Source organism: Eretmochelys imbricata, chromosome 1, assembly GCF_965152235.1.
Source record: "Eretmochelys imbricata isolate rEreImb1 chromosome 1, rEreImb1.hap1, whole genome shotgun sequence".
Classification (NCBI taxonomy): domain Eukaryota; kingdom Metazoa; phylum Chordata; order Testudines; family Cheloniidae; genus Eretmochelys; species Eretmochelys imbricata.
In genome coordinates, this window is record NC_135572.1 from 127410855 (window position 1) to 127555033 (window position 144179).

General features: G+C 43.1%; 3 protein-coding genes across 3 annotated transcripts; all 3 read right to left on the minus strand.

Annotated features, from left to right (window-relative positions):
* Window positions 1-11848: 11848 nt before the first annotated feature.
* LOC144261455 (arylsulfatase H-like) lies at window positions 11849-54608 on the minus strand. The gene is given in 12 exon segments (XM_077811076.1): window positions 11849-11904; window positions 11907-12218; window positions 24545-24665; window positions 25221-25344; window positions 25924-26086; window positions 42384-42518; window positions 46432-46568; window positions 47996-48419; window positions 50123-50245; window positions 50464-50585; window positions 52208-52342; window positions 54598-54608. Coding segments are annotated over 12 exon segments (1863 nt in total).
* A 17696-nt stretch (window positions 54609-72304) lies between these two features.
* On the minus strand, window positions 72305-99963 carry LOC144258993 (arylsulfatase D-like). The gene is made up of 10 exons (XM_077807150.1): window positions 99818-99963; window positions 95193-95342; window positions 92690-92811; window positions 88120-88242; window positions 83278-83701; window positions 80862-80998; window positions 80511-80645; window positions 75758-75920; window positions 73471-73592; window positions 72305-72675 (listed from the first exon to the last, which is right to left on the minus strand). The coding sequence occupies exons 1-10, from the start codon at window positions 99961-99963 to the stop codon at window positions 72305-72307; spliced, it is 1893 nt and encodes a 630-aa protein (XP_077663276.1).
* Window positions 99964-102354: 2391 nt separating this feature from the next.
* On the minus strand, window positions 102355-134243 carry LOC144261512 (arylsulfatase D-like; the record flags this gene model as incomplete). The annotated part of the gene is made up of 10 exons (XM_077811202.1): window positions 102355-102725; window positions 103224-103345; window positions 106263-106425; window positions 115339-115473; window positions 116275-116411; window positions 119308-119731; window positions 125665-125787; window positions 127950-128071; window positions 129354-129503; window positions 134197-134243. Coding segments are annotated over 10 exons (1794 nt in total), but the record flags the coding sequence as incomplete, so codon positions are not given.
* Window positions 134244-144179: the final 9936 nt, after the last annotated feature.

Genomic DNA, 144179 nt, shown 5'->3' on the forward strand with positions numbered 1-144179 from the left:
CATCTTACTGGGCATGTTAATTAGATTATGGGGGAAATTACTGACTTAAAGGGAAAATAAGTAATTCTAAAAGATTTTCAGAGTAGGTTTATTACCATTAAGTATTAAAGTGAAAGGAGGGATCGGGAGCACATCTGAAGGGAGCTAGGATGTGAATTTGCACCCTGTGGTGGTTATACAGTATTTTTCCAAGAAAACTAGATTTATAGGAATGTCTGATGTACCACAATAACATGTACTTAATGAGAAATTCATCTTTAATATTTAGAAAGAAATCTTTGTCATCTTTTCTGGCTGGTGTTTAGAAGGGATTTGGTCCAGTTGTTGATGCTTTTCCCCCCAACCTATTGGAACACTGAGGAGGATGAGCTCAGGAAGAATAGTACACAGGGAAGAAATTTGAGTCACTTGTGCTTGGCCTCCTTAGACTAGTTGTGTTCTTTTGAAACATGTACAATATGATTTTCAAAAGTGCTCCTACATCCTTATATAGGACAGGAATAGCTTAATAGTTGCTTTTGAAAATCACACCCATATTGTACTAATGCACCTGGCAGTGGCAAATTCTGCTCATGTTAGCTTAATGGTTCAAGGTAATTTCTGTGGTTACATACCAACTACAGAGGAAGAATGAAGTGATGTTGATCTGGGAACCAAATATTCAATGGCAGACTGCAACTATTGTGAATTTGAAAGAGGCTGGATGCATATTGTGGGGCAAGAGTTGAACAATACCTTTTTAGAGCAAGTTTGACTGTAGGAATGTAGTGTGAATTTGTTTTGTAGCTGTGGTCTGAATCTCCACCAAGTCTTGTGAATTTGAACTGATCTATGGAAGTGACGTTTGTTAGGCTCTGCTTATTATATTAACAACTTCATGATATTTTGTATGGTCACTTGTTACCAATGTTGCTGAAGTTCTACACTGCCATCTAAGTAAGGATCAGGACTCCTACCCGTAAGTACAGAATCAAACAGTGAAACTTCCCGCAGAGCAGAAGGCTCAGCCAAGTCTGTACACACCACTTAAGTTCCTAATGTGTTTAGGTGATGAATAGTCTTTGTACTAAAGTGAATGTCGCACAGAGAATTCAGAAAGGGAAAAGGCTTGAAGTAATCATGTCCATTACAGGGCTGGTGCAGGATTACAGTTCAGATTTCCCTTGTGGCTGGGGAGTATCCTTCTTGAGTGATTGGTTACTTTTAAATATGTTTGTTATTAAATTGGTATTCTGGTGTCAGTAGTATGGTGAACAGTATTTGCAAACATAAGCTATGCTTGTCTGCTTAGTGGTAGCTAGTAGGCGTAAAGTTTTTCAATCACTATTCGTGGACTGATTGAGTTTCCCCTCATTGTTTTGACTTCATTTTTTTTCTATAAAATGAAATTGCGACTTGTTTCCCTTTTTGTTTGTATCTTTTTCCCCACGGTGACTGAATATATTCTTTTCACATGAGAATGTTGTTCAGCTGCAAGTTGTCATCTCATTTTGTTTCAAGAAAAACTCAAGAAAGTGGTTATTTGTTAGAGAGCTGAGTACATATTTACTAAATGTGTAGACAATGAATTTTCAAAAAGTGTGTTGAAATATAGTTGCCAGTGTCCAGTGGGAATCTACTGAGGTGAATCAATAAAGTGGTAGTGTCCACTTTGATGTGGGAAATTCAAGTAGGATTTTTCTGTAAGAAGCATTGATGTAGTCACAGAGTAAGCTTTGGGGGTGGATTTTCCCCTGAACAACAGATCTTTTCTCAGTGTCAATTTAGGAAGGGCTGGTAGGTAGAGACCTACCTCTTGTCTCTACTGGACACACTGTAATAATGACAAGGATCTAGAGGTAAATGACTGGCATAAAGAGCTCCTGCTGTCCAATCTGTGTCAAGAATGGATGAGCAATTAATGGGGTTTTGAAAGGCTATATTAAAATAAAGCTCTCAAGGAGCTATTGATGTGAGAGAGTCCCTCTTTCACTTAAAGGGGACATCTTTATTTAATTAAAACCTGCTCATCGGTCTCTGCCCTCACATGTTAATGATCAAAAGAATTAATCCCAGCTAGAATCAGAGTAATTCTCACTTGCAGTGTAACCATCAATTGTGTGGCTTAATAATTTGGATCTGATGTGGGTGGGCCGCAAGCGGAGAACACTTCAGGTCATTTCCCCAGTACCATAGTAATAGGAGTGTGTAGATCTAGCCCTGAAATATCTCTTGCATCCATTTCCTAACATCATGCCTGAGGCCTTTCAATTTGGATATTCTTGGAAAGTAGCAAGACCATTTAACCTCATGCCAGGGCAGTCCCTCCTGTATTTTGCTGTGAATTTTACATCTATTTTTGTTTTGCAAAGCTGGAACATAAAAATACCTAATTCTTATTTCCACTGGTATTCTGTTAAGTAATAGGAACTTGTATTGTTAACAGTGGTTGGTATTATTTACAAGCCTCAGGCAGGGCTGCTGTTAGGGTGTAGCAAGCAAGGCAATTGCCCTGGGGCCCCACTCCACCGGGGACCCTGTGTGGCAGGGCTTGGGCTTCAACCCTCTGCGGCTTGGGCTTCAGCTTCAGCCCTGTGCGGCAGGGCTCAGGCTTTGGCTTCAGAAATGTTGCAGAAATCCAATGTGTGAGCAGATAAGGGAGGTGGGGTAGGGGTCCACTCCTTAGTTTCTCCCAGGGCCCCAGTGAGTCTAACATCTTTCCTGAGGCCAGGGATGGTGTTGGTTCAGTAGAAAAATGTCTGCAATGTGCCTGTTTTTTTTAACAGATCTGATTATCTGGTCAATTCCTCTACTGGGGATAAATTATAACTTCAGCTATCTCGAATTCTTGTGATATTTTTTTTTTTTTTGGCCAATAACATCAATGAGAAGATGGTCAGCAAATAGAAAAATCTTCTCATTGATTTTTAACTTTTTTGTTTTTGCATTTGTGTGAAAGTATTAATAAATACATAAAACATTTTGCTTGGGTCTATTTTTTTTTTCTTCTGTGGTGTATCTGGGGTATTATAAATGGCGGTCATTTTTAAAATATCCCTCCAAAACTAATCATTTTCTTATGTCTTCTGAATTTTCAGTGTATTAGAAATTCAGACTGCTTCATGTGAACTTTTTTTCCCCACCTGTCTTTGCTGACCAATAAATGGGAAACTTTCTTAGAGGTTTTAATTGAAAATGGTGACACAAGCATTTCATCACATCATCTCTAATCCACTCCAACATCAACTTTTAATTGGGTTGTATAACATGGCCATAAATTTAGCCACTTTGTGCCAAGGTCATTAATAAAAATCTTGAATAAGACCGGTCCCAAGACTGATCCCTGAGGAACTCCACTAGTCACTTCCCTCTAGCTTTACAGTTCACCTTTCACTGTGACCTGTTGTAGTGCCCCTTTAACCAGTTCCTTATCCACCTTTCAATTCTCATATTAATCCCCATCTTCTCCAGTTTAATAATTTCCCATGTGGAAGTGTATCAAATGTCTTAGTGAAATCCAGGTAGATTAGATCCTTTGTCTAAAAAAATCAGTTAAAATTAGACTAAAATTTCCATGCTTTGTCTCTTCCTGAAAGTGACTCTTTTTTTGGGTGAGCAAAATCCTTTCAGTCGTTATGAAGTTCAATAAGTGTTAAAGATATACTTGCTTCGCTAACAAAAATTCTAATAATCCTTTGAGGGGGGGGAAAAAAAGCAGTTTTTTGCACATTTTGAAATTGGGCATAAATGCAAGCCTCAATGAGGATAAATGCCCTTGGTTGGTTTGGAAAAAAGAAATCATATTGTATACAGAGAAACAGTACTAACTTTCCTTAAGACTACAGCTAACCTAGATCCACTGTGCCACCTAGTCAGTTGTTTCAAGAAAGTTATGTGTTCATCAGTTCCAAGCCTTTGCCGCTTTTCCTTTTAAAATGTTTTTTCTTAAAATCTAAGACATATGCACTTTGGTCTTTGCAATTTGGTCTTTTTTAAAAATAAAGGAAAAAACCCTCCCATAAACCAACCACATACTCCATTGTTAGGAAATTCCCAAAATTAAAATGCTCTGGCAGTTTACCAACATTGCAACTATGTAGCGCTTTCTAATCCACTTGCCTTATTAAGTGTAAATATTAACTGGGTACTCATTACTAATGTGCCCTAGAAAATCATAGAATATCAGGGCTGGATGGGACCTCAGGAGATCATCTAGTCCAACCTCCAAGCAGGACCAATCCAATTTTTGGCCCAGATCCCTAAATGGCCCCCTCAAGGATTGAACTCAAAACGCTGGGTTTAGCAGGCCAATGCTCAAACCACTGAGCTATCCCTCCTCCCACCCCCAAATGCGTACATAGAATGATTGTTACCCAGGAGCAACTTTGATGTTAGTGTTCTTGCAAACTTAACGCTGCATTAGAAAAGAGGTTTTGGGTTTTTTTTGTATTTTGTTTATAGTTGACCGATATTTTTCATAGATATTAAGGTCAGAAGGGACCATTATGATCATCTAATCTGACCTGCACAATGCAGGCCACAGTATCTCACCCACCCACTCCTGCAATAAACCTCTCACCTATGTCTGAGCTACTGAAGTCCTCAAATCATGGTTTAAAGACTTCAAGGTGCAGAGAATCCTCCAGCAAGTATCCATGCCCCATGCCACAGAAGAAAATGAAAAACCCCCAGGGCCTCTTCCAATCTGCCTTGGGGGGAAATTCCTTCCCAACCCCAAATATGGCAATCAGCTGAACCCTGAGCCTGTGGGTAAGATTCACCAGCCAGATACCCAGGAAAGAATTCTCTGTAGTAACTCAGATCCCACCCCATCTAACATCCCATCACAGGCCATTGGGCCTATTTACCATGAATATTTAAAGATCAATTAATTGCCAAAATCATGTTATCCCATCATACCATCTCCTCCATAAACTTATCGAGTTTAATCTTGAAGCCAGATAGGTCTTTTGTCTCCACTGCTTCCCTTGGAAGGCTATTCCAGAACTTCGCTCCTTTGATGGTTAGAAACCTTCAAGTCTAAACTTCCCGATGGCCAGTTTATATCCATTTGTTCTTGTGTCCACATTGGTACTGAGCTTAAATAATTCCTCTCCCTCTCTGGTATTTATCCCTGTGATATATTTATAGAGAGCAATCATATCTCCCCTCAACCTTTTTTTGGTTAGGCTAAAGGAGCCAAGCTCCTTGAGTCTCCCTTCATAAGACAGGTTTTCCATTCCTCGGATCATCCTAGTAGCCCTTCTCTGTACGTGTTCCAGTTTGAATTCATCCTTCTTAAACGTAGGAGACCAGAACTGCACACAGTATTCCAGATGAGGTCTCACCAGTGCCTTGTATAACGGAACTAACACCTCCTGATCTCTACTGGAAATACCTTGCCTGATGCATCCCAAGACCGCATTAGCTTTTTTCATGGCCATATCACATGGGCGGCTCATAGTCATCCTGTGGTCAACCAATACTCCAAGGTCCTTCTCCTCCTCCGTTACTTCTAATTGATACGTCCCCAGCTTATAACTAAAATTCTTGTTATTAATCCCTAAATGCATAACCTTACACTTCTCACTATTAAATTTCATCCTATTACTATTACTCCAGTTTACAAGGTCATCCAGATCCTCCTGTATGATATCCCAGTCCTTCTCTAAATTGGCAATACATCCCAGCTTTGTATCATCCGCAAACTTTATTAGCACACTCCCACTTTTTGTGCAGAGGTCAGTAATAAAAAGATTGGTCCCAAAACCGATCCCTGAGGAACTCCACTGGTAACCTCCCTCCAGCCTGACAGTTCACCTTTCAGTGTAACCCACTGTAGTCTCCCTGTTAACCAATTCCTTATCCACCTTTCAATTTTCATATTGATCCCCATCTTTTCCAATTTAACTAATAATTCCCCATGGGGCACCGTATCAAACGCCTTACTGAAATCGAGGTAAATTGGATCCACTGTGTTTCCTTTGTCTAAAAAATGTTACTTTCTCAAAGAAGGAGATCAGGCTGATTTGGCATGATTTACCTTTTGTAAAACCATGTTGTATTTTGTCCCATTTACCATTGACCTCAATGTCCTTAACTACTTTCTCCTTCAAAAATTTTTGCAAGACCTTGCATACTACAGATGTCAAACTAACAGGCCTGTATTTACCCGGATCACCTTTTTTCCTTTCTAACATAGTTCCTATTTTTAAGAAATTCTCCAGTCATATAGTACAACCCCTGAGTTTACAGATTCATTAAAAATTCTTGCCAATAGGCTGGCAATTTCATGTGCCAACCTTCCTTTTGTTTCAAAGTCTTACACTTCCCATTTTTATACAAAGGGTAATATTTAAGCCTCAGCAATGCAGAAACTTCAGTACCCACAGATCAGAAATGTAAAAACACAGCTTTCCCCCCCATACTGCTGAGCGACAGGGTTACGTTTTCTGTGCTTCTACAAAATTGTTTAGATGTAAAATTACTATCCATGGCTGCAGCACAGACATTTTCTTCAGTTCTTTAACACATTAGACAAATGTTAATTTTAAGAATGGACATTAAAAAGAAGTTTTTAAAATGTGGCTTTCAGCAAATGGTTTCATTCTTAATCCCTTAGAACACACACACTGGCAGAAAAGCACCTTGTTTTGGTAACCTAGGTGAATGGTTCTCAAATGTGAGGGGAATTCAAGGGAAATGCAGGCTGGATAACTCTAAAATGGCTCAAACTATATCTCTCACTTTGTCCATTATATATGTATTGCTTTACTGATTAGATGTGGCCTTGTGTTCAGCGCCCCGACTTTCCATTTGATCTAAAAGGAGCAAACAACATTTCAATAATATTTGAACATGTTGAAATATTGTGGTAGAAGCTTATTGTCTCACCATAGATGGGAACTTTGAGTCAGTCCAAATGCAGCGATTCTAAATGTCATGGAATAATGATTCAAGCATTCAGCTGGAAACCCGCGTCAGAAAACCTGAATGTCAAATATTTCCTCAATTCACCCACCGCTTTATCCAATAAAAACAAACTCTAGTTGTTACAATGCATCCATTCCATCTGTAAGGTATCTATTTTTAACCATACATAGGCACATTCTCCTGTGGTCAGAAAGTTGGCTAATTCCAACACCCGTGTTGGACTTTTGTCATCATTTGTCATTCTATATGGGGTATGCCCCCATCACACCCCTTTCAGAGAGAGAGAATGCATAAAAAAGACCAATGGATGGAGCTGGTAAAAAGTTTGAAATAGTGATCACTGTTTTGGAAAAAATATTCAGCTTTTTCAAACAACTCTACCAGTGAATAACTGCCCTGGGAGTTCTCCTGTGGTATACAATACTTAAAATCAAACACACACCGAAGGCTTTTGCAATAGCCTTTTAATTGCTGTAGTGCAAAGGTACGCAGTGTAACCATTTTATTTGTGAAGCAAAGAGCATGCCCACTCTTCATAATAACTGTAAGTGCAACCCAGGGTAAGATGGGGATTGAGATCTTACTGGAACCAGTTTATGTAGCGCTATGTAGTATATAATCCCCGGAAAACCATGTAAACTGGCTGTGCAATGAGCCAACTATCTTGGCTTGAATGCATAAATAAGGGGGATGAGACCTGCAGGGAACTCCATGTAAACAAGCTAGCCTACCTCAAGTTGGCCCTACATACTACCTTTGACCCTTACTCTCCTCCAACCCCTGTCATCTTACCACTGGAGTAGAGTAGGGTTTATGAGCTCCAGGGAGGGAGGGAGAATTGACTGAAAATAGGTTGCTTGTTTTTTGTTTCCCCTCTTTGAAATTAAATTGTGGGTCTGTCTTTGGTCACCAGGTTAAATTCTACTTTGCACTCCCAGGAATCAGTGGGTGGAATTTGCTCTCTCTGTATGTGGGCAGACCCTGTTTTCTCTGCCTGGCTGAGCAGTTTCAGAGTTGTCAGCCATGGAGCGATCACTGTAGCCTCTCTGGCCTGTTTGGGTGTGCGCGCACTCTTTCTTTCTCAAAACAGATGTCAGCCCTGGAGAAATCATCCTTCCTAGGATGTCATCAGGAAGATTCTGTGTATGCTCAGCGCCTCCCTAAGGTAAGTCCTTAGCACTTGACTGTGTCATGCTGTTAGCCAACATATGTAACATGTAGTGCACACCATATTTGTAAGTATTACACATTAACATATTCTTTGCACTGCTTATGGGAGTTATGTGCTAACCAGCTCATTAGGGGATATTGAAAAATTGCCTGACCTTATCAGTGATGAGCAATTAGCTAAATACTATTAAACCTCAGTATACAACGAAGGTTGTTATAAATTAGCAATGTATTAAATCCATGTAAACAAATTTCATTTAGCCCAATTCATAATTTGGGGTCTGTGATTGTAATCGCGGTACTTGCTCTTCAGAACACTTATGCTCCATGTTAGGTTCCACGTGTATTTCAGTTACAGTATCTCTACTGATTTTGGCTCCTGACACTGCAATATTTGATACGTTGGCTACTGCCTGCTCAGAAGGTTACCTGGAAGACAGCATCTACAAGGAATGCATGGATCTACCTCAGCTACTGGTACATTCAGCAACGCAAACCTGGAGAGCACCTCAAATGGCTTGTTCTGTTAAAGGAGATCAATGTGTGTGTAAATAGGATGTTTTTTGACATTGTGACTCCAGTTTGTGGCCAAAACAGCCAGGATCAGTACAATGAGAAAGCGGCAAGGATAACCTGATAATATGGATGGGCAATACGGTATAGTAAATAATTATGTATGGAGGCCTTGTTTGTACTGCCACTACTCCAAATTTCAGTTTTGCGCCTTGTGTATGCACTATAGTAATGTCTATTCCAGTTTTTCAAAAGCTGCAGTACCAAGATAAGTTTAAAAAAAAAAAACCTCCTAGTTTTGAACGTACATATCGATCCACTAATCTTAAACGTATAAACATTACAAACTAGAAAAGACGTGTCAGTCAGATATGCACAAAACAGAACAAGCCCTGAATGACCTTTATCCATGATGGTGACCTTGAACTAATGGTTTTCCACATTTGGATAGAAGTTGCATTTAAAGCTTTGCTTGCATTATGAGGAGTGTTCGTTTTAATTGTATCAATCACGTACTGCTGCTTAGACAGTTTGCTAAAATAGTATAGATTTCACATTAAATGCTCTCACTTCTGCTTCATATATCGATTTAGCAAAGGTGTCATCCTGATCTATTTATCAAAGCAACAAGTGGGGGAACTGTTAACGCATATTGCACACCATATTAATATGCATGACCCATCACATTAACATTATATATATATGAATATTGCGTTCAATTATGCTAATTTGTATGTTTCACTCTTACTTATGTCAAGAAATATATATCCCCCAATACCCTGCAGGCTCAACAGAACAGCTGGCATTCGCAAATATAAACCCTGTCAAAATCAAGACACAGAAATGTTTTACCCTGGTACAAGCCCAACTAATTTGTAATGCGGTGTTCAAAAACAAGAGAAGTGGAGGGGGGGGGCAGAGAAAAACAAGCTAAAAAGCTAATTCGTGAATCTCAGTCTTTGGTGATGTATAAAGTGCTTTTTAACTTGTAAACAAGTATGCTATAAATATAGTATCTATAAAGCTAGTTTTGGGGGCATATTGCCTTGACCTGTCAGCTGCCTTTAACACAGTGGCTGGCTTTTCTTGTAATGCTGTCCTTTCTTGGTTTCTGTGACTTTGTCCTCTCCTGATTCTTTGATCGCTCTTTCAGCCTGTCCTTTTGGAGGATCCTCCTAACCTACCCTCCAACTTTGTCATTCCCACCCCCCCCCCAAACCTGTGCCAGGAGCTCTGGGCAGGAACGGGGCGAACAGAAAACTCTTTCAGCTACTCTTCTCCTTCATGGCTGCAAGTATACCATCTCCTACAGCCTCTCCTACACGGGGGCATGAGCACCCTGCTCTGTACCCTTAGTCCAGCAGTAGCTTGGACAACACCATGTCAGGGCAGCCCATGCATTCAGGACTCATGAGCAGTTGGGCAGGGCAAATAAACCCCAGGATGCCTTCCTTCTTCAACCTCTCTTGGGTGGAAACTTCCTCTCCCATTCCCCACCACCAAGTGAGAGGAAAACATGGAAAGGAGTATTATGTTGGGTATTGAACATTTTTGTGTGTGTGGTTTTGTAATGTGAGTGTTGTGCTATTTTAAGACATGTTTACAAATAAAGCATGTTCAGTTTTCAAGAATGTTTGTTATTGCATCATATCAAACAATTATGATTTGAGATAATAAAGCTTAAAAACCTGTTCAGGAGCAACTAAGTGTTCGTAAGCAAACAGTACTCCTGGATTTGGTGAGGTACAGAAATTCACATTAATAAATTCCATCTGTAAAACCCCTCACCCCACCCCACATTCATTATTCATCATGTCATTCAGACTTATACACTGCATGGCAATCAAGCCCATGCCCCTCTCAAGTACTGCTCCTGAGCCTAACATGAGCCAATTTCCAGCTCCCCAAGGACATTAATAGCAGTACTATTCCCCCTCATCCCTTGGGCTGTGTGAGACCACAAAACATCTCTGACTTCTGCTGCCCGGGCACAACCAGCTCTCTCAGTGGTAGCTGTACTTTCTGGCTGAGGGTACCAATCCAGTCAGGGGGAAATGGCTCATCTCTGGCTTCACAAAGGTTGTGAAGGGCACAGCAAGCCAAGCAAGGTGGACAACATTGATGACAATGGCATCCAAACAATTTCTAATGGGCCTTCCATCTGCCTAAAGCACACTCAACAACCATTCTACACCTGCGCAGAGTGTGATTAAACCATCTGTTGTCAAGGCCTCTGAAATCAGGATACAGTTTTATAAGCCAAAGCAAAAGGGGTATGCAGGCTTCCCCAGGATGACAGTGCAGACAGTAACACCATTTATGTCAATGTCATTTGGTGGGACTAGTGTCCCACCTTGTCCATGAATGTAGATTCCTGATTGGCAAAAAACTAGCTTGTGAATTTTTCCTGTGCAGCCCACACTGACGTTTCTAAATCTGGCTCTGTGGTCCACTGGCGCCTGCAGAGCAATGGAGTGGTACCCTTTGCAGTGTATGTACTCAGGTGCTCCTCCAGGAGGGCAAATGAGGCCCAATAATGGCTCCGGCACAGTTAGGCAACCCCACTCTCTTAAAGCCAGCAGTTACTGCTAGAATATCTTTAATGCCCACTACTTTGAGGTTGGAAAGTTGACTGAAGTGACGGCAGAGGTATCTAAGGCAATCAGGCATGTAGTTTACCCCAAACTGGTTGGCAATGGACCTGTATTTAAAAACAAATGTGCATTCAATTTGGTAACATGTTCACCTCAGTGATTATACCCCTCCATTAAGACTTTTCTAACCTCCGCTTGAACCTGGGGCTCTGGCAGCCCCACGGCAGCTCACAGACCCGAGTCAAACTAACCAGATCCCAGAGGCGCTAGTGCCCCCCTGGACTCGGGTCTGCGAGAGACCATATAGATGCTCAAGCCCAAGGATACTGAACACAGGTAGAAAAAGAAATCCCAGTTCATTTATCTGGGACAAAAGCCTGAGCTCACTGTTTAGGGCCAAATTGCAACTGAGACAGAATTTGGTCCAGAGATTATGTTCAGGATTTAATCAGGCAGACTCCAGGTCTACTGAACAGAGCTCAGTGATAGGGGTGGGTGAGTGTAGGTGGGTCAGAAGTGAAAGGAATGTCTGATTCAAATAGTCCAGTGTAATTTTGCCCTGCCTATGGATGTCAGTATTTAGCTCAAAGTCATTTAAGTTCTATTCTCTTTTTTTTCAGGTTACTAGCTGTTTGACTGCCTCCCTGTTCTTTCTTTGGTTAAAGAATTTCCTGCTCACTGTCACCTTCTTTGTCACACCAGCAAAATGGGAAGTCCCACAGCACAGCTGCAGCCAGGGCTTCCATATGTTGTTGTACCCAGAGAGCTGCTGAGGGACCAGAGTCAGGGTCCTGCAATGCTCCTGAACAGCTCTTTCTAGTCTGCTTATTACTGTGTCAAACAGGGGCTCAGTGGCAGGAGACAGAGGTTTGGTCTCAGCTGGGTCACTGGAGAGATCAAAGAGCAAAGGAGGGTCATGATGGGTTACGTCTTCCCCAAAGCAATGGCACATTCCACATCTATAACAGGCTCCAGCACTGTCTGGATGGAATATTGGAGTCACATAATGAGCCGTCCACAGTGCCCCACCTGCCAGGAGAGAAACCACTTTAAGTAACAAAGATGGACATGAACTAGATCGAGCTCTCCTAAGTGCAGTATTTTCCCTGCAAAGGCTTTTATTCCGTCCCTGTCATAAGAAATAAGCGGCAAGCCAAGATGACCATGCAACTATTTATCTACTGGGAACTAACTGAATTCCAAAATAGTCCTTTCCAAAAGCCGCTGAACCGGTTCTTTTTGTTCTTCTAAGGTGGTGATCTATAGAACCATGCTTAAAAGCATTTCTTTTTACAGCAACTGGTGCCCTCATTTATCCCTGCTAGAGATGACTAACTTAGTTCTACAAGACAAGGGCCAGATCTTCCTATGCTTGTGGACTGTATCTAGTGCATTGTAAGTGCCAACTACTGCACTATAAATTGCTGTGCAAGACCAATGGTCCTCTACAAGCTGGACTGCATTCCCTCTCTCTGCTTTGCAGAAGTCTATCAGCTCAAAAGACTGTCCCTAAGAATTGTCCAGTGGGCCTCAGATAGCTAGGGGGCAAGTCTTATTCCCAATATAGTCACAAGGGTGTTGGGAGTCAGTGAGAGAGTCGTGTGTGGATGGACCACCTATTTAAAATGACTACTTGGGTATAGCTTTCAAAGAACATTCTCATCAGCATGGGGGCTCCCAGCTCATGGTAAGGAGGGAGATGAAGCTGCTCCGGGACAAGACTGTGATGTATTCCCTCAGGGACTCAAATGCTTTCCAGAGTTTGCAGGCCCACATGTACTGCACACTTTCTGCTATTCCCCTTTGTAGGGTGTAGCAAGGGATGCTGGAACAATTTTCATAGTGGGAGAGCTGAGAGCCATTGAACCAAACTGTAACCCTGTAGATAATGGAAACCACTTGAAGCCAGTAGGTGCTGGAACTGCAGCACCTATGGGTGTACATAATAATGTAGTGATAGCTAGCTCTGGTGGTTGGTGCCTTATGTGGGGGGAGGTCCCCATCTCTTCCCCCTGCCCCGGTGGAGCTGTGTGTGCCCTCAAGGGTGCAGTCCTTGCAGTCTTAATGCAGGGACTGGAATTGTACCTGGCCCTTATGTGGTCTGCCTAAGGGAAAATTCTTCATGGTCTCTCTCTGCACTTTGCACTCATGGAAGGACTAGACAGAATCTGGCCCCAGCTTATTTCCAGTCTCAGGATGTAGCTTAGTCGTGAAAGCAGGGCAGCTTACTGGCTATCAACTGTAAGCAAATAATACAATAGAAACAGAAACTTGTTTTCAGCACAGTGTGAGGAACACTAGATCGCAGTGCCAGAGCAGCCCGTGGCATCGGGCAGTTGCCCAGACCAGTGGCTCCCCAGCCTCTGAGCGACAGTCTGAACAGCACTATATAAACAAAAGTAGCAGCATCGCGGTAGGAGGCTAGCTAATCATGAAAAATGACAAGGCACTAAGAGTGCAACTGAATGCAGTTTGACGGGAGATTTGCCTCCCCCTGTATCCCACGGTCTGATAGGAGATGATACCATTGATCTGAGCAAAGCTTTGTGAGTGACATTATTAACTGAGACAAGGTGGGTGGGGTAATATCATTTATTAGACCAACTTCTGTTGGAGAGACAGACAAGCTTTCAAACTACACGGAGCTCTGCCATAGGTCTGGGAAACGTACTCCAAGATTACCTCACCCACCTTGTCTTTCTCTTATATCCTGGCAACGACGTGGCTACAGCTACGCTGCACACATTATTATCTTATCATTAGTATTATTTTATTTTCTATAAACAATCAGGGCCATGGAAGCCCAAGGTCCACATAAAAAATGTTCATGCTCCCAGTTGTTAGCAGCCATCTGATGGTGACACATTTAGGCCCTGATGCCCTGTAACTGAAATCCCATTCCAGGAGGAGGAGGTGGTTGTGTCCAGCACAAGAGAGAGATTAGACATGATGCCTAACTGACGGAAGGGTAGGTTCAACACTCTGAGTCATTTCTGTAATGCATGCAGCACAAAAGCCAACATTTGCATTCTGTATATATGACGTTTTCTTTTTGGTTCAGTGGAATCTGCTGAACTCTCCTGCCTTCTGTTGTGCCCTGAGCTGTTCTCCATGACTGGGAGGCTGCAGCTTTACCCCGCGGTCTGAGTGTTGCTGCAGCCAGGATGTCTTTTGCTAATCAAAAACTATTATGAGAAAGGTGGTGGAAACAATAATGCATCTCAAACTCTAGCAAATACTCCAGTTTGAACACCTTCCATCGGTATATTTCTTAATTTAGTTGTAAATTACAACTATACTTTTCAGGCTGCATCTCAGAACTTCTTTGGTGTGATCACTTCTGGCTGAATTCCTCGGTTGTTTTGGATTAAAATAATGTATTTGGAAATATGGGAGACACAGATGTTCCCCCCCCTTAGACATTAGCAGAAATTATTAAAAAAAAAATGATGGATTGATAAATAAAGGTCACAGCCATTAATTGTAGCTGAAGTTTAAGATTAACAATTTCTCAGTATGTGTTTTTTCTTGGCTGTATGTAAGTATGTGAACTCATACTGTGGTATATCTAGATACATTTTCAATATATAGATATGTATCTCATTATCTATCTATCTATCTATATATATAGATAGTCTATTTTATATATAATCTATATACCGATTATGTCATTGATATGTGTTCAGAAAAATGAATTTGTCTATGCATTTCATTAAATATTTTGGGCCATATTAGCCCAGTTACCTGGCTGTCTATTTAGCTCACTTATACTGGCTAGTTATGACTGATTCTCCACTACCCTGCACCTTGTGTAGTTATTTACATCTGTGCAAAATGGGTATAAAATATTAAATAACTACACAAGGTGCAGGGCAATGAAGAATCTGTCTCCCTGTTAGTTAGTGTTGAAGGGTGCACTGAGAATGTAGCCACAACAACAACTGGAGTGTCCAGAAAAGAAAAAAAACCCCCAGAAAACAATGGAGAAAAACAACATTGAAAGCTGAGTAGAACTCAGCATTGGAGAAGCCAGCAGGGGTTCCAGCCAGCACAGACAGACAAAGAGGAACACATAATCGGAGTTAAAGCAACCCTGACTGAACTTGAGGGAAGTGTGTTAATTTTGGGGTACCATGTTAATGTAATATGTCCAAGGAAAAACTGTTTCTTGAATCTAAATAACTCTCAAACCCATCTGGTAATAATCAATTTAACAAGCAGAAAGTGTCACTAATAAGCCCTATTGTGTCAGGATAGAGGAAAGGACTCTTTAACATATAGACAAAAGACTCTCCCAGCCTAGATGAAGGGCCTAATTGATGAGTCCTCACTAGAAGACAGAAAGATACAATGGCTTCACATCCAGACAGCCCAATATACATACATGAAAGGACAATAAGTAGAACAGGAACGTGATGTATTTTAAAATGAGCAGAACAATAAGGAGAAATCAATTGGACTCCAAAGATTTCTCCTGCCTTGTAAGAAAGGAATGGATCTGAGCAAGGAACAGATTTTTGTTTCAGATTAAATTACATGGAATATTACAATTTTTGGTTTAACTATGGTTCATTTAACCAAGTTTCACCTGCCTGAATTTCAGACCTACCCACATTTTGAATATATCTGATCTGCATGTCTGTAATGGACATACACATATAAGTTATGCAGCCAGATGAGCAAATTATTTTTTCTCTCTAAATTTGTGGGGGAAAAGATTGCTTGAGTAGCTATGGGATTCCTCCCAAAAATGATATCTTGCATTCTCTCTTACGTGACTAAAGTGGGAGCGGATATACACGTGCAGAATGTTTCATTTTTTATAGAACCATCTCCTTGTGTTTCAATGGGATAACTAGGAAGGTACACAACTCTATGCAGTTAAGTAAATCAAATATACATAAGGTTAGACAGGTAAAAGATAAGAGCAAGAGAGAGAGAGATATTAACAATCCATTGTTACATTATTGGTAGTGGGGAGCAAAGATATGTGGTGCATTAGATCAATTTGAAACCAAGTAGCAGACAACAACACACATAAACCAGTCTAAACACAAAGCTTAGTAGGGCATCAATATACTCGACCATCATTATTTTTATATTACTATAGCAGCTAGAGGCCCAAGTCAAGCTCAGAGATCCATCGTAAAAAAACATAGTAACAGACAACTCCTATCCTGGAGAGCTTTTAGTCTAGAGATAGACAATACACAGGTTTCAGAGTAACAGCCGTGTTAGTCTGTATTCGCAAAAAGAAAAGGAGTACTTGTGGCACCTTAGAGACTAACCAATTTATTTGAGCATAAGCTTTCGTGAGCTACAGCTCACTTCATCGGATGCATACTGTGGAAACTGCAGAAGACATTATATACACAGAGACCATGAAACAATACCTCCTCCCACCCCACTCTCCTGCTGGTAATAGCTTATCTAAAGTGATCATTCTCCTTACAATGTGTATGATAATCAAGTTGGGCCATTTCCAGCACAAATCCAGGTTTTCTCACCCTCCACCCCCGCCCACACAAACTCACTCTCCTGCTGTTGCTCCTCCAATACACTGGATGAGGGGGGAAACTGAGGTAAGTGAACTAAGGGAAGTGACTTGCTCAGGGTCACAGAAGTTTAGTGACAGAGCTGGGAATAAAAACACAGGTCTCCTGACTTCCAGTTTAGTGCCCTATCCATTGCTAGACCACTCTGCCTCTCAATAGGGTTAGATGATTAAAAGCTTGGTGTGTTCACATATTTTCCTACGCAGGCAGATTAATTTTATGATCTCACGTCCGCATTTTGGTTTGGGCCAAAGGCCCCATTGGTTTCTATACTAAGTTCTCCCCTAAGGCCCATCCTTTCTTGAACCTGGCCCAGAATGGTCAGATTTGGGCTGTGATTTCTCCTATTTCTTATACTTTGTATTGACCCATCTTAAATATAGGATTCTGTTTTGTGAGCCACACTACACTGACCCATTTCCTAAACACTACTCTCAAACTTGTGGCTAAGTGACATTTTGTATTGTTTCACAGGTGCTGCATGGGGATATTAGCCAGAATATAGTTAGTTGCATTTTTATCTGTCTGGGTCTTGGAAACAGTTTCAGGCCATTGTGTGTGCAAGATCAGAAATTTCTAATCTGTGGGGAGTCCCAGAAAATGTGTGTGCAGGGACCTATTTGACTACAACATCTCTCTGAGAGATTGAGGGGATGGGAAGAGTGTTGGATTCATGTTGTTAGAAAAACTGGTGTGTAGAAGAAATGTCCCTTGCTTTTATTCCATTGAATTTCTCTCCCAGAAGATGAAGAGGTGGGGCCCCCAGTTGTCAGGATATCTGCTCAAGTGTCCTCATCTAAGGGACATACCTATTTTCTTTTTATATGTAGCCACTTGTAGTCTGTTTCTGTATCTCGTGCAGGGCTGTGGTGGGTTGGCTCACTAGTCCTTTAGTACTTATTGTTAAAAGCTCCATTAGTTAAATTTCAAATTTGGAAGACAGTTAAAGCATGGCCAGTCAGAACTTGTCTGAAAATGAAACAGGGATTTAAATGGCGTACAAGTTGGAGATTGATGAAACACTCATTGGGAGGGGGTCCGAGGGAGGGGGAAATCTCTTTGTTTGAAGCACTTTGAGGCTAGGCACATCTCTATGGATTCAAATTCAAAGCAAAGCAATATTGATGGACCCCTGGCCTCCTTGGGTGCATTAGAATTTATCAGGTTTCAGAGTAGCAGCCGTGTTAGTCTGTATTTGCAAAAAGAAAAGAAGGACTTGTGGCACCTTAGAGACTAACCAATTTATTTGAGCATAAGCTTTCGTGAGCTACAGCTCACTTCATCGGATGCATGCAGAAGTGAGCTGTAGCTCACAAAAGCTTATGCTCAAATAAATTTAAAGGAGTACTTGTGGCACCTTAGAGACTAACAAGTCCTCCTTTTCTTTTTACTGATACAGACTAACAGGGCTGCTACTCTGAAACCTGTCAAATAAATTTGTCAGTCTCTAAGGTACCACAAGCACGCCTTTTCTTTTTGTAGAATTTATCAGTGTACCACTGCCCTCTAGTGGAATGTTTCATAACATACCTGCTTGATTATCAGTTTTCTTGGAAGGTTTCAGAGTAACAGCCGTGTTAGTCTGTATTCGCAAAAAGAAAAGGAGTACTTGTGGTACCTTAGAGACTAACCAATTTATTTGAGCATGAGCTTTCGTGAGCTACAGCTCTTGGAAGTTGCTCATTTAAGTCACCAGGCAGATAAGATACAGAGCCAGACTTTAACTCCAGCTGATGGTGTATGTTTGGAGAATGATTCATTCTGAAATCTAAACCAATCCAGCCTCCCTCTCTTGAAAACATACTTTCATATTCAGAGAAACTTTCAAACTTAAGCCAATAAGCTTCCTTGCCACATTTGCTAATAATAGAAGATATCTGATTCTTTAAACTTGGGGCTACTACATTCCAGACCATCTTTCTCTTCCCTCAACCCCATTTAATCCTACAATGATTCATTAATCAGTCATTTTCTTTAGCAATGTGCGTTCATCTGAGAGATGGGAGACCTGGGTTCAAGGCCCTGTTCTAAATCAGGCAGAGTGGGGATTTGAACCTGGTTCTCCTATAGTTTGAGGGAGTGCTCTTACTGCCAGGCAGAGATAAGAGCCTCCCTTCCGCCCATCAATTAGGCACCTAGAGGCCCAGATTAATGAGAGATTTGTGCCTAAGTCCCTTTGTTAACCTAGGCCTTAAATTCTGTCCCATTTCATTCCTGGATAGCTTAGGTGGCTCCCCTCTCAATTGATGGTTCTACGAATCTTTTTTAAGCACCTAACTCTCCCCCATGCATTGTATAGGAAGCCTGTGAGCATAACTCCGGGTTTAGGGCCTAGATTCACAAAGGTCCTTAGGCACCGAACTCTGTTGATCTGAGCCTATAGGCACCTGACTGATGGGCTGGAGGGAGACACCCATCTCTGCTTGAGACTCTCAGCTGTGACTCCTCTCCTGCAGTTCTGTGTCTAGGCCAGGTCAGCCCTTTCTCATGAGAAAAGAGAGACAGAGAAGTGAACCTATCTGATCATAGCCAATAGCCCAGTGGTTAGGGCACTCACCTGCGATGTGGGACACCTACATTCAAATCCCTTCTTTGTCTGGTTTAGAGCAGGGACTTAAAGCCAGGTCTCCCACCTCTCAAATGAATATTCTAGCCTCTGGGCTGTGGAGTATTTGAGGGGATCAAAATCTCACGTAAGGTCCTATTTGAGCCTTTAGGTGCCTAAATTTATCTTTAAAAATCCAACCCTTAGTAATAGCTATGCACACCCACCCGAGCACCAAAAATTCCTGACCTGTTCGCCCATGACTGTCATTTGTGTGAAACCCAATCTGGTAAGTGTGCTCTGAGAAAGCCTCCCACATCCAGCCTCACTGTAGAGAGAGGCAGGGAAACTCCTAGTCTGAGAATCCCTTTGGGCTACGGAGTGAGCAAGGGTTCAGAACAGCTTGTTAGCTGTGGGGTAACATCAGGATTTAGGCAGCTTTGCTCACAACAACTGGTGGAAACAGAGGCACCTAGGGGGACTTCAAGTGCCTACACAATTAGGCGGCTCCTGAGCAGTGGTTTTGAGAACATCAGCGATACCTTAATGTGGGATTTAGGTGCCTAAGAACCTTTGTGGATCTAGCCCTAAATTCTTATGAAAAGGAGCCTCAGAAGCTGGCAAGCTCAGCAGGGAGCTTGTCTAAGCTAGACAGGATCAAAATGCAGAGGAGAAGGGCATAGACGCCTAAGCAGTTGACCTAGTGCACCAGGCTGACAGGCCCCTCCCTACACTCAGGATGTGTTGGCATGAACCCTCTCATGCAGTTACGTACCAAAGCCAGGATAGCCCCTGTAGCGAGCCCACACCCTAGCAACCAAACTGTCGCTCTTTCTTGCACACTCAATACCCCTCTCATGCTTTGTCCTATTTTCTCTTTGTCCCTGGCTGTCTGCTGTGTGGGTGCTGCGCTGCCCCACTCCATCAGTGACCTGCATCTCGCCCTCCTGCAGCAGGACCTGACAGGCATCAAGATTTCAGTGTGCTCAGAGCACAACTACAGGGATTGGACCTCACTGACGATATAGACAATTCTCCCTAGCAGCTTACTAGCGGTAACATGGTGTCAGGCCTTAGGCGGCTTTTGCAAATGCTGACTGGTGGAAATTTTAGGTGCCTGGGGGATTTAGACACCTCTGGGGGTAGGTAGCAGCTAAGGAGCAGCTTTGAAAATGTCAGTGGCATCCAAGTGGTGGGCTTGGGCCTAAAGAGGCAGATAGGCACTTAAATACCTTTCAGGATCTGGCCCATAGGCTTCGCAACAATGAACAAATAACGTCTTAATATCTTTAAAAAAATTTGTCCCTAGTCACCCTCTGTGACTCAGTTTTCCATCTGTGCAATGGGAATAATAGCACTTCCCTACCTCACAAAGGTGTAGTGAGGATAAATACCTTAAAGACCGTAAGGTGCTCAGATACTACAGTGATGGGGCTATACATGTACAGAATATGATAGATACAATAGCTGATATATTCCACTCAAAATGTATTAAAGATTTATGAGAAATGTTTAGAGGCATAGATCAACTTTTTGGCTTTACCAGCAGTAACTATTTAAGCCTCACAACACAACACAACGAGATGCAGTGAAGAACTTAAAAATTATTACCGCCATTTCAGAGACAGGGAAACCAAGGCAGAAATGTTAAGTGACTTGCTCAAGGTCTTAGAGACAGTGCTTAAATGAGGAGAAAGGGATAGTCTCCTCCATCACCTTCCGCCTTACCTCAGCCTTCAGGAGTGAGAAACATGGATTTCTTATAACCACGCATTCATGGTTCCTGACACTACACAGTATGCAGGTAGGGGAATCTGTGTCAGCACAGGACTTAGAACTCTGGAATTCCTAGCTCCCAGCTCTCCTTTTCTTAGCGGAACTTGACATCTTTAAGAATATATCAGCAAGGAAGTTTGTTTGTTTGTTTGAAGGTTTTGGAGTTAAGTCATAATTAAGAAATGCATTACAGCTGCTGTCAATTAGCCTAATTGAAGAAAGATGTTTCACAGCTGAGCTTTATAAAAGGAAAACCCAGTTTAACAGAGAAAATGGAACTCTTGAAAATAAGCAAACAAATTCTTAAGCTTAAAAAATTAGGCTGTATCCATGATCACTCTGTTGGTAGCTCTCCTGATGCTTTTGCAGCTGGAGCAATGAAAGCACTGGCTATCATGAGGCAGCAGCACCTTCTATTATTGTAGGCTGAGCGCCAGATTTTTAAAGGTTTCAGAGTAACAGCCGTGTTAGTCTGTATTCGCAAAAAGAAAAGGAGTCCTTGTGGCACCTTAGAGACTAACCAATTTATTTGAGCATGAGCTTTCGTGAGCTACAGCTCACTTCTGATGAAGTGAGCTGTAGCTCACGAAAGCTCATGCTCAAATAAATTGGTTAGTCTCTAAGGTGCCACAAGGACTCCTTTTCTTTTTGCAGATTTTTAAAGGTATTTAGGCATCTAAAGATGCAGATAGATACCTAGTGGGATTTTCAAAATCTCACGTAAGGTCCTAGTTGAGCCTTTAGGTGCCTAAATTTACCTTTAAAAATCCAACCCTTAGTAATCATAGAATCATAGAATATCAGGGTTGGAAGGGACCTCAGGAGGTCATCTCGTCCAACCCCCTGCTCAAAGCAGGACCAACCCCCAACTAAATCATCCAGGCCAGGGCTTTGTCAAGCCTGACCTTAAAAATAGCTAAGGAAGGAGATTCCACCACCTCCCTAGGTAACGCATTCCAGTGTTTCACCATCCTCCTAGTGAAAAAGTTTTTCCTAATATCCAACCTAAACCTCCTCCACTGCAACTTGAGACCACTGCTTCTTGTTCTGACATCTGCTACCACTGAGAACAGTCTACATCCATCCTCTTTGGAACCCCCTTTCAGGTAGTTGAAAGCAGCTATCAAATCCCCCCTCAGTCTTCTCTTCCGCAGACTAAACAATCCCAGTTCCCTCAGCCTCTCCTCATAAGTCATGTGTTCCAGTCCCCTAATCATTTTTGTTGCCCTCTGCTGGATCCTTTCCAATTTTTCCACATCCTTCTCTTAGTGTGGGGCCCAAAACTGGACACAGTACTCCAGATGAGGCCTCACCAATGTCGAATAGAGGGGAACAAACACGTCCCTTGATCTGCTGGCAATGCCCCTACTTCTGAAGCCCAAAATGTCATTGGCCTTCTTGGCAACAAGGGCACACTGTTGACTCATATCCAGCTTCTCGTCCACTGTAACCCCTAGGTCCTTTTCTGCAGAACTGCTGCCGAGCCATTCGGTCCCTAGTCTGTAGCGGTGCATGGGATTCTTCCGTCCTAAGTGCAGGACTCTGCACTTGTCCTTGTTGAACCTCATCAGATTTCTTTTGGCCCAATCCTCCAATTTGTCTGGGGCCCTCTGTATCCTATCCCTACCCTCCAGCATATCTACCTCTCCTCCCAGTTTAGTGTCATCTGCAATCTTGCTGAGGTTGCAATCCACACCATCCTCCAGATCATTAATGAAGATATTGAACAAAACCGGCCCCAGGACCGACCCTTGGGGCACTCCACTTGATACCGGCTGCCAACTAGACATGGAGCCATTGATCACTACCCGTTGAGCCCAAAAATCTAGCCAGCTTTCTATCCACCTTATAGTCCATTCATCCAGCCCATACTTCTTTAATTTACTGGCAAGAATACTGTGGGAGACAGTGTCAAAAGCTTTGCTAAAGTCAAGGAACAACACATTCATTGCTTTCCCCTCATCCACAGAGCCAGTTATCTCGTCATAGAAGGCAATTAGATTAGTCAGGCATGACTTGCCCTTGGTGAATCCATGCTGACTGTTCCTAATCACTTTCCTCTCCTCTAAGTGCTTCAGAATTGATTCCTTGAGGACCTGCTCCATGGTTTTTCCAGGGACTGAGATGAGGCTCACTGGCCTGTAGTTTCCAGGACTCTCCTTCTTCCCTTTTTTAAAGATGGGCACTACATCAGCCTTTTTCCAGTCATCCGATCGCCATGAGTTTTCAAAGATAATGGCCAATGGCTCTGCAATCACATCCGCCAACTCCTTTAGCACTCTCAGATGCAGCGCATCCAGCCCCCTGGACTTGTGCTCATCCAGATTTTTTAAATAGTCTTGAACCACTTTTTTCTTCACAGAGGGCCGGTCACCTCCTCCCCATGCTGTGCTGCCCAGTGCAGCAGTCTGGGAGCTGACCTTGTTTGTGAAGACAGAAGCAAAAAAAGCATTGAATACATTAGCTTTTTCCACATCCTCTGTCAGTAGGTTGCCTCCCTCATTCACTTTCCTTGACTTTCTTCTTGTTGCTAACATACCTGAAGAAACCCTTCTTGTTACTCTTAACATCTCTTGCTTGCTGCACCTGCAGGTGTGATTTGGACTTCCTGATTTCACTCCTGCATGCCTGAGCAATATATTTATACTCTTCCCTGGTCATTTATCCAATCTTCCACTTCTTGTAAGCTTCTTTTTTGTGTTTAAGATCAGCAAGGATTTCACTGTTAAGTCAAGCTGGTTGCCTGCCATATTGACTATTCTTTCTACACATCAGGATAGTTTGTCCCTGTAACTTCAATAAGGATTCTTTAAAATACAGCCAGCTCTCCTGGACTCCTTTCCTCCTCATGTTATTCTCCCAGGGGATCCTGCTGATCAGTTCCCTGAGGGAGTCAAAGTCTGCTTTTCTGAAGTCCGGGGTCCATATTCTGCTGCTCTCCTTTCTTCCCTGTGTCAGGATCCTGAACTCGACCATCTCATGGTCACTGCCTCCCAGGTTCCCATCCAGTTTTGCTTCCCCTACTAATTCTTCCCGGTTTGCGAGCAGCAGGTCAAGAAGAGCTCTGCCCCTAGTTGGTTCCAGGAGGGCGAGTGGCGCAATCCCAGCCCAAACCAGGGCCACCACACAGGGGGACTGGAGGAGCCGCACTGCTGCATGCCAAGCGGGCGGGAAGCAGGAAGGGTGCCTGGGGACAGAGTGTGGGTGGGGCCACGGCTGGCTTTTTGGGGAGGCACAGCCTCCCCCAGCCTATGGTACCTGCTGCCAATATCTGTCATGTGTTTGTCCTCTTGTCCTCTCCCCAGGGACTCAAGCATGTGCAGTAGGGCATATTGTTTTGGATATTTTTTTTTAATAATGTATACACACACTGCTATATGTTTACTTACCCGTTGTTTCATAGTTTCATAGATCTGAAGGCCAAGAAGAACAATTAATCATCTAATCTGACCTGTTGTGGGGAAAATATTTATACTCACTGTCCTTTTGGTGCCACTGTACTGCATGTAAATATAGCCCACAGTAGTGAAACAGGAACTCATGCTCCGAAAGCTGAACTTTTCCCTGCAGTAAAGGCATCAGGTTTCGCTGTCGATCACCCTAATGTGAGGGAGAGAATGGAAGTCACCAAACTAGGGTGAGTACATTCTGTAGTCAGCACTCTCATTGCAAATGGCAATTCTTAAACAAGCTACCATTTGAATCAGGAAATACGAACATTTAAAATTACATATTATTCCACAGCTATAGAGACTTGAGCAACTGATTTTTCAGTTCAGTGGTAGTTCTGAAAAAAAAAATTGGACTTTTCAGGGAATTGAAAAATGCTATTTTTGGTCTGTTCCAGAGCAAGGATTTGAACCTGGGTCTCCCACCTTCTGGGTGAATACCCAACCACTGGGGCTAAAAGTGACAAGATGGTGACCAAAGGGCAGCATCACCTCATCCAGCTATTTTATTAATGGCTGAAACTATTCATGTCAGGTTAACAAATCATTTCAAGTCACTCAAAAGTGCATTTTCCGTCAAATACACTATTTGTCTGAAAAATGTCAGCCAGCTCTAATTGGGTCAGTGGAACACTTAATATCTCACACCTCCTTAGTGCCTTTGCTCCAAGGGTCTCAAAACACAAGTACATTACAAAAACATCACCATGGTGATGTATGTTAGCACGATCATTTTACAGAAGCGTAAACTGTAGCCACAGGGAAATCCATTCTTTCTAACTTTGGTGACTAAGGCTGAAGTCGATGGGAGCTGCCGGCGCTCAGAACTCCTGAAACATCAGGTCACATGTTGATGATTAAATATGGATTTAGGAGCCTAACTTTAAGTACCAAAGCTTTATAATTTTGGTCTAAGTGGTGAGCCCACCGTCAGTTACACTCTGAATTAGTGACAAAGCCAGAAATAGGACCCAGGTGTCCAGTCTCCCAGTCCTTTGGTTTATGCTCTAACAAAACATTTCTGCCTCCCAAATTCCTATGCACCCTTCTAATACAAGAGGGCTTTTTTCTTTAAAGAAAACCAGAATCATCCCAGGGAATCACACATATACATTTGTTTCCATCATTTGTTTATGAAAGAAAATGGAATTTAACTATAATTAATCCTATTTTTATATTAAGAAGTAAACTTATAATATATAAAAAATATTTGTGTTTTCCTTAAAATCATACAGAATGGGTAGAACTAAGCAGGAGGAAAGATAAAGACATTTGTTTTTAAAAACTGTATGACTTCTAACCTGACAATGTCCCTTTAAAACAAGCAACTGTATATTAGATTGCGCAATATCAATCTTTTCATTACAACTGAAATACAGCAAATATGGTTTATGAAACAGTCTCAATACCTGTCCTGAGGCATTATCCCTGCAGCCAGGTGAGCCACTGTGGGGTAAATGTCCATATGACTTGTAGGTTCATCAATAACTGTATCCGCAGGCAATACTCCTGGCCATCTAAATATCCCTGGCACACGGATCCCTCCTTCCCAGCCTCCCATGCCTTTTCCACCTGTTGTAAGAGAAATGGCACCAGAAGTGATGAGTCATTAGGACAGGGACTCAAGTTATTGTGAATTTACAGATTAGAATACAATATTCAAATACTCTTTAAATGAAAATAAATCTCACTAAATCTAGGAGAGCAAGGAAAGCCAGGGTTAAAGGCAGTGCTGACTTTGCTCTTCCCAGCTGCTTATTACTACCATCTTTAAATTAGGCCATTTTCTCCTATGGCATCTAAGGCAATTCATGATTGTGAGGCACTTTGGACAGAGGGGAGCAGTTCTATTCTTAAAACCTCCAAAATAAACAAAATTCAGATCTGTAACATTAATGTGGAATTTTGTGATTTAAATATAAATTAATTAGGGGGCTCCTTGATTGTCAAGATCTGACAGAACAAACACAAAGTCAATGGAAGAGAGATTGAAATCCTGTATGACTCTCAGGAAAGCAACCTTGGGATACAAAGGGCTCATCAGGCAGTTCCAACCAGAAGTAGACGGAGCATAGCAAAGTAGTTCATAGACGCAGAAGAAGACTCTGGGAGATGGCTGACAGTCTTCAAGGACTCCACGAAATAATCTACAACTGCAGGGATGCTCTGAGACAATTCTAGAAGGAAGTATGCTATGTAGGAATATGAAATATTGCAGAGCTCCAAAGAGGACCCTATAAATACTCTACAGCAAAGGAGACTCTGAGGCTATCTATAGCCCTTGAATATAGTCTGTACGGCATCTCTTTGAGCTCTCTCTCTAGTCTTCTAATTATCTCTCAATTCCATCCCAATCCCTAGGCATCATAATGAACTGGCTCTCTTTTAACCCAAAATATTCACAACTTTGAATGGCATTTCAAAGTGAAAACCAAAGAGAATGCTAAATAATTCCCAGAGAGGAAAAAAACATTGTTGAGCTATACATAAGATTATAAATATGTATTAAATAACTGCAGCGGAGGACCTTAATAAACAATGTAATTTAATACCAAAACCCTGGTACTCAGGAAATTCTAAGTTAAGTTAAAAACCAAACATTATAAAGTATGAAAATATGGAGTTCAGGTACCCAAATAACCTTAGTTCTGCTCTTTTATGTTTGCCACCCTGTGGCGAGTCAGACAGGCACTTATGAAAAGTATCACAGGAAACTGACATGTGGAACCAAAGTTAACATGCTAGTTTGGCCAGTAAACCAGTGGGCTGAGGATAGTGGCCAGAATTTTATGCTTGGCAAATTGACAGGAAGGTAGAAGAACCTTTTAGTGGACAATGATAGAATAACCGGTCCATAGCAGAAGTATCTTTGACTGTGCTTTGAAGCATTAAGGTTCATATCTGTTCTAATTTTTAAAAATCTCATCTAATTGTGACGGGGCAAGGCCAGATGGCTATAGAAAAGTAGTGGGAGATAGATATATTAGCTCCAGGCTAAACAAATCCCTGGTACCAGGATAAGTGAAATGGCAGCTGCTCCAGGTCAATTAAGACACCTGGGGCCAATTAAGAACTTTCCGGAAGACAGGGAGAACGCTAGGTTGATTGGGACACCTGAAGCCAGCTGAAACTAGTTAAAAGCCTCCCAGTTAGTCAGGTCGGGATGGATGTCAGGAGCTGTGGGAGGAAGCTGTGCTGTTGGAGAGACTGAGCAGTACACACCATATCAGGCACAAGGAAGGAGGCCCTGAGGTAAGGATGAAGTGGAGCCTGAGGAAGTGGGGGCTGCTTTGGGGAAGTAGCCCAGGGAATTGTACATGTCATGTTTCTAAAAGGTCAGCTACCATAGCTGATACTATTAGGGTCCCTGGGCTGGAGCCTGGAGTAGAGGGTGGGCCTTGGCTTCCCTCGATTAATCACTGAGACTGGGAGACAACAAAGACTGCGCAAGGGAGGATAGCTTCTCCTCACCTCCCTTGCTGGTTTATGATGAAAATGGCTCAGTAGACTGTGACCCTTTTCTCCAGAGAGAGAAGGGTTATGTGGAGGGTCACAGTGAGCCTCTGAGGCTAGCAAAATCCGCCAGGAAACGTGGAACCCACAGAGACAAGAACAGAGCTTTGTCACATAATGTAATAGTAGATGTTTTCCTTGTCCATAAAAGTGTTTTATACTTTTTTTTTTTAAAACTATACAAAGCTCTTAGCCATAATGATGACTTGTAATGATGACAATGAGTTCCACAGCTTGTTTATGCATTGGGCTAAAAACTTTGTCTTTTAATCTGCTGTCAATTTGTTGTCTTTCAGTTTCATTGGATGTTCCATTGTTGTTCTGTTATGAGAGAGGATAAATAGGAACACCCAATGTATATTCTCCCAACCATTTATTATTTTTATATCTATATCATGGTCCCCCTGACTCATTATTTTTTAAACTTAATGGCCCTATTTTTTTCTTTTTTTTTCTTATACAAAAATCTCTTCATTCTTCTAGTCATTGTCATTGCCTCTCTCTGAACCCCTTCTGTTTCTGCTGTATCTTTCTTGTAATAACATGGTACAAAAACAACACTGTGGACCAGATGTTAGTTGTGAAAGCTCGCCAAATGGTATCTCTATGTACACAGAATCATAGAAATGTAGGGCTAGAAAGGTCCTTGAGTGGTCATCAAGTCCAGCCTCCTGCACTGAGGCAGGACCAAGTATACCTAGACCATTCTGATGGCAGAGAACTAGAGTTACTCCATTTTGAAAACTTGCTGCCATTTTGTGATAGGCAAGCACATCACTAAGGTATCATCCCACCATTAGCTGAAGGTAGAGAAACAAGAACTGGCAGGAAAAATAACCAACAATGGTGAGACAGTTGGTCAGAAGGTTGGGTGCATTAGATCCTATGTTGCAATGCTGGCATATGCACCAAGAGTTCTGACAGAAAAAACATAAGCAAAAGTGAGAAAAACAAGCATGATATAAAAATCTGAGAGAGTCAGTCAGGCAGTCAGTGTTGAAGAGTAAGAGGAGAGTGTGTGTGGGTGAGCGAGCAGTCAGTGAGTGTCAGAGAGAAAGTAAGTGTCAGACAGTGTATGTGAGGAGAAGGTGCAGGAAAGAAGCAGAAAGGAGCAGTGTAAATGTATGTGTGGCAGATTGAGAAGAAAGAGAACAGAGAGCGGATGAGAGCAGAAAGCAGAGGGAGAGAGAGAGACACAGAGACCTGTGAGAGACAGAGACCAGAGAGAAGGACCTGAGAGGGAGGTGAAACTTTATTCAAGAGATCTGTAAAGATTGTTAGAAAGTCTGCTGTTGACGACCCAGTGAAGACAGTCCATCAGAAGCGGGGCGATGCCACTTCAGCATCACTTCTAACTGTATGTTATTGCAGTTTGGGATGCTCTTAGCCCAAGAGTAGTCAATTACTTTTTGTCAAGATCCACATTTCTTGATCAAGGTATAGTCAAGGTCGGACTCCAGAGAAATGTTTTTCACACCACAAGTGCCCCTGTTCAACAAACACATACAATGCTGTGTAATGTATCCAGGGCCTATTGCTTATATTTGTAGTGCATTAAATGAAAAATAAAATCAAACCACTGTATAACCTAAAAATAACCTCCAAGAAAGATGCAATACATTATACCTGAGACTTTGAGAAAGTACATTGATAAAATATCAAATAGATGCAAATATTAGCATTAAAACACTTTTAGACAACTGCTTAAGTTCTGAATGTGTTTTGTCAATCAAATTATTGTAGGTATATATGTTTATATATAGATAAATGTATTTGAAACTTTCAAGCCTTTCGTGGTTCATTTATTCTAAGTATCAAAGTTTGAAAGAAAATAACTTAGTACATATGAATTCTTTATCTTTTATGATTCAAGTCTTTCCAGTAAGAAATACACACCCACCTATACCAGTATTAAGAAAAAGAATCATGAATAATTACTGTGAAGTACCTGTTAAAACTGTAGTATCACTACTGAAAATGTAATTTTCTACAGCACTACAAATTTAAACTAAAATATGCATGAATAACGTATAGTTAGTTTTACTACTCACCACCAGTGGGAAAAGTGACAGGTCCTCTGATGGACAAGGGCCTTGAAGTTTGGAGTGAGTTCAGTCAAAGCCAGAAGGAAGCAATTGCACAGATGATTATTAGTCAGAAAGGAGCGATGACAAATTTTAAAGTTGTTCACTGTTGAGAATGCTGACTCACACATGTATGTTGAGCCAAATATAGTCAATGTTAAATGCCACCTTCCTCAAGTGTGGATACATAGAGTGCAGCGCAAGGATCTTTCAGAAAGTTTCAGATATAGGGTGTGCTGCACCTTAAGCACTTCCATGTGCTTGTAAATCAGCAAGCTCCCGTTGTAGTTCTGCTTTTTCCACATCTGGAAAGGATGTTTTTGCTTGATCAAACCAAGTGCCATTTCCTTGTACCACAAATGGGTTCCTTACAAACAGGAAGATACCTTTAACATTTTCATAATTCTTGGACCCTCTTCTGGGTGGTTTGAAGAAGCCTGTCTAGAGATGATGCCGTCTGATTCACATCTGCAGTGTTCCGGCAGTTTAGCAGCATCAGGAAATGCCGCAATTCCCCAGTTTCCAAATCTCTTTTGAAGAGACTCAATTTGTTTTGAAATGAAGTGACACAGCTATGGAGATCCATTACATTGAAATTTTGCCCCTGTAGCTTTAAGTTGAACTCATCTAAGTGTCCTGTCAAATCAACAAGGAAGGACAGGATGCTCATGCTTGTGCCATCCCTCAAAAATGCATGTCGCTCTTCTGCCTCTTTCCCTGGAATGTTATGTAGACATTCTTCCACATGAACTCAAATTTCCCACAGCCTTCTGTTCAGCCAGAGGATGCCATTATGAACTAACAGGTCATTGGCAGATACTTCTGAAAGAAAGCTTTTGAACAGTATGTGTGCCAGTGATGACTTGGACCAAAAGAAGTTGAAAAGTTTAATCACCATTGACACTAGCATACTTATTGCTAAGCTTTGCACAAAGTGTGGTTAGGTGAATACACAGTGATAGGAAATCAAATTGGGGTTCAGATCTTGCAGATGTTTCACAAGCATTCAGTGAGTACGGATCACGGCAGGAGAGCCATCTGTTGTAATTGACAATCCAAGTCATGTGAAAACCTTCATTAGACAAAATAATCTGAACAGAATTAAACAAATCCTCACCACTTGTGCGATTGTTATGTGGTATATAAAGGACAGCAAATCCTCCATAAATTTCTCTCCATCAAAAAACCAGACATACAGTGCTACCTGTGCTGTGTACCTCATATCACAGGATTCGTCCACTGCCATGGAAAATTTTCCAATTTTCAGTTTCTCACACAACTGCTTGAAAATGTCTTGTGCCATCATCTCATTGTGTCTAAGAGCTGTTGTGTCTGACAATGGCAGTTGTCTGAAGGTGTCAGTGTGCTTCTCCTCCACAAAAAGGGTTTCAGCTGTAGTAACCATACATTGCTTAATAATGTCCTCATTTGTAAAAGCTTTCCTGAGTCTTCCTATTACCCATCTGCACCTCAGTGAAGCTTCAGCTGCCTTTTCCTGAGCACAAGTAGTCTTTGATATAATATTGGTGCTCTGAAAATTTGCATCCTTTAACGAAGTGATCTTGCCTGATCTTAAATGGGAGCCTAGTGGATATTTGTGGTCAAAATCCACATGCTTCCTTTGGTAGTGCCATTTGATGTTCCCACTTTTAACAATAGCCACAATCCCTGTACAAATTAAACATACTGGGCCATCCTTTGGATGTTGTGGCAAAATAAATCAGTAAGCGTCAGTCCACTCTTCTTTAAATTAATGGTTTCCGGTGTCAACTTTCCTTTTTTTTGCTGCCATGTTTAAACACGGTGCCATTAAACGTCAAAAATGCCATAGGTAGGACTACCTTTGCTAAACTTTCAGTTCCTGTGACTCTTCACCCCCCCATACAGAGGCAAAGGAGAGGAGAGGGAGCGGCACAAGAGCCCTCCCCTTGTCACAGGAGTAGAGGGAAGGGAAGAGCAGAGCTGCTACCAGCCACTGAACTCTTCTCCTTCCTGTCTCCTATAAGAATGGCGCCTGCTGAGGGGAAGGAGCAGAGAGCATCACCTGCTTCCTGCAGCAACCCTGATTAGCTACTTTTTCCCTTGCTGCCAATCAGAGGGGGTTTCTCCACGATAAGAAAAGAAATGTGCACCCCTCATCAGCTTAGGTGGAATTGTGAACATTTTAATTGCAAGGTCTGTGACTCAGGGGCACAATTTCAGATTTTGATTGGGGTGAGGGGTGGCGACTTTAATTGTGGTTCCAGGGGCTACTTGGCTGTCAGGCCCAGGCAGCAGGGCTCCTGCTGACAGCCCCACACAGGGATTAAACTCAATCAGAGCGCACTGGAGAAGAGCTCTGGTAAATATTTTTAAACCTACAGGAATCGCAGGGCCTCCAACTCCAACTCGCAGAAGCCACGAGTGCCTCGCAGGGGAGAAGCCCTGAGCCCCGACACCTCCCACAGGGGCTGAAGCCCCTAATCCCAGTGTGCCCCCCAGACCGGTCAAAACATAGGCGCTGACTTCCCCTTTGCCTGGTGGGTGCTCGACCCCCCCGCCTCCTCTCTCTGTCCCCACCTCTTCCCACCCCTGCACCGCCCTCGTCTCGCCCCCATTCCACCCCCTTCCCACACGTCCCCGCCCCTGCCCCACCTCTTCCCCTGAGTGTGCCATGTCCCTGCTCCTCCCCTTCCCTCGCAGAAAGTCCTAAGTGCTGCCAAACAGCTGTTAGATGGCGGTGGGGATAGGGGGGCGGAAAGTGCTGGGAGAGAGTGGAGACGCAGCATGCTCGAGGGGGGTGAGGAGGAGGGGGGAGCTTGGCTGTCAGTGACTGTGGAGCACCTGCTAATTTTTCCCTGTGGGTGCTCCAGCCCCGGAGCACTCACGGAGTCAGCGCCTATGGGTCAAAAGCCTCTGGCAGTCCGGATTTGGACTGTGTTTTGCCTATTGACTACCCCGTCCTAACCTATTGACAGGGATTGTTGTGTTAATGAAGGGTTACTTGTTTTAGAGATATACTGCTTGTGTCAGTCATTTATCAGACAGATGTGCTGTTTCCTCTAGGTATTCCTGAGACCACCCTAGCAGATAGAAAACCCTTGGGGTAATAAATCCATGAGCTAGCCAGAAGTGGTTGAGAGAAAGAGGACAATTGACACAAGCAAGAGTAGTCGAGTGGTATGATTGACACAACCAGGAATAAGGTAGTAGACAGGAGGGTAGGAACTAGGGTAGCAGCAGTCTGTGAATTACTTAAGGGAATTTAGGACTCAGGCATATTACCTGGCTGAGTGTGCTATATAAGCATAACATCAGAAATGATAGCAAAGAAGGAAGAGTCAAGTGATAATTGGGAGAGATAATCAGCCCTTTAATTCAATTTTGGGTGGGAGTGAAACAGGGAATGGGGTAATTTGGTTTAATAAATTTAGATGGTAATGGTATTGTAGGAATGGATATATTGAAAGATTTCCAATTAGTAGTTGATCTAGTAAATAAAGCATTGTGGCAAATTCCCCCAGACCAACCAAATACCTTATATGGCAACCAGTTATTATTTAAGGGCAGCTAGCCAGTATCCTGCTTCAAGTTGCTGAAAGGATAAAATGGACCAAATGGCCTTCAGAGATATGAGAAACAGCCCAGGAACATAAGGAAGTTTGGGCTACTAGCAAAATTGAGTGTGGAAAAATTGGAGAGGAGATCCTTATTACCAGACCTGATATCCCCACCTCAAAAACAGTACAAATACCCTAGAGAAGCAAAAAGTAGTCTACTTGTAACAATACAGAGACTCTTAGACCAGTGAGTCATAGTAGAACAGCAAAGTATGAACAATTGGGCTATTTGGCCTGTTTTAAAAGCAAATGGTAAACTTGGAGATTGACAATTGATTTTCAGCCACTCAATAAAGTGACACCCATGACTGCCCCAGTAGAGGCAATGTAACCAGAGGTAATGGCATCCCTAGCAGGAAGAGCTCAATGGTTTACAGTCCTGGACTTGTCAAACGCTTTCTTTGTCATTCACTTACATAGTGATTACTGGTATAAATTAGCATGTATGTTCTAGGGACAACAATTTGGGTTTACTGGAGTCCTGCAAGGTTTTCATAGCACCCTATTTGCCATACACATATGGTGAAGATGTGGCATGGAATGTCCAATAAGGATAGCATTATCTCCTATGTGGCTGATATCCTTATCAGTATTAAAACTAAGGAGAAAAACATGGAAATATTAAATCAGGTTCTGCAAAAAATAAGAGACTGGGTTTAAGGTTAGCCCCTGGAAGGCTCAAATGTGTCAGCAACAGGTAAATTACCTGGGAGTTACATTAGGGCAGGAAGGGAGGTCACCAGATAAACAAAGGGTAGAATTATCACAAGTATTACCAGTTCCCACAGATATATCTACCCTAGGGTCCTTTTTGGGTATGGCTAACTTCTCTCAGGACTTTATTGAGAGAATGAAGAAAAGGCTGCTCTGTTGTATAAGTTGCTTAAGGATAGTGAATGGGAATGGGGATTAGAGCAGTGGGAAGCATTTACATAATTAAAACAAGCCCTAGCACAGGTCCCAGCATTAGCCTATCCAAAAGTGGGACAGCCCTTTGTTCTCCAATTGGCTACTACTGATACACGTATATGTGTGGGGCTCAGTCAGGATCAGGGAACAGGGCTCCAACCAGTGGCATATGCCTCTAAGATTCTGAATAGGGGAAAACAGGGATATATTTTTTTGCCTCTGTCTTCACAAACAAGGTCAGCTCCCAGACTGCTGCGCTGGGCATCACAACATGGGGAAGAGATGGCCAGCCCTCTGTGGAGAAAGAGGTGGATAGGGACGATTTAGAAAAGCTGGACGTGCACAAGTCCATGGGGCCGGACGAGTTGCATCCGAGAGTGCTAAAGGAATTGGCGGCTGTGATTGCAGAGCCATTGGCCATTATCTTTGAAAACTCGTGACGAACGGGGGAAGTCCCGGATGACTGGAAAAAGGCTAATGTAGTGCCAATCTTTAAAAAAGGGAAGAAGAAGGATCCTGGAAACTACAGGCCAGTCAGTCTCACCTCAGTCCCCGGAAAAATCATGGAGCAGGTCCTCAAAGAATCAATCCTGAAGCACTTACATGAGAGGAAAGTGATCAGGAACAGTCAGCATGGATTCACCAAGGGAAGGTCATGCCTGACTAATCTAATCACCTTCTATGATGAGATTACTGGTTCTGTGGATGAAGGGAAAGGAGTGGATGTATTGTTTCTTGACTTTAGCAAAGCTTTTGACACGGTCTCCCACAGTATTCTTGTCAGCAAGTTAAAGAAGTATGGGCTGGATGAATGCACTATAAGGTGGGTAGAAAGTTGGCTAGATTGGCGGGCTCAACAGGTAGTGATCAATGGCTCCATGTCTAGTTGGCAGCCGGTGTCAAGTGGAGTGCCCCAGGGGTCGGTCCTGGGGCCGGTTTTGTTCAATATCTTCATAAATGATCTGGAGGATGGTGTGGATTGCACTCTCAGCAAATTTGCGGATGATACTAAACTGGGAGGAGTGGTAGATACGCTGGAGGGCAGGGATAGGATACAGAGGGACCTAGACAAATTGGAGGATTGGGCCAAAAGAAATCTGATGAGGTTCAATAAGGATAAGTGCAGGGTCCTGCACTTAGGACGGAAGAACCCAATGCACAGCTACAGACTAGGGACTGAATGGCTAGGCAGCAGTTATGTGGAAAAGGACCTAGGGGTGACAGTGGATGAGAAGCTGGATATGAGTCAGCAGTGTGCCCTTGTTGCCAAGAAGGCCAATGGCATTTTGGGATGTATAAGTAGGGGCATAGCGAGCAGATCGAGGGATGTGATCGTCCCCTCTATTCGACATTGGTGAGGCCTCATTTGGAGTACTGTGTCCAGTTTTGGGCCCCACACTACAAGAAGGATGTGGAGAAATTGGAGAGAGTCCAGGGAAGGGCAACAAAAATGATTAGGGGTCTGGAACACATGACTTATGAGGAGAGGCTGAGGGAACTGGGATTGTTTAGTCTGCAGAAGAGAAGAATGGGGGGGGATTTGATAGCTGCTTTCAACTACCTGAGAGGTGGTTCCAGAGAGGATGGTTCTAGACTATTCTCAGTGGTAGCAGATGACAGAACAAGGAGTAATGGTTTCAAGTTGCAGTGGGGGAGGTTTAGGTTGGATATTAGGAAAAACTTTTTCACTAGGAGGGTGGTGAAACACTGGAATGCGTTACCTAGGGAGGTGGTAGAATCTCCTTCCTTAGAAGTTTTTAAGGTCAGGCTTGACAAAGCCCTGGCTGGGATGATTTAATTGGGGATTGGTCCTGCTTTGAGCAGGGGGTTGGACTAGATGACCTCCTGAGGTCCCTTCCAACCCTGATATTCTATGATTCTATGATTCTATATCCCATTTGAAAAAGAAGTGTTAGCACTGATCTGGGCTCTACAACATTGGGACTATCTGGTAAGACTGTCCCCGATGCTCCTTAACACATCTCACTCCCTGGTAAAATATGTGCTGATAGGAAAAATTAATGATGGTCATGTATCTAGTCCCCGGTTAGCCAAATTAACACTGACATTATTGAATAAAAATGTAAATATGGAAAAATTACAACTCTTGTCCCCAGTCCCATATTGACTTTATAATTTAAGGGGAACAGCATGAGTACCCCCTGCCTGAAGTCCCTCCAGAAGGACCCTTATTGGAGCAATGTTAGGGGACATAGTAGAAAAAGTAGATATAATCCGGTGTGTGGATGGTCCAGTTAATATGAAGAAGGTAAACCAAACACTGGAGCTGCTACGGTAAGGGTATCTGATGGAATTGTTTTTAGGGGACAGCGTGTGCCCCACTGAGTGCAAGCAGATGAAATTGTGGCAATAGCAGTAGCTATTTGCACAGACTCTGAGCGGGTAATGAGAGCTGTGGTGGACCCAATGGAAGAAAAGGTATAGAGCAATAAGTAATTGCATACAGGTTCTGAGGAAGAATCCTTCATGTGTATTTGTAGCATGGCATGCTTCTAAGTGGGTAAAAGAAGAAAATGAAATGATATTATTGGAATGGGCCCACAATGTTAATCAGAGTTCTGTTATGCTAAACATTACTGACTCATTGGGTGGAATAAATAGTGTAGTGATTTATTGTGCTGCCCAGCAAAAATCTATAGCTAAGGACCAATCAAGACTGCAAGTGCCTTGGTATAGTCAGTTGTTGGAACAAGATGGGGGAATCCGGGAAAAATAACAAAAATTGGACCACATTCCAGCACTGCTGTAAATGTACCCTAATAATAAGATGAAACAAAGGGGGACATGGATTATGGAAAATTGTTGGTTCTAATAGCATGCATGGAACCTTTACTGTATTGTGGGTGTCCAAAGCTGATCAAATTAAGGTCGGCCCTTATGTAATAAAAGCAGACATTAAAAGACATTTAGTGCTGGACCTCAGTTATTCTCTGAAGAAGGTAATACTTGAGACTTAACCCTCATGAACATGTCAAACATACAGCCACAATGTATTAAGTATGTGGAGCCTTTGCTTAAAGAATGGCAAAGGTATGTGACAATACAGCTGCTGTCAAAACCTCTCACTAAAAAGGAAAAATTAGATCTGCTAGGTAAAGATCTAGGAGCAGGGACAAGTCTTCGCATAGGCACTGACTTTTATTTTTTCCAGTGGGTGCTCTACCCCAACTCCGCCCCAAGGCTGCGCCCCACCCCACCCCCTCCCTTGAGGCCCCGCCCTCGCTCCACCTCTTCCTGTTCATGCTCTGCCCTCTCCCCTGAGGCCCCATGCCAGCTGCCAAACAGCTGAATGGTGGCCCAGCTGAACAGCTGTGGCTAGTGGGTGATGACCACCCCCACTATATTTTTCCATGGGTGCTTGAACCCTGGAGCAACCATGGAGTCGGTGCCTAGACCTGATTCTCTCCTCACTTGTAGCAGTGTAAATCAGGAGCAACCCCAACGAAATCAGTGGAGTTACACTAGTATAAAATTAATGAACCACAGGTGGTTCACCAGCTTGGGAAGCAGTCTAATGAATGGTGCTGTGGTTCACCAGCAGATATAAACCCAATCTGACAAGCCAGAGAAGGTATGTCAGACTGGATGTGCTAGCAGGAATCTGAAACGCACTTCTTGAGTTGAAGAGGGTACTAACCAGGGGTGAGTCTAGCTGGCATAGCTATGCTGGCAAAGGTGCTATAGTGTGAACAAGACCCGCATTAACCATGTTTTTCTGCAGTTAATTCCCCTTGTTTCTTGAAGAATAGGTGTTAGTGAGGGGGCATGATTGGAGGGCCCCCCTGGGAGGGGAATGATCTGCCACTTTAGCTATCAGCTCTACCCTCCTCCTGGCCCCACCATGCCCCGGGTAGGGCTGGAAGGGCCATGGGAAGAAAGGAGGATGGTACCTGATAGATGTGCTCCTCACAGCCTATCAGCTGGAGGCAGCAAGAGGAATAGCAGGGAGCCCCAGACTTTACACTAGCTCAGGGGTTCTCAAACTGGGGGTTGGGACTCCTCAGGGGGTCATGAGGTTATGACCTGGCGGGTTGCGAGCTGTTAGTCTCCACTCCAAACCCCGCTTCACCGCCAGCATTTATAATAGTGTTTATATATATATCTATATATGTGTGTGTGTTTTTAATTTATTGGGGGTGGGGTCACACTCAGAGGCTTGCTCTGTGAAAGGGGTCACCAATACAAAAGTTTGAGAACCGCTGCACTAGCTCCCTGAAGTATATACAAAGGAAGGGGCTCTGCACAGCCCTCTGCAGTACAAAGGACTGGCCCATTCACCTCAGTAGGGTCTGATGAGATGAATTAGGATGCTCTAAAGAGATGAATAATCTAACACAATAGCTCTGGGTGGTGTGAAATGATCCATTCATCTCAATGGGAGTTCCCTTCCACCTCAGTTTCAGTTGTGGAATACCATTGTTCAAGGTAATCTCACAAGGCACGTCAGTTTTAGAGCAACTACAATATTAAAATATTCTTTTGGGGGGGGGACAGTATCTGAGGAATGCCTGAACAAAATTATTCCAAACGTGCGCTATTGCCCCTGTTGTGGCATACCAATATCACAGACAATCTCATTATGCATGTGGATTTTACAGTACTTTGAAAATTAAAAAAAGTAAAGGAGTACTTGTGGCACCTTAGAGACTAACCAATTTATTTGAGCATAAGCTTTCGTGAGCTACAGATCACTTCATCACTTCACTGTAGTTCACGAAAGCTTATGCTCAAATAAATTGGTTAGTCTCTAAGGTGCCACTAGTACTCCTTTTCTTTTTGCGAATATAGACTAACACGGCTGTTACTCTGAAACCTGAAAATTAAAAAAAGCTCATAATGCAGGGGGAGAACATATATTGGGAACCTCTTGATCAAATGACCTAAATTTGCACCATAAATTCGACCCCAGCCCCTGAATAGCTTTTTAATTATTGCTTCCCCAAAAGGGAAGTGGGTGATGGAAATTATCCATGATTGATCCCGAGAGAGCAATATCAGGATCAGAGCCATAGTTTGAGCCCCAAGTATGTGTAAAAAAAAAGTTATAAGAAGTGTAAAATTTGGATGTTACATGATTATTTTAGTGGGACTGTATCTCACTTAAACAACCTCAAAAATCTTGACTACTAACCTAACCCTGTAGCTATTTTCAAGGCAAGATTTTTTTGAGGGTCTCTTTCCCCTATCAGTTTTCTCTTACCCTAACCTATTGTGTTGTGCTCCCAGCATTCTGTTCTATATGTACTTGCAATGGTGGAAAGGAACAAAATTTTTACATCCAGATCCAATCTTTCAGCCCCAGAGTCAGCAGTTACATTCCTAATTCCCTAAAATCAGGGTAACAGATAATTTCATTTTTTAAAGGGGCAATAACTGAGACCGTGCCTTTGTTTGATTTTCTTCTGATGTGTAAAGGTGGCATGAAGGTTTGGGGGCCTATGCATTTTTTTGTTTGTATGTTTGTTTTTGGGAGGGAAGACATATTTATGTTTCCTCTTTTTATATTAAAAATCCAGGTCCTGTCTAGCCTGGGGGACTCATGCTTTGTCTTTGTCTAGACTAGAGTTGGTGGTCCTGTTATAATTTGAGCTAATTGATCGTAAATGCTAATTGTGTTGATAAGGCTCTCCACAGATGTTTGTTCTCAGGCACAAAGTTTTGTGGTTTGCCTGAGGCTGAGCCACCATGTCCTGATACTTTGCAAATGTTTGCGTCTAGATTAGCATTTAGTCACTTAACAAGCAATTGGCAATCAATTACAACAGCAGGACAAATGCTAGTACAGACAAAGCCTAGGATAACAGGAGAACTAGTGAAATGATAACATCACAAGACAAGAGTCAAGAGATAGAAAATTGAGAACAGAACACCACTGGCCATCAGGTTCAGCCCCCAGCTAAAACCTCTCCAGCACATCATCAATAATCTACAACCTATCCTGGAAAACAATCCCTCAGTCTCACAGACCTTGGGAGACAGGCCAGTTCTCACTTACAGACAGCCCCCCAACCTGAAGCAAATACTCACCAACAACCACATACCACACCACAGAAACACTAACCCAGGAACCAACTCCTGTAACAAACCCTGTTGCCTACTCTGTCCCCATATCTACTCTAGCGACACCAGCAGAGGACCTGACCGCAAGAGCCACACCATCAGGGGCTTATTCACCTGCACATCTACTAATGTGATATATGCCATCATGTGCCAGCAATGCCCCTCTGCCATGTACATTGGCCAAACCGGACAGTCTCTACATAAAAGAATAAATGGACACAAATTAGACATCAGGAATGGTAACATACAAAAGCCAGTAGGAGAACACTTCAATCTCCCTGGACATTCTACAACAGATTTAAAAGTAGCCATCCTTCAACAAAAAACTTCAAAAACAGACTTCAAAGAGAAACTGCAGAGCTACAATTCATTTGCAAATTTAACACCATTAATTTGGCCTTGAATAGGGACTGGGAGTGGCTGGCTCACTACAAAAGCAATTTTCCCTCTCTTGGGATTGACATCTCCTCATCAATCATTGGGAGTGGGCCACATCCACCCTGATTGAATTGGCCTTGTCAACACTGGTTCTCCACTTGTGAGGTAACTCCCTTCTCTTCATGTGTCAGTATATTTATGCCTGCATCTGTATTTTTCACTCCATGTGTCTGAAGAAGTGGGTTTTTTACCCAAGAAAGCTTATGCCCAAATAAATTTGTTAGTCTTTAAGGTGCTACTGGACTCCTCGTTAAAACTGAGCAATGGAGAGAGAAAGGGATTTTAAATCACACTTTGAAAAACACTGTTTTTTCTGATTTTGTTAACACCTATTTAACTTCAGTGCCAAATGAGTATTTTGGATAAAGGATGCATGGGTGCAAGGGCGGGATGAAAGAGACAAATTTGCCCCCAGACTTTTACTATCCTGGGGGGGCCATCCCATGACCCCTCCCTGGTGGCTGCAACCCCCAGGTTGAGAAACACTGATCTAGATAAGTTGAGCCCCCACTGGAAGACCTCTGAGTACCCCCAGGGGTATACATACCCCTGCTTGAGAAGCACTGCTCTTTAACCCCCAGATCCTCTTCAGCAGTACTAGCCAATTACTGCCCATTTTGTATTTGTGAATGTAATTTTTCCTTCCTAAGTGAAGTACTTTTCACATCTCTTTATTGAATTTCATCTTGTTAATTTCAGACCAATTCTCTAATTTGTCAAGATTACCGTGAATTCTAATCCTGTCCTCCAAAGCACTTGCAACCCCTCCCAGCTTGATGTCATCTGCAAATTTTATAAACATACGCTCCATGCCATTATCCAGCTGCATTTATTGGTATAGAATCATTGGTATGGAAGAGAGGCAGGATTGTCTAGTAGTTAGGGCACTGCCCCAGGGCCTTGGAGATCGGGGTTCAAGTCCCTACTCTGCCAAGACTTCCTATGTCAGTAGGCACACCAGCCTCTCTGTGCCTTAGTTCCCCATCCATATGTGGGGATGATAGTACTTCCTTAACTCATAGGGGTATTGCAGATAAATACATTAAAGACTGGTGCTCAGATACCACAGTATTGTTATACAAGTATAGATGCTGGTAAATCTGGAGATTGGGTTTTAGTTGCCTTTCTGAGCTCCAAGAGAAAGCAGAATATAACTTTTTATAAATATATTCAACCTGGACCTATTTATAGCATCTTCTTTCTTAAAATAAGGTCCCACAGACAGATAGTCTACAGAGTTCTCACCTTTGTATATTCCATTCCAACCACTCAACTGGGCATTTTGTCTTTGAGCCTCCAAGGATCCTCCATGGTCAGATGTGAAATAAGTGAATGTGTTATTCTTCATGCCTTCTTTGTCAATAGCATCCAGAATTCTGCCTGTAAATGAAGAAAAATAGTGCTATTCAGTATTGAGAAACGGGGTTACAAATATGTCATTAAGGACCTGATCCAAAGACAAGTGAAGTCAGTGGGGGTTAGATCCACAAAGGAACTTAGGTGTGGTGATGCTGAGGGTCCCCACACCTTTTAGGCATGTAGAAAATCACTGGGATTCATCATGTCTGAGTTGGGCACTGAGGCTCCATATACAATGAACGGGGAGAGAGGGCACCTCAGAATGGGAACTACAAAAGCCAATATGCTAGCGGTTCTCCGCCTAAACTAGTCAATGGGAGATACTAAGGTGAGAGGGGTTCTAAACCCTGCCCCTCTCAGCGAGTGGGGCACCTAAGTCTGGGCTGCAGGGGTGCTCCTCCCTCTGCTTGGAAGCTGCAAATCCTCTCATGCGATTAGGCACTGTGATGATTTGGGAATATGTCTGTACAATTTATGAATTCTGTGTGAGATTATGAACCCTAGTATCTGTGTCAGGCTGCAAACTCCACTTTCAGTGTTCAAATGTTTGCCTTTTCTATGGTCTGTTTGTCTCCATGTTGGGTTGAAAATACCAAAAACTGGTGGCATAAGACTAACAGTAGAGGGCAATTGACTCATAAGTATGCAACTGCTGGAAATGTATTCCCTTTGGACAAAAGACTGGTTTTTAAAAAGGGCTGAAGTTGGTCTGCTCAGGGCAGCAGTCCATTTTCTCCTGGCCAGGAAAGCGAGGTCACATAGCAAGTAGCAGCCCCATGGGGAGGGCAAGCACTGCCCACTTTCCTGAACCCAGGTAGCCCCAAGAGCTCTGGACCATTGCAGAGACTCAGATACCAGCTCAAAGCACGCCCTGGCTTGGTAAGGGAATTAAATATGGGTTTAGTGTTTATTGTTTTAAATGCTCTGTGCTCTCCTGTGCTTTGCACAATTAAGTATAGAAGAACATAAAGCTTTTAGACTGTACATAGCATGTGTGTGTATGTTGAATGCTTCACCACAACTGCCTGCCCCTGAGAGAGTTTCAGAAGCTTCACACCTTTCGGGTGGAGTTTTAGGAGAGGTGTGTTTAAGTAAGAGGGGTATCTTGGGGGGAAGTGCTGGTTCTGAGGGAGCTCTTCAGCCCACCTGTCCTAGGGCCCATTTCCAAGAAGGGGTAGCAGACTGGGAGTCAGTACCCTGGCCAAGGGAGGAACAGTGCAGCAGCTTGCTGAGGCTCCAGAAGCTTAACACCCTGTGGATCCAGAGCACAGAGGCTTGGACTCTCCTCACAGCAGTCCTAGTGGATGCCCAGCGGGGACCACTTGCTAGGATCTGAGACACAAACCGATGCTGTTTTTGCAAAAAGCTGGGGAGCAGGTCTGACCTCATAACTTTTAGCCTAGTATTTAGGAAACTCATCAAGTTCCCCCTCAACCTGAGAGGGAGAAGGGATTTGAACAGGACTCTGCCATTTATTACCTGTCAGGTGAGGTGCTCGAACCACCAGACATTCTCAGGCTGGCGTGCTGTCTTTCTCTCTCACCCAATGATTCTTTCATTATTTATTAAGAGTGGAACAGCTTCAACAGCAAAGATGGAGGGAGCCTCACAGCACAGTCTCCTCTAGTCCAGCAGTTAGAGCACTCACCTGAGAGATGGTAGATCCCTGTTCAGAGCTCTTCTCCCCACTGATGCAGAGCAGGGACTTGAACAAGGGTGTGTGTGTGTGTGTGTGTCTCCTACATCTCAGGTGAGTATCATAACCACTAAGCTAAAAGTTATGAGGATGGTCCTCCTCCCTCCACCCCATGTTTTGTGTAGGTTCACCTGTAGGAGCCCGATCCAGTAAGTGAGCTCTAAGCCATCTTATCTGATCAGGCCCCACAGGCAAATTGGGCAGAGAGAAGCCTGCTTATCTTTCCCCAGTTTGTACATCGCACTTGGGCTGAGTCATATCTGGATGTCTGGCATGGGGCTGCAGTGTTCATGTGCACAGGCAGAAATTTTGGCTCCTAGGGAACTTTAACTGCAAACATTTAGGCATTAAGTGACTTTAGACACCTACAGGGTTAGGGGGCAGCTGAGTGGGGGTTTTGTGAATCCCTCTGGGGCCTGATTCTGGGATTTAGGTGGCAGTTAGGTGCCTACATCCTTTCATGATTCCAGCCCTGGAATCTTTCAATTCCTTCAATGGACACTGACATTTTTTGCCCCCCTCCTTGTAACAACCTTTTATGTACAATAAAGTGTTATCATGTCCCCCCCCGCCCCTTAGTCTTCTTTTTTCCAGACTAAACAAGCCTAATTATTTCAATCTTTCAATCAGGCACTATATGAAGAATTCTGGGCCAAATTCTTGCCAAGAATCAGCTTTCTACTATCATCACATCTTTGTTATTGCCCCTCTATCATAAAAGGAAAGTTCACACATTTTAGGGAAAACAAGGATCCAAAGGAAAGTTATTATAGCGTTTTCAATGCTCTGCAATGATGCCAACAAAATATTATAATTACAAATAAAAATCAGCCACTGAATAATTCAATGTGTAATCCTTCATCCAGGCCTCTCAGTGTACTTTGTCACTGTCATTTGTTCTTTTAAACTGTGAACTCTGGGGCCAGGATTGTCTTCATTCTCTAGCTTGTGCAACCTGCTGGTGCTTAAATAATAATAATAATAATAATAATTAATAATAATGCCGCAGACTTTCTCATCCATATTAAAGTGCTCTGCCTCTTCATGAGCAAAGACAAATTGAGATCCAGCTGTGCACTAGTGGTCAGAACCTGTTCACAATGCTGAAGTTAATGATAAAAATCCCATTACCTTCAATGGTGCAGATTCAAATCCTATTTCCTAATGAACTTTTTTGATACTACTGACAGCAGTAGGCTATGCAGATCAAGATTTATCTGTGATTTTCCTGACCTCAGCATATACTGCGTCAAAATAGCTTCATCACTGGCAATAGGTGCCTCCTGTGGCTACAGACGAAGGAGCAACAGCTGAAGGGTATCAAAAGGAAGGATGGTCTAGTGGTTAGGCTACTAACCTAGTCTATGCTCCTCCACAAACTTCCAGTGTGACCTTGATTATTTAGCCTTTCTGCGTCTTAGTTCCCCAGCTGTAAAATTGTGATAATAATTATAATAATGATTATTATTAATACGTAGGTCGAATATAGCACTTTTCATCTGTAGATATCAAGGCTTCTTGCAGTAAGTGTAATTAATTTTACAGATGGGTAAACTGAGGCACAGGGAGGGGAAGCGATTTGCTGAAGGGTACCCAGTCGGCTAGTGGCAGAGACGGGAACTGTACCCAAGTCACTGAGTCCCAATCCAGTGCCTTAGCCACTAGATCAAAATTCCCTACCTCACAGGGGTATTGTGGGGATAAATACATTAAAGACTAAGAGAGGTGCTCAAATACTTAGGTGACGACAGCCATATAGGTACCTAAGACAGATAGGCACAACAAGAAATAAACTACAGGAAAGTGAGTACACTGTGCAAGTTCAACTTTACACTGACAACTGTCATGTTTGAACCATGCTGAATTAAATGTATGTTAAAGGCATTCTTTGAGGCCAGATGTAATAAAGTGTATTTTACAATTTGATTACATTATACTTCTCTGTAACTATCACAGCACTGCACAGTTTTAATTAAAAGACGTTTTAATTAAAAGAAAGAGATACTCCAAAACAACTGCTTGTATTTGCATCCTAAGAATGACATGTACATATTTAAAGCAAGGGGCAGTGTAACAGAGTGCTGGTCCTTGGGCACATATGTATATTGTAGAGACCTGTTTCAGGTAGTTTAAATCTATTTGTTATTGTAAATTATAATGGGGATCTACCATGCCTTTTAAATTTTTTTAGACACATTTAAATAAATAAAGCCAATCTCATTCAAAAAGACCACTTACCCACCATCCGGTCCAGCTCCTCTACATTATCTCCATATAAACCATGTCTACTCTTCCCACGAAACTTCTCTGTGGTGACGAGGGGTGCGTGGACATGTAAAAAGGAAACAAAGAGGAGGAATGGACCGTGCTTGTTTCTAAAAACAAAACAAAAAATAAATTGTCACCGTCTCAGAAAAAGAGAGTTTTAGTTGAAAAACAACTCCCCCCCCCCCAAAAAAAAACCAAAAAAAAACCAAACCCAAATGGCCTTGAAATATATTGCTCGGTGTTTATTCAATGTCACATTTTAGGCTACATCTGCACTATGAGCTGGGGTGTGATTTCCCTGGTTTTGTACACGTACTAACTCTCATCAAGCTAGTGTGAGTATAAATAGAAGTGTAGACACGGTTGCACAGGCAGCAGCAGTAGAAGCACGGCTGAGCCGTGCCAAGTACAAATCCACTTGAAACTGCCTCTGTTGCCGCTCCCCATGCTACCGGGGCTACACTGTATTGATACGTGCGCTCGCTCTATGAGAACTCGTGCGACTATGTGCATATGAGCAGAAGAATCATGCCTCTAGCTCGGAGTGTAGACATAGTCTTTGTGGTCAGCTCCAGTTAACCGGTCTTGTTAGGGAGGGGCTACAACAAGAATTTTAGATTCAATCTTCTTTGAGGTTTGGGCTTCTTGTGGGGAAAGATCTACCTTAATGGTTCAGATCCTGAGTTGGATTCGAAGCAGGAATGGAGCTTTTTTTCTGGCTCTAGGTTAGATGCAGGTGGAATCTTACACAACTTTGCTTGTGAGGTGTCAGCCAAGCAAAGCTGAAGAAAAACGAATTCCAGGTGCATGGAAGAATGGAACATTTTTCATATGAAACAGTTAATTTATAAACAAATATTTGTGTTAGCAGGAATGTGTAAACACAGCCAAAAGGCTGATGTTTTCTCTGCCAAAGAGAAAGGGATTTCTGTTTGGGGGGTTGAGGACAGTCAAGATGTTGCACACAGGGGAGAATTTTGCCATTTTTACTGCAAAAGCCCAGTGCACTAGTGGAAGGGATACTCATTCATTGTGGATACTCATTCATTAGCTCAGATTTCATACATGAATACTTGTAAGGTGAAAATTAAGGCTCTCTCTATTACAAAGAACTAATACAGTTGGAAAATCCAGTTATTGCTTTTGATAAACTGTTCAGCCTACGGACTATTTTCTTGAGAGATGTTAATCTACAGGCATCAAGCTAAAATTGTTGTTATTATTTGTAATGTGGTACTGTCTGTGTAAGAGCCCCAGTCATGGACCAAGACACCATTGTGCAGGGTGGTGTAAAAACAGAACAAAGAGTTGGTCCCTGCCCCAAGGAGTTCACAGTCTAAGTATTAGAGGCAAGAAGTGGAGCCAGTCAGCCAGGGGAACACAAGGAAACAATGAAACAATACTGGTCAGCATGATAGGCAGTTGTCTTAGCACATTAGCTGCCTAACCCAATGGTGACCTGTATTATTAGAGACATTTACAGTAACAATTTAGTTAAGAAACTTTAAAGGATAATATGATATTTATTGGTTACCGTTCAATAAATGAAACAGCCTCCTTAAGTACGTTGGAAGTGGCTTTCTCTAGCTTCATTGGTTGTTCAGTAATGTCATGGTTTCTCATGAGGAAACAGTTCCAATACTTTACAAATCCATAACTGAAGAACCAGGAGATGAAAAACAGGAAACCACACAGGGCAAAGCAGATGATTGCTTTCCATTTTACCAAGAATAAGCTGGTCAGTTTTCCAATCAATAGTGTGAGCACTGTAAGGGCAATTATCTGACTGTAAAGCCAATATTTAGCTTGCACCAATGTGTTAAGGCAACGATTTTCTGTACCTTGACACTCATTCACAAGGGTAAAATGCATCCCATAAAAATAGTCAAAACCGTGGTTTAAAGGGTGGTGGCAGTGATCACTGTGGGATTCACAGTTCATACCCTGATGCCACTTTCCTGAAAATATAAATGAAAGATTTAAAATCATATACCATTGACACCGGGTGCCCCTGCCTACATTCCCAAAAGTTTGGCTCTCCTTCTAAATGAAAATATAAAACAGACCAGCCAAGTCTAGGTCAGGGATGGAAGAGGTTAAATTTATATGTGGAAGCATAAGAACATAAGAATGGTCCTATTGGGTCAGACCAAAGGTCCATCTAGCCCAGTATCCTGTCTTCCGACAGTGGCCAGTGCCAGGTGCCCCAGAGGGAATGAATAGAACAGGTAATCATCAAGTGATCCATCCCTTGTTGCTCATTCCCAGCTTTGGCAAACAGAGGCTAGGGTCACCATCCCTGCCCATCCTGGCTAATAGCCATTGATGGACCTACCCTCCATGAATTTATCTAGTTCTGTTTTGAACCCTGTTATGATCTATAATAAATAGAAAAACCAATTTACCCTCATCTAACTCATTTAACAGAATTCCAGTTAGGATGAAAGCCCCGATGAGGGGAGAGACATACGGAATGAGATCAAGAATGGGATTTTTTTTTATGATGGCTATCTTAAATTATAAGATAGCCCTTACTCTAAAGGAGGATCCTTTGGGATCCAAGTACATCAGATAGCCTATAAGTTTAGTGTGACATCCACTCCTGGGAGGGAATTCCTCTGTAACAGGATCTACACACGCTCAGCCCCCGCACTTCAATTTTATTTGGCTAAATTTATTTTAAAATTATCCCCAATAAATGGTGTTCTAATTCTAAAGAACGTATAGCATACTAATAATTGTTATTTACATAGACCATAATTAAGTTGTATTATAGCACAATAGGAATATATTGTAACACAGAAAAGTGCATAGTTATAGAAGAGCCTATGACTATGGTCTCAGTGGCTACAAGAATGGCAAAGGACCTCTGAGTACTACTAGCTGTTGGTTGTGTTTTACAGTATAACATGAGAACCAGTCTGCACTGTCCCAAGTCAAGTCCATCCCTTTGCAGAGGGCTAGCACAAGAGTTATATATTACTAAGTCCCTCTTAAACCACAAACTAAGAGCTAAGCAAAACGGAAATGGTTTTGCTGGTCATCCAACAAAAGATTAATTTTCACCCTCAGTATACTTAACCACAATAAGTACACAATAAGTGTCTTTCACTTTTTAGAACAATATTTTTTTGAAAAAAAAAAGTGTGATTTAAAGGACAAATCCTGCTATCCTTACTCAGGCACAATTCCTAGCGACTTCAGTGGGATTTTTTCCCACTGTGTGGGGCCTGATCCATCACTAAAGTCAATGAGTGTCTTTCCACTTTGTGCCTCAACTAATATAGGTACAGCTCATGAAGGTAAGTGGCTTGGCTCTGGTAATATACAGGATGCACAAACATAGCAAGTTCACCCAGCAGGTGAGTAACTGAGCTGTAATTGTTTAAGACCACTGTAGTGTCTGGCAAGCATCTGCTCTCATAAGTCAATGCATATTTCTGTGGGTGTTTCCTAAAACATTATGTACTGAATTCACCAGATCCTTTTTTCTGAACTGCTTTCAGTTTACTGTGTACATCCATATTTACTCATTTTGGGCTGATCAGATATGTAAATTATGTTTTTTTGTAACCAAATGGACTATAGTTCAAAATGTTACAATGCTTAAGAAGTTATACAGACTGGAAACTGTAGTCTAGCTAATTTCTACTTACTGTACCTATAAGTGCTGTGGTATGACCTTGCTGCTGCAGTATTCTGGAAAAAGTTGTTTCATTTGGAGGGAGCCCTCCTGAGCCACCAATCCAATAAAGAATACACTGTTTAGTGCTGGATGCCATTCCTAAAGCATAGTACAAAATAATAAATTACTTATTTCTTTTCCTATTGTTCTCTCCGATGAATGGAAGGTCATGTTTTATTTAAAACCAAAATGCAATGATACACTGTCAAAAACTATAGAACTCGATACAAGGTCTATTAATCAAGATCTATTTAAAGGAATTGCAATAGAAAATTGTACTGTTTAGGCAGCAGTAAACCATTAAAGAGAGGTCCAACCTGATCTGATGGGGTACCTGCCAGTCAGGAAAGCTGCTCTGCTTGGCATGCAAAGTGGAGCCGCAGCGATGTGCTGAGTAAGTTTCACTCCTTCCTTTGCCAGACGGTCAATATTAGGGGTCCTAAAAAGAAAAACAAACCTTGATCAAATTTGACACACGCACAAAATAAAGCAGCATGTTCAAGATCATCATGGATGAATCTACAATTGTCTGCCTTATATACAACTAAATAATGAGAAAATGTTTATATTAGTCCTATTACTATTACCTATAACCACTGTCCATTTGGGAGAGGTATTGATTCAAATAAGAAATCAGTTACACTGGATAAATAATGTGTAATAAAGAAAAACAAGAATCAAAGAGTACATCCCAGATGAAGAAAGCATATACTGTATTGGCATATGGAACCAGATATGGATATATGACAATACAGGGATTTATTTTCCCTGCTCCCAGAAAGGGACCAGCTATGTTCACTGCAGAAATAAAAGTGAAGATAAGAGAATGGCCCTTTTCTGTTTTATCACTTTTTAGTATGTGACTTGAGTAATATTTTGTTGATTTAAAGCTGTTTTTATATATTGTATATGACTGAGGTTGCAAACACATAGTACAGTTAAATCTTTTTTAAAAAAACAAACCAATCCAATTGTCTCTTGTGCCTGCCACTCATTTCTTCAGAAACAATTCTTACACTTTTAAATTATATTTTCCTTTTAACAGACATCTCAATTTTGCAATTAAAATGATTACCATCTATTGGAAAACTCCTCAAAGGGAAGGAGAACAATAGCTGCATGGACTGTGCCTGGTCAAAAGCTAGCCTGTCTTATTAAAGTGAACACATGTTGTTACCAGCCGTGAGACCCCATTCAAGAAAGAGAAACATAAGATTTGACATACTGAAACAGACAAATGCCACATCAGGTCCAGCATCAACTCTTTGGCAGCTGCTAAAGCTGGACAGAGGAAGATATGAAATACCCAGAATACACATAATAGTGACTATAATAACAAGAAATTTCTCGCTCATCCAAGAACTTTCTTTATGCTTTCTCTCTCTCACACACACACACGCAGTATTAATATGTCTAAATAAAGATGGATAAGTCCATCTTGGGATAACTATATCATGAACATGGAAACATCATTCAATGCACATATTACATTTAAACCTGTGCTGGTTGGAGGTGGCATATGGTGTCAAACCCCAATTTCAAATGTAACCTTGGAGTACATGCATGAGTCTGTGTGTAAGCACCCACACGCGCGCATGCGTGTCTATCTGGGCAAATGAATCGACAACCATCCCAAGAAAGTCCCTCGCAATGTACACTTACTGTTGCCCATTTATTTTATATATACTGCACACTGAAAAGAACATATTTAAACTGATCATCTAAGATGACAGGCAGCTACCGAAATAAATAAGCCCAGGATTACTTTAATTAATATGTTATTTTTCTAATGTTAAGTAGTTTTGAACCTGATCTCATATCTATTGTAAGCCACAGACTACTGTGCTATCATTAGGACACTCCAAAGGAAAATGAAGAGCACTTTTCATGTACAGTGAGCTGGTGGGATACTGGTTGACTCAAGTATGCCTATCCTTTTTCTTGACTCTGTATTTCCACCAGGCCAGAGGACAACACTACACAGCAAGATGAAAATTCTGGGGCCATTTTGATGGATTTCTGCTCCTCGATCCATGCCACCGTGACCATGTAGTCTATGACCTTACCTTATCATTGCCATAGCAGCCTACATCCCCCAAACCAAGATCATCAGCCATCATCAGTAAAATATTGGGTTTAGAGGCCCTTGATGCATATGTCCTTAAGCATGAAACTAGCAAAATGACTAGCCAGCTCCTGAAATTCAAGAATTAAAAGAAAAGATTTATTGAATGGAGACATTTGTAACTTTCCGACTCATTTTAAAGTAAGTGCAGACTGAGGTGGTTCTTCAACGGTTCTAATTAATTGTAAACGCTTCCCACACCTTGTAAGCGCAACGTTATGCGATATCTGTGTGTGTATATATGTAAATAGTTATCTAAGGTGCCAGAAGGTGATGCTCATGAATATATAGACTATTTTGTGGGTTTTGTAGGATTAATACAACTTCTTGTTGCGTGTTGCTAATAGCTTCTTGTGTGCAGTTCTTCACACAGAGATCTTCACACAGTAGTACCACTGCAGTTTCATTCACTATATTAGGGTGGGAAAATACAAAGAATGCTGTCAGGGGTGTGGACCCCAGCATGTTCTGAACATGTTTCTGGTAGGGTTCCCTTGAGCCACAACACTAGGATTTGGAGGTGGTATGGAGGCAAGTTGGGTCTGGGGTGGGAGAGAAGGACTTTTCTGCTGGATCCATTACTACACAAATCCACTGGCCCCTCCTTCTGCAAAGAAACAGTGCACCAGCTCCAGGGGCAACTGTAAAATTAAGCAAAAAGAAAAGGAGTTCTTGTGGCACCTTAGAGACTAACCAATTTATTTGAGCATAAGCTTTTGTGAGCTACAGCTCACTTCATTGGATAAATTGGTTAGTCTCTAAGGTGCCACAAGTACTCCTTTTCTTTTTGCGAATACGACTAACACGGCTGCTACTCTGAAATCTGTAAAATTAAGGTTGCAGTTACTGTTCAGTGGCTCCACTTTTGTTCCTTGACCTGAGGGAGGATGGTTCTTCCCCTCCAGGTCTTACCAGGCCAAGACAGTAGTTTTAAATGGGCATCAATTTTGAGCCCACGTTAAATATTTTTAAAACTTCAAAAGATTAAAAAAAGATGATGTTATATTTTCTTATAGACAAAATTTCAAAAGCCAAAAAGGGCCATTAATTAATTTCCTCTCTTACCATTGCAGTTGCAGGTGTCTCATGGCTTCTTTTGTTACACACCAGCTGACTACATCAAAATTCTGTAAAAATAAATTTAAAAAATATTATATATATAACGCTCTTATGCCTGCTTATTAACCATGATACATCACAGCAGTCACACTACCACTGTTCTCAGCTAAAATGTAGATGTGCTGAACAGTTAGGGCCAGGTTTTGCAACCCCTAAATTCATGAGCACTTATAGACATAGTCCCATTAAACTAAGACACTACTTGTGTGAAGGAACGCTCATAATTACAATTAAAGATTATGCAGTACAGGGCTCAATCCTGCAAGCTGTTGACTGTTCGCAACTCTTACTGACTTCCATGGGAGTTCATGACTTTGCAACAATGAGCCCACAAGCACCCTAATGAACAACAACAACAAAAAGAATAAAAAATGTCGAATGCAGAATTTATACAAGGAAATGTTACTTGTTGGATTTCACTGAATGGGTTTTTTGAGTTAAATGATAAACAATACATCACTATAAGTAAAGCTAAATTTTATTTTGCTTGGGAGGGAGCGAATAACATTCATCTTTCAGGTGCAGAATTTGAGCCTTACTGTTTGATTACAAACTGCTAAGCATGGTATGCACATCTTCAAATAAAGCCTAAGGCAGGGGTTCTCAAACTGGGGGTCAGGACCCTTCAGGGGATCACGAGATTAGTACATGGAGGGTCGCAAGCTGTCAGCCTCCACCCCAAACCCCGCCTTGCCTCCAGCATTTATAATAGTGTTAAATATACTAAAAAGTGTTCTTAATTTATAAAGGGGGGTGGCACTCAGAGGCTTGCTATGTGAAAGGGGTCACCAGTACAAAAGTTTGAGAGCCACTGGCCTAAGAGCTACATCCACAAAAGGGACTTAGACTCAGTGTTCCAGTGCTTAACTTGGAGCCCGCCCCCTAGTAGAGTCCACAGCCCTGAGTTAGGATCCCAAGCTCTCTGTACAACGCATATAGAGGTAAGTGCCTAAGAATAGGATCCACAAAAGCCTGCACACTAGGTAGAGAATCATAAGCTAGCCAATAGGAAATGTTGAGGACGAGGTGGGGGTCAATGCCCTTCCCCTCAAAAATAGCTAAGTACCAAAGTCTGAGTCAGAGGAAGGAGTCTCCATTTACCTCAGCTTCTCAGCTGTGAGTCCTCTCCTGGAGTTAAGCACCTATCCCATGTCGGGAAAGAGAGAGAGCCCGATGCCAGAGAACCAAAGTTACTCCATTTTGTTACTTTGCCGCCATTTTGTGTTAGGCAAGCACTGAGGTACCAGTCCATCTTTAGCATGTAGCACCAAGAATTGGTGGGGAAAATAACAAGCAATGGTAAGGCAGTTAATGAGAAGGTTGGGTGCATTTAGATACTATGTTGCAATATTGGCACACGCACCAAGGGCTCTGAGATGATACTAAGCAAAAGTGAGATAAAAAAGGTGTGGTATAAGAGTCAGAGTGTTTTAGTGAGAGAGTCGGAGAGGAGCCAGAGCTGTCAATCTGTCAAGGAGTTTGTGAGTAAGCCAGTGAGAGAGTGTCAGAGAGTGGGGTCAGTGTATGTGAGGAGAGCAGAGAGCAGTGTAAGACATGAGAGGGGAGCTGTGTGAGTAAAAGGGAAAAGAGCCTGTGTGTGTAGGAAGGAGAGAGGGATAGAGAAGGTGAGGGAAGGCAAGAAAAAGAGATAAAAGTGACAATAAGAAACTTGAAGGAGACCTGAGAGGAACCTGAAAAAAGAAGAATGAAGAGAAACCTGAGGAACTTGAACTGAGAGGTGCTTAAGTACTGCAAGAAGCCTGCTGTCAATGACCTGTGGAAGACCTGCCATGAGAAGCACGGCGCCTCCACTTCAACATCACTTCCACCTGTATGTTGTTGTGGTTTGGGACGCTATTAGCCTACTGACAGGGATTGGTGTATTAGAGGGATTGTTGTGTTACTAAAGCGTTGTTTTAGAAATACTACTTGTGTCAATAACATATTGGACAGATGTGCTGTGTCCTCTAGGTATTCCTGAGACAACTCTAGCACAGAGAAAATGCTTGGGGTAACAAGCCCACCCTGTTATAGCCAATAGCCTAGAGGTTAGGGCACTTACCTGGGATGGAGAAGACCTGCTTTCAATACTCTGCGCTGCCTGATTCAGAGCAGGGACTTTAACCCCGAGGCTCCTACATCCTGGGCGAGTGTCCTAACCACTGACTTAAAGGATATCAACAGCACTGGCATCTCCACCTTTTTTTTTTTTTTTTTTTTGGTCAGAAAGGGACTAGACACCTAACTTCAACAGAGGGTTTATACCGTGAGTCCCAACTGAAGAGGCACCTCCCTCCTGCCTAGATTTAGGGCCCTAACTGTATCTGTGGGACAGGGCTTAGACTCCATCCTTCTCCTCAGCATTTGCTATTGAATACCTTAAGCGGCTCCCTACTCATGTTGCTGGCTTCTGAGAATCCAATTCTTAGGTGTCTAATTCTTCCCATACACTGTAGAGGGAGCCTGGGCACCTAACTTGTGGTTGTGAATTCCACTGGGCAGCAAGGCACCTAATAGTTAGGCACTGCAATGCCCAAATCCTTTGAGGAGCTGGGCTTAAGTTACCAAATGCAGAATTTGCACAACAACTGCTTATACAAACACAATACTTTTTTCTTTTACACGCTGAATCCCCAGCTCCTTCTGAAGGCTGGACTCTCACTGAAATCAATGGGAACTTTTCCTGTGCATGAAGAATATAGAATTGGGCCCTAAGGCTTGTTTAATGTCTTCAGGCATCATCAGAAAAAACTAATTCCATTCAATAAAATCACCACGTTTACTTACATAAATTTAACACAAACCAGAGGCTCATTCCCCCAACAGCCAACAAGACACAGAAAACAATCAGCAAGACTCAGCATCAAATTAAAAAATCCCAATCCCTTTTTAATAATATGAAAATTATTATTATTTTATATTATTATATTATATAATATAATATTATATTATTATTAATATATAAATTATTATTCCCCTGAGATTCTTCTCACTCCTTGATTTTTTAAGTAGCCCTGATCCATTAGGATGTGTCTCTCAGAAAGTGGCACAGCTAGACCAGTCTTGCTGCTTTTCCCCAGGCCATCTCTCCTCCCCCTTACCTAGGTCTTTGCACAGTGGGTCAAGGGTAACATTGCCAGGATTAGCAAACATAACTGCTGTTAAAGTTTTACACAAATTCCTGGTTAGCTGAGTATTATGACTATTTTCTTAAAATGCTGGAGAGATATTTTACTGGACATCCTATCTAGGCTATTCTGATTAAATTCATTTAACACCACTCATCACTGTTTGTCTGAGTAACTAAAAAGAGCCTTTGTAAAAATACAAATCACAACAGGACAGTCATGGTCTCAATCTTCCTTCTACTTCTCTTGAATCAGAGCTCTGGAGTGGGAGGAAGGGCTTTCAGGAGGTGAAGGGCCTGGTGTCTGCTTTTATTTCTTTTTTCTCTCTTTTCTCCTCTCCCTCTCTCTTTTCCCTCCTCCCTTTCTTAGCCTTTCCAGAGCTGCAACTAACTAAACCTCACAATGTTGAAGAAATGATTCTTACCCTTCATTCTGAAGATAGTGAGCGTTGCAGTCATTCCCCCTTCTTACTTCCTGTAATGGAGTTCCAAAGTCTTGGACCTATTTCAGAAACAATGCCCCATCTCCTGCTCTCACATGCTTCATCCTTACAACGGACATAGCTCATAGCTCCCAAGGAATTTGGCTGACAAGGGAGGTTGTTGTCCTGAAGAAACAAGCATTGTCCAAATTTTCTTCCATGGAAAACCTTGAATATTATCATCGAGACCTTGACTTTAACCCTATATTCTAATGGAAGCCAATGTAGTGAACAGGACACCAAGGCTATGTCTGAAGTGCATAGCCTATTCTGACTTAGCCTCCAGTGTAGATGCAGGATACACCCACAGAAGGAATTTTCTGCTGACATAGGAACCCCACCTCCCCAAATGGCATTAAATATGCAATCGCCATAACTGCGTCTAGAATGGGGGCTTTGCTGGCATAAGTATGTCGCTAGGGTGTGTGCTGTTTTCACATCACTCACCAAGCTAGCTGTGCTCGTATAAATTTTAGGTGTACTCCAGACATGACCCTAGGCACTCTTATATTCACAGCCTTCACGCTACTGCAATAATATCTGTATAAAATATGCCTTGTGAGGGATCATATCAAAGCTAATAACATGCTGATTATTAATATATAATACATAATTTTACAATGATGGGAAGTTATGAATTCCCTCTGTATGATGCATCTAGAACACGTTTTAGACCAGACGGCCTGGCTTAGGTAAAGGAGATAAACAGTCTGTCGTAGACAAAGTAGTTGTGGGTTTAACCACAATTTACATATTAGCAGTAAACAAAGCCACTGAGATAAACCAGCAGGGGTAATTCTGGTCTTGCACTCAGAGAATTAACATGCCTTCTGCATCCCAGAAAGACACAGGAGACTGAATGCCCAGGAGGCCTTCCTGATTTGTAAGACAAAGACATCCCTTTGGGGATATAAGGAACAGAGAGGGGCTCCATCTTTATGCTTCATCTTAGGAGAAAAAGGAACCAAGCAATTTGATCTCTGTGATGGGTCCTGGCCAGGCTGACCAGTAAAAAGCAGGAAAGGAGACTGTGCATAAAAAAGAAGAAATTACTCAACCTGTGCAGTAACGATAGTTCTTTGAGACTGTGTGTTCCTGGGTCCTCCACTGTAGGTGTGTCTGCGTCCCTGCGCTGCTGATTGCAGAACTTCAGTAGCAGTGTCCATTGAGCCCGCACATGCGCCGTCTCTCGTTGTGCTGCACCATGAAGCTAGCCAGTGCATGCAGTCTAACCGTCCTCTGTTCCTTCTCTACTGCAGAGTCATAGTGGGAACTCCGAAGTAGAGGGGAGGAGGGCAGGTTGTGGAGCACCCATCGGGACACACATCTCAAAGAACCATCGTCACAAGGTGAGCAACTTCTTTTTTGAGTAGGGTCCCTGTGGGTACTCCACTGAGGCCGACTCCCAAGCAGTACCCTCCTTGGAGGGCTGGGACTTCGGAGTGGGGTTAGTCATATATGACAGTACGGTGGAGCCAAAGATGGCATCAGAGGCAGCATTCCCAATGATCGCATAATGTTCTGTGAAGGTGTAGACTGATGCTCACATCACTACTCTGCAGATCTCTAAGATGGGGACATTCTTAAAGAAGGCGACAGATGAGATCAATCTCAAGGAATGTGTACAGATCAAGTCCAGAGGGGTCATGTTATGAATTTGGGAGCACTGTCTGATGCAATTTGAGACTCACTTGGAGAATCTTTGAGCTGATATCGCTGAGCCCTTAGACCTTTCCGCCATAGAGAGGAATAGTCATGGGGACTTCCTGAGGCCTTTGTCCTAGCGAGGTGGAATGCAAGGACTCTCCTGATGTCTAGGGTGTGCAGTATGGCCGCCCTATTGTCTCGGTGAGGCTTAGGGTATAAGGCAGGAAGGTAAATAGATGGATTCATGTGAAATGAGGAGGTCACTTTAGAGATGAACCTTGGATGTGGCCTGAGTGTAACCTTATCTGGGAAGAACACTGTATATGGGGGATGCACCATCAGAGCTGCTATTTCCCCTATTCTTCTAGTTGAGGTAACTGCAATAAAAAAACCCTGTTTTAATCAATATGTATGCTAGCAAACAGGTAGCCATAGGTTCGAAGGGGGGCCTGGTCAGCCCTTTCATCACTAGATTTTAGGTCCCACAAGGGGGTAGGAAGTCAAGGTTGAGGGAAGAGGTTTGTTATTCCCTTAAGGAACCATTGAGTGGCTGGGTGCGATTGTACGAAGTATTCCTCTATGGGTTAGTGAAATGTGTAATAGCTGCTAGGTGGATCCCGAGAGAGCTCAGAGGTAACCCCATTTTTTTAAGTGTCAGGGCATATTCCAGAATATGTGGAAGAGTTGCTGACACTGGAGAGATTTGTTGGGATGTGCACCAAATCTGGAACCTGGACAATTTCTGCAGGTAAGTGTGTTGTGTGGAGGATTTTCTACTGTATGGTAGAACCTCTTGCACTTCCTTTGAGCATAAGCTTTCTATGTGCTGGAACCACACAGGAGCCATGCTTTGAGGCAGAAGATCCCCAAGTTGGGACGTATGATACACCTTTGCCGTGATCTCAGTATCAATGGGCAGAGAGTCAGGTGTGTGAAAGTAGAATGAATTATATTGAAATTATAATTCATTAAAGAAATGCTACTTGAAGGGTTTGCTGAAATATAGTTGTCAGGAAGAGAAACGTTAAGGAGTGTGAGACAATGGGTCCTCAAACTAACTAACTTAGAGCTCCTACTGAGCTAGGAGATTGGTAAACGTTAGTATGCAAATAAGATATGTATGTTTATTTGTCAGTTTCTGCTTTCTTTTGTCTCTTATGTTAAATTGGCTTTGGCTTAGCTGTATAAATAGGTTATCTTGGGCCTCAGAGAGGGGCTCACATCTGGGTGCATTAGCAAAGCGCTTTGCTAATAAACAGAGTGGTCTGACAAATTATGTGAATCCTGAATCTGACTTTGACAATTTGGAGGTTCCACCGAGATGGCAACCGTCTTCTCTTGGGCTGTGTGACTCCTGACTGTTCTTAGGATGGCCGTGGCAAGCCAGCACCTGGGCATTTGGCTCGAGTGGTCCTCCACCAGAATGGAAGGGTGCATGACCACAGTGAAGTCTACGCCATCAAACCTGTTGGTTCCCACTCTGTTCTGGTAGGGATCCCGGGATCTGACATCAGGAATCTGATCAGGTAATTATTTCTGTGTTTTGTCCGGACTGAGGACTGTCTTGTCTCTGTGTCTATCCATCCTCCCTGTGGTGTGTTTGAGTCTGGCGCCGTCTCCGTCCGGGGATCAGCTGACCAATGGGTTCCTCTCCCCACAGTCTGAGTGAGTGAAAGCTGCACAATTGCAGCCGCACCGCGCCTTGGGTAAAACCCTTAGTGTGAAAGCAAGGGCAATTGACGTAGTAGCCTGTGGGCTCCTTTTGTGTATTGCACCGGGAATCGCTCTGACGAACCTGACTTTCCTTCTTGTGTGATTGGTGTGTAAAGTCCTCCTGTATGGGTAACCAGACGTCTAAGTCGGGACAGTTCCCTAAAGGAACGCCGGCTCAGTTTATGTATTTTAGGAAGAGTCCGGACTCCTGTAAATTTCTGGAAAAATGGTCTAGGCTAAGGGGGTCAGGTAGAGTGACTACTACCAGCACTACGCTTCTGTCCCCAGAACCCTTTACAGCTATTCTGAGGGAAAATGGGCCCTTTTCCACAGAAATTGTCTATAAGGGACTGCTGCAGGCAGCTGGCAGAGAGAGAATCTGATCAAAATTGTTTGACTATTGGGTAATGTAATCAAAATCACTAAAGGATGTAAGGGTGTTCTATTGGAACTTAACTGCCTCAAATGTATAAAGGGAATGTAAGATGTAAAAAAAACAAAAAAAAAACAGAGCAGTGTGGAAGGGATGTTAAGAGAAAGAAAATGTGTATGTACTGTCTGTGTGTGTGTAAATATGTAAAGTTCTAAGGACCAGTTGGTTTTGTTTTTGTTTTAAATAATGCCACTAAAAATCCATCTGACTCTTTAATTCAAAGTTGTAAAACTGACAGACCTTTTTGCTAGACACAGGTAATTAGTGTTGTTTGGCTTTGGGATTTGGCATTTAACCATTAAAAGGTAACTCAATGCTTTACAAAATTTAAAATGTTTTTAAGTTGTGGCTGCAGCAGGGCAGTCAAAATCAGGAGAATAGAAAAAAAATTCTGGATTCTTTTTGTTTGTTTGTTTGTTTGTTTATTTGTTTTGTAACAAAATAGCAGATGAGAGTTGTAGTAAAAAAAAATAATTAAAAAAAGACAGTGCCCTTCTGAAGCAACAGCAGGGGTGAAGTGCACAAAACAAAAAGAAGCAATGTTAGAAACACTGAGTCTTAAAATGGCTCTGAGTAATCAGACTGTCACTTTGAGAAAGGTACATGAAAACTCTGTAAGCAAAAAAAAAAAAAAAAAAGAAATTGTTACACCTTATGTAAAAATGGATCTGGATAATGTTATAGAAGTTAAACAATGGAAGGAATGTGCATTTGCCCCAGAACATGTGCAGGGTATATTGTAGAAGGGGCAAAAGAAATGCAAACATACCATGCTACTTCATTAAAATGCTATTAGGGCTCCAAAGGGAGCCACAATAGGTTGGGTTTTCTTTTTCAGATTGCTGTGTGTTTTGGAAGCAGAAGTTAAAAGTAATCAAAACTCTGGTGAAAGTTGATTGTGTCCCTTTTAAGATAGAGTCTCTGAGCTGCTGATGGCTTTAAATCCAAAAGCAGGAAGCGTCTGTGAAAATGCAAATAACCTAAATGATAAAGGAAGGAAAGAACTAGCAGCACAAAGGAGCTGCAGATAAAGGACACACCTGGTCAGCAAACAAATTGTCTAAATAAAAGGCATAGGATAACAAGATAATTTTAATAAATTTAATGATAATAAGTATCCCTGTAACAACGTATAGTGTGTATGATTTTTGGAAAAACCCTTTAAGGTCGTATAGTAATGATGCTTCTCAGCTATTACCTGTAAATAAAACTTAAAGCTTAACACAGCAGGAAAAACATTATAAACTTGGTCTGCTGTATAAGAAGGAAAACTCAGGGATTTAATGACTAAACAGTGGGATAATTTCCCCATAACCCTTAAAAGATAAAAGCCATTGAAACCTGGCCTGCCTATAGAACAAAAACAGGAAAATGTGGGGGCAATTCCTCTGTTTTTCCTGCAATTAGCAAGGATATTTGTAAAAGAAAGTGGTATTATTATTAAGCAATAATCTGTCCCCACCAGGGGGGGTGGAAATTGTTTCTTTTGTTTTTAGACTCTACAAGCAAGCTGGCGCCAGAGGAAGAAAAACTCAGAATACCATGGATCTATGTTTTGTGTTGTTTGTCTGTGGTGTTTGTCTTGTTGCTAGCATTGTTGTGTTTTAATGAACAGAAAACCTCATGACATGGGTGTGGGATGGCTTCAAAAGGCTGACCTTGGGAGGAGAGGGGGAAGATGTGTATGGGAATGCAAAAGGCTAACTCAGGAGAATCCCAAAATTCAGTGGCCACTGTTAGGATCTTGGGACAAAGACCGAGTAGATGTCTTAAAAGACAAACTCGGCCAACTTAAAACTAAATTGGCAAAAGGAGAGGTTGATTGTTTCATGCAGTGGTGGGAAGAGGCAAATCATAGGTGGACAGAATCAAAACTTGCCTCTCTCAAAGATTCTGGCTTCTATCCCACCAGATGCAACTCATTTTACTGTTGTTGATTTGTGCTCTGCTTTCTTTTCTGTCCTGGTTCACCCTGACTCCCAGTTCCTGTTTGCCTTTTCTTACAAGGGGCAACAGTACACATGGACCACACTGCCCCAGGGGTATACTGAAAGCCCGTCATATTTTCCCCAGGCATTAGCCTGAGACCTTGCTGACCTTGTTTTCCTGTCCAGGTCCACACTAGTCCAATATGTAGATGATCTACTCCTCTATTCCCCTTCATGGTCTGCCTCTGAAACTGACTCTTTCGTGCTCCTTACTGCCCTAGCAAATAAGGGTCACAAAGCTTCTCACTCTAAACTACAACTCTGTCAAGCTTCTGTCACATACCTTGGCTTTCTCCTCTCTCAGGGTTCCCGTGCACTTTCTCTCACCCGCGTCCAAGCTATCCTTAGCTTTCCCCGACCCCGCTCCCCACGCCAGGTCCGGAAGTTTTTAGGCATGGCTGGATTTTGCAGACAATGGATTCCCCAATATGCCTCCCTTGCAAAACCTCTCCAGGAACTCACTTGATTCTCTGTGCCTGACCACATGCTGTGAGCCCCTGAGGCCAATTCTGCCTTTGTTTCCCACAAACAGGGTTTGGCTTCTGCCCCTGCCTTAGGGCTGCCTGACTATTCTAAGCCTTTTACCCTTTTCTGCCACGAACAATCTGGATGTGCACTTGGAGTTCTCACTCAGATGCACGGAGAAAAGAACCGCCCAGTGGCTTATTTCTTTGCCACTTTAGACCCTGTTGCCCAAGGCTTACCCCCGTGCCTGCGTGCTGTGGCTGCTGCAGCACGCCTAGTCGAAATGTCTGATTCCCTTGTTCTCCGCTCTCCTCTTACCCTCCTGGTCCCTCACTGACCTCACCCTGCTCCAAGACTCTGCCCCAGAAACCGAGAAAGAATCCTGGGTTGCCCAAGGTTGCTCTCTACATCCCGATTCTCTTTGGCGCTCGCCTACTGGCGCCTTTGTAGCCCCCTTTTCACTCTACCTGTCTCTGGCCGCCCTGCTACACGGTGTTTCGCATGTCGGAAAGGAGGGGATGGTCTCTGCTGTAACTAAGACAGGATGGTGGGCCCCCCATTTTAGCTCTTTTGCAGCCCGCCACTGTGCAGCCTGTACCATTTGCCAAAGCCATAATATTGGTAAACCTGTAAAAGTGGCCCAGGGGTTCCGGGGCCTGCCTCAAGCACCGTTCTTGCACAAATGCCTAAGTGTCAACAATATGAATTTATATTGGTTATGGTATGTTTATTCTCTGGTTGGATTGAAGCCTTTCCTTGTCACAAGGCTGACTCACTGTCTGTTGCCAAATGTTTGTTAAATCATATTATGCCTGCCAAGGGAATTCCTGCTACTCTGTCCAGTGATCGGGGTACACATTTTACTGGACAACTTGTTCAACACCTGGACCGTATATTGCATATCAAACACCTGTTGCACTGTCCCTACCACCCACAGAGTGCAGGTGCAGTTGAAAGATGAAATGGTGTACTTAAGAATAAGCTTGCTAAAATTTGTGACTCTACAGGATTAAGCTGGCCAGTAGCCTTACCATTAGCCCTGGTGGACATGAGATCCACTCCATCCCAAAGGCATAAATTAAGTCCCTTTGAAATTGTTATGGGATGCCCTATGCAAGCTCTGACTGCCATTACTCCCGTTCCAGATTTGAACTTGACTCACAGTGCACTCCTTCAGTATTGCAAGGGACTAATGCAAGCTGTAAGTCACTTCCATTCACAGGTTCGAGTCGCCTGGCCCACGGAAACCACCTCCGACGCTTGCCACAACCTCAAGCCAGGTGATTGGATCTACGTACAGCGCCATCATCGAAAGCACACCTTGGAGCCCCGGTGGAAAGGTCCTCATCAGGTACTGCTTACTACACAGACGGCTGTTAAACTATCTGGCATTGCAACGTGGATACATGCTTCACAGTGTAAGAAGGCACCATCCCCAGAGAACCAATCGTCACGTCAGGACAAAGCAGAGTCAATTTTGACTCCAGAAGAAGACGTAGAGGAACAGTCTGCAATACCTTACAATCTACGCTCTCATAAGGGTTGCCAGAAGAAGACGACGAACAAAAAAAAAAAAAAAGCAGTAGCGAGCCTAGCGCCTACTGCCTGGTGGGCGTAAAACCGTGACTGCGGTTCCCTCAGTTGAGGTTGTCAGAACCAGAAGAGCCTTGCCTCCAACATGCGCCTCTGCCTGTTCCTCGGCTGCTGGTATCTTATGGTCTGGGGAGACCACGATGATAGTTCTTTTATCCAGCAGCAGGTGTGGATAGCTCAGACCCTTAATATTTCTAATTGCTGGGTCTGCAGCCACATCCCAACCCACTCTCAAACTGGTGTTCCTGTCCTGGCTATCCCACTCAAGTCCCCAGACCTCACTGGAGGGCCTCGTCCGTTTAACAAAATATGGAACAGCAATGACACTTGGAAAGCGGTGGGAATAAATGCAACTAAATGGATAAGTGTGGTGGAGGGAAAAGGTCATTGGTGTTGGGTGTGTAATGGGACAGGACTGGATCTGGGGAAAAGCCATTGCCTTCAGCATATTGTGGCCAATGGTGTATGGGATTATTCAAACAAAACTAAAAAGTGGCAGGCTGGGTATGGAGATATGAATTTTTTTCTCAACCTGGGATCAAACAGAGAAATCAATCTCATGTTCCCCCTACAGTAACCTTAGTGAAAACAATACAATCTTTCAATGTCATGCAAATAACACCACTCCTCATAAGGAGAATTACCCTGTACCCGTTGGGGGATACTACTCCTCCTTTGCAAACACCTATATGACAAATAGGTGCAACCGATCCTTCCTGGCCTTAATAGGCCATCACTGGGTGTGTGGGACCAGAGCTTATACCGAACTAACAGCTAATTGGTCAGGAACCCGTTATCCTGCCCGACTCTTCCCACAATTCCGAGTGCTAGGAACCTTCCCTCGAGAACGCCTCCGCAATTTCAGGTGAAAAAGAAGGGACTTAACAGATGTCCAACGGCACATAAATAACATAAGCCCCTTAACCTGGGAAGAGGCCATTGGCAGTACCTTAATACCATTAGGGGGAGTAATACACCATACAAAAAAGGCTCTTAAGGTTACAAGCAGTAGTTGAAATAATGGCAAATGAAACCGGAGAAAGTTTAAGAGCCCGTCCAAAGAAACGGGCAATCCGACAGATGGCCCTCCAAAACCGTCAGGCATTGGACATAGTGCTGATGGCAAAAAGAGGGACTTGTGCTCTCATTGGAAAAGACTGCTGTGCGTATATACCAGACAACACCAATGAGGTAATAGATCGTGCTAGCCACTTAGAACAAATCGCATATCTTCCCCACGAAGAGCCAAGTTCTTTATGGAAGTGGCTAAGTAACCTTTTCAATTTCTCTGGCATAGGAAACTGGTTGTTTCAGGGAGCCCTAACTCTCCTGTTTGGAATCCTAATAATTTTTGTATGTTTTCAGTTACTTTCCTGTTGTATCCAAAATTGTGTCAGGCATGCTACACAGATAGCTGCCCCAAACCAGAGTGCTAATTTGATGATTTTAAATATCACTGATGAACAAAGAGATAAAGAACGCTTGATATGTGGAACCCAGTAATTGTTGGTCATTGCGTAGCTTGAACAAAAGGAGGGATTGTGAAAGTAGAATGAATTATATTGAAATTATAATTCATTAAAGAAATGCTACTTGAAGGGTTTGCTGAAATATAGTTGTCAGGAAGAGAAACATTAAGGAGTGTGAGACAATGGGTCCTCAAACTAATTAACTTAGAGCTCTTACTGAGCTAGGAGATTGGTAAACGTTAGTATGCAAATAAGATATGTATGTTTGTTTGTCAGTTTCTGCTTTCTTTTGTCTCTTATGTTAAATTGGCTTTGGCTTAGCTGTATAAATAGATTATCTTGGGCCTCAGAGAGGGGCTCACATCTGGGTGCATTAACAAAGCGCTTTGCTAATAAACAGAGTGGTCTGACAAATTATGTGAGTCCTGAATCTGACTTTGACAGGTGCTTCCAACACAGCCACGTCACCGGCCTGATGGAATTCTGCCAGTATCAAGCATCCCAGTGTCGGTGAGAATGGGGACCTTGCCCATATTGATCTCTCCAGTGATGGATGGGCCAATGCTGCTGGAGGTACTGGTGTCAGCTTGCATACCAGAAGCATCTTAGGCCATTTGCCTTTATCTCCCTGCACTGAAGATCCGGTGCCTGTGCCCAAAGTGTCCATGGGCCTATCAATGGTACAGGACACCGATGGTTGCTATGAGACGTAGGTGCCAGATGATCTTGGTGCCGAGGATACCGAGCGAAATGGTGATCGCTTTCAGCTATCCTTAGGCTCACTGAGGAGACTTCCCGCTCTCTTTTTCGACTTATGAAAGGAGTCCCCGGACCATTTCTTCTACTCACTGTCCTTCAAAGTCAAGGTTAAGGGGAAGACTCATGCCTACTGGAGGGTTGCGTTCAGAGAGCTGCCTACATAAAGATTATTTTCTGGCGGAGCTCTCTGTCCTTGCGGGATCTTGGTTGGAGCTGCTGGCAAAGGGAACTCTTTTGTTGGATATGGCCCTCGCCTAGGCAGCGAATGCATTGGGAGTGCTTGTCTGTGACTGGGATCACCTTGCTGCAAGTGCAAGACACTTCTTGAAGCCCAGAGAGCCGGGTATACCCTTGTCCAGGGGAGACTCCCCTCCTCCCCCCACACTGGTGGTGGACACAGGAATAAAAAGTCTTTTCTTTCTTCTCCTTCTTCTTCTTCTTTTTTTACAGCATGGCCAAATAAAGACTCAAAAGAAAGCTAAAAGGTTCCTAAAAGCTAAAGATTAACAAATGAAAAGGAGAGTTAACAATCTGCTAATGGACAGTTAATGGCTCCATCTGTACCCAGGGGTGGCTGAGAAGGAACAAAGAAGCATGAGGAGAGACAGCGCATGTGCGGGCTTAATGGAAACTGTTAGGATATAGATATTCAGGCCTGTCTGCAAAGGCCTGTACTTTAAGAATTTAGGGGTATTCTTATCACTTGGCTAGTTCTAGAGGTATAAAAGAAGAATCAAAATCACTGTCTGCCGGTGTAAGGACCTTCTCTTACTGTGACAGTCTGAGGCCCTGTTCTTCGGCTAAGGCCTTTGGCTAAGCAGCAGAGGCAGCCATAAGCTGGGAAGCGAACGGTCACATCCTCACATTCCAAACTAGTCACATTGAAATAAGGTGCTATTGGGCTGTTAGGCACTATCAGGACAGGATTGTATTCCTATCAGCTCCAGAGAAAGGGAAGTGCCCAGAAAATGTAAAAGGAAACTTAGTTTGATAGCATCCTGTCTGGCAAGAACTCACTTATCAATACTGGGACGTGAAATCCTCACTTCTGTATTGTTTTGTCATTATAGTTCCCACTTTGCTATTGTTTGTCTGTATAATCTCAGTCTGGTTCTGTGATTGTTCCTGTCTGCTGTATAATTAATTTTGCTGGGTGTAAACTAGTTAAGGTGGTGGAATATAATTGGGTACATAATCATGTTACAATATGTTAGGATTGGTTAGTTAAATTTCAGGAAAATGATTGGTTAAGGTATAGCTAAGCAGAACTCAAGTTTTACTATATAATCTGTAGTCAATGAGGAAGTGAGTGGGTGTGAGGGGGGAGTAGGGGTGGGTGTGGGAGATGGGAACAGGGAATGGGGGTAAGGAAATTGCAATCATGTTTTGCTAAAGGGGGAAATGGGAACAGGGAATGGGGTTAAGGAAATTGGAATAATGTTTTGCTAAGGGCAGGAATGGGAACAGGGACACAGGTGTAAGGCTTTGTGGTGTCAGAGCTGGGAAGGAGGACACTAAGGAAGGAAACTGGAATCATGCTTGCTGGAAGTTCACCCCAATAAACATCAAATTGTTTGCACCTTTGGACTTCGGGTATTGTTGCTCTCTGTTCATGCGAGAAGGACCAGGGAAGTAAGTGGGTGAAGGAATAAGCCCCCTAACAGAAACTGCTACTGAAGTACAGAGACACCTACAGGGTACTGCTCGAAGAAGAAATCATCTTGAACAAAGTCTGTATGTTGCTAGATTTTAGACTTTTAGATGCATTTTCACTTATTTGCTTTTAACCATCTCTACCTTTATCCCTTTTAGTTGATATTACTTAATCCATATTCTGTTGTTAATAAATTTGTTTTCCTTTTATTGTAAACCAATTCAGAGCTGTGTTTGAAGAGAAGGGTGTATTTATCCAGTTAAATTCATAAGCTATGATGTACTGACTCTTTAACAGAGCAGCAAATTTAAACACACAAACTTGAACACACAATGGTAGAGGCTGTGCATTGCAGAGAAACATCTATGAGGAGCTTGATGGCTGGAGTTCATTGACCGTTACCTGCAAGGTGAGGTTTGGGTCGGGAGAGCCTTGAGGAGTTTGCTGGTGAAGAAGACAGACTGGTGTGACAGAGAACTGACGCACAATCTAATCACCAGCAAAACTCATTCTTGCTGAGGCAGGGATGTAACACAGTGGCTTACAGCTCTTGGTATCCTCAGTAGGTTTAAAGATGAAGCAGCTTGAGCCCAAAGCACAAGATACAGAATATTGGCAGGGATAAGTATATTTTGTAGCAGTTCTTTCCCTGTAGATTATCTTGCTAAAAAATGGAACATTAGGCATCGTGTAATAGGTCTCTGGGTCCAGAGAATGGTTTCTGGAGAATTATTTCTTGTTTGTGGGAGGATGGCATGTTTTCAGCTTCAAAGGAAATGTTACACTGCTTCAAAGATGATGTTGACGCAGTCTCCGGCAGCATGGGTCCTAGGTGCTACTGTGCATCTTTCAATAATCACAGTGGCCATGAGTCCCCATCACATGTGGTGGCTCAGATTTCTCTCCACATTTCTAGTATGAGTCCCTCAATCCTGGCATAAAAATCACTGATTAAGATGAGGAACCTTACAACAACACTGAATATTTAATTTGTAGGAGAGGGTGCATTTTTCTAAAATATACAACTTGCATCAGACTGTCTCTCATTACTCACCAATTAGTTACTGAACGTATGCTAAGACAAAGATTCTGAATTGGCATTGACTTCAGAGGAGCCAGGATTTCACCCAAGATATTTTATCAGCAAGTGCAATATTGTAATGGTATACTGGCTGTTGTCGGTTGTTGGCTGTGCGTGTCTGTTCTCTCTGTGTGCTGTGCCGGCTCTGCACAGATAGCTGGCCCAGAAGACCTTGTTTGAATGCCCCAAAGAGACCACACACTTGATTCAGTGGCGGAGGTATTCGATCAGGTTTATTGTCAATAAATCAATGTCTACAGTTACACTAGCACATGTATGCGTGTTGCAGTGGACTCAGCTCAGTGAATGGCAAGACTTTCTGTTCCCCCCTCAGCTGGACAAAGACATACCCCCTGTAATCCCTCTTTTACACACTGATACAAACAAATGACGTGGTTTGTTACCACCCTTTACCTTGTACCTGTTGGTTTGATCAAAACATCTCTATCCATCACCCAGTCATCTTGGCCTATTATTTAAAAGGGGTCAGTGTGTCCTTGTGCCATCTTCAGGGAGTGTGTTTATACCATAACCTTATATTGGGGTGTTCTGGTATTACCTTTCCGGAATGTGTTTATGTGAGTGTCCTGTGCCTAGCACTTCTTAGGAAGGTTTGTATTTTTGCAAGAAGGCATGTTTTGTAACAGGGCAGGGCCTGACTTGGCCTGACTCTTGCTAATTCTGCTTTATATGAGCAGGGCTTGACTCTGTTTAGGCCTGAGACCTTACACTAGGACTTTTCTATCGGGCCTCATGTCTCTCTCTATTACACTGACCTAACCTCCACTTTCAATTACTCTTTTTATACCTTTTGAGCCTGCCGTATTTTTTCAGAACCTGATCTACAAAAGCTCTATTAAAGCAAAGTTTGTGATGGTGGCTCCACTAGTTAAGGCAGCTGCTGCTGTCCATCTGCTATTAAATTTAGACAGTCAGCAGGTATGGTTGAATTTTGGGTCATTGTGTGCTTTATGTCATCTTTCCCTCCTCCTCTCCCCTCACATATCTAACTTCCGGAAGTATATTCTGATATTCAAAAGTTTAGTTTTTCATCTGACAAGTTATTTACTGGGGAACATATATTGATCACAACAGTCAATAATAAAACTCCATATTGGAATGCTACAGGAATGGGAAAGAATATATAGAAATTGTTTCTCATTTAATACCTTTTTGAGATGAATAAGACAGTTTCCTTCCTCGCTTTGTAGCATGACAACATTCTATTCTGTTCCTTTTCTGCCAATCAATTGAAATGTGTGAGTCACATGTCTGCAGGATCAGTCCTAAATCTTAAAAAATATATGTAAAAATCACTTTCCAAGTCCCAAGTTCTTCCTACAGCAATTGGTAACAGAATTAATGCCTACAAGCAGGCGAAACAATAAGCTCCCTGTATGGTTTAGGTACTGTAGTTACAATAAACTGTGGCTGCACATATATACACCATGCAGACACCATAGTCCTCCATGGGGATCAAACTAGGCACTAAAATGACAGGCTTCTACTTCAGCAGGAGCCATGGGTCAAATTTGTTGCGGTGAATCTGAATGGAGTTACACCAAGGATGAAACTGACCAAGTATTGCTGAATCCTTTACTGAACAGCACCTCATTCACTTAGATATTTGCTTATTATATTACATTACGTAGATTTCTCCAAACTATGATTTTTTTTCTTGTTCACTAACTGAAGTGGTAAATCCCACCAATGATCACCATACTTCTTTACCCAAGATGACCGTAAACATATAAAGTAAGTTTATTTATTTTATACATTTTTATTAGTGTCATTTATCAGTAAAACTGCCAGTTACAATCTAGAACAGGACCCTTTGCTCACCAACCAAAAGCTACTTTTAGTAATGATTGTGCAAATGACAATAAAAAAAAATCTTAAAGAGCAACATTCTGCTTTCTGGCATGCATGATTATTTAACTTTACTGTTATCCAGTTAAAGCCGTAGTTTGTTCAAAAGCTGTTGAAAAATTGCAGTCGGTTCTTTCCTAAGCCAATTTTACTTTTTCTTGTGTATATCTCTCTCTGACGGTTTCAAATATTTATCTATAGCTAAACGCCCAACAGAGAATGGAGTTATACCTCTGCGAGGCAGTGATGTGCTGGGAAACGGAAGTAATTGTAACACAGAATCCACTGTGCCTGGATGCCTTATGGCCAAAATATTCAGACCTGGGTGCCTAAAGTGAGGCTCCTAAATACATATTGGAAGGCACAAGTCTCTCCAGGTACTATTCCATGTGTACATGGAGTGTGCTTTACGCACCTAGCTAGTAGTGGAAAGTAAATGGGAGAAAGCGCTACCATAACCCCCTCGTCCTCACTTAAGGCCTCTTTGCTCCCCATAGAGAGAGAGGGCAGTGGAATGGCATATTTTAGGTATAATTTGGCTCAAAAGAAACATGATTTTTCAGAAATGATGTTATTACAAGTTGACTGCACCAGAGCATTCACAGTTGCAGGGTTTTATGAACAATCACCTATTTTACAGAGCAGGGTGTGCACTGTCACCCTCTCTATCACACCAGCAAAACGGGAATGTCCCACAGCACGGCTGCAGCCAGGGCTTCCACATAACGTTGTACAAAGAGAGCTGTTGTGGGACTGGAGTCAGTGTCTGGCGATGCTCCTGAACAGCTCTTTCTATTCTGCTTATTACTGTGTCAAACAGGGGCTCAGTGCCAGGTGATAGAGGTTTGGCCTCGGAAGGGTCTCTGGAGAGATCAAAGAGTAAAGGAGGGTCATGATGGGTTACACCTTCCCCAAAACAAGGGCAAATTCCTCTTCCGTAACACGCTCCAGCACCCTCTGGATGGAATATTGGGGTCACATAATGAGCCTTCCACAGTGCCCCACCTGCCAGGAGAGAAATCAGATATAGGGACTAAATGATGAGTATAACATAGTACTCTGGTATTTGAGAGTGCTCCTTGAAGGAATACAAAGACATTTACCAACGAAAACACACAAGGTTACAAGGCTTCTTAAAGTCCTTCAGAACAGATACTGATTTTGAAAGCACTAGATGTTGTGGAGATGAAAACGTCTGTAGGATGGTACAGTAGGTGTTTTCATTAAACTTCTGCTTACATCTTTTCTCTATGTTGATTGCAAAGAGTCCTTTGTTGTGGTGCACCTCCTGCTGGCATTAGACATCACTACGACTTCCATGACAGTTCTGACTTACCAAGAACCTCAGGAGTCAATCCACAGGTTCCACAGAACTTGGGCCAAGCACAGAGAACTTCACTGAGGCTATGTCTACACTATGCAGCTTTTAGTGACACAGCTGTGTCGCTTCAGCTGTGCCGCTAAAAGTCGAGCAGTGTAGCTGCTGTTTGTCGACTCTCCTGCTAACAAAAAAAGCGGCATTAGCGTTGTCGGCAGGAGAGTGCTCCTGCCGACAAAGCACTGTTCACACCAGCGCTTGTTGTTGGCAAAAAACTTTTGTCTTTCGGGGTGTGTGTGTTTTTTTTAACACCTCTGAAAGACAAAAGTTTTGTTATTCAGTTGCCAGTGTAGACCTGGCCTAAGTATTATTGCAAAAAAAAAAAGAAAAAATCAGTTAGTGGTTGCTATGTTGACTGCTCCTATGAGGAGAAAATATTTGCTAGAGTTTGTATCCATCATGGGGAGAATGTCTATACTCACTGTCCTTTTGGTGCCATCGCACCGCGTGTAAGTATGACCCACAGTAGTGAAACATGAACTCATGCTCTGACTGTTGAACTTTTCCTTGTAGTAAAGGCATCAGGTTCCGGCCATCAACTACCCTAATGTGATGGAGATAAGAGAAGTCACCAAACTGGGACAATAAATATTGTATTTATTACTCACTCTGCAGTAAAAAATTCTTAGTGCCACTGGCACTACGTCTACAGATGGTTTACATGTTTATATGTTTATAATTTCCCTGCTGCACGTAGCCTACATTTAGAACAGCTATTAGAGAAAAGTTAAGCAAATACTGTAAATCCCTAAATAAAATGCTTTTAAAACAAAAATTCAGACTTATCCTATTGAATAGTACACAAACAGTTTTTACAAAGAATTAGTTCTTATGGAAGACTAAGACCCCTATTCAGGAAAGCATCCCTAAAGAGAACAGCACTTAAGCACGCTTTCCTGAATAGGGGTGGATTTAAGCACATAAGTGCATCCCTGATTTGGGGCCTAAATTAGTATTTAATAGTTCTCTTGTAATAACACTGACGAATAATTTTTTCTTTCCTATGTAACTTAAAAGTTCCATTTTTAAGGCACTTAGGTGCTTTTGAAAATATTACCCCGGCGCGTATATTTCTGACACTTCTGCAATTAAGAGGAGTGTGGCATTCGGGGGATGGCCTCCCCACTCAGAGTTCTACACTGCAATAAAACACCCAGGGCTGGCCCCTATCAGCTGACTTGGGCAAGCGGAACTCGGGCTGCGGGGCTGTAAAATTGCACTGTGGTGCTGTATGACTAGAGCATGACTGTTTATATAATTAATATTGCCACTCGTTGGACAGTTGCAACAAATCTTATACCAAGTATATCATGTAAGGTGTAAATGGAAAAGTTATGATTTGATGAGTAGGATTATCCTGTTTATGCGCATGTATCATTTTGTATCTGAAGTTATGAATACTGGCTACATAGATCTAGATTTCAAATGTGTTTGCTCCTGGGATAACACCCACAAGGTAATTTACGTCCAGTCTGGCCAGCACATTGTGAATGAGCTATTCAAGGTGATGGCCCATTAAAGAACACTTAAATATCACAATGGGCCACAGAAGAAGCTTGTTCCCACCCGGTAAGCCTTCCTGTACATGCTTGAGCCAGAATATGGGTAATGGCTCCTATGAGTCATCAAGGCATGCAAGGACATGTGACAAGCTCATGTGACCCTGGACTCCACCTTGTGCCCCTAATTTTCCACAAACTAAGACTGAGAACAGTCCCTCCACATGGGAGAAGGTATAAAGGACCCTGGAAGCATCTCCATTTTGCCTCTTTCCTGCTCTGATCTCTGGGCTATGGACTTACACTAAAAGGAGCATTCCAACCAGGGGACTGAGGACCTTCCAGTCGGTTGGAAGTTACCAGAGACTTTACAAGCCAGCAGTCTGTAATATCAATGCTACAAACCTGATCCAAGAACTTTTCAATGTACGTATATAATTTATTTGACTACTTTAACTCTCTCTTTCTTTTCTCTTATAAATAAACATTTAGATATTATGATTCTTGGGTAGGATCTGAGTTGTATATTGATCTAGGTATGTGGCTGATCTCTTGGGATCAGAAGAACCCTTTGTTTAATGAAATTGGTTTTCAATAACCACTCATCATAAAGTCTAGTGTCTGGGTGGTGAAATAAGGGCTGAAATGCCTAAGGAGACTGCATTTTTGACTTCTTTTTAACCAGTGTGGTGAGACAGAAGTTTACTTTTGATACTGGTTTGGAATATCTAATGATTGAAAAACCAGCAGCTGGAGGTGAGTCCAGCCTATTTCTCAGCAGTTTATCCTGAATCTGGTGTTCTCAGATGTGACTCACTGAGGCATGGTGACATGCACTGTAGGCTTTTGGGCTTGGGCTAGAACCTGGGACCTGAGAATCATGCGGGGAGGGTTTCAGAGGCTGGGGTCCATTCCAAGCTCAGACATTTACACAGCAATGTTATAGCCCCAGAGCCTGAGCCCTGCGAGCCCAAGTCAACTGACATGGGCCAGCTGCAGGGTTTTTATTGCAGTTGTAGACATACCCTTAAATAGTTCATTTCATACTCTCTGCGGTTTCCTTGTTCTGACAACTATCCTACCCCCATGCACTACATGCTCTAACCCATAGTGTGCATACCACACAATGAATGTAAAGTTTATCAAGAGCAAAAGCAGCAATATTGTTGTTACAGATATAGGGAGTGAATATACTTTGTTGTCTCCATACCTGTCCTGGGGCACTATCCCTCCACCCAGATGAGCCACTGTGGGATAAATGTCCATAAGGCTTGTAGGTTCATCAATAACTGTGTCAGCAGGAAAGACTCCTGGCCATCTAAGTATCCCTGGCACACGGATGCCTCCTTCCCAGCCTCCCATGCCTTTTCCACCTACAGCAAAGTGACATATAACAGTTATGACTCATTAACAGACATTAGACTTGTGCATGAAATTAGAGACAGATGGCAGCAGCACATTGCAAAGGTTTAATTCAGTGGTTAAGTTCTGATTTCATAAACTTCGAGAGGGATGCACAGAATCACTCAAAAAGTAAAAATCAAACACACCCTCAAACTGGGAGGGTGTGTGTAATTAATGTCTGTTGCAATGACTTGCAGCTTGGGACAGATGGGAAAATGGGCAAGCAAGCTTTCAAATATATGTTCTTTGGCAATAATTTTCTCTCTCTTTCCCCTCACACAGCTCTTCCTGCACTCAGCTGTTAGTCTACATCCTTATGTAGGGTCAGAATGGGGCGACATGAAACTTTTGAGAGCCTACACCAAATAGCCCCATGGCCTAGCAAAAAGGGAGAGACTGGAAACGCTCTGAGAACACACAAGACTGAAGGGTATGAAATACGTCTTAAAAAAGCATATAAAGAGCCTCATCCCCCATTTTAATTCAGAGTTTCAGTACAGATTGGTTCTGTTTAGACATGGGCTAACATTTTCAAAAGTGACTCAGCATGTAGGATTTAGTCACTTAGGAGTCTAAAACCTAAGTGCCTATTTCACTTTTGAAAATGAGATTTAGGCTCCAAAGTCACTTAGGTGGTTTTGAAAAAGTTACCCAAGAACTTCAAGACCAGAAACATGAAACTCAATAATACAAAAGCTACCATATACCCTTATTTGAACTTTCAGTCAAATGTTTTTCCCTAACCACATTAAGAAAAGGAGTACTTGTGGCACCTTAGAGACTAACCAATTTATTTGAGCATGAGCTTTCGTGAGCTACAGCTCACTTCATCAGATACATACTGTGGAAACTGCAGCAGACTTTATATATACACAGAGAATATGAAACAATACCTCCTCCCACCCCACTGTCCTGCTGGTAATAGCTTATCTAAAGTAATCGTCAGGTTAGGCCATTTCCAGCACAAATCCAGGTTTTCTCACCCTCCACCCCCCCACACAAATTCACTCTCCTGCTGGTGATAGCCCATCCAAGGTGACAACTCTTTACACAATGTGCATAATAATGAAGTTAGGCCATTTCCTGCACAAATCCAGGTTCTCTCACTCCCTCACCCCCCTCCAAAAACCCACCCCCATACACACACAGACTCACTCTCCTGCTGGTAATAGCTCGTCCAAACTGACCACTCTCCAAGTTTAAATCCAAGTTAAACCAGAACATCTGGGGGGGGGGGGGGGGAGGAAAAAACAAGAGGAAATAGGCTACCTTGCATAATGACTTAGCCACTCCCAGTCTCTATTTAAGCCTAAATTAATAGTATCCAATTTGCAATTCGCTATTCCTACCTGCATGCCTCCAGCTTTCACCCTGACCACACCACACGATCCATCGTCTACAGCCAAGCTCTGCGATACAACCGCATTTGCTCCAACCCCTCAGACAGAGACAAACACCTACAAGATCTCTGTCAAGCTTTCTTACAACTACAATACCCACCTGCGGAAGTAAAGAAACAGATTGATAGAGCCAGAAGAGTTCCCAGAAGTTACCTACTACAGGACAGGCCTAACAAAGAAAATAACAGAACGCCACTAGCCGTCACCTTCAGCCCCCAACTAAAACCCCTCCAACGCATTATTAAGGATCTACAACCTATCCTAAAGGATGACCCAACACTCTCACAAATCTTGGGAGACAGGCCAGTCCTTGCCTACAGACAGCCCCGCAACCTGAAGCAAATACTCACCAACAACCACATACCACACAACAGAACCACTAACCCAGGAACTTATCCTTGCAACAAAGCCCGTTGCCAATTGTGCCCACATATCTATTCAGGGGACACCATCACAGGGCCTAATAACATCAGCCACACTATCAGAGGCTCGTTCACCTGCACATCCACCAATGTGATTTATGCCATCATGTGCCAGCAATGCCCCTCTGCCATGTACATTGGTCAAACTGGACAGTCTCTACGTAAAAGAATAAATGGACACAAATCAGATGTCAAGAATTATAACATTCATAAACCAGTCGGAGAACACTTTAATCTCTCTGGTCACGCAATCACAGACATGAAGGTCGCTATCTTAAAACAAAAAAACTTCAAATCCAGACTCCAGCGAGAAACTGCTGAATTGGAATTCATTTGCAAATTGGATACTATTAATTTAGGCTTAAATAGAGACTGGGAGTGGCTAAGTCATTATGCAAGGTAGCCTATTTCCTCTTGTTTTTCCCCCCCCCCCCCCCCCCCAGATGTTCTGGTTTAACTTGGATTTAAACTTGGAGAGTGGTCAGTTTGGACGAGCTATTACCAGCAGGAGAGTGAGTCTGTGTGTGTATGGGGGTGGGTTTTTGGAGGGGGGTGAGGGAGTGAGAGAACCTGGATTTGTGCAGGAAATGGCCTAACTTCATTATTATGCACATTGTGTAAAGAGTTGTCACCTTGGATGGGCTATCACCAGCAGGAGAGTGAATTTGTGTGGGGGGGTGGAGGGTGAGAAAACCTGGATTTGTGCTGGAAATGGCCTAACCTGACGATTACTTTAGATAAGCTATTACCAGCAGGACAGTGGGGTGGGAGGAGGTATTGTTTCATATTCTCTGTGTATATATAAAGTCTGCTGCAGTTTCCACAGTATGTATCTGATGAAGTGAGCTGTAGCTCACGAAAGCTCATGCTCAAATAAATTGGTTAGTCTCTAAGGTGCCACAAGTACTCCTTTTCTTTTTGCGAATACAGACTAACACGGCTGTTACTCTGAAACCTAACCACATTGTACACAGGAATAAGACAGATATAGATAGAATAAGATTTTTACACAGATCAAGCATCAGAATGCTCAGATTGCTTATGTGCTGAAGAAAAGATGTGTACTGTGGTACAGTTGGGTACACCCAATATAGCCATCAGGTTTCCATGTCTTTTCGCTGCTCGCCCTACAAATCCCATCAGACTCATTCACCAAATCTATAAGTACTGCTTCCATTCAATGGCAGCAATCAGAGCCACTTTACAGTCCAGGTGCATAAGGAAGAGCCAGGAGCTAGGAAAAGTTCCTCCTTCCCCTCTCTGAAAGCAGGCAAACTCTCCCTTTCAGTAGAACACAATTTCCACAGCTCAGGGAGTCACAGTTTCAAGTCTTTGCCCCTGGCTGTGTACTTGGCCAGTGCTGCACTAGAAGTCAGGCCAGGTTGCAAAATTAATACAAGCTGCAGTTTGAAAAATGAAAACATTTACATGCTTTCTGATCAGCATTTGTCTTGTGTAGAGTATACTGAAAGCAACAAAACCGTGCAGTGATTGCCTTCTCACTGTGAGGGACAGCACACTCCTCCTTTCCTTTTCTGTTCTGATTACCCATGTATCTATGATTTCTGGGGTACAATAAGTAACGATAATTGAATTTGTCTGACTGCATGGAAATCATTCACATTTACTATCTAGTAGGAATGATTCCATAAAATGCCATTGAAGCTTGTGAATGTCAAGAGTTTGTATACACAAAGAAGAAAGCTTTTTTTGGTACCACTTCTCCTTACGATTTTCCCTCGCTCTCTACAAAAGATCAGTTAATAACTATTTTAATACAAATATTTTTCCCTTCTCTGAAGCCTTCCATCCAAGGAACTCACAATGATTTACAGGTATTATGCAAGCCTCACAATACCATTGTGAGACAGGCAAGTTTAATACCTTCATTTCAGAGAAACAAGATGGAGCACAGAGAGATTAAGTTTGCTGTCCATGGTTACACATGACATCTAGGCTAGAACCAGGAATAGAATCATAGAATATCGCGGTTGGGAGGGACCTCAGGAGTCATCTAGTCGAATCCCCTGCTCAAAGCAGGACCAATCGCCAATTAAATCATCCCAGCCAGGGCTTTGTCAAGCCTGACCTTAAAAACTTCTAAGGAAGGAGATTCTACCACCTCCCTAGGTAACGCATTCCAGTGTTTCACCACCCTCCTAGTGAAAAAGTTTTTCCTAATATCCAACCTAAACCTCCCCCACTGCAACTTGAGACCATTACTCCTTGTTCTGTCCTCTTCTACCACTAGGAATAGTCTAGAACCATCCTCTTTGGAACCCCCTTTCAGGTAGTTGAAAGCAGCTATCAAATCCCCCCTCATTCTTCTCTTCTGCAGACTAAACAATCCCAGTTCCCTCAGCCTCTCCTCATAAAACTCATGTGTTCCAGACCCCTAATCATTTTTGTTGCCCTTCGCTGGACTCTCTCCAATTTTTCCACATTCTTCTTGTAGTGTGGGGCCCAAAACTGGACACAGTACTCCAGATGAGGCCTCACCAATGTCGAATAGAGGGGAACGATCATGTCCCTCGATCTGCTGGCTATGCCCCTACTTATACATCCCAAAATGCCATTGGCCTTCTTGGCAACAAGGGCACACTGTTGACTCAGAAGAAGAAAGCAGCTTTTCACCCCAGATGGGACCCAACTCACATTGAGCCCATCAGTGTTAGTCAAGCACATTAATTTTCTATTGCATTTCTAACCTTAAAAGAAATCGTAACGTATTTCTTACCTTTATATATGCCATTCCAGCCACCTAGCTGAGTTTTTCCTTCTTGAGCCTCCAATTGTCCTCCATGGTCAGAGGCAAAATACGTGAATGTGTTGTTTTTCAAATCTTCCTTGTCAATAGCATCAAGAATTTTGCCTGTAAATTAAAGAAAGACAGAAAAACAGTCAAAACTTTGCTATGAATCAAACAAAAAGATCAAGATCTAATTAAAATGATCAGGACACTAAAGCTTTGCAGAGCCCTTGCAGAAACCTTTAATAGCTTTTAAGACTCTAAAAGCTTGGTCGATATCAGTATTTCACTTTTACACTGATACATTTAAAGAAAGTCTCTTTCATAAAGGACACTTACCCACCAACCAATCCATTTCTTCTACATTGTCTCCATATAAGCCGTGTCTGCTCTTCCCAAGAAATTTCTCCGTGGTGAAAAGGGGTGTGTGAACATGTAAAAAGGAAACGAAGAGGAGGAATGGTCCATGCTTGTTTCTTAAAGAATTAAATGAATATTTTTGTTGTGCACTTGGAAAATTCTAGAAGCTTTCACATTCACACATGTACACACATACATTATAACTAGCACCGTATTCATCCTGACATAATGCCACTGATCTTAATTTGGCCCGTCCAGAGCATTCTGTCTCGTAATGTGCACAATGGATGACACTAGCTATTTTGGGGGGTAATGTCTGTCCCCAGAAGGGTTTGCATTACAATGCACCAAACAGTATATATTTTCAAAACAATTTCCCTAGTGAGAATGATCTCAGAAGCTCCTCACAAGAGGGCTTTACCTCAACACAAAATTTAGCTATTTTCCACTCCGTAATAAAGAGAAAGAGAGAGCGTGGCACCATGGAAGGCTGTAAACTGGGTGAAAGAAAAAAGAGGGACACATGATAATGGAACAGTTAGGCAGAAATAAATGTCAGACTTCAAGGTATCACATGTAGTCAGGAAGGGTAAATTTTTAAAAAACACCTCTGAGGCTTCTAAGTCCAATTTTCAAAGCAATTTATGCACCTTTACTTACAAAAGTATTTAGATGCCTAAAGATGCAAATAGATGCCTAGAGGAATTTTCAAAAGTGCCTAAGTGAGTTAAGCATCTAACTCAGTGGTGGGCAACCTGCGGCCCGCGGGCTGCATGCGGCCCATCAGGGTAATCTGATTGCGGGCCGTGAGACATTTTGCTGATGCTGACGGTCTGCAGGCCCAGCCCCCCACAGCTCCCAGTGGCTGCAGTTCACCATTCCCAGCCAATGGAAGCTGTGGGAAGTGGGAGCCAGCATGTTCCTGCGACCCACCGCTTCCCGCAGCTCCCATTGGCTGGGAACGGCAAACCGCGGCCACTGGGAGCTGCAGGGGGCCAGGCCTGCGGATGGTCAATGTCAGCAAAATGTCTCGCGGTCCGCAATCACATTACCCTGATGGGCCGCATGCGGCCTGCAGGTTGCCAACCACTGACTAGAAGTCACTGAAAGTCAGTAGGACACAGGCTCCTAAGTGTCTATGCCACTTTTGAAAATGGGACTTAAGCACTTCTGAAATTTTTACCTGAAGTTTTATCTGCTATGTATAGCACAGTACAGTTATCTGGATGTCTCATGGGGCTTTTTGTAGTTTGTTCCCTTCCAGATGAGCACCAAAGGGGATGAGCCACTGCAGGAGGCAGGATACCTGACCAAATAGATCAAACAGTCAGATTTACTATGGTTAATTAGTCTATATTCTTATGTAAAAAAAAAAAAAAAAAAGATGTCTGAAAGGGAGTAAGAGCAATATAAGCCACAGAGAGAATAGCCTGGCAACCACTGTAGGAGAATTGCTGGATTATGTAGCGCTGGACCAGAAACAGCCCTCCATTAACAGAGATGGGGGGCTGGCAAGAGAGAAAGAGCAGCCTGAAAGCTAAAAGAGGGGATGACAGGCTAGTAGTGTGTGTGTGTGGGGGGACAATAATGGAAACCTAAAAAATAAGTGATTGCCAAAAAGCATGTTTTATTTGCAGCAGTCTTGTGCTGTAATGGTGCCACTCTTCACTGGCACAATGGAGAGTATGGGTCATCAGGTTGCAGCCCATCACAAGATCTCCATACAAATTACTTATTCTCTCACTACAGCTTTTCAAAAGCATTTAAGTGATTTTGGAGCATGCACCCCACTGATTTTCACTGGGACTTATGAGCCTAAATCATCTGGCACTTTTGAAAATCCCACCCATGTGGGTTAACAAGGTGGTCCCAATTCTGCGAAGACTTACACCTCAGATGATACCATGGACTTTGGCCCAGCATTCTTTCATGATAAATATGAAGAGATAGATTTAGTTAGAAAAAATCTTTTAGCGTTTGGTTGATAGCTGGAGAAGCTACACAGTGTTGTTTTGCAAATAATAAAAAAATTGAAAAACAAGTCCTTGGTCACATATGTCACCTGGTTAAACTCTATCCTATCTGAAAAGCTCCAGGTAGTTCCAGATCCAGGATTGCTGAAATAAAGTCGAATCCGTGGTGTACTCATTTGTTGTCAATACTCAAAATGCTCTCCCCATTAACACGTCATTCATACATGTTTTCTTGGCTCCAGAAACCAAGTCAGTGAGCAATGTGTTTGTGGGCAGAAATTTCTTATGTGTTTCAAAAATATCTGAAAAAGAATTATCCAGAGACATTAACAGCTTATGCAAAAAACTCCACTTGCACCAAGGATCTTAAAAAACTCCTGGGATCTCGTCTCCTTTAAGAAAAAAGGAAGGCCTTTAGTTACCTTTCAATAAATGAAACTGCTTCCTTAAGCATGAGGGCAGCCGTCCTTTCCAATTTCATAGGTTGTTCAGTAATATCATAGTTCCTCATCAGGATACAGTTCCAATATTGCACAAATCCATAACTGGAGTACCAGGAAGTGAAAAAAAGAGAGCCAGCTAAGGCAAAGAAGGCGACTATTTTCCAGCTGGCGGAAATCAAGTCAGTAAGCTTTCCAATGATAACTGTGAGCACAGCAAGGGCAATTATTTGAGTGTAAAGCCAGAGTTTGGCTTGAAGGGCTGCATCCAACTCGGGAGGTTTGTTTTTCTGACAGTTGTTTAGGAGAGTAAAAGGCATGCCGTAAAAATAATCAAAACCATGGTTTGAAGGGTGGTGGCAGTGATCATTGAGGGCTTCACAGTTCATACCCTGATGCCACTTCCCTGAAAGTTAAATAAACAAAGAAAGGCAATTGTTAGGGTTGGGATTTTCACAGAAGCCTTACGAGAGCTAAGTGCTCATTTAAATGGCAGTTGGGCACATAAATCCCCTAGGTTCCTTTGAAACTTCCAGCCTAGAACATTAAAAAGCACTTGTAAAAGATGGAGTTAGCACTGCAATGCAGGTGCCTGCTGTGCAAGACTCGGAAGAAGAACCATGGATTTCAGTCCCTCCCTGTGTCTGCAGTCTTTTACTGTGCTTGTCTTAACACAGGCCCTGAATCTAAAAAGAGATCTTCATAGGTGGATCCTTGCACCTATGTGGAATTCCAGTGAAGCCCGTAGAACTCCATACTGGCATAAAAGTTTCTGTGGATTCTGTCGGGGTTTCTGAGGCCATAGACTAAGCTACCCAGGGAAGGGATTTGTTTTGTAAAAAACATTAGTCTGCATCTATGCAGCCATATAAGAAATGAATACTGAAACATACTACAGGAAACACATGTACCAACATTTATGAAATAATAGTTTTCTACAAATGTAGGCAATTGTAGCAATAATAAATGTGAAGTGAAAGCAATGCCACTAGTTTGCTGTAGATGTAACTCTTCCCCCAAAATGAATACCAGTTATTCTTTCAATTTTGGCATATGGCAATTTACGATTCAGTTTATATATATTTTATATATAACCCACAAAAAACGACGTAAAAACATTTTTAAGATTGCAAAGGCAAGCACTCAGAACTTAATCCTAAACAAAGAAACATTTCCTATGTCCAAGTGTATTTAAGGAGATTTATAAATCCACATGCAATGGTCTACCTAAACTTAATTCCAAAATCTCTGTGCATTATAAGCTCCTCCCCAAATAAGTCTTCTCAGGTTGTCAGACCCATACCAGTATCTAATCCTCTATTCTTTCTTCTGTATAAACCAGTAATCCCAAATTCCAACAGAAAATGCCTGATTTTCCTCTTATTACGAATCGAGAAAAAATATGAAAGATGAATTTGCAAGCACTGCAAACTGTTCTCTTGTTGACTTGATATGCACAAAGAATTGCTTCCAGCTTATATAAAATGAACACAGCTTCTAGTAAGGGGATGTCTACACTGCAACGTAAGCCTGGGCTCAGACTCTGGCTTGAGTCCAAATCCTCCTTCCATCTACATACAAATCTCTCAGACTCGTGCTCACACCTAGGATCCTAGGACCATCTGGAGCTAGAAGGTCCGAGCCTTTGTCAAGCCAGGATCCAGAGTTAGAGCCCTATTGCTTTGCAGTATAGACACAGTCCTGGTTAACTCACGTCCTGTAAGTCTGCCAAAAGTATCCTACAATTCCATGGGCCAACTTCCTTTGTCCTCTCTATCCCAACAATCTCCAATCACCTGCAGTGAAAATGGAAGCCACCCCTTTTGGTGAGCAGCAGCAGCAGTAGCTCATCAAGTCAGCATTAAACCTTCCATTGTCTTCTGACCACCAAGCTGCAAATACCATCAAAGAACCTTCTGTGTTTACAACAGAAACTGAACAGAACAAGCCTTTTGCAAAGCACGCTGCCTAATGATCATGGGAGCACAGCCAGATTTTGGTGAATCTCTGGTGCGAGGCCAGTAAAATCATAGACTTTAGTAAGACTACCTGGAATTATCCCACATATCAGCAGATAGCTAAAAAACTGACAGCGCTGCAAATCTTCTGGGCTGGTGAGCAAGGCAGGGAGCGGATTAAGAGGCTGAAGAGCAAGTGCCGGAAGACCAGGGACCAGAACTGCACCTCAAGTAACTCGCCAGCCAAATGCCCATTTTATGAGGGGTTTGATCGAGTGCTGGGCACTGTGCACGATGACCTAGTCAGCCGGGATGGTGCTGTGTAGAAGTCATGTTGGCCCCTGAATTCATCATGTGAAATTCTTTATGCGAAAGTTCTGGATCCATGGCTGGTCATCCCAGTTCTGCATGCAGATGTGATCCCACCGGTCTGTGCGTGTGACCCTGTGTCAGAAGTGCCGGTGTACGTGGGGGCAATCAGAGGCTATACTGAGTGTAGTGAGCAGCATCAGCCAGTGAGAGTCTGCCATGCCTGGGTACTCTGCCTCCTCCTGCTCTATCATAAAATCAGTCAGGTGCCTTTGGTGGGTCAGAAAATGCCACCAAAAGGTCCATCAGTGTCTCATAGAAGCTCTGCCCATTTCCTGACACAAGCGTGAAAGCACAAGCAAGAGAAGTTTCTTCAAAAGGCACCTCCTTCACGTGGCTGGCTCCAGTAGCTCAGAGCGCACAGGCCACAATGAGTCCTCGGCAGGCTGTGTTGGCGGGTTGTTCAAACTTCCTCTAACATGCAAGGTGGACAGTCAAGTTTTCCCACAGTGCATCACAGTCAAAGGGGTGGAGCAACCACATTTGGGGAGGGTGCTAGGGAGTTTGGGATATGGCTGGTTTGACTCGGGGCTGTGTGCTGCGGTGTAGATGCCAGAGCCCCAGTTTCAAGCCCAGATTAGAAAATTGTCAACATAGGATTAAGAATTAATGTAAATACTCAAGCCCCAGGTTTTCAGCTGACTCGAGTTCCACTAACACTGGGCTTACCCTTAGACCAGTGGTTCCCAAACTGGGGTTCGCAGAACGTCACTGGGGGTTCGCCAGAAAAATTTCACTAATGGGGGTGAGAGGACCCCGGGCACTGGAGGCAGCAAATGAGGTTTGCAACTATGTTAATACTAAATTTTCCTCCATTACCTCACTTTTTAATTTTTTAAAAAATGTGGGTTTATCACATACTTGGGTATGTATTAAAGGTTCACGAGTCTCAAAAACTTTAGATCCAAGATGGCAAAGGTGGAATAGCACACTAGATCACATCAAAATCCATCTTGCGAGCAAGTAAAACAAGATGCGAGGAATCTTCCACTGGTGTCAAAAAGCAGACTGCTACCTGAAGAAGGATCATTTTGATTCACTGGAAGAGCCAACAGCCAAAATGAAAGTGGTCACTGAGTTTGTATCGGGAGCTGGTAAGACTGAGTTAAAAATAACCTTTGCTGAGGAAAAAGTTTGATGGTAATGGTTAGCAAGTATGGAACAGTCCAGGGAAAGGGTGAAATTCACCTAAACGAATCAGCACAAAAATATTCTGATGAAAAATCAAAACATTCTCTTTTTCGTGATGATTCGTCAATAAACAAATTCAAGCGATTTCATGTCCTCGGATTTTTTGGTATCTCTGCTTGTGTGTTTACATACTCATCTTTTATTGTTTGGTTTTATTCTGTGATCGGTAAATAAATAAATAAACAAATAAATTCCTGGATTAGTCTTCAGACCTCCTCCTCAGAAAATAGCACCTGCTCTTCTCACCTACCATTAGGGGTTACAAAGGCAAACAGTACCAATGACTTGACTTCTATGCTATACCATCACACATTTGGATAGTACTTCACATTTTAAAATGCTACTTAATAATCCAGAGGCAGAACAAGCTATTTCTGAACATGGCTGGGCTTACCTACCTATGAGTGGGGAACATATTATATTAGCCAGTTGTGTACTACCTACCTGCTGTTAATTTCTATATCCCTTTCCCCCTCTAAAGCCAAAAGAAATGATTAAAGTCCTTCCTTTGTTGGATTTCTGTCTCTGTGTGTATATCTATATCTCAAAGGAAGCACTGAGAGAGTTTTGTTAAGCTTTGGAAAGGCTCCTGGACCTAGTACAAAGCTCAGTTGTTCTAACCATTGTAACCATGCCACTTCTTGTGACATATTTTACTTCTCCTATTTTATGCTCCCTTGGGTTCAGATGATTAAATGTTCAATGGGAATGTTAGATCTTTGGGGTAGGGGCTGTCTTTGCATTATGCGTGGGTAAAGCACCTACCACATTAGGGCCACAAGCCCCAATTGGGAGTCTCTAGGTCTTTCCACACTACAAATATTAAACAGTGCTAGTTTGTTAAAATATAGGATGAGTGTACAGTTATCATAAATATCAGAGAGGCAGTGTTTCCTAATGGATAGAGCACTGGATGGTGACTCAGGAAATCTGGGTTCTATTCCTGGCTCTGCTGCTGGCCTGCTGGGTGACCTTGGGCAAGTCCTGTGTCTCAGTTTCTCCATTTGTCAAATGGAGATAATAATACTGACCTCCTTTGTAAAGCACTTTGAGATCTACTGATGAAAAGCACTATATAAGAGCTAGATGATCACGATGGTCCCTTCTGGCCTCAAAGTCTGTAAGGTATTATTACCACTATTATTAATATAGACACCTGCATCTATTAGGTATTTTTTTCACCTGCTCAGGGGCTACACATCTGTGACTGACAGACAGTTAAGAGAAAATAAAAACCCAAACAGTCTCCCAAACATCCGGGTAATCGTTCCTGTGCCGACTCACGATAAAACATATTCCTACATACCTATAAGTCCCGTGGTGTAACCCTGCTGACGCAGCACCTTGGCAAAAGTGGTTTCATTTACAGGGAGTCCTCCTGACCCAGCATTCCACTGCAGGGCACGATACCCATTACTGGAAGCCATGCCTGCAGTACATAACAAAATACACCGAGTCATTTTCTGCTTGATTTTTCATTGTTTTCATTGCTTAAGCCACACTCCTGCCAAGATTTAAGCAGGGTTAGGTAATATCTTTTATTGGACCAACTTCTGTTGGTGAGTGAGACAGAAGAGCTTTGTGTTAGCTCAAAAGCTTGTTTTTCTCACCAGTGTAAGTTGGTCCAATGAAAGATATTACCTCACCCATCTTGTCTCTCCAATGTACTGGGACCAACACAGCTATAACGACACTGCATAGAAGTGCCTTGCATAATGACAGGTTTCAGAGTAACAGCCATGTTAGTCTGTATTTGCAAAAAAGAAAAGGAATACTTGTGGCACCTTAGAGACTAACCAATTTATTTGAGCATAAGCTTTCGTGAGCTACAGCTCACTTCATCGGATGCAGTGAGCTGTAGCTCACGAAAGCTTATGCTCAAATAAATTGGTTAGTCTCTAAGGTGCCACAAGTACTCCTTTTCTTTTTTACTGCATAGAAGATTTATGCATGCACTTAACTTTGAACCTGTGGAACTATTCATGGAGCATAAAGCACCCCCACATAAGTCTTGCAGGATCAAGGCCATAAGAATAAAATGTAGCAGTCCCAGATTGTTTATATACTAATGTATGTATTTGCACCACATGCATTATTGCGGTATCAAAGTGCTTCAATGGGTCAAGGACAGAGCAAGACAATAAACAAATAATATTTGGCACTGTTTTTTGCATCAGAGAGGAAGGATGGCCCATGCTTTAGGGCATTAGCCTGGGAATTGGGAAGCCTGGGTTCCATTCACTGCTCTGTCACAGACAGCTCTATCTAGCCAAGGGTAGTACCATGTGACTTGCAGAATTGCTAACATCTTACTTATAGCTAAGAAAAGAGGAAAAATACATGATCTGGGCAATTACAGACCAGTTAGTCTGCCCTCAGTAGTATACAAGGCTTTATAACAAATTGTGAAGGACAGAATAATTAAATTAATGGAGGTAAATGGTAAAGGGGATGTAACACAACAAGGGTTTGCCAAAGATAAATCATGCAAGTCTAACCTGATTTTGTTCTTTGAGAAAATAACTGATTTTTAGATAAAGGAAGTGCAGTAGATATAATATACTTGGACTTCAGCAAACCATTTGACATGGTACCACATTGGAAATGTTTAGTTAAATTAGGGAAGGTGGGGATCAGTACAAGCATCGTAAGGTGGATGAGGAATTGTCTAAAAGGGGAGAAGGCATCAGGCTGAAAGGTGAATTATTGGACCAGAGGGAGGTTACTAGTGGAATTCCTCAAGGATCAGTCTTGGGACCAATCTTATTCAATATTTTTATTAATGACCTTGGTACAAAAAAATATAAGTGTGCTAATGATGATCATTTGCTGATGATACATAGTTGGGAGGCATCATCAATTCGGAGGAGGATTGGAAAGGTTACACAGGAAGATCTGGATGACCTGGAAGACTGGAGTGATACAAATGGGATTAAATTCAACATCACACACTTCGGATCTAATCATAAGAATTTCTGCTACAAGCTGAGGTCTCATCAGTTGGAAGCGACAGAGGAGGAGAGAGACCTGGGTGTGGGGTCGATCACAAGATGACTGTGAGTCACCAATGTGATGTAGCTGTGAAAAAGGCAAATGCAATCCTAGGACGTAACAGGTGACGCATTTCCAGTAGAAATTGAGAAGTATTAACGCCATTGGACAAGACCTCATTTGGAATACTGTGTGCAATTCTGGTCACCCATGTTCATGAAAAATTAATTTAAACTGGAACAGGTGCAGAGAAGAGCTAATTGAACGATCTGGGGAACGGAGAGCCTATCTCATGAGAGGAGACTGGAAAAACTTGGCTTGTTTAGTCTAGCAAAAAAAAAGGCCAAGAGGGAATATAATTGCTCTCAATACATAAGGGGGTAAATACTAGTGAAGGTGAAGAACTATTTAAGCTAAAGGACAATGTCAGCCCAAGAACAGTTAGATATAAACTCACCATGAACAATTCAGTCTGGAAATTAGAAGAATCTTTCTAACCATCAGAGGGGTGAGGTTCTGGAACAGCCTTCCAATAGGAGTTGCAGTTAATCTTAACTATTTTCAAGAGAGAGCTGGACAGATTTATGAGTGCAGTTGTCTGACAGAATTACTTGTGCTGGTAGGAGAATCTCAGCAACCCTGGGACTGACATCTGGTTTAGGTCTTATTTTCCTAAAGCTCATGCTTCAGGCTTTCAGCTGGCTACCTGCCAGGGTCAGGAAGGGATACCCGCACTCCAATGTATTTTGTTGGGAGGTTTTTTTGTTTGTTTTTTAATCTTCTTCCTCTGAAGCATCAGGAATGGCCAAGCTGGAGATGGGACACTGGACTTATCTTTGGCAAACCATTGAGGTGGCACCAAGCATTCTCTCTCTCAGGTATGTGGCTGGCTGGTTCTTGCTCACATGCTAAGGGTCAAAATGATACTATATGAGCAATCGGGAAGGAAGTTTCTTCCAGTCAGATTGGCAGTGACCTTTGGAGGTTTTCACCTTCTTCTGCAGCGTGTGGGTCATCTGCCATAATTTTCTGGCTATATCTCACTCAATCTTTTTCATACGACTGCAGGGGCCGCAGACACTGGGCAGTCTGTCCCTCTTATTCTCTGCCTATGACACATAACAGTCTCCTGTGGGATTTGGTCTAATTTCAGTTGTTGGGTTTAGTGTGTGGGTCCTGGGTGGTGGTGGTGGCCTGTGATACAGAGGAGGTCAGACTAAGTCGTCCCGTCTGGCCTTAGTCTTGATTTGCCTCCATTCCCCTTTTGAAAAATGCAGATAATGTTTCCCTACATTGAAGGTTGCAAGACACTCAGTAATGCCTTCTGGTAATGGGGCCAGATAGATCTCCACCCAAGAGTCTCAAAATTCATCACAAACGTCAATTAAGTCTCATGACACCAGCGTCAGGCAGATAAATATTATCCTCATTCTGCAGGAAGGAATGAAACCCAGTCCCTAGGCTTTAAACACAAAAGTATATTTATCTCCTCCATGTCTTTGGTTTACACAAGTTTAGGCAAGCTAAGACCAATGTCAAATCTGCATACCACACAGTTTATAACTCTCAAATATTTTGTGCTAGCGTTCACATTTATATCAGCTTAAAAGTCACTTCTATAGTTCTGTTTCAGAGTAACAGCCGTGTTAGTCTGTATTCGCAAAAAGAAAAGGAGTACTTGTGGCACCTTAGAGACCAACCAATTTATTTGAGCATAAGCTTTCGTGAGCTACAGCTCACTTCATCGGATGCATACTGTGGAAAATATAGAAGATGTTCTTATACATACAAACCATGAAAAAATGGGTGTTTACCACTACAAAAGGTAAACCAGCAGGAGAGTAGGGTGGAGGGAGAGAAAACCTTTTGTAGTGGTAAACACCCATTTTTTCATGGTTTGTATGTATAAGAACATCTTCTGTATTTTCCACAGTATGCATCCGATGAAGTGAGCTGTAGCTCACGAAAGCTTATGCTCAAATAAATTGGTTAGTCTCTAAGGTGTCACAAGTACTCCTTTTCTTTTTTCTGTAGTTCTGTAGTTAGAAGGCCTGCATATGATATGAGTATATGATAAAGACATAACCACTCAAAACAGCACAGGGAAGTCAAGTTCTTCCTCAAGAGACTGCTAGGACTACAAAGAATAATTAGCTGTCAACAATATCTTGAAAAGCTAAAAGTTTACATATTTGGTCTCTTTATAGTGTCAAAAACACAATTAGAGTCTATAAAATAGCTGATATTCTAATATCATGAATATAATTTATGTTATCTAATATCTGATAACAGCCCTTTGCTCCCTTGCAATGTTGACCTAAAATACAATAATTTCTCTCTTTTTGTATAATTTTGTGATCTTCCACTCTATATAGAAATTATTGTGGTATGTCAATCACCCACTGCAAAAGATTTTAAATAAATGGGAAGGGTTTTCTAAACTGTCACAGCTTGACCATTGCTTGTTAGAACCCACTGTATTCCCTTCGTCCATAGCTTTCAAGCTCAGCAGAACACAAGAAAGTGGACACAGCATTCTCTGTAAAAGCTAAAGATGTGAAGAATCTCATTTTACATTGGCATCCTTTCACTCCTACTGTAAGACACTTAAATGTGACTCTGACTTTTTTCATACGGTTATGCTGAAGGTTTGTAAAATGATGTTAACCCTTCCCAGCCCCAAAAGTTCATTGTTTACCAAGTGTTACCAAACAAATCTGAGATACCAGCAATAGAGTATTTTCTTCTACTTAGGATAGAAAATTACTGCATTATCTTATATTTCACTATTTGGGGACTGTTGATAGATGTTGACTTGTTACTGATGATCACCAGAGCTCAGCTGATTAAATAGACAGCATTGTATCACTAAAAACGTGCCCAACCTGATCTGATGGCGTATCTGCCAGTCAGGAAAGCTGCTCTGCTTGGAGTACAAAGTGGAGCTGCAGCAATGTGCTGAGTAAGTTTCACCCCTTCCTTGGCCAGCTGGTCAATATTAAGGGTCCTACAAAGAACAAACAAAAGAGGCATATGTTAACACAAGTAGGTAGCAAGTTGAAGGATACATACATGAAACTTATTACAAGAGAAATCGAAACTAACTCAGCTTTTACATGGTTTCCCTGGAAGCATTGCTCTTTTATGCTATATGTATACTTTAAGAATGTTTGGTACAGTGCTGAGTAGCCTTTCACCACTAGAGAACTAGGACCAAATTCATCCCTGAAGTAACTCCACTGATTTGAATGAGTTAACACAGGAATAAATGTGGCCAATGGTTTTAAATATAGCTTAGTCTGCAAAAATGAAACTACTGCAATTACACATGTAAGTGGAAAGGAGTACTAGTGGCACCTTAGAGACTAACCAATTTATTTGAGCATAAGCTTTCGTGAGCTACAGCTCACTTCATCAGATGCGTTCAGTGGAAAATACAGTGAGGAGATTTATATACACACAGAAAATGAAAAAATGGGTGTTATCATACACACTGTAAGGAGAGTGATCACTTAAGATGAGCAAAGTAAAACTATTTCCCCATGTTTATTCCCCCCCCCCCACACCCCCCACTGCTCCTCAGACGTTCCTGTTAACTGCTGGAAATGGCCCACCTAAATTGGTTAGTCTCTAAGGTGCCACTAGTACTCCTTTTCTTTTTGCGAATACAGACTAACACGGCTGCTACTCTGAAACATGTAAGTGGGATGCTGAACATAGAAGGAATGATTTCCCATTCAAATGCTTTGACTACAGTAGAACCTCAGAGTTAAGGACACCCCGGGAATGGAGGTTGTCTGTAACTCTGAAATGTTTGTAATTCTGAACAAAGTGCAGTTCGGGCTCCAGTTTCAGCAGCTGACACTCCAAGCCAGGTTCCAGCAGCTGCTGAATCCCCTCCTCAGTGCTGGCATCTTTCTTGCAGGGAGCTTCTTTCCCTGCATCGGACTGCAACCTTGTCCCCTTCTGGCCAGAGGAGGGAGGTGTGAAAACAGCTTGTCCCCCTCCCATCCGGGGGAGGGGTGTGAAAACAGCGTCCCCATCCTGGCCTGGGGAGGGGTGTGTGAAAACAGCACCCCCCCACAAACTCCTGGCCGGGGGAAGGTGTGAAAACAACGCAGACCCCAGTGCTGCTCCTGCTCTGCCAGCTGCCTTGGGCTGGCAGACGCAGCATCTTCACTCCTAGATGTAAGTGGCTGCCCCGCGGATGGGAGTGGGGTGAGGGGAGGACAGGCAGCCCAGATGTGCCTACCTTTAAGATATAATACAGGCACAGTACAGTATTTGCTTTCTTTCTTTTTCTTTTGTCTCCGCTGCTGCCTGATTCTTCTGGTTTCACACGGTATCCGGTTCACCAGTCAGTCCATAACTCTGGTGTTTGTATCTTTAAGGTTCTACTGTATGTCACTTTTATAACCCTATATTTTGGAGTTCACTGAACCAAAACCTCCTATCAGGTATCTGGAGCTTTTGTGAGCCAAGCAGTTACTGTTCAGTGTTGACACTACAGATTATATATGGCAGCAAATAATAATATAGTTACACAATGATATTTTTATAAGGTTCTAACTCTCCCAGGGGGTAGGACTGCAGCAGTAGGAGGAGGGAAACAGGCCTTACAGACCTTCCTACCTCCACGAATGGCAGATCTGGACAATGGGGGCAGGAAGTCTACAGTGCTCCTTTCTGGAACCCCAGCACCGCCATGTGAGGCAGGAGGAGACCCCCTACCACCTCTTTGGGATTGCCTATAAAAAAGGCGGAGCTTCTTCAGGTGGAACAAGCCCTTCTGCTCCTGCTACAGACCCAGGCTAACTGGGAGACTACAGGCCTTGTGGGCCATCCCTCATGAGTAAATTAGTGAGTGCCAGCCCACAGGATCCAGTGGGCAGAGGCCTCATGTACTCGGAAGAAAGGAGTGAGAAAATGGATGAAGGTTGGAGGAAAAGCATAGCACAGAAAGAGCCAGGCTTATAGATAAAAAAAGTAGAAATGGATAAAGTGTAAGATATATGTAGAGATAGACAAAGGGTAAATAATAATGATACAACATGTAGTCAGAGGTTAATGGACAGAAAATAAAAGGAAATTCAGATCGAGTGGAAATAATAATGTTGCTTCCTTCCCCCATTTCTTTTTTTATTGTACATGTAGGCCCTAATCCTGCAAGTACATACACATGGACTTAACTGTATGTGAGCTGGCCCCATTGACTACAAGAAGACTACTCATATGCATCAAGCTAAGTGCATGCATGAGTGATTGAAAGACTGGGGCCTTGGACTGTAAAGTCATTGGGGCTGGAGCTTCTCTTATTTTATCCCTGTAAAACATGTAGCCTACTTGAAAAAATTAAACACATACATATAGTAATGAGAGAGCCTTTACCTTATGGTATTGTTACCATAGCAACCTATGTCTCCAATGCCAAGATCATCTGCCATTATCAGTAAAATATTGGGTTTAGAATCCACAGCGACACTCATTCCACATGTCTTTGGAAATATGCATAATGCCAGCAGAGCAGTTAGGTAGCTCCTGAAATATAGTAAAACAACTTAAGTCGTTACCCGTATGAACCACTGTACTGTTCACAACGGAAATGCTAATACGAGCCAAGGTTTGAATTAACTTAGGACAAAATGTAGCCCCTGCCTCCACGGCCGAGGAGAGCGCTGCTGGCAGCGGGTCTGCTGCATGAGGAAGTGGGAACTAGATACAGGGGTGGGTGTAGAGCAGGGGTGAAAGTAGCTTAAATGACTTACCAGTATGCAGGGCAGCCGGGGTCCAGGGCAAGGTGGGGGGGGGGGAGGGGGCGACTCTGGGCCCCCAGAAGCGGCGGGGCCTCTGGCAAAATCCCCCTGCCAGCCCTTCAGCGCTGCCTGGCCTGTGCCGATTTAAAGGGGCTGGGGCTCCAGCCACAGGTGCAGTGGCAGCAGTGGCAGCTGGAGCCCCAGGCCCTTTAAAATGCTGGGCCCGAGGGCAGCTGCCTCTTTTGCCCCCCTCCCCATCAGCTGCCCTGCTGGTACGATCAGCACTTTCTTACCAGTACCGGGCCATACTGGCTTACTTTCACCTCTGGTGTACAGCTAAACTCCACAGGGCCTGCTGTGAACAGGAGACAGACAGAAGGGCAAAGGCTCCATTGTTGTGTGTACCCTCCCATCTGTTCCTTCCTTCCACGTACTGGTCTCCCTGCTCCCAAGTAGGTTACTCTAGTCATTGGGCTGCCTCTGTGGAGGAGCTCTGCAAAGGTCTCCCACTACAGGCCTGCATGGGAGAGAGGATTCCTTTTCCCATTTACCTGGCTTTCATGCTGGCTCCAGGATTATAGTCTGAGGGTAAAATTTTCAAAACACAAGAATTAGGGGTCACCAAATGAAATTAATAGGCAGCAGGTTTAAAACAAACAAAAGAAAGTATTTTTTCACACAACGCACAGACAACCTGCGGAATGCCTTGACAGAGGATGTTGTTGCCAACACCATAACAGGGTTCAAAAAAGAACTAGATACGTTTCCATCAATGGCTATTAGGCAGGATGGGCAGGGATGGTGTCCCTAGCCTTTGTTTGCCAGAATCTGGGACAGGGGATGGATCACCTGATGATTACCTGTTCTGTTCATTCCCTCTGGGGCACCTGACATTGGCCACTGTCAGAAGACAGGATACTGGGCTTGATGGACCTTTGGTCTGACCCAGTATGGCTGTTCTTATGTTCAAAATTGACTTAAGCTCCTAAATCCCATTTTTTTCACACTTTCTAATATACTAAGTATGTCTGTCTTGAACAGGGTCAGCTTTTGAAGAGTTCTCAGCTGCTCCAAATGTCAGTTAAAGATTACATTCCTTGAGCCTGACTCCACATTTCTCTCTCTTGCAAAGTCCTTGGTGAGGGAATCAGTAATTTTGCTGGAGTAAGAACAGTAGCAGTTCTATAGTACTGCACGAGAAAAGAGTCTCCCAATATCAATCCACTCCTAAGCCTTTAGCTTTTAAAGAATTGCTGTCAAGTTGTTTACTCCAAAAATATGATGTATGGAAAGAATAGCTGTCACCCCACAAACAAGCTGGAAACAAAAGCATATTTAGAAACAATTCAATGGTATAAAAGATAAATCTGCTTCATACTGTAAATAAGGAATATGCAGCTGCAGCCAATGAATTGCTTAAGAGCAAAGTTCTTGTCCTTATGCAATCGTCTATTAATAATTTTTGGCATGGCTATGTATTGTCATGTGAGAAACTTGGGTCTGGACGCAACTTTGAGAATTCCACTTACTCATACTACTTGTCCTCAGGAAGGGAGGCTGCTGATCACAGTGCAGTTGAAGATAGCTCTTAAAAGTTACACCATGTTGTACTGGTATTATGAACTCCCGCAAAGAGCACACAGGGTGATACAGTAATAGCCATGCAAGATATTGGAGCGTAATACATTACACCGGAGGAAAAACAACAGCCCCTAGGAGGGCAGGTTAATTCATGCAGGCATTTTTTTGTCTGAAATGGACTGACAGGAATAACTCTCTCTTCTCTCCTACTACTAAAATCAAGGCAGTTTGACTTTATGAAAGCTGCTTTTATTAGTATCTACAAATGTCTTAGCCCTTAATTTTTGCACAGCGTGAGGCTCTAAATATTTGTCGATGACACTGGAGTTATCAACCCAAAATAAATTCCTGCTCAGGGTAATAGAATTTTGCTGCCTAATGTACATTCCAGCTACAGTTTCAAATGGATGCCCTAAGCTGCTGTGCTCATACCTAGAGATGATGGCCTTTCAGTAGTATTTCCCCAAGTATGGAACAAGGGCATTGTGAGATCTAATTATGTATTGTTGGAGTAGGCTAGGGTAAAAAGGAAATGTGGAATTGGAATGTACCATGTGCAACAATATTTTTATTGTTCATTCACCCACAGCATGCATAACCACTCATGTTTCTTAAAGAACATATGTGGTGTCAAAACATTATCATATCCTCCTTTAAAAAGGCCCCCAAACTGTCCTTTCTAGTTAATTTAGGGTGAGCAGATGTCCTGTTTGACATGGACAGTCCCAATATTTGGGGCTTTTTCTTGTATAGGCTCCTATTACCCACAACGGCGGCCTGATTTTTCACACGTGCTATCTGGTCACCCTAAGTTAATTCTAAGTGGAATGAAGCCTACATGAGAAATTGGCATCCTGCACTGCTTGTCTAATCACAAGTGAGGAACTGATCAATCTAGGAATGTGTACAAAAGGCTGAAGGAATAGGCTCCACAAGCAAAAGGAACAGACCAGGAGAGAAAAAAATATATATTTTAACGTAATGGAATTTTACAGGGAAAATTACAACACATGCAGAATTTCAGGGCACGCATTGCTGCAAGATTCATCTGGATCTGCATCACTTGGTAAGCTGGGCCCATTTTAAAGCAAAAGTATTTTAATACAGCCAAATACATACCAAAGTTATCTATCTGGGAACAAGGAATGCCGGCCAGGTGATTGTGTCTTGGAAGGCAGTGACTGTGAAAAGGATTTAGGGATCATAGTGGACAAGCAACCGAACATGAGCTCTAGTGCGATACTGTGGCAAAAAGGGCTAATGCTATCCTTGGATATACAAAAAGGGGAGTAGTTAGTAGGAGTACGGAGGTGATTTTACTTCTGTATACAGCATTAGTGAGACCAATACTAGAATACTGCACGTAGTTCTGGTGTCCACATTGTAAAAAGGATGTTGAAAAAGCAGAGAGGGTGCAGAAAAGGTTACAATGATTCAAGGGCTGGAGAAAATATCACAGTGAGAGCCTTAAAAAGAGCTCAATCTGTCTAGTTTATCAAAAACAAGATCAAGAGGTGATTTGATTACAGTGCATATGTACCTTCATGGAGAAAATACTCGGTACTACATGGCTCTTTAATCTAGTAGAGAACAGAACAACAAGAACCAATGGTTGGATGCAGAAGCCTGACAAATTCAAAGAAATAAGGAGCATATTTTTAACAGTGAGGCTGATTAATCATAGGAACAAACTACCAAGGGAAGAGGTCATCAAATGATGATGATGATGTCTTTCTGGCAGATATGCTTTGGCTTTACATAAATTATACTTTACATAATCACAAGTAATTGGCCTCAATACAGGGATAACTGGGTGAAATATAATAGCCTGTGATACACAGGAGGTCCAACTACATGAGTGAATAGTGCCTGCTGGCCCTAAACCTTATCAATCTATAAACCTGCAGATTTTCCTTCAGATGGGACAGCAGGAAAAGAGAAGGGAAGAAAATCAGTGATAGAAACAAATGTAACAAAGGAGATGTATGAGGAAAATAGGGCATGTAAGAGTAAATTAACCAGAGAATTACTACAGGTCACATGAAATATAACTAGAGTGCAAAACTCTCAGATACTCCAGTATAAATGCACAGGTTTCAGAGTAGCAGCCGTGTTAGTCTGTATTCGCAAAAAGAAAAGGAGGACTTGTGGCACCTTAGAGACTAACAAATTTATCTGAGCATAAGTTTTCGTGAGCTACAGCTGAAAGCTTATGCTCAAATAAATTTGTTAGTCTCTAAGGTACCACAAGTACTCCTTTTCTTTTTATAAATGCACAGTAACTCCACTGATGGTGAAATTGAAAGCAAACTTTTCCCCAGTGTATCTGTGCTTGTCACAATCCAGCAAATCCCAAACTGGATAGAGCTGAGTTTGTAGGGATCAAAGAAGGAAAGAGGAGAGGAAATAGGGATGAATTACTATTTTCCTTTCTTAACACTGCCCATGTTGTTTTCCACTGTTTATGACACAGTGAGCCACCCCGTCTGAAGGCAGCAGTTCTGATTAAGCAGACAATTGGAGACAAGGGCAGATAGGAGCTAGCAGAGAAGAGATGCAATTTGACTTGAAAGCCAGACAAAAGTCAAGAAAAACAGACTTTTACTGCCTAGGGTTTACTATTTTGAAACATCCTGTAAATAAAATTCTGCATCAAAACAGAGTATGGCTCAAAAACACCTGGGAGCCTGTGCAGAGGGCACAAAGAATACAAAGCTCTGACCATGTTCCAGAGGATCCGGACCTACACACCTTCTGGACAAAGGAAAGGTCTTCGAGTGCGATCCCTTGGTACAAGTGGCAGAACACTGCTGGCCGACTCCCATCTGAAAGCCAGATTCCTGCACTGCAAATCCGGAAGCAGGAACTCTGAGAAAGAGAGCCCTGGCAAAGCTAATGTTACGAAGGCCAGAGAGGGAATAAAGGCAAATTAGAGTCTTCCTTAAAAAGCGTAAACTTCTCTAAGGGATTGAGGGAAAATTCCTCTCTGGAGAAAAAGCATGGAGCAGGTTTTTAAAAGCAGAGGTTGTTTAGCTTTTTCATTTTGCAAGCCATGGTGAGAGAGATCCTTTCTCTGCTCTCTCCCACAACTGCCACTCAAGTTCCAACCCTGGGGTGGTTTGTTCTTAAAAGGGACAGATTTTCAAAAGCACAGCTCCCATTGTTCTCAAAGACCAGTTGGGTGCTAAGCCCTTTGGAAAATCTGGCCAAAAGTGTTTCATCCTCTCTGACACCAGGAATGGCTGCACAGAACATTACTGCAATGCACCCTAAATAAGAACTGTTCAAAGGAAATATGGGCAAAGTAGGATGTGACACAGCCCAGGTGACGAGTCAGACTTGGCATGACCACTGATAATGAGGTGGGGTGAAGATCAGAATTCAGGAATGGTGAGATTGTACCTCTGCTTCTACTCAAAGTTTGGGTATGGGGACACATTCTCAGCTTAGATATATTTTTGGGAATCCCTAATAGGTTTAGAGGGCCAAAGTAGATATTAATACAAGATATCTCAGCAAGGTGCAGAAATCAGGCAATGTGGGAAGGGTCAAATGAAGAGCTAAGGTTTTAGAATTTTAAAAGGAATTTAGGCATGAATGGAATATTGACTCATAAGTGCCTAAATCCTTTCAAAAATAAGAGTTAGGCTCCTAAATCAGTTAGATGTTACAATGCTGAAGGCAGCAATGGCTAAATACTATCAAAAATCTTGGCCCTAATAAGTAGAAGCCAATCAAAAAAGAAGCCAGGAAAAAGCTGAGAAAGCAGCTCAGACAGGTTCCAAGCAGGCAAGAGAAAGTTTCCATCTAGTAATTTATAGGTTAGCGGAGTCTTAGAGTTGTTAATATTTTATATACATATTTTAAATATAGCCAAATCAAACATATCCAAGGGAAGGTAGAGGAGTCTGGGTGGTCTATGAGGAGAAGTGCGTAGGATCCACATAGTCACTCCCTTTGGCCCCATATAAATTAATCAGCAAAATAATGCAGCCTTAAGATATTATTTTTTCTGCACAGCCCCTGTCATGTCCAGGAGATAGCTTTGTTAGTATGGCTTCAATGGAGATGTGCTGCCAGGGATGGGGGTGGGGAAAGGTATGGGGGTCAGAGCTGGTCTAAATGATGTGGGGCGATTCACATTAGGGGATCCTCAAAGGGATTCTCTCCCTCTGAGCCCTCCCATGGGCTTTTCAGTAAGGGGGGGGGGGAGGAGCTGAGTCATTATTTTTATTGTTACTTGACAGCAGAAATTGATTATCACTGGGGTGTGGCGGCAAGAATAACTTTCACAGCCCTCTACCACAGTACTAAGACTGGCTGTGCATATTACAATTTTCAGCCTCCACTAGGGTTGGGTCTGGTGCTGACTGTTCCTCACTCTGGCAGTGCCAGGTATGCCACCCCATTGCTCTGCCAGCTGCTGAAAAGCGAGCTTCCTTCCCTCTTGCGTCCTCCACCATGCTCTAAGGAATGCATTAGGGACTGGACTGACAGCCCCAGACCAGTTAGGGGAGATTGCCATCAGCCAGGAGAGGCCTGTCCTCTTTAAGAACCAAAGGCGAACCATTTCCCAAATGGTCTCCATGGGAGAGCTAATCCCTCAACCAACCAGCTTCTGGACAGCCAGAGGATATATCAGCCACCACCGCTGCTGCTAGAAGAGCTAGCTGCAAGATAGAAGGATCACCTAGAGGAGCCTCTATGGGGATCTAGTGGTGGACTAAGCGATTCTTCTTCCATGGGGTATCAAGGGAAATTATTTTGGGGGTGGGGAAGTATTTTACACAGGATGTGTCTTATATATGACCAACTGGGCTGAAACATTGCAGGCAGCCCTTTGCTAGAATGTTGATAGTACATCCTTGCATAGAAATTCAGTATAAAAATGATGCTGAGCTAGTGAACCTATATCCACAGATGTCAAGAGATTCAAAGTTCTGGTTAATACAGCATTTTTAATTTTGGCACACTGCAATGTATCTGAGCTATATCTTCAGCAGTGGATAGATACTCCTAAGACTTGCCATACTGGAACATATTAATTTTGTCCATCTAGACTGGTATCTTGTTTCACGAAATGGCCTTCATTAAGCCCTATTTCATATAGCTAGCCAACTGTGTAATCCTAAATCAACAAAAAGAGAGTCCACTTGCTCAAAAAAAAGCACTTGATTTTAAAGCTTTTCATACAGTTAACCTTCAATATATTTTCTTTACAGAGCAGGGTGTGCACTGTCACCCTCTCTATCACACCAGCAAAATGGGAATGTCCCACAGCACGGCTGCAGCCAGGGCTTCCACATAATGTTGTACAAAGAGAGCTGTTGTGGGACTGGAGTCAGTGTCTGGCGATGCTCCTGAACAGCTCTTTCTATTCTGCTTATTATTGTGTCAAACAGGGGCTCAGTGGCAGGAGACAGAGTTTTGGCCTCGGAAGGGTCTCTGGAGAGATCAAAGAGTAAAGGAGGGTCATGATGGGTTACACCTTCCCCAAAACATGGGCAAATTCCTCTTCTGTAACACGCTCCAGCACCCTCTGGCTGGAATATTGGAGTCACATAATGAGCCTTCCACAGTGCACCACCTGGTAGGAGAGAAACCAGATGTAAGATGATGCATATAGACATAAAATGGCATTAGAAGAGTGAAAGGTCTTTCAGCACTGAACATATTTTCATCACTTAACAAGTAAAATTTTTAATTTGTAACACAAAGTGCCAAGCTTTGCCTTCATACTGCTTAATGCGGTATTCAGATTTTGGGTCCATCCAAACAGGATTAAGTCAATACTACCCGTCCCAGAGCAACTGAGCAGGGAGAACCTTAGTTCTGTACCCAATATTCTGGTCAGCATACTTGTGCCCGTAGTGTGTATATCAAAATATACATGCAGGACAACAGCGAATTATTGCTGCTCTGTGGGTACCTGCATTGTTCCTAGGTGGCACAGCTACACACTGTTTCCCATCCCAGGCTTGTTGCAAAGCTACGATCTAGCCTATATTAAAATTGAATTATACAATACATATGCTTTCCTAGAGATTGAAGCCATCATTGTTTTTGGAAGAACCTTTATACTCACTGTCCTTTTGATGCCACCGTACTGCATGTAAATACATGCCACAGTAGTGAAACAGGAACTCGTGCGCTGAGTGCTGAATGGACCCCTGCAGTAAAGGCATCAGGTTCTGGCCATCGATCACCCTAATGTTGATGGAGAGAATGGTAGTCACCAAACTGCAGTGAGTTGCAGGATAACAAGTTCTGTACTCAACTGTCATTGCATATGAAAACACTTGCAATTGAAAGCACGACTGAAAGCTTACATTTGGAACAAGAAACATTTATGAGTAAGGGGTGAATCTCAAACATGTAAAAGATTTATATGAACTATATGCAGCTTAGGCAGAGGTGAAAGTAAGCTGGTCCAGTCTGGTACGGAGTACCGGTAAAAAAAGATGCAGTAGTGTACTGGCAAATAAGTGGAGTATTCAGTACTGGCTTACTTTCACCTCTTTTGTCTGCAGAGCAAAAAGTTCAAACTCAAAGCTAATAAAAGCTTGGAAAGGGAAAAGTCTCTGTCACATTTGTTTGTTGTTTCTCCCCGTCTCCTCCTCCAGCCAGGATGCATACGCGGCTAGGCTCCCCATTCCCCCAACCCTCCCACTCAGCGGGGGCTGCAGCGGCTCCCCTCTAGCTAATAGCAGGTAGCAGAGGGACTGGCTGAGGGAGACGCCTCCCCAGGATGCCTGCTGTCTGCATAGGAACAGCTTAAACTTGCTGCTCCCTCCCTGGTTCAGACTGGGATTCTGGGCTCTTTCTGGCATCCTTTTTAATTTCATTCACAGTTGTTGGGGGGGGGGGGGGGGCGGGGGGGGGGAGGGTGGAAGGTGAGACCAAGGCAGGGGCAGAATACAATAGCCATTTGGCTGCACAGCTTAAATCCAGAGCTAATAAAAGCCAGTGGAAGGGGGAAACTCACTGTCACATTGGTTTCTCTCCTCCTCCAGCCAGGCTGCCCGATGTGGCTAGCCTCCCCGTTCCCCCGACCTCCCCCCCACCTCAGCAGGGGCTGCAGTGGCTCCCCTCTAGCTTGTAGCAGGGAGCAGGGGGACTGGCTGAGGGAGAAGCCTCCCCGGGATGCCTGCTGTCTGCATCAGAACAGTTTAAATTTAGCTGTTCACTCCGCGGTCTGAAAACTGGATATTCAGGGAAATTATTGTGCCTCCTTTGAAAGAAACAGTAGTTTTCATTGCACCCTCTTTATATATTGAATTAAACACCTGGAATGTCCTTAGGACGTAGGGGCTCAGATCTCTTTTTGTTTTGTGGGTGTCGGTGTCCTGCAGAGTGCTGAGGCTGAAATTGACAAAACTTTCTCTAAGTATCTAAATGTGCTTCTGCTGTTATAGTTATTTTTGTACAGGAAGGGGAAGGGGAATAAGCGATACTGGTATAAGGCACCTTAATAACAGTATCATTGCAATAATTTCCCTGAATATCCAGTTTTCCCCTCCAGACCCTTTGTGGTTTTGTCTATGGGGCTATTTGCTTTCCCTGTGAATCTTTAGTTGTTTTACCAAAATTGCTTTGCCTAAAATAAACCCCGATCATCAGAACACATCTTCCCACCATGTTCTCCATGTTTTTTTTTTTAAACAGTAACATTTCAAAGAGGATCTGCAAGCAGTTTGGACATCACAACCATGATCCTCTGCTGGGGAGGGACTGGGATAGATTTGAGCTTGGAAATGGTTCCTGATTTTGATTGTATTTTTTGTGTATTATATTATTGAAGATCGCCTCATCCAGGGGGCAGAAAAGAACTGCCCAGGCTTTGGTACCCCTCTCCCTCAAGAACCATGAGTGAAATTAACAAGGAAGCCAGAAATAGCCCCTAATTCCGCAGGTTTCAGAGTAACAGCCCTGTTAGTCTGTATTCGCAAAAAGAAAAGGAGGACTTGTGGCACCTTAGAGACTAACCAATTTATTTGAGCATAAGCTTTCGTGAGCTACAGCTCACTTCATCGGATGCATACTGTGGAAAATACAGAAGATGTTCTTATACATACAAACCATGAAAAAATGGGTGTTTACCACTACAAAAGGTTTTCTCCCCCCCCCCACTCTCCTGCTGGTAATAGCTTATCTAAAGTGATCACTCTCCTTACAATGTGTATGATAATCAAGGTGGGCCATTTCCAGCACAAATCCAGCACAAATTCTAATTCCGCAGTTCAGACCAGGAGTGAACAGCGGAACGGGCAGCCTAGCCAGAGGACGAGACAGGAGAGAAACCAATGTGATAGTGAGTTTCCCCCTGCCATTGGCTTTTATTAGCTCTGGATTTAAGCTGTGCAGCCAAATGGCTATTGTATTCTGCCCGTGCCTTGGTCTCACCTTCCACCCCCCGCCCCAACTGTGAATGAAATTAACAAGGATGCCAGAAAGAGCCCCGAATCCCAGTCTGAACCAGGGAGGGAGCAGCAAGTTTAAACTGTTTCTACGCAGGCAGCAGGCATCCTGGGGAGTCTTCTCCCTCAGCCAGTCCCCCTGTTCCAAGCTAGAGGGGAGCCGCTGCAGCCCCTGCTGAGGACGGGGGTCGGGGGAATGCAGAGCCAAGCCGCGTGGGCAGCCTGGCTGGAGGAGGAGGAGGAGGGAGGACAAGGAGAAAAATGTAACAGTGAGTTTTCAGGCTTATTCCAATAGTAAAGTTTTATTCCAGACAGTACTGGTAGTAGTAATAGTAGCTTTATTTTCTATAGCTAAGTCACGCAATGGGAGGGATCCATGAAGTATGTAGGAGAGGTGGGTTGCTTTTGTTTGGACTGTAAGGGTAAGAAATGTAACTTACTTCCACCCCTGGCCACGCCCCTTCTGCCTGAGGCCCCGCCCCCTCCAGGGGTTGGGGGAGAGAGAGAGAGAGAGAGAGAGAGAGAGAGAGAGACCCGTACCGGTAAGAGCTGTATTTTACTTTCACCCCTGATCTTAGGGATCTGAAAACGTAGGCTAAAAATGGCATGATAAACATCCAATATTGAGCTCTAATGTTAGGATCATTTTCAAATAAGATTCCATATTGGAAATTTAAAGTAATGAATATGTTTTACAATTTCTGTACCTGTCCTGGGGCACTATTCCTCCTGCCAGATAAGTCACCGTAGGGTAAATGTCCATAAGACTTGTAGGTTCATCGATAACTGTGTCTGCAGGTAACACTCCCGGCCATCTAAATATCCCTGGCACACGGATCCCTCCTTCCCAGCCTCCCATGCCTTTTCCACCTATTGTTAAACAACAAGGCAATAGAAGATATTTTAGAAACATGAAGTATTGCTTACTTAACCTGCCTAACGTTACAGGTTTATCTTTAATTAAGCCCCTCAAACTTTTTTCAGTTTTAGCATGAGTCCATCCTCCTCAGGAACAAATTTAGTTGTTTCAATCCATTAAAATGGATTTTCTTCAGCTGCCCCCTCAGTAGCTTACCTATCTATTGATTCCCCTTTGTTTTACAGATAAGAAAATTGCCACACTGGACCACAGCATGGATCACATTTTACTACGTAGATAGTCACATTGATGCCTCCCTCCCCATTCACAATTCAATGGATCGCCTTCCATGATCACAATCATGTAATATCCCGTGAGAACTATAGCAACTGTTTAATATTGTAAGAGTATTTAATGTGTCTTAGCGGTTTTTAATGCAATTTACCATGTGACCAGCCAGTTCTCCATGGAGCACCAGTTTGAGGACCTCTGAATTAAAGCGTTCCATCCCGTCACCTAGTTATGTATGTACAAGTGTATCTCCTGGAATTTTTTTTTTAACATTTTAATAACATAAAAAAATAGATGCAGCTTTATCAATTCCTTTCACAAAATATTGAAATCCTCTTACACCCCTACATTTTGAGCAGTCTAGCTTCGATTAATTACTTGAACAGTGGAGTGATCAGCCAGTGAGGTAGCAAGACCAGGCTGGTGCAGAGGGCAGTGGAGAGGTGGGAGCTGCGGTTCCAGCAGCAGCAAGTGAAACTGAGGACCCAGGAGCAGAAAGTGAGTGGAGAAGCCTAAGAGGTGCTGCTGGAGGAGAAGTCCCTCCCCTCCCTTTGTGCTGGGTGATTCAACTGCGTTAGCCAATACATATATGCTAGGCATAGTATACACCACATTAATAGATATTATGTGCATGGTATTAATGTAACTCACAGGGGTGTTGGGAAGTTATCAGGGCCGGTGCAAGGAGGTTTCATGCCCTAGGCGAAACTTCCACCTTGTGCCAACCCCCCCCCCCGCCCTGTGGTAGCTCCCCGCCACCCCCTCCACCCTGAGGCGCCCCCCCGGCGGCAGCTCCCCGCCGCCCCCTCCCTTGCCCCCCTTGGCCCGGGCAGCCCCCCCTGCGACAGCTCCCCACCCCCCCTCCCTCGCCCCCTCAACCCGGGGAGCCCCCCCTCGGCAGCTCCCCGCCGCCCCTCCCTCCCTCCCCTCGGCCTGGGCAGCCCCCCCGCGGCAGCTCCCTGCCACCCCCTCCCTCCTCCTCCTTGGCCCGGGCAGCCCCCCCGCGGCAGCTCTCTGCCGCCCCCTCCCTCCTCCTCCTTGGCCCGGGCAGCCCCCCCGCGGCAGCTCTCTGCCGCCTCCTCCCTCCTCCCCCTCGGCCCGGGGAGTCCCCCTTGTGGCAGCTTCCCGCCCCAGCTCACCTCTGCTCCGCCTCCTCCCTGAGCATGCCACCGCTTCTCCTACCTCCGAGGCTTGCAGTGCCAATCAGCTGTTTGGTGCTCAAGCCTGGGAGGGAGAGAAACAGAGCGGGGCGGTGCTCAGGGGAAGAGGCGGAGCAGAGGTGAGCTGGGGCGGGGAGCGGTTCCCCTGTGCGCCCCCCTTTCCCCCCATTACTTGCTGCAGGTGGCCCTCCCCGCGCCCCCCTGCCCCAGCTCACCTCCACTCCACTGCCCCCCCAACCACTTGGCGCCCTAGGCGACCGCCTAGTTCATCTAGTGGTTGCACCGGCCCTGAAAGTTATGTTTCCTGACTGTATTATGCTCTTCTCACAATTCTGTCCACACACGCCACTCACCCCACAGCACTTTGCAAACCTGAAGTCAGCTTTGGCATTAGAAAATAGAAACTTGCCAAAGCAAAGATGCACGAATACTTTCTACGAAGTACAGTTAGAGAGTCCCATCAGCACTTGGAATGTAGTATTTAAAATGAGATATGGGAAAGTTTAGGGAGGTACCAAAGACAAAGCTGGCACAAACTGATGGGTTAAACTTAAACTTTAAGTGATGTATAAAGAGTTTTGCAACTTGTAAAGTCATACTATAAATAGTACTAGCCGAAATGCGTACCTTGAAGCACCCCTTCTGTGTCAGGTGAACATACTGTGAGGTAAGAATTGCTTCCTGGATGGATGGTATATATGTCTTTGTTTGGTATTGTACTGCTTTGTCTTTAGACAGGAAAGTCAGATACACCTTTTGGTCAATAACTAAAGGTGAAGAACCAACTGAATAAGCTGTTAACGGAGAACTGACTAGTCGGTCAGTGCACATAGGCCCCCTCAAGAGCCAACAAAGTGAAGCCAGTAAGAGGACATGCAGGGGCTTGGAACTCCATTGCTGTGGTCCCGAAGGCAGAGGTGGTCCAAACATCAGCTGCAACTGACCTTTGTATGTGGGAGGCCCCTGCCTCCAGGCAGTGGTGAGCTGCCAAAATCTTAACAACCGGTTCCCTCCTCACCCCACGAGGGGGTTGTGGCCTGCCCCACCCCTCCCAGACCCCTGCCCCATCCACCCCCTCCCCTGTCCCCTCACTGCCCCCAGAACTGGGCAGGAGGATCTTGTGGGCCACCGTAGTGGATGCCCACCCCACCCCTAAGAGCCAGAGAGACCTGCTGGGGGGCGAGGTGGGGAGTCCCGGCGGTGCTTACCTGGAGCGGCTCCCAGGAAGCATCCGGCAGGTCCCTCTGGCTCCTAGGGGTGGGAGAGCGTAGCTAGGGGGGGAGTAGGAGGAGTGGCCACTCCCCCCACTTATCACATCAAAAATGGCGCCTTAGGCACCGACTCCGTGGGTGCTCTGGGGCTGGAGCACCCATGGGGAAAATTTGGTGGGGGCAGAGCCCCCACCAGCAGCTCCCCGCCCTGCACCCGTCCCCAGCTCCGCCCTGCTCCACCTCCTCCCCTGAACCCGCCGCCCTGCTCTGCTTCTCCACGCCCCCAGTTTCCTGCGAATCAGCTGTTCGCACGGGAAGCCTGGGAGGGCTGAGAAGCAAGCAGCGACTTCGTGCTCAGACCCAGGGAGGAGGAGCGGAGGCGAACTGGGGCGGGGAGCGATTCCCCTGCGTGCCCCCCGGGCTACCTGCTGCGGCGCGGGCGGCCCTCCTCACGCCCCCCCCGCCCTAGTTCGCCTCCGCTCTGCCTCCCTGGGCCTGAGCGCGAAACCGCCACCTGCTTCTCAGCCCTCCCAGGCTTCCTGCGTGAACAGCTGATTCGTGGGAAAGGGGCGGTGGGAGGAGTGGAGAAGCAGAGCGGTGTGGAGCGGAGGTGAGGTGAGCTGGGGCCGGGTGGGGAGCTGCCAGTGGGTGCTCTGCACCCACCAAATTTTCCCTGTGGGTGCTCCAGCCCCGAAGCACCCAGAGAGTCAGTACCTAAGGCGCCACTTTTGGCCAGTTGTTAAATTTAGAAGCCAGGACTCTAAACTGGTTCTAAAAGGGCTTCTAAATTTAACAACCGGCTCCAGCCCACCACTGCTTCCAGGTACTGGAGAGATTCCCTACTGCTATTGATAACCTATTGTGAAGGTTTGGGTGATCTCTTCCCCATCCATCCCTTTTGGTTTCTGGGATTCTGGTGAGGGGAGCTCTGCTGTCCTTCCCAGGGAGGGAGCTGCCAGCTTAACATAGGGAGCATGGAAAGAGCCACACAGTCCCAGAAGGAGGAGTCATATGGGAAGCAATTTTACAGATTTTATAACCCTCATACTCATGGCAAGGGAAAGCCTGCAGAGGCCCAGATATTGCCACAGAACCTTGAAATCTCCACAGAACCTTGTATGCCAGCTCCCACCCTTCTATTTTTTGGAGAGGGGATTAGGGAAGATAGAGGTCACTTTACCTGATAGACCCTTTGACTCACTAGTTTTATCATCAGGTACTCATCCTGAGGGTTGAATCTAATTTCCTAACTTTAATCAAGGACTAGGTAATGTCCCCAGTCAACGATTAGACAGTCTCCCCATGATAATGTGTCTTATAGACACATAGATTTCCTTTTTATATCTACAAGAACACTTGCTCTCTCTGATCCTATGCTGGGAGATAATCCTGATTCTTCTCCTGGATGATTAGCAAAACCTGCTTTCTGCTGTGAGAGTTGTCTGTTCATTGGGAAGTTAGTAGATACTATAATAGAATCATAGAAGCATAGGGCTGGATGAGACCTCCAGAGATCATCTATTCCATCTCCCTGTGCTGAAGAAGTATACCTAGACCATGCCTGGCAGGTGTTTATCCAGCCTGTTCTTAAAAACCCCCGGTGGGAATTCCACAACTTCCCTTGGAAGCCTATTTCAGAGCTTCCCTACCCTTATAGTTAGAACATTTTTCCTAATATCTAACCTCAATCGCTCATGCTGCAGATTCTGCCCATACTTCTTGTCCCACCTTTAGTGGACATGGAGAACAATCGATCACTGTGCTCTCTGTAATAGCCCTTAACGTATTTTAACACGGTTATCAGATCCCCACCTCAGTCTTCTTTTCCGAGGACTAACCATGCCCATGTTTCTTAACCTTTCCTGATAAAAAGTTTAGAAAACCCAGCCTATTGTTTTTGTTTCTCTCCTCTAGACTCTCTCCAGTTTGTCTACATCTTTCCTGTGGCCCCCAGAATTGGAAACAGTACTCCAGCTGCGGCCTCACAAGGTTTGAGTAGTGGGACAATTAATTCCTGTGTCTTACTTATCCATATGATACTTTTGTTAATGAGTAGAACAATTTTAGTCTTTTCTGAACTACATCACAGTGTTGACTGACATTCAATTGGTGATCCACTATAATCCCCCGATCCTCTTCAGCAGTACTAACAACTAGCCAGTTATCCCCCATTTTGTAGTTGTACATGTGATTTTTCCTTATTAAGTGACGTACTTTGTATTTGTCTTTACTGATTTTCATCTTGTTGATTTCAGACCAGTTCTCCAATTTGTCAAGGTTGTTTTGAATTCTAATCCTTTCCTCCAAAGTGCTTTTGACCCCTCCCAGACAGGTGTCATCCCCAGATTTTATAAGCATACTCTCCACTTCATTATCCAAATCACTAATGAAAATACTGACTAGTACTGGACCCAGGACAGACCCTTGCGGGACCCCACTAGATACATCCCCCCTGTTTGATAGTGAACCATTGATAACTACTCTTTGAGTATCGTCTTTCAACCAGTTTTGCACGCACCTTGTAGTAATTCAATTTAGACCACATTTCCCTAATTTGCTTATGAAAATGTCATGTGGGACTATCAAAAGCCTTATTAAAATCAAGACATATATCTATAGCTTTCCCCTATCCACTAAGCCATAACCCTGTCAAAAAAGAAATTTGTTTGGTTTGCCATGATTTGTTCTTTGTAAGCACCCTCTTATCCTGTGGGTGCTTACAAACTGACTGTTTAATAATTTGTTCCAGTATCTTTCCAGCTATTGAGTTACGCTGACCGGTCTATAATTCCCTGGGCTCTCTTTGTTCCCCTTTTAATATTTAAAGATATTTCAGAAATCAAAGAATCTTTCTTGGATCTCAAGGTTATGCAGGGGATTTATGGCAGGTTTGGCATAAGTCCAGAAATTCTAAAGGAAGCATTTTCCCTGAGGGTCCCTCATTATTAGCTGTCAATTTGAGTAGAGCAGTGGTTCCCAAACTTGTTCTGCCGCTTGTGCAGGGAAAGCCCCTGGCGGGCCGGGCCGGTTTGTTTACCTGCTGCGTCCTCAGGTTCGGCCGATCGCGGCTCCCAGTGGCCACGGTTTGCTGCTCCAGGCCAATGGGAGCTGCTGGAAGCGGCACGGGCCAAGGGACGTATTGGCCGCCACTTCCAGCAGCTCCCATTGGCCTGGAGCAGCGAACCGTGGCCACTGGGAGCCGCGATCGGCCGAACCTGAGCACGCGGCAGGTAAACAAACTGGCCCGGCCTGCCAGGGGCTTTCCCTGCACAAGCGGCAGAACAAGTTTGGGAACCACTGGAGTAGAGTGTTTAGCAGCAACTCTGTTCTAGACCAGCTTGATGACCCTGGTGTGAGACCTGTGACCATCACAACAAGGCTGGAGGTGACAACTTCCAAATTATTCCTGCTATCCCTCCTGTACCTCTTAGGTTAGAAAGCAGTCTTTTAGTTGCTTCATCTTTTCAACCCAGTGTAAATGAAAGTACCCCTGATTTAAGGGGGTAGAAATTCTAAGTATTATTGGTCAGTGGTCCTGTTTATAAAAAAAATTGGGAAAAGATAGTCACAAGCCAATTTGCAGTACCATATATGCATATTACTGAAACGATCAGTGTTTTATTTTATACCCAGAAGACATATTTTAAAAGGTAAAAAGGCTCTCCAACTGGGGTTCGCAAGAGAGAGTGAAGGTGGAGTTTAAAGACTAGTGCATGGCTAAGAAAGTCTGGAGTATGAGAGCTCTTCCTAGACAGACACCATTCAATAGAAAAAGTCAAAGGGAAACAGTCTATGAATGTACAACCAGAAAGAATTTCTGTTCCTTTTAACAAAATAAGTGACCAGGTCATAGAAGAAAAACATGTTGGACTATATTCTGTTATTTAGGTGAAACCACACAGCCAGGCCTTAAACCCTATTGCTTAAGACCTACAAACCATTCAGAAGGTTGAAGATCAAAATCTTGGGAGAAGTAGGCTTAAAATAGATTTTGACTGGAGGTTCTGAATGACAGATGGGACAATGATTTGAGGGTCATTTTACATTCATATTTGCTAAAAGGGGAAGTGTGATTGATTATATCACAGTTCCAATTAGAAGTAGGTTTTGTTTCTCAGATCTTTTAGTGACAGCAATCATCAACCCTTGTAGATGAATTTCTGCTCTCTGACCACTTTCCCCCAGATGGATTTAGACAGATTGTGTTTCACTTCTGATTCTGAAGCTGTAAATTTGTTGTGAATTAAGTTGCATCCATCGTTAAGAATAAAATCGGAGAGAAACTTGAATGCAGTGAGTTGTTAGTTTTGAAAAAACACCTTTTGAATATTAATGATCCAGCACAGGATCATAGTACTTATTGAGAAATACATATAATATTTATTGTTAAAAAATACAGGTTACCTGACTCCTAAAAAGATTATTTTCATATAAGAATCTAGTATGAGTCAGCTTACTTTGGTCAGAAACTTGTGAGGGCTGTCATAGCTCTTAGGCTACTCTCTCTTCTGAGAGCCCTTACTAGCCAAATGGTGGCCAAAGGTAGGATAGGGCAATGAGGTTAGTTAACTGACCCTATCTCCCTCATAAAGGGAGTCCATCAGAGTTGTTTATTGGTCCCTTTCCTATTTCATGTTGTTTATTGGCCCCTTTCCTATTTCATGTTGTTTATTGGCCCCTTTCCTATTTACACTAATGAAGTTCTCGTGACTTTAGAAGGGGTGTAGTGTTTCCCTTCCTGAAGTTTTCACCAATTTACATTGGCCTTTCTTTATGCAGATGGCATGGTTTTGCTGCCTCAAATACTTCTGGGCTTAATGTGTATGTTAAAGGATTTTAGCTCTTTTTGCCAGCAGGAGTACCTGACCATAAACTACCAGAAAATTAAAGTAATTTCCTTTGGCCACAGACCAAAGCTTCTTAAATGGATGATTGAGGGCTATTATATTGAACAGGAACATTGAAACCCTTTTGGGTATTTGTTTGACCTATAATGGCTAATGGGATAAATCTACAGAAGAGGTAAAGAAGAAAGCCTTAAGTTCTATGCCACTGGTGCTTTATTTTACATGGGTGCACGGGGGTAATTTAATCATTCTGGCTTTTAGAGTTTTCAGGGATAAAGTCCATGTCCAAATATTATATGGTGTGGACATTTGGAGCTGGAAAACGCTTAATGTGTTAGAGGTGGTGCAAAAAAAGTTTTAAGGAGAGTGCCCCGCTTCCCAAATTACCCACCATCTGCTTTACATAGGGCAGATGTATGAGATTGTACAATTTCAACTAAGGCTCAGTGCTTTTGCATTAATATTGGCTATGTGTTCAGCATATGGATCTACAGAGTCTTGGAAGGCTATGTCTGGAGGAACAGCTTAACAGGACACATACCCTAAAATTCCCCTGGCTTTCGCAAGTCCATTGTTCTCTCCATTCCTTGGGCGTCTCACAACTTGACCTGGCAGGGATGTGAAATCTTTACTCAAGTTTAGAGCAGGAAATATTTGCAGACAACAGGATGTCAGTTGTCCACCCAACAGATATGTCCCATTGGCTTTCTCATTTAAAAATATTCATAGTTACAAGAAATATTTAGATATTTTGAATAATAAATTAAGGAGAGCCTTTACAGCTCTCCGTTCTCAAACCATGCAAGCAGTCTATTTGGAAGGGAGATACACGGATATTGAGAGACATAGTTGTCTTTGCCAAGCAGGTCTGGCCAGGTCAAAGATTTACTATGCTGTCTACTTTCTTGTCACCTGGAAATGAATGGTTAGCCCCATTCCTTGCTCAGATGCTTTTTACCACACCACATCAAATACTGGATTACTTTTTATGGGGAGAAAATGTCCAGATTATATGGGCTGTTGCCATATTTGCCTGGTCAGAGGAAAAAGAAAGTAGATAAGACCTAGATCTTTAATCTTTAGCACTTAGAACTTTAATCCTTGTTATGTTATTTCTGTATATTCTTTCAGGGGTATCTATATAATTTTAAAGATGTAACTGATTTTGTGAGAAGGGTTAATCTTGTGTTTTCAATTTTTAAATTTTTAAAATTTATATCTATTTTACTGAGTGCAGTTGATTTTTACAATATGCCTTAATTTGAGCTGCATTATGGCCTAATGCTAAGATGCTATTTTAATAAATATGATTTGATTACTTACTTGCTGCCTATGGTACCATTAAATACTCTGTTGATTATATCAGGAAGACAATTTGCATTTTTAAGGAATTCACTCTGGATAACAGTCCTCACCTTTGTATATTCCATTCCAACCACCTAATTGGGCTTTTCCTTCTTGAGCTTCCAAGAACCCACCATGGTCAGAGGCAAAGTATGTGAGTGTGGTATTTTTCAAACCTTTCTTATCAATAGCATCCAGGACCCTGCCTGTAAATAAAAATAGTGATAAGTATGTACCAAGAAACAAAAGCAGAGCTAGAACTAGCAAAACAAATATTGACTCCAGTCCTACAAATATGCACACACTTAACACTACGCATGTGAGTAGACCCACTGAGGTCAAGTGGACTACTTGCAAAGATAAAGATAAGCGCGTACTGAAGTGTTTGTGAGATCTGAACCTTTGCTTGTGATTTCATTGGCAATTTGTAAATGCAAAGGAAAGGTATGATGTACTATTATTATCAGTAGGAGTAGAAGTATTGTGGTAGTGCCTATGACCCCTAGGCTTGGACCAGGACTCTGTTGTGGTAGGTGCAGGACAAACACAGAGCAAAAAGTTGGTCCTTGTCTTGGAGACCTTACAATTTGAGGGCCATCTACACAAATGCTGACTGTGTGGCTAGCAGAGGTGTAAATCTGCAGTTCTCCAGTATGCCAGGCATTAGCTGTCTGTGTGGACCCTGCTGCTATGCACTGAACATTTCCTAGTCTGCACTGACGTATTGCATTTTGAATCAAGAATATGTCCATAGACAGTCCACAGACAGCCTGGGTCAGATTGCCAGATGCACTAGGGAATGGTCAGTGCAGAAAACTGCCCGGTGGAGAGCTGTACCTTTACACACCCCAGCTTACCGCACAGTAATGGTTTGTGTAGATGAGCCCTCAGCAGCAGACTACCACAGTGAGTAAACAGAAACCATGACTCTCCTTTTATGAATGTTGTGAGCATTTTAATTGTGTGTTAGGTTGTTAGAGCAAGTATCATTTGTTAAATTGACTTACCCACCATCCAGTCCATCTCCTCTACATTATCTCCATATAAACCATATCTGCTCTTCCCAAGAAACAACTCCGTGGTGATGAGGGGTGTGTGGACATGTAGAAAGGAAACAAAGAGGAGGAACGGCCCATGCTTGTTTCTTTAAAAGAATTAATCTGTTATTTCCTTGCAAAGAAGTACCTTACCTTATACACATACTTTGCTTTTTTTTAAAATTGAAGTCACAACTCTTTTGTGAAGGTAATCTGTGATATTAATTTGTGCTAATGTTCCAGTAACTAGATGCTTACGGGGTTAGTTTCTGTGAAGTCATAGAATCATAGGACTGGAAAGGACCTTGAGAGGTCATCTAGTCCAGTCTCCTGCACTCATGGCAGGACTAAGTATTATCTAGACCATCCCTGACAGGTGTTTGTCTAACTTGCTGTTAAAAATCTCCAATGATGGAGATTCCATAACATCGCTAGGAAATTTATTCCAGTGCTTAACCACCATGACACTTAGGAAGTTTTTCCTAATGTCCAACCTATACCTTACTGCAGTTTAAGCCCATTGCTTCTTGTCCTATCCTCAGAGGTTAAGAAAAACAATTTTTCTCCCCTCTCCTTGTAATAACCTTTTATATACTTGAAAACTGTTATCATGTCCCCTCTCAGTCTTCTCTTTTCCAGACTAGACAACTCAATTTTTTCAATCTTCCCTCATAGGTCGTGTTTTCTAGACCTTTAATCATTTTTGTTGCTCTTCTCTGGACTTTCTCCAGTTTGTCCACATTTTTCCTGAAATGTGTCACCCAGAACTGGACACAATACTCCAGCTGAGGCCTAATCAGTGCAGAGTAGAGCGGAAGAATTACTTCTCATGTTTTGCTTACAACACTCCTGCTAATACATCCCAGAATGTGTTCACTTTTTTTTTTGCAACAGTGTTACACTGTTGATTCATATTTAGCTTGTGGTCCACTATGACCCCCAGATCCCTTTCCGCAGTACTCCTTCCTAGGTAGTCATTTCCCATTTTGTATGCGTGCAACTGATTGTCCCTTTCTAAATGGAGTACTTTGCATTTATCCTTATTGAATTTCATCCTATTTATTTCAGACCATGTCCAGATCATTTTTAATTTTAATCCTATCCTCCAAAGCACTTGCAACCTCTCCCAGCTTGGTATCATCCACAAACTTTATAAGCATACTCTCTATGCCATTATCTAAATCATTGATGAAGATATTGAATAGAACCAGACCCAGAACTGATCCCTGTGAGACCCCACTAATTATGCCCTTCCAGCATGACTGTGAACCACTGATAACTACTCTCTGGGAATGGTCTTCCAACCAGTTATGCACCCACCTTATGGTAGCTCCATCTAGGTTGCATTTCCCTAGTTTGTTTATGAAGAGGTCATGCGAGATAGTATTAAAAGCTTTACTAAGGTCAAGATATACCACGTCTACCACTTCCCCCCATCCCCAAGGCTTTTTACCCTGTCTAAGAAAGCTAACAAGTTGGTTTGACATGGATTTGTTCTTGACAAATCCATGCTGACTGTTACTTATCACATTATCTTCTAGATGTTTTGCTTTATTATTTGCTCCATTATCTTTCTGGGTACAGAAGTTAAACCCAGTGATTACAAAATTTCATTAATTTTTGAATATTTAAAATATTCCCCTTTGTCTTCTATTCACAAGTAGAGAGGTTCCATTCTGGAGGCCAGATTCTTTGCTGATTTAAATCAGCTGAAGTCAAGAGAGTTATGAAAATTTATACCAGGTGAGAAACTGGCCCTAATTTGGTGCCTGACTATTTTAGGACCCCAGTTCATTGCTGCGACAGAGAGAAAAGGAGGAACATAATGAAGCACCAATATAGATCAGTAGCTGAGTTGATCTGCAATCATTTAAAATACTCTGGTCTCATCAGGACAAAAAGCAATTCTATAAACAGAGCCTGGAAGTTTTCTGTCCAAAAGTTGAAAATTTTGAAAAGTTAAGAGTTCCTGAAAACATTAAATTAGAAGGAAAACCTTCAGGCAGCCTTAACTTAAAAGGAAAATGTTGGCACAAGAACAAATGGATACAAACTGGCTATGAATACATTCAGACTGGAAATTAGAAGAAGGTTTCTAACTATTAGAAGAGTAAGGTTTTGAGCCAGCCTCCCAATTGGAGTTGAAGAAGCAAATAATGAGTTTTAAGAAAGAGATGGACACATTTATGAATAGAATTGCATGACTGGGTAGCCTGTGGTGGTGGTGGACTGGCCTTGACAGCCTGGAGGTCCCTTCTGATCTGTGTCTTATGTTCTTAAAATCTCATGCCTCAGGGCTTCAACTGCTTACCAGTAACAGTCAGGAAGGGAATTCCCCCCCCGGCTCCCCCAGTGTATTTGTATATTTTGTCTCCTTCCTCTGAAACCTCAGAGATAGCCCTGACTAGAGATGGGACACTGAACAGGATGGGCAAGTGCTTTGAGATGGTACTGAGAATATTTTTATTTCAGGTGCTTGCTCATATGCTCAGTATCTCACTGATCGCCATATGTTGGGTAAGGAAGGATTTTTCCCTCAGGTCAGACTGGCAAACCTTGGCAGTTTTCACTTTCCACAGAAGCAAGGGGCACAGGTCACTTGCTAGAATAATCTTGGTATACCTCATTAAATCAATTCCCTGCCATTGCAGGAACCTCAGGAATTGGTGCACCTCACTCCCTTCTGTTCTGTGCCTGTGCCACACACACGTTTAGTCGTCTAAGGACTGTAATATTTTAATCTAGCACTGGTTGTTAGTTTGGTGTGGGGGTGGTGGTTAGTGGCCTATGATATTCAGGAGGTCAGACAAGGTGATTTGGTGGTCCTCTCTGGCCTTAAGCTCTATGTCCTTTGGAGTCAAGATAATAATTACATATAGAGGGCTTTACATTTGAAAGCATTATTTAAAAATTAACTAATCGATCAATCAATTAGATAAGTAAACAATGTAGTGAGATATTCAAGAACTAAAACAAATATGTTCAAAACGAAATGTATTTTACCTTTCAATAAAAGAAATGGCCTCCCTCAGTATAAGGGATGTAGTTCTTTCTACCACCATTGGCTGCTCAGTAATTTCATGGTTTCTCATCATAATGCAGTCCCAATATCTTATGAATCCATAACTCGAGAACCAGGATGCAAAGAACAAAAAACCAAACCAAGCAAAACAGGTGATTATTTTCCAGGTGACTGAGGCCAAGCCAATAAGTCTTGCTATTGAAAGGGTGAGTACAGCAAGGACAATTGTCTGAGTGTAAAGCCAGAATTTGGTTCTCAAGACTCTGTCCTTCTCTGCAAGTTTTGTTATTTGACAGTCATTCATTAGACTAAATGGCATGCCATAAAAATAATCAAACCCATGGTTTAAAGGGTGATGACAGTAGTCGTTGCGGGATTCACAGTTCACACCTTGATGCCACTTCCCTGAAAATATATATATTTTTAAATGTAAAGTTACAATACAATACAATCATTTAAAATATTCTGGTCTTGTGAGAACAAAAAGCAAAAAACACCTCGCTAATAAAATTACTTTTTCCTCTTATAATAAGACCCTAATTATGTAATCTGTTCCAAGAGGCTGAGTCTTTACATCCTCACAAGTCCCTCTGAAATCATTGGGGCTCTGCTTGGGTACACAGTCTCTCTTGCCTGGGTCAGTTTAGGCCCTAATCATAGGCCCTAAAATAGGAGCCAGTAATTGAGAACAGCCAGGATTTAAAGGGCAAGGCAGAAAATATCTGGCATTCTTTGACTTCTGCCAGCTATGAAAAAGGGGAAAGAAGTCCTTTTGTAACACAGGCTGAAACAACATTGTTCTCTTGCCTCTGTACCCTCCGGAAAGCCAACATAATGAATGAGGGAAGTAAGTAGGATATTGCTCTGGAAAGCTTAGAATAGTGTAGCAGTAGATCTATGTAGAAAGTCAGATGATGTGTGGGTTACAAAGTGATAAGGTGTGATTTGGATATAAAGATGGAGCCAATTATAAAGTGAAATAGGCTCAAGACCCCTTATACCAGTGAAAGTGACATCTTTTCTGGCTATCTACCAAACAAGCCATGAGATGCTGGGAGATGTCAGTGCAAACCCTATACTGGATGTAAATAGCTTTAGTGATGAGAATATATACAGTGAATGGGCATAAAGAAATACTATCTTATGATAAATTACAGGCATTATTTTTAGTTATTTTGACTTAACAAAGTTAAAAAAAAAAGTACCTATCCAAGCTCTAGAAACCCTTTCCAACTCAAATAATAAAGTCATCATGAAACAAAAGAACAGCCGCTCCTCCCCTGTAATATATACTCATTACTCAGAGAAAAAGACCACATCAAAATCCATCTTAGACCTCTTGCAAGGGCCCACTCAAACAGATGGGCTTTGAAGCATACTCAGAAGATCTCTAAATTCAAGATGGTTTGAACCAAGCATGGGGGCTGTGAATTCCGAAAACCCAGGGGCCAGCTGTTCCCTTTCATCTATAGTAAGGGAGCTCCTCAAGTGCCACTGCTGATTGCCAGGGTGATACGGGGGAAGTTCTAGTCCATCAGATAGGACATTTCAATGTCATGGATCAAAAATAATACCTTGAATTCCGCTTTGGAATCAACGCACAACCAGCCCCAGCTATGGAGCAGAAGGGTCATGCGCTTAGAGCAAGAATTTTGCTAAACAAGTGGCCCACTGTATTACTAGTGTCATACTAACTTCAGACTGCAATTGGATTTAAAAGTTTAGCCGCAGATAGAGAGCACTGTAGTATTCTAATCCTGAGCTGACATGAGCATGGATCACAACCAAAAGGTCTATATCTGAGAAAAAAGGATGCAACCTTCTTGCCAGATGCAGATATGAAATGATCAATAGGTGGGTGAACATTCTAATCAGGAAGTCTGGATTGCCCTCAGCTAAATACTCAAGGTATTTCCCAATCCACCATGATCAATTCCACTTTGTGATGAAAATATAGGCATACTGTTTGTAAATAGATATAATGAGACTGAATTTCAGAAGTGTTGAATGCTCAAATCTTTAGCTGAAGGTAATGGTAGCTGTGGATTCACAGATTCTCTTTAAAAAAAACCAGGTCCACAGAGAATAAACATATAAATAAGAGAAATAAGTTTTTGGCAGACATGCAGTAAGCCACATTGTGAAAGACAACTCATCAAAAGTTTTTAACAAAAATATTTTTCTCAAATCACATTGCTGATTGTTTAACGGGTGCTCTTGTTCTGCAGTTAAACCCATTTCAATTTTAAAGAGACAAAAAAGTGCAGCCCTTAGACACTTAGAAAATCCAAAGTTGTGATACACATCTTAAAAGAAATTGTGAGTTAATTTAGTGCCCAGCTAAATGCAATGTGGGCAGGAACTGTGCAAGATGCCTTACTTAATGGTTGTGCACTTCAATCCTGCTATTTATTGCCAATGCTGCTTATGATCACCAGACTCTGTTCAACAAAGACTAGCAGTCTCGCTCAATTATGTGATGCTTTTGATGCCTATGTTGGGACTCAAACTTAGGCACCCATGGGCAAAAATGTACTCTGCCATCTAAATCCTCAGAATGAAATGCCATGGGCTCCCTAAGGGATAATGTCTATGGTGAAGTACAGGAAACTGAACATGGTTTATGTCAGTGATTCAGTACTGAAGCCAAGCGGAAGCACTTGGCAGTATCGAATATGATGTTTATGAAAATTCTGAAACAACTACAGCATTATTCCTCTTATATCACAAGGAAAATGAAGATTGAACACAACACAACTTAAATAAAAATAATAAAAATAATGTTTTCCTGTTTTCTAATGCCTTAAGGGCTACATTTTCAATATCTTCTGCTAATTTTGGTGTCTGATTTTGAATTTACACAAATCAACGTATGCATGCACATCAGATAGCAGATGTGTAATTTATGTGTGTAAATGCTGTTTTGTACATGTAGGCCAGAGTTTTTGGCTGCCCAGACTTAGGCATCCATATTAGGTTGGGTTGAGTCCTCTGGAAATTGAGTCTTGAAAATTCTCTGTCAGGGAAAAAGGTTTCCCCTCCTGTCTAGGGTTAGGAGGGTAGCCTTCCCTGGACTTCTGTATTAGCCAAACAAAACACAGAGTCTTGGCTCTTTGATAAAGTGAGGCACTTTAATGCTAGCAAGTACGACAGCTGAAGGGCTCAGCAATTCCTTTACAGAGGAAAATGGTGAAGCCCCGAACAAAGAACAGAGATGGGCTTTTATAGCCTGGTTCAACATACAGTGTGATATCTCTTCCAGTTCAAGCCGGTTAACCCAGTCTGTTTGAAGTTCTGGGGTAGGTATGAACATGGAGGCTTATCTGTATAAGGAATTCTTTCCCCAAAGTGGGGAGTACAGGTTACACACAGTTCACATTCCTTCTACCTATAACCTTAGAGAGAAGACAGATAAGCATAGAAAAAAGACAGAGGCCTAGCTTTACATGATTATAGGGTTGTTTTCTGGTTCTTTTCTTTATCATCTCTGTTTATGCTTTTTCAGTATACCCTTATGGTGGGGGAGGTTAGATCAGAGGTGGGCAAACTACGGCCCACAGACCACATCTGGCCCGCGGGACCGTCCTGCCCGGCCCCTGAGCTCCTGGCCCAGGAGGCTGTCTCCTCTCCCCCACAGCCACATGGAGCAATGCTCTGGGCGGCAGGGCTGCAGAGCTTGGCCTGACCTGGTGCTCTGTGCTGTGCGGCGCGGCTGCCTATCCTGGTGCAGCCGCGCCACCAGCCACCGGTGCTCCAGGCAGCGTGGTAAGGGGGCAGGGAGCGGGGGGGGGGTTTGGATAGAGGGCAGAGGAGTTCAGGGGATGATCAAGGGTGTGGATACGGGGCGGGGCAGTCAGAGGGTGGGGACTGGGGGTTGAATGGGGGCAGGGGTTCCGGGGACGCAGTCAAGAAGACGAGGAGGGGTTGGATGGGGCGGCGGGGGGTGGTCAGGGGACAGGGTGGGTGGATGGGGCAGGGGTCCCGGGGAGGCAGTCAGGAAGGGGGGGTTGAATAGGGTGGTGGGGGGCAGTTAGGGGAGAGGGGTCCGGGGGCGGTCAGGGAGAAGGGGTGGTTGGATGGGGCTGGGGGGGGAGCAGTCAGGAAGGAGGGGGGGTCGGATGGGGCGGCAGGGAGCAGTTAGGGGCAGGAGGTCCAGGGGCGGTCAGGGAACCAAGAGCAGCGGGTGGTGGTGGATGTGGCAGGAGTCCCGGGGGGGGCGTTAGGGGGCAAGAAGCGGGGTGCCGGGGGGTCGGATGGGGTGGGGACCGGGCCATGCCTGGCTGTGTGTGGAGGCATAGCCTCCCCTAACCGGCCCTCCATACAATTTCAGAAACTCAATGTGGCCCTCAGGCCAAAAAAAGTTTGCCCGCCTCTGGGTTAGATGAATCATTTGAGGGAATTCCATTTCAGGTCATGACTAAAAAGTGAATAGCTGTTTTAGCAAGTGGCCTTATGAAAACTGAGTGGCACAATTAGACATGTACAAATGAAACCGACATCTTTATTCATTTTGTAAAAGGATGTTTTATCTGGGCTGTACTGAAATCTTGTTCAAGTACAATGTAATATACTGTAACTTTTGAATAACCTTAACTGACGGTACTGCTATATGTGAAGGGCCAAATCCTCAGATGGTGTAAATTAGCTTCGTTTCATTGATTTCAATTGGAGCTGTGTTAACTTATATCAATTTATGTGCTTCTGGCCCAAAGTGTCTAAAAGCTAGGGTGACCAGATAGCAAATGTGAAAAATCGGGACGGGGGTGGGGGTAATAGGTGCCTATATAAGAAAAAGTCCCAAATATCAAGACTGTCCCTATAAAATTGGGACATCTGGTCACTCTACTAAAACCTAAAGGTACAGGCTCAAAATGTAACTCATTTGTACATGTTAATGTAATATTATTGACAATCACTAGATAGCACTATTACTGGTACGGTAATCTTGCAAGGTCTATTTAACTGAATGCATAAGCAGTTAGATCTTGGACAAGTGGTTGTGGTTGGGTGTGATATGGTTCTATTTTAAAGGTGAGTGTATCATCAGTATAATTTATTCTTTCCAGCTGAATGTCTTTCTGAGTGGAATAGTTTCTCTGGTGCAGAATTAGTGCCTACAGGATATACCGACTGTGTATAACAGTCCTGGTACCAGATCACACCACGGACCCAGGCCTCACTGAACACTGACAAATGCACAGCTGGAAACCAGTCTCACTCACCTGTGTGTTAGTGTTGCTAAATAGCACTAGAGTTACAAGAATGCGTTTAGACTTTATGGAATGCTTGTAGGATGCTGCATGCATTAATTCTACCTATAGTATTTGTATCCCATGTTCTAAGGTAATGTTTAAATGTTTGCTAAGACTGTAAATCCCTCCGCAGTCAGCAAAGAAGCATTACCAAGTGTGAAATGTCAGTTTACCACAAAAGGTATTATCTCCTCCCCAGCAAAAGGTGGTCTACGGTCATCAGACATGCCACTGTGGACAAAAGACTTTGTTGATTGCTTTCCTGCCACCCCTGAAGAGGGTATGTACACAAGCCCTCCTCCCATCACAGCTTGAACCCTGGGGGAAGGGAATAAAAATGCCTGTTAAGGAGAAACTGTTATCTTTATGCTGCCTGGACTCTGAGGGGCAAAGATTCCTAAACATAAGCAAGAGATCCCCAAGGTGCTTGGCTTGGGTTCACCCTAAAGGACATAAAACCTCGCTTATTATAGAAGCTTCTATTATCTTTTGAAACTTGACTAACTCACTTGTGGGTGTATGTTTACCTGCTTTAACCGCATAAATAACTCTCATATTTCTTTTTCTTAGTTAATAAACCTTTAGTTAGTTTATTACAGGATTGGCTACACGTGTTATCTTTGATTTGAGATCGGAGGTACAGTTGACTGGTTCTTTGGGACTGGGAATAACCTGAATACTGATGTGGTTTTTGGTGTAAAGGGACATCTATTACAAAGGCAGGCTTGCTTGGGTGGCAAGATAGATTGGAGTGCCCAAAGGGGGACTGTCTGTGACTCCGTGTTAAGGCTGTTATAATGCTTTAGGAGGTCACATTTGATACTTGGTTGGTGAAATCTAATTATAGAACATACAGTCAGTTTGGGTTTTGTGCCCTGTTCCCGATCAGTCTGCCCTGAGGTTGGCACTCATGTTTGTGAGCCACTCCAGACAGTTTGACACTGACACAAGGGAACAAAGACATGTTATATGATATGATGTCATAAACATTAAAACTAAGAATTGATCAATCCCCTCACAATGACATATTTCAGGGCTAAATGTTTAGATAACACCTTTTACCCAAACAATATTGAGTCTACATACCTATTAGTCCTGTGATGTAGCCTTGCTGCTGTAGTATCTTGGCAAAAGTGGTCTCATTTGGAGGGAGCCCTCCTGAGGCCCCAGTCCACTGAATAACACGATAGTCATTAGTGGCATCCATACCTATAATACACAATTTTTAAAAGTACTAAACACAGCAATGTGGGTGCTTTAGTCAAAAGCAAATTTTGTTTGCATCCGATGAAGGGAGCTGTAGCTCACGAAAGCTTATGCTCAAATAAATTGGTTAGTCTCTAAGGTGCCACAAGTCCTCCTTTTCTTTTTGCAAATACAGACTGACACGGCTGTTACTCTGAAACCTTTGTTTTTATAATAGCTCACTCAAGCTCTCTTGTCTGCACAGTCAAAACTTGCTAGACTTAAAAATCAACCTTTTGTATCTTTACATTGTCTCTCTCCCCCCTGCCGCTAATAACTGAATAATTAGCAGGCCACTAGAAAATAGTCTTACATTCTTGGGGCCAGATACTCAGCTCATCTAAATTAGCATAGCTTCACTGACTTTAATAGTCTGGTACTGATTTACACCAGCTAAGAATCTACCCTATGTTGTCTGGTTAAGCCCTGGTGAAAATAAATTAGAATCTGGGTGAGAATGGGGAGATGTAAATCTCTTGCTTTATATTACCAATTTCTCATTTGCACCTCACACAGATGTGTGTGACGTTATCCTTCTATCTTTTAATCATTATTTGCAGCAGGACTTGGAAAACATAGAAAAAAAATCTTTTTACAGATTTTTAGAAACCAAAGTTGTGGATCTGAGTGATGATGTGGATCTGTTTGATGGTGTGAAAAAGAGGAAAGCTGTAAACACAACAGGGCATGGAGATGGTCAAACATAAGTCAAATGTCAAGTTTTCTGGAAGACTGAAGTGGGACACTAATATAAGGGCTATTATATATTACAGTATCATCCAGACTTTACGGGTTCTGCACTGAGATATAGGAACACAGACTAGACTGTAGGTATCTGTGCACAATTCCCACTGAGCTCAATGGGAGGTTAAGGGTGGAAGTGGGGCAGCATATTAACTTCAAACTTCCTGGGATACACACTGAAATAATTTGCTATAATGCAATGACTAGGGAATTGCAGTCTAGAAGCTTGCATAACTATTTTTTTTTTCCATCCCTGGAACTTGTATCATCAGGAGAGAAAAGAATGCTTCTGTCAACCTGATTATTATTGTGTTTGGCTGACAGTTACAGAATTATAAGTTACTGACATTTGTCTTGCACGTCTGTCATTCCTGCTTGTTGACCGGAGGGAATGAAACTAGTCTGAGTATATTGCCTACATGCACTTGCTATTACATTACTATTGCAGGTATTTCTGTTTAGGATTTAAGGCTAAGGTAAAGTGTGTTTGCGAAACCTTTTGCCGTTTGAGCACTGTGCTATAAATTGTTGAGATTTAGCAACTTTATACGAAAACATTACAATTGGCATCACTATTACAGAGCAGCGTTATTCCCTGATCTTTCGTGTCACAAAATATACTAGTTTCAGCAGAAGCTGCTCCCAGGAATGGCTGTTTATTTTCTACCCCACTGCATTTAACGTGGGCCAGCCACATCTGCTAAATATCTGTGGACCTTCAAAATTGAATTACCCATGTGGAGAGGCTTCTGGTGGCAATTCAGTGGGAGACATCATGGCTCCTGCTCCCATCTGTTTGCACCTCCTAGCCTCCTTTCATGATAGCTACATGAGTGCTCCTTTCTGGCCTGTGCAGAGGCAGGGATGAATGGATCCATGTTGCAATAATTATAACATAAAATAAACAAATGTCCCCAGCAGCTGGTGATGGGACACTAGATGGGGAGGGCTCTGAGTTACTATAGAAAATTATCTCTCAGGTGTCTGGCTGCTGGGTCTTGCCAAAATGCTCAGGGTCCAACTGATATTTGGGGTTGGGAAGGAATTTTCCCTTGGGTCAGACTGGTAGAGAAAAACCCTGGAGTTTTTTTGCCTTCCTCTGCAGCATGGGGGCATGGGTCACTTGCAGGTTTAAACTGGAGTAAATGGTGGATTCTCGTAACTTGAAGTCTTTAAATCATGTTTTGAGGACTTCAGTAACTCAGCCACAGGTTATGGGTCTATTACAGGAGTGGGTAGGCAAGGTTCTGTGGCCTGCAATGCGCAGGAGGTCAGACTAGATGACCCTGACGATCCCTTTGGCCGTAAAGTCAATGACTCTAAATGTTTAAAAGCTAAGATCTCTTGCTAAGACAGCACTGTACCATGAAACAGGTCCACACCTGATCTGATTGGGTATCTGCCAGTCAGGAAAGCTGCTCTGCTTGGCGTGCAAAGCGGAGCCGCAGCAATGTGCTGAGTAAGTTTCACTCCTTCCTTTGCCAGCCGGTCAATGTTAGGGGTCCTAAAAACAAAATCAACACAACCAAATTTCATTACAGTGGTCTGCCAGCTAATAGTGATTAGCAATGTTGTGTACTGTATTTTTTCTTTCTTTTTTTTTTTTTTTTAAATAGACCTAATAAACATTTACTGAGCTCTCTAATAAAGTTAGCCGTTGGCTGTTTCCTCTGCCATAATTAGGATAATGGATTTTTTTATTTTTCTCTCTCTTAGTCTGGTCATTACAATTGTTTGGACATTTTTAAAGTGAATAATTCCTAAGCTTAGACCCCATCCCTACAAGCAGCTCCACGCAGGTGTATCCTAACGCTGGTGCACAGCCATATGGAGGCCACTGGGGCTTTGTGGCTGCAGAGGCCCATCCCTGGGTGGCTGCTCGCAGGAACACAGCCTTACTGAGGAATTGACAGAAACCTGCTGGTTAATGGAAATAGCAGGTGACAATGAGATGTCACCTGGGACTTGGTGGGAGGCTGAAGGTTATGTGGATCTTTTTCAGAAAATAATTATGTTGTCCCACTGTTATGGTAGAAAGACACCTGACACTGTCACACCAGCACTCTTTATGTAGAACTCATCACAAAAGGCAGATTGTCCTCACTTATGCAAAATTCTCTTTGAAGTAAATGCGAGTTTTGCCCAAGCGAGGCCTTCAGGATTGGTTCTCTACTTAAACAACCACATATAAAGTCTGTAGAAATGGGATGGAAAAAAATCAGCATATCACTGTATATCAGAATTACCTTCCATTTTGTTAACATTAATTAACTCCTTAAATATTCTCAGCTGATGAAGTAGGCTGCCCTTAGGAGCACAAGGAACATTTATTTCTCCTTTTCTTTATTTCATTTTCATGTTTAACTATTTTTTTATCTGAGAGTCAGAAAAAAAAATCGCCTAAACTTATACAAATGAAATCAGGACTAGTTTTTTTTTTTTTTTAGAGAGGCTGCTCACCAACCACCCCCAGTGACTTCTGCTGGCGGTGCAGGTGCTTAGCATTTCTAAAAATCAGACCCAAAATAACACAAAATAATTGTTAATGATAAATAACTTACAATAAACATAGCCATTGCCAACAGAGTATGTCATTGTGCGGCTTTTATAGCGTTGCGAGAGAGATGGTCCAGTTAGCACCTTTAACCTACTGCTGGTGACACCAGCAGGGAACCCCGTCCTTCCGCCAGCCAGTGGCTCAACAGAGGAGGAACTGGACAGAATATGACATTCTTACAATAAAAAAATAAATGAACATCTTTGATTACTATGCCTAAATCCTTTACCTTATAGTATCATTTCCATAGCAGCCTACATCTCCAATACCAAGATCATCAGCCAGTATCAGTACAATGTTGGGCTTGTAACTGACTGAAGCATGTGACCCAGGTGGCTTTAGGAACAGACATAAAACTAGGAGGATGGTCAGAGAGGTCCTGAAAAGGTTAAAAAAAATCAATATAATTTGGCTATTCTTATTTTTTAAATACACCCAGAAGGAAATGGCAGGTGAAATCAGATAATTCTAACTCTGGACGGAACAAAGTGTGAAAAGTTTTATGAAGAACTGACAACAGAAATATTTTAAAAAATACATTGTATTACAGTAACTCCTCACTTAAAATCATCCCAGTTAACTTGTTACGTTGCTGATCAGGGTTGTGAGTTCAATCCTTGAGGGGGCCATTTAGCCATCTGGGGCAAAAATTGAGGATTGGTCCTGCTTTGAGCAGGGGGTTGGACAAGATGATCTCCTGAGGTCCCTTCCAACCCTGATATTCTATGATTCAATTAGGGAACATGCTCGTTTAAAGTTGCGCAATGCTCCTTTATAACGGTCCGTCCGTTTGGCAGCTGCCTGCTTTGTCCACTGCTTGCAGGAAGAGTAGCCCGTTGCAGCTAGCTGGTGGGGGCCTGGAAACAGGGTGGACCGGCAGCCCGCTTTCAGCTCCCCGCTCCCCTAAGTTCCCTGTGCAGCAGCTGCCCAGCAGGCTATCAATTGCCGGGCAGTTCAGCTGTCCCTCCCCCACTGCCATGTGCTGCTCCTGCCTTCTGCCTTGGAGCTGCTCCCGGGAGCCTCCTGCTTGCTGTGGGGGCAGGAAAAGAGGGGGGCTAATGTCACGGTGTCTCCATCCCCCTTGCTCCTGCCCCACACTTACCCCTTCTCCATATAGAGCAGGGTTGGTTCACAACAGGGCTCAGGAGGGAGGGAGCTTGCTGGCCAGAGCTGCTGTCTCAACTTGCAAATACACTTAAAAAGGCAGTGTACTTAGAGTGGCGTCAGCGTACTTAAAGGGGCAATGCACATCTCTCTCTCACAAACACACCGTGTGTGTCTCTGTTTGCCATGCTATCTCCCCTCCCTCCATTCATGCTGCCTTGTAGAGTGTGAGGCTACATTAACAACAATGTGTTAACCCTTGGGGGCTCAGCCGAATGCCAGTTCATCTTTTAGCAGTAAGGCATTCCCTGGGAAATATCCCATCCTCTTCCACCCTCTGACTTCACCACCTCACCCAAGCTTCACAATCATCATTGCTGTGTACAGTATTAAATTGTTTATTTAAAACTTATACTGTGTGTATATAAAATATAGTTTTTTGTCCTGTGAAAAAAATTTCCCTGGAACTTAACCCCCCCTCCCCCTTATTTATATGAATTCTTATGGGGAAATTGGATTCGCTTAACATCATTTTGCTTAAAGTCGCATTTTTCAGGAACATAACTATAACATTAAGTGAGGAGTTACTGTATTTATATTATTATACAGGAGCTTTCAGTGAAATTCAAACTAAAAAATGACCCCGGGTTACCTATTCCACTACAAAGCAACTCACTTATTCCCATCACTTTCTATTTACTGCTTGAACATAACCAACAGAGATTTCCACTGTGTTCAGCACCTAGATAAAGACAGCCAATCTGGTTCCGTGTGTCAGCAAGAGAGCAATAATTTTATCCCTTCATTTCTTTCATAGCCATGTAATGAACTCCAAGGAAGAAGATAGCAGGATCATACTATAGGAAGAAATAAAAGTTGAACAGGGCTAGTCTGTGAGCAAACCACATATCTATTATTAGTTGGGGATTTCTGAGAGAAATAAGCACAAATATTAACAAAACCAATATGCTCCTTTGTTTCCCAATTGGTGTTATGGCATCATCATGCAAGTTTTGCATTTTGGGCATACAAACAGGTCTATAAATCTTTAGCTAGAAGTAAATAAGTGAGGGGAAGAATACAGATCTGATCAAGTATAAATTTGTCCCTCCATTATCTATTTGAATATATAATGTGCCACTATACTGAACAAATTAAAGCATTTTGTATTTCAATCAGCTTTATGCATCTCAAACATAGAGTTTCTATGGGTTCCTGAACCTGCTACAGTTTACAAGTTTAAAGTTCTTAACATTTGGCCAAGAAAAAGAATTGTTAAGTGTTGATCCAACATTCCGTACTCCAAAGAATTAAAGTTGTGGATGATACATTTTTAATGGACTAGCCTAAAATACATGGGACAAATTTTCAATTATCACCCTCATATCATCAAGCCAATTCAAGAGCTAACTAATCAAAATTTCTCCAACTATGATGATTATTTTTCTATTTAATAATTTTTTCCTGCAACGTTTACCCATCTTTTCCTCATGATTATTTAAATTACTGAAGTACTATAATAATTTGTCTGATTTTACTTTGCACAATAACCATGAAATTTTGCCTCACTCCTTTGTATTCCAGAGTTAACAATATGTCTAATATTACTGAATGATAATAAATGCTGCATTGAAAAGAATGACCGGACAGTAATACCTACACCCCCAATATGCACATAACAAAAATGTATTGCAAGATGACAGTATCCTTCTTGTACATACCATGATAAATGACTTGACTAAATTATATAGATTTTCCAGATTACCTGCTTGTAAGGATCCATGCTGGATCAATTCAAAACTCCAGGAAAGCCCGCCTTAGCACAGAAATTACAAGGCCTACTTTAGAGCTTATATCCATATATATATATATGAGTGTGAATATTCTTCTAGTTTGGAGTGTTTGAATTTGGAGTTTCATTAGAGTCCCAAAAGTCAAGGCATAAAATTCAGATATTTCAGAATAAGGATTTGGATATGGCATTTCATTACAATCCAATGTCTGTCTTACACACAATCAGATATTACACACTGAAGACACACATCAATTAAATAGGTTAGAAAGCATCAGGATGTCTACTGCCCCTTAACTTTATCATGAAAGAACAGGCTATTCCTCCTACATACTTAACTCTCATCTTCTGTTTATCTGAAATGTACTGAAAAGTATTGCATCAATCCCTGAAGCAATGCTGGAGTCTGACTGTCTGCCTTCATTACACATACAGACTGAAGTTCAAACCTCCTACAGATTATGCAAAAAGTCAAAAATACTTATGGAATGAGGAAATAACTTGTGTGTACTGGATGACCGAGATTTGGAAAGATATGTCGCAGAATATGAAAGGGTTTTAATTCAAGAAACACATGTAACTCTCCAAATGACAAAGATCTAAATAAGGAAGAAAAATTAAAAGATCAGCCAGCTACTACTTCTTTCTGCAGCAACTACTTGGCCATAACTTAACACATGGATAAATTATAGGCCTCCACTTGGTAATTAAGAAGTGACAAAGAGAGGAAAACTATTTTACCTTGGCATAGTGAAACCCATAGCTCTGCTTGTCACATAACTCCAAAATGTTTTGTGCAGTATTATACTATAAATCATTTTACCCATCTAATTTGGCAGATGAATCCCAGTCAATCAAATCCTCTTTAACAGTACGAATGAAGAGGCTTCTGCAAGGGTAATACTTTTACCCTGGAGAAGGTCAGTGAGACAACAATATATCTAGTGGATAAAATTCTGTGCTAAGCCTCTAAAGGTATGTCTACTCTTCGAGCTGGGGTTGAGATTCCCAGTTCAAGGAGACAAACCCGTGCTAGCTCTGATGGAGACCGCACGCTAAAAATTAGAAAGTAGCTGTGGTGGTGAGAGTGGCCAGCTGCCCAAAGTTTGTGTCCATCAGAGACCTAGGTAGGTACTCGGGGCACCTGGACCCTCTCACTACTCGCACTGCCATGGCTACATTCTATTTTAATGCACCAGCTACATCAGAGCTAGCATGGGTATGTCTCCTCGAGCTGGGAATCTCAACCCCAGCTCAAAGTGTAGACATACCTTTAGAGGCACAGCGCAAAACTCACAGCCCAGGGAGAGGTAGGGGCCCGGTAGGCCTCTCTAAGTTACAGCAGCCTCACAGGGCTGCCCACTGGACAACTACGTTGTCCAGAATGTCCACAGTATTGTGCACTGTGGCCCCACTCCTTCCATTATGCACGGGGATCCTCAAAGGGAGACTCACAGCTGTACTTCACAGTGCTTCTGTGGGAGCAAGCTCCAACAGGCAGTATCCGGGCATCAGTTTCCCCAACTATAAAATGGGAATAATGATACTTATGTCCTTTGTAAAGTGCTTTGAGAGCCACTGATAAAAAGCCCTATGTAAGAGCTAGGTATTATTATTTAGGGCCCCTTTACGCCAATCTAGCCTTTTACCCACCATAGAGGGTCTGGAGTGTCTTTACAATAAACAAATGGTTTTTCCTAGAATTCTCAAAATCATCCAGAAAACAAGTGCAACCAATGTACTGATCTTAAATAGGTGTAACAGAGGGAAATCCAGTCCCATAATTTTAAACTGCTTTTCTGATTCTTTCTAAACTTCCCAGAAAAATTGAACTTGAGACATTTACACATGACATGTACATTTAAATGGAATCGGTTTCTTTTTGGGGAGAAGTTGGGGAAAGGGGTTAAAATTCGGGCTTATAATGTGAATGTAGTATCAACCTTCACAGTACAGCAGCTTCTGCCATTGGTAATTTGAAAAGATTAAGAAGAAACAGGATAAAAATACCACCACACCAATAAATCACATGATTATATTTTATTTATTTTTATATACACACTACTGTTATATTTATGATGCTGATGTAGACTTTATGATGTCATTCGACTCTAATGAGCTTTTACTCATAAATAGGAAGAAAACAGTCATTTGTTCTAGTGATTTTTTTTCTTACCAGTAGCCTGTCAGGTGCCACATGATTTCTACCACACAACGGTTGGTATTTCAGGATTCTGTAAAAAAACAAAAGAACAAACAAAAACCCCATCACATTAAAATAAAAAATGTAATCATGTAAATGATTAAACAGCCTGATCCAAGCCCCACTGAAATCAATGGGAGTGCCCATTCACTTCAATAAGCTTTGGATCAGGCCCAAAATGAAAAAAAGCAGTGACAACAATAAGGAATAGACATTTAAGAACAGGTCATGACACACTGATATTATAATTAGTTACTTCCAGTAACGCCCACAGTGTTCTAGTTGCCATCTAAACAGAGAAGATGGCATGATCCATGCTCTGAGAAGCTGGTACCCTAAGAAAAGACAAATAGACCAAGAGGAAAGTGAAGGGAGAAACAAATTATATTATCCTAGTATATGGGCCTTATCCAGGGCCTTTTGAAGCCAATGGAAAGAGTTCCATTTGAACCAGACCTTATGTAACATACACATTTCAGGTTTCAGAGTAATAGCCGTGTTAGTCTGTATTCGCAAAAAGAAAAGGAGTACTTGTGGCACCTTAGAGACTAACCAATTTATTTGAGCATAAGCTTTCATGAGCTACAGCTCACTTCATCAGATGCAATACACATTTCACTGAGTCATGCAAGTCCACAGAAGTAACCAGATGCCACAAGAATGGCAACTGGAATCATTAACTCCCATAGCATTGCACCAACACCATCATATTAACTTGTGATGGAGATTAAAATGACAGTTGCTTTCTCTGTCTCCCCTGCAATTTTCAGACAGAATCCCATTATCTCCCTCTCTTGATGTATTTATTCTCTTTAGTTTAGGACAGTTTCCCCATTGACTGGGTAATAATTCTCTTTCACTGTACTACAAGATTATATTACCCAGTCAATGTCCACCCTTTCTAAGTTAAGGAACTGTAAGAAATCTTCTTAAGCACAATAATAGTCTGCTAGCTCGTTTTACAATATATTTTCTTTTAGTCTTCCTAAAGATATGCTTAATTGTTAGAATTTCTAGTCATCCACTATTACAGATTACCAGCTGATGTCATCGTCACAATGATGCTGACAATTTGGTTCTCTCCCTCTCTTTACCTTAAGTTTTGAGATGTACATTTTCCTGATTGGTACTTCTTTTTGCATCATTTCAGTTGGTTACACCTTTTCCCTCTGTGTACATTCTCTGGAGGTTGTGTCTCCATAGCTCTGATCTGGGTATTTTACTTTCACACATTTCCTCTAAGCTCTCCTGTACCGTTGGCATGGTTTATACACATTAAGAACAAGATACTATTGTTACAAAGAATTAAAATAGCAGTCTAATGATCTTGATTCACAGGCATCTGAATAGGTTTCTTAGAGCTTACTCAGTGATTGCCAATTCAACCTTAAATGCATCTCAAACATCCCGGTATTGTTTACTTTGTTTGTTTAACCTTTTCCATAAATTGTAGCATTCAACAGCTTAGTTAATGTATACATGAAAAACAAATACAATGCCTATAATACTTGATTCCATTTCTTAGATCCTGTTTCTAACTCTTGCAATCACAAATTACATTTAAAACCATCAATACCACATACCTTAGAACAGTGGTGGGCAACCTGCGGCCCATCAGGGTAATCCGCTGGTGGGCTACCATACAGTTTGTTTACATTTGCACGGCTGCCCGCAGCTCCCAGCGGCTGCAGTTCACCGTTCCCGGCTAATGGGACCTGCAGGAAGCGGTGGCCAGCACGTCCCGCCGCTGCTTCCTGCAGCTCCCATTGGTCGGGAATGGTGAACCATGGCCACTGAGTGCTGCAGGTGGCCCACCAGTGGATTACGCTGACGGGCAGTAGGTTGCCCACCACTGCCTTAGAACAAGAATTGCAGTTTTTACAATCAGGGTTTAGAATGGACGTGGTACCAATACATGGCCTACGCACACACAAACCTCACAATAACTTCCCAAAAGTTGACTAAAAATACTGAAAACAATTATTTTGTTAACAAGTACCTAACTGCATGTACTGCCTGCAGTTAGTCTGGAGCAGACCCAGATTTAGGTCTGGGCATTAGTATATAATGAACCATATGAAGATGAGTGAAAATTTCTTGCTGCCTTCAGATCCCTCCTCTAGTCACAATTTTATGACCTTAGTGGCAGAGGTGCTAAGTCAATGATACTCAGACCTCAGTACAATTGGTTAATAACATAGTAAAAGCATCCTGATTGATTAATAATTAAATCACACTGTGTTTTAATATCATGTGCTGCAAGGAGCTGCAGGAGACACATTAAAGAGCCACTTGTGGCTTCCTGAGCCTTAGTCCGAGTATCACTGTACTAAGCATCTTTAATACCTACTAAAGTAGAAGGAAGTTGCAGGGACTCAGCAGCTTTGAAAGTTAGGTGCAGTTATTGTGCATTTAGCTGCTATTCAGGTCTGGATTGGCCTGTAAAGTCAGACCTTTGGATTTACCCTCCTCACATTTACTCAGAATATGGGACTGAGAAATTGGTGGACTTTTCTGTGGAGGTGCCTATGAAATAAAAGACAACATTGTGATAACAGGGAACTAAATTAATTTATCTTCCCCCTCTCCAAGTCTTCCCCCCTCCCAGATTAAGGGGAAATAGAGTATGGTCAGAGTGCCTTTGTGCTCTGGCAATTCCTGGCTATCCAAACAGCTGCTCTGGGGCTGTTGCATCCACCTGCAAGTATGGAGACCTCAGGGCTACTCTAACCTCTAACTCCCATGAGCTCATATTACTATCCCCCAACTGCTCTTAAACAGACTAGTCACTTTTTATTATCCAAATTGTATTAAATTCAAATAGAAAAAAATAGTAAAGCCGATGAAAACAAAATTGGATCTCACCCACTGTTCCCTCTAAGCTGTGCGCGTCTGCACCCGCACACACAGATCCTAAACCCCGTACACACGGTGAAACACCGCACGCACAACAATTTGCACAGAAGAAATTTTTTGCTCACACGGCCTGTCAAGAATTAGAGGGAACATTGATCTCACCCCAATTTTAACAATTTCAGGTGTTATTCATAAGAGGCCTTTTATATTTTATTAACTATGCAAGACTTATACTGACAGTGCCCCTAAAACTTCTCCCTATTTTGCTATCAAAGTATTCAGAAGCATCTAGCTTCAAGTGAAATAGCACAACCCTAGGCAAAACCTATAGGTATTTTTAGACACATGAATCCTTTTCTTAAGGAGGACCCCAGTCTGTAGCACACAGTTCAACATTACTCATGGAATTCTCTTTTTTTATTTGATTTTGTGCCACTGAATTGGTTAAAATGCTCCTAACTGTAGACTGAGTGCATACACAGTAAACCATCTCATAATTCCAGATCAACTGGTATGCAAAATGTACCGTATGCAAAATTCAACGGATTGCTCCCACTTTATGCAGCACTAGCATGGGCAAGACAGAGTTGTGTATGGTAGTCATCTCTGTAAAAAGAAACGTTTTTCAAAAGCTTTAATCAAATTATTTTATTCTGAGGGAAACAACAAACTTTTTGGAATGACCGTTAATATTTTCCTGTACATTTTCAAACAAATGTTGCTACAGTAGAAAGTGACCAATACAGTACCTGGTGCTGTCACGCTGCACTCCGGTAGTTTAGAATAGAAGGCAGTCGATGCATTTGTCTGTGAGCTCAGTTTCAGAGTTGATTTTAAGTCATTTCATATTCGTCAGTGAAACCACCTCTGTCACAGCACAGCATTTACCATCAGTTTTAGCTGTTGCCTGGAGGGCAGTCTTCATATCTGCTCATGCGCACAGCTCTGCAGCACGGAAAGCAGGGCACTTCCCCAGTGAAGGAAAGCTTAGCCTAACCAGTACAGCACCAGAGAAGCCAAGCCAGAAAAACCTTATTACGTATCTCTGCTGCTGACAACAAGGCTCAATATGCTAAACTTCCCTAAAGTGTACCTCCTGCTGATGTTTGCACAGTGGTAACATTCATAAACACATGTGGGCCTGATCAGTGAACAGTAGGCCTTTCATTAGAGACCTAGCGAAAATGATTTCTGCTGTTCACTGGATTCCAGAAGAAGATTAAGGGGTCCCCCTTCCAGCTCAACAGCGTTCCACTGAAACTCTAATCATCCATTAACAAACAATTTCCATTAAATCATTCATCACTGCAACTCGGGCCTGGGAAAAAGAACAAATGTAACACTTTCTTTTACACTTTTAGTGAAGCAGCAATTCCGTAAAGTTTACACGAAGTGAGGGAAACTAATCTTTTTTAAACAGCTTTGAGTGACTGCAACAATGAGCAGGAATTGCAATAGACATTTTAAAAAGAAAATAAGCTTCTAATAGCAGACAGAATTTACAATATTTCTCTATAATGTCCCACTTTTGCCTTTAGAAAAGAGGGGATAATATACTGACCATTCTTTATTCTGGTTACTGGGTATCTAAAGGCACAATGGGCATTACATTTTTTAATCATGTTATTTTTAAAGGCAGTTCTGACTCTGTATTGGCCTGAGGAATACATACAAAGGGTCTGTCTTCACTGCAGAGTTAACTACACTTGCGTTACTTCTCTTGAGTTAGCATAGCTTGAGTGAAAGCAGCCATACCACAAAATAACACTTGAGCTGCTGTCCATAATGTTGCTGTTTTCAGAGCTTGTCTATATAAACCTGTAGTTTGTTACAAGCGGGGGTGTGAATCTAGCCTGCGATGCACTACTAGACACCCAGGGGTGGCCCATGCCAGCTGTCTTGGGCTTGTGGGGCTCAGGCTGCAGGTCTGTTTAATTGTGGTGTAGGTGTTCTGGCTTGGGCTGCAGCCTGAGCTCTGGGATCCTCCCACCTTGCAGGGTCCTAGATCCCGGGCGCCAGCCCAAACCCAAATGTCTACACTGCAGTTACACAGCCCCAGCCCCACAAACTGAGCCAGCGAGCATGGGCCAGTCATGGGTTTTTAATTCCAGTGTAGACATACCCTAACTGTCCATGTGGACCCAGTTGATGCACACAAACAGTTTGTTAGTGCACTTTGATCTGCCCTGCTTTGGAATGGGAGTGGATTAACATGCACTAACAAACTATTAGGGTGTATCATCAGGCTCCACATGGACAGTGTGTGGCAGGCTAGCGCAGGACAGATTCATATCCCCGTTCACCTAGACAAGCCCTCACTTGTGTGTGGCATTAAGGGCTTGTCTTTGCTGCCCCAGTTAGCTCGAGTTAGTACACTTGAGTTATTGCACTCAAGCTAGTCTAGCTTCACTAAGAGCCGCTGCACTTCAGAATAACAGAGTTGTTACACAGAGTTACACAGAGTGATTGGATTAGCTTCTGATGAGTTGCTGTAACTCAAGCAATCCCCACTGCATTCCTAGCTCCAGCATCACTCGAGTTACTGCACCCCTCCCTCTGAGAGTATGTCTTGCAGCCAGTGGCAGCCCTCGGCAGCAAGCATCAAAGCCTGGGTCAACACTCTTGGGCTCATGCTACCACACTGAAAATAGCTGTGCAGACAGTGCTTAGGCTGGAACTCAGGCCCTGGAGCCCACATCCCTCTCTAGGCTTCAGAGCCCAAGCCACAATGTCCACATAGGTATTTTTAGCGCAGTAGCATGAGCCCTGAGAGCCTGTTGATCTGGGCCGTATTATAGATGTACCCTGATGGGCCAACTCATTTGAGCTTAAAGCACCACTTAACTCAAGATGGAGATTTTTGTATGTGGACGGAAGTCGAATTGGGGTAACACTTCAGTGATCATTCTAGCTAACTGTGCTGTGAAGACACACCCTAAACCTTCTGGGTCTTGTGGTTCTTTGTGCTGCAGTGTGCTGAGGCACACTATGAATTCTATCCCACTGTACTGTGGGAGAGCCTGTCTGTCCTTTCTGGGCACACTGGGGGAATTATGGGAAAGCAACGGAAGACTATCAACACTCAAGTGGAGCTAGCCTGCATCCCAGAGTGCGGAGTGGTGGTGTTAGCAAACTGACAAGCCGGCCAACTCAAGTAAAAAGCACCACCACACCTGAGTTAAGGGCTTTAGTGTGTGGAAGGAACTCAAGGTACAGGCAACATTTGAATTAACTTAGCAGTGAAGACAAGCCCCAATGTGTTGGATCATATTAAAGAAGTTCTGTATTAAAATCACAAATGAGTTTGATTCCCCATAGTTTAAATTCCAGGGTATTACTAATTAAGAGGTCTCTTGTTTTTTGGTACTGTTTCTCTGCCACTCTGTGTGAAACTTGCAAGCTGCTAATTGTGTTAGTACATCCTAAGACAGAGTCTGTTCTCAAAGCAATACTTTGTAACAACAACTACTCACACAGAGAGAGACTCAAAGCAATACTCTGTAACAACAGAAACAGCACCCAGAGACTCCCCGCCCTTTTGTTGTATTTATCTCGCTTTGTCAACAATTGTGATTAAAATAGAGATAGAGGATGTATGTGATGGATGCTTGGTGTGGATAATAAATGAATGATCAGGGAGGTGCCAGCCTAAGAATCCAGTGTCGATCAGTGGAAGAAGGCGTCAAGTGGAAACAACCAGAGGACCCCCGGAGGGCAGACTGGAATCCACCCAACAGCCTCAAGGATGGGAGAACCAAAGAACAAGATAACATCTGGCAGCACGGAGCCATCAGGAATGTGCCATCTGCTGACTGAGTCAGCAACAGCATGATGAAGCAATTCCCATAGACTGGCATAGGAAGAAATTCCTATAAAAAATGGACTCTAGCAAGTGAGAACTTTGGGGTCTGATTCTGCAAACCAACTTCCAGGAGCATCAGATGAGCATCTGACAAGGCCCTGCTCCCTCCTTGTGTCCAGGCCACCTGGCCAGTGGCCTGGCTTAAGCAACTCTAAGGCTGGTGTGATATGATATGATATGATAACAACCTTGCAGAACCTGTGCGTGTGTGTGTATGAATGAATGTGAATAAATATGAAATTGAATGGAATGTTATAGCTATAACTAATCGCTTACTATGATTCTTTCTGTATTGACAATAAATGTGGCATTTTACCTTTTCCCCTTTAATAAGATCCTGCTGGTTTTTATTTTATTGGTATAACAAATGCACAATCCATTCTGTGTTCCCCTGAGGAAGGGTGGCCCATGCCACCACCGATGCAGGGCCGTGCATAAATGACACAATTTAGCCATTTGTTTATGTAACCCTTCTGCAAGGGGAAGTTAGCAGCAACAAGGGCCAGCATCCTGCCAGAGATCCCGCCCCAGGACCCAACCACAGGGAATCCTGACCCACAAGATACACAGCAGGCTGACCACGCAGACTTTGAGTCTGCACCAGACGAGGTCAAAGACCATGAGGGCCAGCAGCCGATGGTGAGGGCTGCCACTCTGTGGCAGACTGCCTGGACCGAGAAGCTACAAGCAGCAGCTTCCTTTGATGACTTCGACGCCCTCGTAGATAGGCTCACCCAAGAACTGTCTGCGGAAATCGCTCCCAGGAGAAGTTTGAACCAGGAGAACGCCCCGCCTGCCCACAGAAAGCCTGCTCTAAACCACAACACCATCACTGGGGAGCCAGAAGTAGAGATGCCAGCCACCGCTACGATCCGGCCGTGGCTTCAAGGATCCAAAAGCTGTACTGGGCAAACTGCTCCAAGGCCATGAGGAAGATCCTAGATGGGCTCTTGCCCTACTGCACGATCCCATTGGAGCATCTCTACAGCTACTTCAAGGATATATTAGACTGCGTAGCCCAGAATGACGTGCAGCACCCAGAGCGCCTCCACCCCCTGCCCCGTGTCGACGAAGCGGGCGCCCTGGAAACTGACCATACGCCCAAGGAAATGGTGGCCAGACTCTCAAAAACAAAAAACACCGCTCCCGGGAAAGACAGCATCCGCTACAGCCTCCTGAAAAAGTGAGATCCCGGCTGCCTGGTCCTCGCCACGCTCTTCAACCAGTGCAAGCGATTCCGCCGGACTCCCAGCTCCTGGAAGAAGGCCATGATGGTTCTCGTGTACAAGAGGGGCCAGCGGGATGACCCCAGCAACTGGAGGCCCATCTCCCTCTGCTCCACGATGTACAAGCTCTATGCCAGCCGCCTGGCGTCGAGGATCATGGAGTGGTCGGTGCGTGGGGGGGCCATCAGCTCCACCCAGAAAGGCTTCATGTCCTGCGAGGGCTGCTATGAACACAACTTTGTCCTCCAAACCATGATTGAAATGGCCAGAAGGGCGCGGAGGCAGTGCACAGTAGCGTGGCTTGACCTGGCTAATGCCTTTGGGTCCATGCCCCACCACCACATCTTTGCCACGTCTCCAGGAGTTTGGGATGCCAGAGAACTTCCTTCGTGTGATCCGAGAGGTGTACGAGGGATGCAGCACCACCATTTGCTCGGTCGAAGGGGAGACCGCCGAGATCCCGATCCGGAGCGGAGTTAAGCAGGGCTGTCCCCTCAGCCCCATCATCTTTAACCTTGTCATAGAGCCATTGTTGCGAGCGATCTCCAATGGCACAGACGGCTTCAACCTCCACGGTGAGAGGATGAGCGTCCTGGCTTACACGGATGACCTGGTCCTGACTGCGGACGACCCAGAGAACCTCCAAGTATGCTAGATGCCACCAGTCGAGTTGCCAACTGGATGGGGCTCCGCTTCAATGCAAAGAAGTGCGCAACTGTCCACATCGATGGCAGCAAAAGGGACTTGGTGCACGTTCCAGATCCAGGGCGATCCCATCATCCCCCTGGCAGAGGGGCAGGTGTACCAGCACCTCGGCATGCTGATGGGTTTCCGTGTCCGGCAGACACCCGAGGACACCATCCAGGAGATCTTGCAGGATGCCGCCAAGATCGACGCCTCCCTGCTAGCACAGTGGCAGAAGATAAACGCCCTGAACACCTTCCTGATCCCCCGCATCTCATTCGTCATAAGGGGATCCGCCGTGGCGAAGGTACCCCTCAACAAGGCAGAAAAGATCGTCCGGCAGCTGGTGAAGAAGTGGCTGTTCCTTCCCCAGAGAGCCAGCAACGAGCTGGTCTACATCGCCCACAGGCATGGTGGTGCCAACGTCCCCCGCCTGGGCGACCTGTGTGACATTGCGGTGATCACCCACACCTTCCGCCTCCTGATGTGTCCCAACTCCATGGTAAGGAACATCGTGGCAAACGCCCTCCATGACGCAACAAAGAGGTGGATCGACAGAGCCCCCTCCAGCCAAGACATCACCACCTTCCTGAGCGGTTCCCTGGATGGCGAATTTGGATGGGACGGGCGCGACATCGCTTCACTGTAGTCCTGTGCTCGCAATGCCATGTGTTGCCTGGGGAAGCACATCGGCTGCCACTGGGAGTGGTGCGAGGCGTGCCAGGAGCTGGGAGTCCTGGTGTCGCAGATCAGGTCCAACGACAACACCATCATCACCTCGAGCGCCAAGGGCATGCTGGAGAGGACCCTGAAGGCAGCCATCCACTCACTGTACATGGAAACCCTGACCCCAACGAGCGTGTGCTGTGGACCTGTGGGATCAGTCGATGCTACGCATGGCTCATGCGGCGCCTCATGGTCTCGGACACCATCCGATGGTCCAGGGACATCTACATCGAACACATCACCGGCCACCCGACAGTACCAGGAGGTGTGAGCCGGTACGACATCGTGCATCAACTATGGGAAAGGGACTGAGAGACTTTTTCCATTGGACAATATGAACTGGAACAATAAACTCACTGAACATTAAATCCCACCAAATGAGGGTAAATCCATCCTCATCATCGTATCCATTCATTATACTCCACACCTGAACATAGCCATTATATGAACATACCCCCATATCTCAATGTCTGTACTTTGTCCCATTAACCTTTGTCCCATTAACCACCCCCAATCAGGGAGATTGCAGATTATGTATTCCTTACGCCACTCATTCCTAAACCGAATTTCGCACCCCTTGATAATCTGTACCTTATTCCCTG

Bases quoted from the DNA above. Each gene is read 5' to 3' on its own strand.
- LOC144258993 (XM_077807150.1), bottom strand. From the start codon at position 99,963: ATGGGAGTCGGCCAGCAGTGTTCTGCCACTTGTACCAAGGGATCGCAC. The intron at 80,646-80,861 runs GTAAGTGTCCTT...TTTAATTTACAG, and splicing joins AGAAATGGATTGGTTGGTGG to GCAAAATTCTTGATGCTATT. The intron at 75,921-80,510 runs GTAAGAAATACG...ACTTTGCTGTAG, and splicing joins CTGGAATGGCATATATAAAG to GTGGAAAAGGCATGGGAGGC.